At 32.8% G+C, this 144,179-nt stretch overlaps 6 protein-coding genes and 2 long non-coding RNA genes across 19 annotated transcripts in view; 3 read left to right on the top strand and 5 right to left on the bottom strand.

The window, feature by feature from the left end:
* The window catches only part of LOC121225145 (uncharacterized), a 1,021-nt gene extending 337 nt beyond the window's left edge, over nucleotides 1–684 (top strand). Inside the window, exons 1-2 of the long non-coding RNA XR_005923061.1 lie at nucleotides 1–71; nucleotides 361–684. The exon at nucleotides 1–71 is cut by the window's left edge and continues 337 nt beyond it. This is a non-coding gene — a long non-coding RNA (uncharacterized lncRNA). The remainder of the gene's footprint in view (nucleotides 72–360) is intronic.
* A 46,093-nt stretch (nucleotides 685–46,777) lies between these two features.
* LOC107940130 (F-box protein At5g07610) lies at nucleotides 46,778–48,656 on the top strand. Of its 2 annotated transcripts, XM_041109173.1 has the most exons (2): nucleotides 46,778–47,329; nucleotides 47,585–48,656. In XM_041109173.1, exons 1-2 carry the CDS (start codon nucleotides 46,816–46,818, stop codon nucleotides 48,073–48,075), a joined length of 1,005 nt encoding a protein of 334 aa, XP_040965107.1. In that variant the 5' UTR covers nucleotides 46,778–46,815; the 3' UTR covers nucleotides 48,076–48,656. The 2 variants fall into 2 exon arrangements, with proteins under 2 accessions (XP_040965107.1, XP_016729051.2); XM_016873562.2 differs by having other exon boundaries at nucleotides 46,781–48,652.
* Nucleotides 48,657–51,089: 2,433 nt separating this feature from the next.
* Nucleotides 51,090–56,194, bottom strand: LOC107937520 (uncharacterized). 3 transcript variants are annotated; one of them, XR_001694688.2, is made up of 5 exons: nucleotides 55,400–55,733; nucleotides 54,786–55,316; nucleotides 54,600–54,703; nucleotides 52,607–52,696; nucleotides 51,090–51,804 (listed from the first exon to the last, which is right to left on the bottom strand). It is a non-coding gene; the product is annotated as an uncharacterized lncRNA (long non-coding RNA). The 3 variants fall into 3 exon arrangements; XR_005923060.1 differs by having other exon boundaries at nucleotides 54,600–54,671; nucleotides 55,400–55,724; XR_001694690.2 differs by lacking the exon at nucleotides 54,786–55,316 and having other exon boundaries at nucleotides 54,600–54,671; nucleotides 55,400–56,194.
* An 11,194-nt stretch (nucleotides 56,195–67,388) lies between these two features.
* On the top strand, nucleotides 67,389–70,906 carry LOC107937535 (protein GrpE). The gene is made up of 3 exons (XM_016870436.2): nucleotides 67,389–67,928; nucleotides 69,582–70,100; nucleotides 70,442–70,906. Exons 1-3 carry the CDS (start codon nucleotides 67,671–67,673, stop codon nucleotides 70,691–70,693), a joined length of 1,029 nt encoding a protein of 342 aa, XP_016725925.2. The 5' UTR covers nucleotides 67,389–67,670; the 3' UTR covers nucleotides 70,694–70,906.
* Nucleotides 70,907–78,721: 7,815 nt separating this feature from the next.
* Nucleotides 78,722–83,145, bottom strand: LOC107937551 (ELMO domain-containing protein C). Of its 2 annotated transcripts, none has more exons than XM_016870456.2 (10): nucleotides 82,915–83,145; nucleotides 82,336–82,559; nucleotides 82,140–82,242; nucleotides 81,232–81,344; nucleotides 80,619–80,687; nucleotides 80,368–80,483; nucleotides 80,221–80,275; nucleotides 79,951–80,071; nucleotides 79,276–79,418; nucleotides 78,722–79,130 (listed from the first exon to the last, which is right to left on the bottom strand). In XM_016870456.2, exons 2-10 carry the CDS (start codon nucleotides 82,486–82,488, stop codon nucleotides 79,029–79,031), a joined length of 975 nt encoding a protein of 324 aa, XP_016725945.1. In that variant the 5' UTR covers nucleotides 82,489–82,559; nucleotides 82,915–83,145; the 3' UTR covers nucleotides 78,722–79,028. The 2 variants fall into 2 exon arrangements, with proteins under 2 accessions (XP_016725945.1, XP_016725938.1); XM_016870449.2 differs by having other exon boundaries at nucleotides 82,336–82,528; nucleotides 82,915–83,144.
* Nucleotides 83,146–85,605: 2,460 nt separating this feature from the next.
* On the bottom strand, nucleotides 85,606–86,639 carry LOC107940138 (uncharacterized). The gene is made up of 3 exons (XM_016873569.2): nucleotides 86,134–86,639; nucleotides 85,940–85,998; nucleotides 85,606–85,804 (listed from the first exon to the last, which is right to left on the bottom strand). Exons 1-3 carry the CDS (start codon nucleotides 86,531–86,533, stop codon nucleotides 85,796–85,798), a joined length of 468 nt encoding a protein of 155 aa, XP_016729058.1. The 5' UTR covers nucleotides 86,534–86,639; the 3' UTR covers nucleotides 85,606–85,795.
* Nucleotides 86,640–92,680: 6,041 nt separating this feature from the next.
* LOC107937563 (microtubule-associated protein futsch) lies at nucleotides 92,681–99,901 on the bottom strand. The gene is made up of 5 exons (XM_041109172.1): nucleotides 99,739–99,901; nucleotides 99,560–99,595; nucleotides 99,367–99,452; nucleotides 96,171–99,280; nucleotides 92,681–95,525 (listed from the first exon to the last, which is right to left on the bottom strand). Exons 4-5 carry the CDS (start codon nucleotides 99,237–99,239, stop codon nucleotides 93,015–93,017), a joined length of 5,580 nt encoding a protein of 1,859 aa, XP_040965106.1. The 5' UTR covers nucleotides 99,240–99,280; nucleotides 99,367–99,452; nucleotides 99,560–99,595; nucleotides 99,739–99,901; the 3' UTR covers nucleotides 92,681–93,014.
* A 23,504-nt stretch (nucleotides 99,902–123,405) lies between these two features.
* LOC107937577 (phosphatidylinositol transfer protein 3) lies at nucleotides 123,406–131,187 on the bottom strand. 8 transcript variants are annotated; one of them, XM_041109168.1, is made up of 8 exons: nucleotides 131,122–131,168; nucleotides 130,815–130,884; nucleotides 129,407–129,488; nucleotides 127,878–128,000; nucleotides 126,249–126,425; nucleotides 125,530–125,628; nucleotides 125,196–125,438; nucleotides 123,406–124,204 (listed from the first exon to the last, which is right to left on the bottom strand). In XM_041109168.1, exons 4-8 carry the CDS (start codon nucleotides 127,944–127,946, stop codon nucleotides 123,884–123,886), a joined length of 909 nt encoding a protein of 302 aa, XP_040965102.1. In that variant the 5' UTR covers nucleotides 127,947–128,000; nucleotides 129,407–129,488; nucleotides 130,815–130,884; nucleotides 131,122–131,168; the 3' UTR covers nucleotides 123,406–123,883. The 8 variants fall into 8 exon arrangements, with proteins under 8 accessions (XP_040965102.1, XP_040965101.1, XP_016725971.1 ...); XM_041109167.1 differs by lacking the exon at nucleotides 131,122–131,168 and adding an exon at nucleotides 130,996–131,105; XM_016870482.2 differs by lacking the exon at nucleotides 129,407–129,488 and having other exon boundaries at nucleotides 131,122–131,187.
* Between the last annotated feature and the right edge of the window lie 12,992 nt (nucleotides 131,188–144,179).

Raw genomic sequence — 144,179 nt, 5'->3', positions numbered from 1 at the left:
CCCCCTTTTGCGCTGCCGTTCAAGTGATTCAATCGGTCCGAAATCCGGCGCCGATCCCGATCCCGACTCGGGTAAGTTTTCTTTTCCTTCTCCTTTTTATTTTAAATGGAAAAATAAAAAAAGAACAGAAAAACTAAAAGCGATTCACCTTCGAAAAAACTTTTTCAGTATATTTTCTCTCTATATCTTCTTCACACTAACTTCCCCCTATTTTCGTATGCCTTTTCCACTAAAAATCCCCCCATTTACATGATTTAAATCGGCCTTTAAATAGCCGAAATGGAAAAGATAAATCAACAAAATCAAAAAAAAGATCTATTCTGTTTTGTTGGCATGATTTTTGCTATCTTGTTGCTGCAGGTACTGTTGGAGGAGACTACGCGCGACGTGGAGGCGCAACTCTCGCGGAGGAGGCCTCTAGCTCCGAGTTGTGCGCCGATTGGGACTGCTGGAGGCGGGGGCTGCTGCTAGGGTTTCTCAACCCTTCCCTTTTCCATTAGTTTCGGGCTTGGCTTAGGAATTGGCTATTGGGCTCGTTTATTGGGCTTGTATTTTTTTGTTTGGGTTTATTCGTTAATAGGCCAGGCCAGGTATTACATATATTATTCAAATACATATGCCAAAAGCATATACTTATTCTTATCAACCACATGTGTCGAATGCACATATATATTTTTACTATAATCCACATATGTCGAGTGCATACACATATATATATCCAACAATTTCATGATAACCAACATATATATATATACTCACTAAACACAAAGATTTGAACGTTTATATGCTCATCAAATACTTAGAAACAAATGTTCATATATTTATCCATTACATATAACCAAAATCATATATATACCCAATGCAAATAATCACTTAATATAAACAGATTCGCTGGCACTTAGCTTGTTAGGCTTAAAGCCTGATTCAGATCACCAGCACTTAGCCTGCTAGGCTTATAGCCTAATCCAGTTCACCGGCACTTAGCCTGCTAGGTTTATAGCCTGATTCAGATCACCGGCACTTAACCTGCTAGGCTTATAGCCTGATTCAGTTCACCGGCACTTAGCCTGCTAGGCTTATAACCTGATTTAGATCACCGGCACTTAGCCTGCTAGGTTTTAAAACTTGAAAATCTCAATTTCTCATATACAGAATAATTCCTCAAATATTTATTAACAGCAAACACATATTCACCGTAGTCCATGCTCAAACATAAATGAGTTTGCAAATCATATTTTCAATCCAAATCAAGTACTAATAACTTATAATCATATAAATATATATTCGAACCTCATTTATAAAAACATAAACTTTTATGTCTTTAATTCAATCTAAAAACTTGTACACAAATGTACATATAGATATATATTCAAACTCTCGTATACATATTTAACATTTATACCTTTTAAATAAAAATTAAAAGCCCATACAAGTATGTTTATTTATATTCGAACCTATATGAATTTATATATATACACATTTTTGCCTTTACCTAAGTTCACAACTTATTCATGTATATATAAATATACTTAACTAAATTTAATACAAATAATTTACATGTACTTATGTATACACACCTATTCGAGCATAATATATATATTTGTATCTAAGCTCAATATGAAAACATATTTACGTACAACCATACATATTCAAAACTATATATACATGCTTAACATTCATATCTTATAATATAATCAATACTTAATTATATATATAAATGTTCCATCTCACATATAATCACCTTATTTAAAAAATTACCTATACAATTACAATATACATATCACTAATCAAACCCAAAGTTTTTTTACATATATATATGTATATTCGAAAATCCATGTATACATGAGTATAATACGTACCTTTTATCAAAGCAAGAATTTATACATGTGTTTATTTTCTCATATTCGAATCTTATGTGTATATATATATAACCTTCAAACAATCAATTAAATTCAGAACATATTCATATAGATACATATATAAATATTAATACATTATATATTTATATATATTTATGCTTTTATAGCATTCCTACTTTAACTTAATTCAAAAATTTATATAAGCATATATATATATTCGAACACTTTATACACATATATATACCATTTATAATTCTAATTTATTCAATAAAATTACTTCAAATTAAAGCTCAACAACAACTACAATCGATATAAATAAATATATACTAATTTAATATCATTAAATAGCTAATAGACTTACCTCGGATATAGACGGAGACGTTCAACTATTCAACTACTTTTGTTTTTCCTCGATCCAAATTCGACTTTTTTAATTCTTGATCTAAATAAATTCAAATTAAACTTATTTAAACATTATTCCATCAAATTTAGCCTAAATTCACATAAATGGGAAAATTAAAATTTTGCCCCTAACATTTTACATTTTTCACAATTTAGTCCTTTTTTACACAAAACACAAAATATTCCAAATTAATTTTACTATAGTGTGGCCGAATACTCCTAATCTCATATAGGTCCTTGCATGACATTTATTTCACATTCTAGTCCCTCAATTTAATATTTTCTTAATTTACTCCTTCATACACGTTTTTATCAAAAATTACTAATTATAACATGAAAATCTAACAACATATATTTATTTTCCACCTATTAATATCATAAAACTCAAGCATTCATCAATGGAACATTTCAAAATTATCCACAATTCACAAAATTAAGACATGTGTTTTAAAGTATACTAAGCAACGATCTCAGAAACGTAAAAATTATCAAAAGCCAAGCAAAATACGTACCAAATTTTAGCTTCCTAACTGCCGAATGTTTAAAACACCAAAGGTGTTCTTTGTTCTTCAATTTTCGGCAAAACAAAGCCAAATGCATGGCCACTTTCATGTTTTATTTTATTTAATACATATAAATACCAAATTTACTATTTTAACCTTTATTTATTCATTTAAAATCCACTAACATTTGTCTATAATAGTCCACTCATAATTTATTTGGTATAATATCAACATAAGGACCCCACATTAGAAAAAAACCATAGCAATATAGTACTTTAACAATTAACTAGCCACTTTTGCATTTTACGCAATTAAGTCCTTTTATCAAATTAAACACACAAATAGTCAAATTAATTTACGAAAATTTCACACAATCAAATTCAAATATCACAGACACAAAAAATAATACTAAAATATTTTTTTAGACTCGAATTTGTGGTCCCGAAACCACTGTTCTGATTAGGGTCAAAAATCAGGCTGTTACACGTTATATAGGACCAAATCCAGTAGCTTATCATTTTGCGAAGAATTGGCAAGAGGAAAATGACTTAGCTAGAGCTTGTCTACACAAGGAAAGTAAGCACAACAAGAAGTGGGCTGATCAAGATCGTAGGGATATGGAATTTCAGGTTGGTGGTTCAGTCCTTGCAAAGTTATGTTTGATTTTACGCTACAATTGCTTGCATAAAGGGATTATGCGATAGTATAAGGTTCCATTCCGAGTTGTGAAGAGAGTAGGCAATGTGGCCTAAAAACTTGAGTTTCCACCAAAACTCAAGGTTCATTTGGTATTCTATGTCTGTATGCTTAAATCATTTCATGAGGATCCAAATCGAGGCAAGTCCGAAAGAGCACAAATGGGGATGAAGGTCTCCTACGATTGTGAAGTTGGAAGCATCGAGGCATACCGTGTGATTAGACGAAAGTACTATAGGCTGCGGCATGAATACTTAGTTCAGTGAAAAAGACTTCCCAATAATGAAGCAAGTTGGGAACCTGCTAAGGCCTTATGGTAGTTCCAAGATAGGATAGACTTGTTCAATGCGGAGGATGTGACGAGGGCATCGTTAGAATAGGTGGGGGGAAATTCCATGGGTTGCGCATGGGAGCCTGCAACCAAGGCACAAATGTGCGATCCATCATGTTTAAGGGAGGTCATTTGGCTCAACCAGACTAGCCCATTGCTTGGAGAGACTGAAGACCCATCGACAAAGCATGACAAATATGGAACGTAATATTAAAAGATATGATTCTGTAATATTAGAGATTTGATTTGTAGATAACTTTTAATCCTAGCCATTGATTTACTTCAATCTGTACCGTTGATTTTAGGGAGACTCAACTATAAATAGAGGCCTCTCTCCCTTATTGTAATTCATTCATTGAGTAATAGAGTTCTTGAAAGCATTCACTTGAACATTCTCTCTTGTGTTCTTACCTTTCTGTAGCTTTGTTCATCTTTTGAGTTCTTTCAACTTTTGTGTTGCTTCCACTTTGCTTTTCGTTGGTGCCTTGGAGGAATTCCGTTTGAATCATCAATTATTGGGAGTTAGATTGACTTAGGCATTTTTGTAGTGAAGAAATTGCCTAAGCCCGCACAAATTGCGAGACTAAAGTCCTAGCCTCGTGACACTTGTAGTTTGCTTGATCTTCATGAAACATAATAATAGAAAAGGTACACTACAAATTAGTCATTTATGTATGGTTTAAATTATATTTTGGTCATCAAATTTTGGAAGTTACGATATGGTCACTAACATTATTGATTTGTTACATTTTTTGTCACTAGATAGAGAGCCATCAACTATCGTTAACAATGACAAGCAGATGTGGCAAGTTATATTATCATTTTAGATAAAAAGTTTTAGGTCAAATTACACAACTAATCCTTATACCATTTTTTTATTTTTAAGTAATTTAATTCTTTTTATTTTATTTCTTTACCCTCTCTTCTTTTTCTCTCTTTTCCCTTTCTTCCATGGCTGTCATTTTTTAAAACAAATGAAACTTTAAGAAAAACAAATAAAAGAACAAAAAGAATTTTTTATTAGCAAAAAAATAGAATTTATAAGTGAAGTAATTATTTAATAGTATTTTTTAACCTTTGATAAATTTAAACGTAACATGTAAAAAAAAACTCAAGATAACATAAAAATACAAATTTATCAAATTTCTAATTGTATTACAAATAACCATATCTTCTGCTTTCTTATGAAGATCGTATGAAACTGCGGAAGCCCCAAAAGTGTTTTCCTCCTTGTCTCAAAGAATATTTTGTTGGCTTTATCGTTGTAAATGAATTGCCAAGCAAAACCTCACAGGAGCTAAGCAACATTTGCTGATATGATAGAGGTGAGGGACTATGGAAATGAGAGAGAGAAATTCATGTTTGATTCGTCATACATTTTGTTTTTTTGTACAAGTAAATTAGGAAAGGGTTTACAAACACAGGATCAAATTAAAACCCACACGTACCAATCAATTTAAAACTCACACAAGTTTACGACTGAATCAATGGTGAGATTGGTACAAACAACTAAATTTATAATCTATTCTAACAAAAAACACAATAATATATTTATACTAATTTCCTTACTCGTACAATGCATGGGTTGATTATTGAATGTATTAAAAAATATATTGTAATTTTTTTTTAAAATTTACCACTAAATTTTAAAAGTATATTTTTGAGTAAAATAATCACTATATTTTAGGTGAAATTAAAAATTGTCACTATATTCATTTTAATTGGTTTTTATCATTATGTTAAAGGTAGATTTACCACTATGCTTTAACTCTATATTAAAGTTTGCCACTTTACATTTGATTGAATTTTGTCTCTAAACTTTGATTTTTAATTGAAAGTTTCTACTCAATTTTAATTTAAAATAATTTGAGAATAATTTAATAAAATTCTTTTTATTTATTTATTTTAATATTTAACATCAATAAGTAAAATAATATAATGTCAAAATTAATAAAAAAACGGTCATTTTATAAAAAATTACCTTTTTATTTTTATATATATTTTTTATTTTTCAATTATTTATTTCATTAATTTTAAAATTCTATGCTAATTTAATAATTTTTTATATTTATAAAGCAACTTATTATTAACTATTGAAATAAAATATTTAAAAAAGTTTTATTATTAATTTTTGTTTACAAAATCATTAAAATTAATATTGAGTGATACAATTTAATTAAAAAAATTAAAATTGGTGGCAAAATTTAATAAAATTTAAAGTTTAGTGGTAAAATTTAATAATAATAATAATTGAGTGTCGAATTTACTCCTATTTTAGAAAAAAATGGAAAATTAATATACGTTAATTTTTATAACAAATCTCAACATTTAATCATAAATAGAAAAACTTCCCTCTAAACCACTAAGTTATTCATTTTTATATACGTTTTTTTCAATTATAAGCATGATTAATTAAATATTGATTCTTTTTCAAAAGAAGCCATTACATTTAATTGTAATCAATAGAAAAAAATGAAAAAACAACTGTAATAGGCTAATTTTGGCCCGGGCCCAAAACCAAATAAATAAAACCAAAACAAATAAAAGAGTTCAAGTCCAAAATATTTAAAAACCAAATAATAAGCCCAAACTTACACTACCCAATTACAGCCCAAATGCAATAAAAACCCTAATGGCCCAACAGCCCAAAAACTAAACATTTTCAGTAGCAAAAAAGGAGGGAAAACCCTAGCTCCACCGCCTTAACTGTCGCTGCCTCCTCCACACGCGTCGCTCTGTACGCCATCTGGCTAACGACCTTGTACCTGCAAAACGAACAAGCTAGAAGAATCTAATAACAATGTAAAAAATAAAAGAAAAATAGAAAAATAAGTAGAATTTTCGGGCTATAAAAGGGCCTCGATTTTATATTTTTTTACTTACAAATGAATCAAAGAAAAACAGAGAAAAATCAATTCAAATACAGACCATTTTAAGGTAGTTCATTTTTTTTTGTTACTATTTTTTTCCCTCTCTTCATTTTCATTCGTTTTTTTTAAAAAGAAAAAGAAACCGAAAATAATAAAAAGAAGACCGAAACTTACCTTTATTCGCGTTTTTGCTCCGCCGTGGAAGAAGGTTTGCCGGTTCCGATGAAAATTGGAATCTTTTTTGAGTCGGGGAATCGAAAAGCTAATAAAATGGGCTTCTATCAATTTTTCGGCCACCGCGGACGGTCTAAGCTCGCCGTGTTTTGGAAACTTGAAGAGAAAAGGGGGAGAGAATTTTTAATTTTTTTAAACTGAGAATGAAATGAATTTTTTTTAAAAAAAATTGGTTTTATAGGCCCCATAATACGGCGCCGTTTAGGGCTGATTGTAATAGCCCTAAAATGGCACCGTTTTGGCCTTTGTCTCCCCTCAACCCGCATGTTGACCCGACCCAAGGGGAGGATCCACGTGTTTTCTATTAAAGGGTTATTTGTGTTTCAGGCCCTTCCGCATTTTCGGTCTGTTTCAATTTAGTCCTTTTGCGTTTTTTCTTTATTTTTTAAATTGGCGCAGATTTGTCAAGGTTTTCAATTTGGTCCTCGATTTATTGGACCCCTAGAAAGGGACGCGTAGCCTGGAAATTGGGTTTATTGCCAGTTTAGCCCTCCTTTCTTCGCGTGCATTTCAATTAGGTCCTAATCTTTCTTTTTTGTTATCTTTTTATTTTTTCCTCTAATTTTAGTTTGATTTCAGTTTAGTCCCTAGTCCATTTAATTTAATTTATTTTTTTAAAAAAAGGAAAGGGCATATTGTTATTCATTTTATATTATTTATTTTAAACCGCATTATTATTTATTTAAGTTACATATATTATTTGTTTTAAACCATTTTAATATTATTTATTTTAAATTTCCCCAATACACATATGTTATTTATTTGAGATTTTTTATTTATTTTATTTTATTTTTATTCATGTTAAATTGTTCCATTTTATTATTTGTTTTAAATTATTATTTAATTTAAATTATTGTATAAACTCTTTCGTTTCGTTTTCTTTGATTGTTAATTTTCGCATTAAAAAGGGTGTGATGTTTGATTGTTGCCATGTTGTGTATATTTTTGCTTTGAGTATTTATGGGCTAGTTATTTTTCCTAAAGTGCTGGGGCATATTGACGAGGCAGTTTCAGATTTGTTCGATCGACTTGATAGGAGGGTTATGTCTATCCCAACAATTTTGGCTGAAACATTCAGATCTTTGAATGCATGTCGGATAACGGGTGAAGGAAGATTCATTGGATGTGCACAGCTCTTGTTAGCTTGGTTCCACAATCATTTCGGGAAAGTAGATAAAGTTTCTTATCGAGTATTCTCGTAGAATTGTTCTCCATTGAAGGAATTAGTAGGTTCACCGAGGCGCGATGACATTACAGAGGAAAGATGTATAGTGATCCTTCAAAATCTCTAAGATGAAGATGTCGAATGGAGAGCCTATTGGATGGTCCTCAATGAGAATCTGTACCGATGCGGAAACTTCAATTGGGTCCCTTTGCTTGAAACTTGGGGAGCTATCGGATATGCTCATTTGCTCGTATTAAGACAATATAGATCAAAACAATTCATACCGGCAACACAAGGGCTGGCTCTGTAACACCCATTACCCGTATCCAACACCGGAATATGGTTCGAGGCATTACCAAAACACATACACTTATAAATGTATTAAACCGAGTTATAAAATTTTCATCTAAATTAGAACTTTCAAAATAATTAACATGCTTCTAAAACTTTTCACAATATATCCTCAAAATATTATAATCACAATAATTAGGGCCTATGAGACCCGATACATACTCATGCAATTCAATGCTTCATTTCCATTTCATTCAATTCGCAATTTCTCATGCTCACAATTTAAATCATATCACTAGCAATTTCCATTTAATTCACGTACAATTCAATGACATTAAGTTCAACACTAATACGTATTTACATTTATCTCAATGTTTATCAATTATACCATTCAATAACACATTTATGAAATTCTCAATTTTGCAATGAAAATATCACTTTAGCTTAAATAACAACATCATCCTGTTATAAATACACAACCACTTATCCATTTGCTTTAATTCTTTTGGGCCCATTTGTCACTTACCATCCTTAATCAAACTAGGGAATGATTACGGAAAATTGAGTACTTCACTTCCTCTTGGCCATAGTATAACTATGGTCTTACGTATGATCACTTATCACTTGTCCCTGATCAGATAAGTGTAGCTAGGCTACCACTTATCACTTTGTCACTTGATCAGATAAGTGTAGCTAAAGCTACCACTTATCACTTTGTCACTTAATCAGATAAGTGTAGCTAGGCTACCACTTATCACTTTGTCACTTGATCAGATAAGTGTAGCTAAGCTACCACTTATCACTTTGTCACTTGATCAGATAAGTGTAGCCTTAGCTACCACTTATCACTTTGTCACTTGATCAGAAATACTCAAATCCGGCGTTCCGCTCAATTTGATCATTTATTCAGTTTTCGCATTTTTATTTTATTCTCATTTCAACAATAAATATATATTTCATCATACATTATGTAATTCATGAAATTAACATTTAATCATTAAATTTCAGCCATATGAACTTACTATTTCATTATCTTTCCACACTTGTTCCTATGCACATCACACAAGATATAAACATATCATTCAACCATAGTTGCAAGCTAGTGTATTTAAACATAAATCTTTATGGAACTAACCACATGATAAACCATTCATGACATTATTTCATGCCCAATCATATACCGAATATACCATACACACAAACTATGAAACTTTATTTTCACACATGAGCTTAAACCATGACCAATAATACACAAATATAAGCATCATTCATATTTCATCGTTTATCAGTTATAATCAAACATATGACCAATTATACACAAATCATTTATATATTTCCCAATTTTCCTCCACCTCCTCTCCATTCCTCATCCTTAATGTGTATAACACATTTAAACAACATTATTCGTACTTTCACTATTTTTTTGTATGTAAAATTCAAGCTGTCTGTCTAAGTTAGAGTCACTAAATTATTTTTACCTCGAGCTACAGAACTCCAAATTAAGATCCGTAAAATTTACCCAAAACTAGATTCACATATATTCTTACCATAAAAATTTTAGAATTTTTGGTTTAACCCAATAGTACAGTTTATTCTTTAAAGTTTCCCCCGTTTCGCTGTCTGACAGTTCTGACCTCTCTTCCCTAAAAATTAATTCTCTCATTGTACAGAATTCAGATGATGTTTCCATTTATTTATTTTTAATATATACTCATTAAGGATTCTAAGCATATAAAATATAACTCATAATTATTTTTGTACAATTTTTAACAATTTTCCAAAGTCAGAACAGGGGATTCCGAACTCATTCTAACTCGGTCTAACTAAACTTCAAATATCTCAAATTTTACAATTCCATTACTTACACCGTTTCTTCTATGAGAAACTAGACTCAACAATATTTAATTCCATAATTTATTCATCCTCTAATTCAATTTCCACAATTTTTGGTGATTTTTCAAATTTAGCCTACTCCTGCTGTCCAAATCTGCTTTAGTGCAAAATGTTGATTTCCATTTTGCCCCAAATTTCACAGTTTATAAAATTCCGTCCTTTCTCAATTAACCCCTCAGTTAATCTAATTTTCTCAATTAATAATTTACCTAGACATTATAAGTTGTTACACAACTATTGAAATTCAGAATTTCCACATATAACTCTATCTTCAAACTCTTTTACTATTAGGTCCCAAACATTCACTTTCTATTCAATTCTTTCAATAAAATCAGCATATGAACAATTTAAAGCTCTAATTCCATGCTAAATCATCATATACTTCCAGCACATATTCATAGCAACTTTCAACTTCTTTCATAGAATCAAAAACTAATGAATTCAACAAGTGGGCCTAGTTGTAAAAGTCACAAAAACATAAAATTTTCAAGAAATAATCAAGAATTGAACTTACCTGCAGTAAAAATAGGAAGAACCAGCTTAAGGAAACCCTTATATGGTGTTTTTGCTGATGAGAATGCAGAAAAATAAAGAGAAATCTAGATAATTCCACATTGGTCCTAACTTTATTAAGTAAATTTTGCAATATTCCAATTTTGCCCTTAATTCTCCTTACTTTGTTGCTGATTTCATGCCTTTTCCGTCCAGCCCAAATAGACCTTGGGTCTATTTGCCTTTTAAGCCCTCTTCCTTTTATCATTTAAGCTATTTAATCATTTCCCATAATTTTGCATTTGTTACAATTTAGTCCTTTTTGTTCAATTAATTATCGGAACTTTAAAATTTCTTAACGAAACTTTAATACTAACTTTCTAACACTACATAAATATTTATAAAAATGTTTATGGCTCGGTTTAAAATCCTCAAGGTCTCGATACCTCATTTTCAATTCTAATTATTTTAATATTTATTTCTAGTGTACTATTCACTATTTCAAAAATTTTTCTAACTTCACATTTAACTTATACTTACTAAATTAATAATATTTTCTACCCATTTGTCGAATTTAGTGATCTCGAATCACCGTTCTGACACCTCTGAAAATTCAGGCCATTACATTTTTCCTCGTCGGATTTGTGGTCCCAAAACCACTGTTCCGACTAGACCCAAAATCGGGCTGTTACAGGCTCAGTGTGATTTTTCTTATAAGGGTGATAACTACAGGAAAAATATTCGAGAAATGTCTAACGCTTGGAATCAAACTCGCCAGATGAAAAGATTTACTGTAAAACCGATGATGACCCCCGAATATTATGGGTGGTGGAGTAAGAGGTTCAATGACAACATCCCCAGGCCGAGTCAAAAAGGCGTTTAATCAATGGAGGAATATCTACAAGTGGTACCATCTGAGATAGAAATCATAAAACAAGATTTTGAAAAGAGAAATTCAGAGCTAGGAAAGAAGATTTTTAAGTTGGAGGAGGAAAAATGCACTTGAGATTAGATGTTGATGTTCAGAAACTAGAGACTGAGAAATTGAGAAAAGGCAAAAATAAGGCTGAAGATGATTTGGACAGCTTGAAAACAGATTATAAGAACTTGCGTTTATCAATGAGAACCGCTGGGTTGGGGAAAACTTTAAAACAGTGGCATCAAGAAATTCGAGAGGAAAATATCAAGGCCAATAGGTGGGAAAGGAAATTCCAAGAGGCTCAAATGCGAAACGAGGCCTTAGAGAAGAGTTTGTCAGAAAGCCGAAATGAAAAGGGTGAACTAAAAGCTAGAGTGGCTGAACTTGAAAAATCTCTTCATCATTATCGAAATCGTAATTCTGATATAGAGCTAAGAGCGAGCTTAAGCAAGATCGAGGAAATGAAAAGAAGAGTAGAAGAATTAGAGGCGGCATTACAAAACTGTGAAATCCAGATTGAACTCCTTGAAACAAGTGGAGAACGTCAGAAAGAACAACTTTATCTTTTTTAGAACCAAGTTAGAAACAGTGATCACATTATGGGAGAAGCCGTGGCTTAGATTCGGGAGGTAGCCGATCACTTACAGACTTTGGCGGTGCAGGCCGACATATTAAGTGTAAAGTACGAACTTGAATCAGACCGGAGGCAGGAGCTAGCTTCACTACTTAAGAAAATTAAAGTTTTGAGTATTAGGGCAATGCTATATCTGTAATCTGTTTTATGTAAAGAATTTTGTTTTCTAGTACAGTTTTCTAAATGGAATTGAATCAGAATCGACATCTTTTTGCATTCATTTCATGCACTTTCATTACATTACATCATATGCATTAAAGTCCACCAAAAGATCCTAATTGGTTAAAATCATTTCAGTTAATCCAAATTGGTTAAAAAAGTCCACCAAATATCGTTACGGTACCCGAGCCAAGACAAAAGACATAGACCAAACATTAGAAAAACTTGAACAACTTCAAAGGGAGATGCAATACCAGCTACAAACGCAAATGCAAGAGCAGCTAGCTAATATCTAACAAGACATGATGGACAAAAAGCTAGAACCTCAAAGAAACATGATGACACAGTTGACCCAATTATTGGCTGGGGGAATAGATAAGAGAAAATGCCCCATGGCCAATCTTGGGGAGGATAATGAAGAACCGCTCTATCCTCCAGCTTTTACTCCACCAAATACACAGACTCAAGCTGAGATGTACCCGCGGAGACCATTCGTTGTCAACAATCTCAGGTCGGTGCTTCGATGCCAATAAACTTTCAAGCTGGATTAGGTTCAAACCCAGGAGATAACCCAACTAATCCCGTTATCCCCAATTTTGATGAAGTGGAAGAAAAGGAAAAAGTAAAGGCGGAATTGCCAAAACAGCTAGAGGACAGGTGTAAATGGATGGAAAAATTTTTTAAAGTAATGGAAAACGCTGATAGTCATCATGGAATTGACGTTAAAGATTTGAGCTTGGTTCCAGACTTAGTACTTCCTTACAAGTTCAAAATTCCAGAATTTGAAAAGTACAATAGGACCAGTTGCCCCAAAGCTCACATCACCATGTTTTACAGACGGATGACTGGATACGTTAACAATGACCAGCTGCTAATACACTACTTCCAGGACAGCCTGATGGGGGCAGCATCCAAATGATACAACCAATTGAGCTGTACCAAGATAGGTTCATGGAGGGACCTAGCACAAGCATTCATGAAACAATATAGTCATGTAACGGATATGACTCCTGATAGAATTACTTTACAGAACATGGAGAAGAAACCTAGTGAGAGTTTTAGGCAATATGCACAAAGATGGAGGGAGGTTGCCATCTAAGTTCAGCCGCCACTCCTAGAGAAAGAAACTACTATACTCTTTATCAACACTTTAAAAGCATCGTTCATCACACACATGCTAGGAAGTGCCACAAAATTTTTTTCAAATATAGTCATGAATGGCAAAATGATCGAGAATGCCATAAGAATTAAAAAGATATGCAGGAGAGAGTAACAAAAGGTCAGCATTAAGGAAAAAGAAAAACAAGTTGAACAACACAAGTACGTATAATAAGGGTTACTCAAAATCAATTACTGTAAATCAGCCAAGGAAGGTGGTTGCTGGTCAACAAAGTTCATCAAGACAAGAATCTAGTACAAGGCAAAACACTGAAAAGCCCCAATTTACGCCAATCCTGATGACATATAGGGAGTTGTATCAGAGTTTATTCGATGCACATGTCGTTTCTCTTTTTTTCTTAAAGCCAATACCACCCTCGTACCCCAAATGGTATGACGCAAATGCCCAATGCGAATACCATACAGAAATCACGGGACACTCGATAGAAAACTATACTACTTTCAAAAGGCTAGTCGAAAGGTTCATCAATATGGGTATTGTCAAATTCGATGACTCATCTAATGCAGAAAATCCGTTACCCAATCATATCGATAATGGGGTAGACGCGATGAGTGAAGATATGGGGAGAAGAGTTAAGACAGACATTGCAGAAATAAAAACTCCTTTAAGATGGGTCTGGAAGGAGATGGTTAAAAGGGGGTCAATCACTTTGAATTCAGAAGGAAGTTACGAAAAGATGATGAACTACTGTGAGTTCTATGACGAAGTGGGGTACGAGATCCAAGAGTACAGAGAATTCAGAGCCTTGGTTCAAGGCATGATAGATAATAAAGAGACGGAGTTCTGTGAAAAAGTTAAAAAAGAGGGAAATATATGCACATCAGAGTCAACGATGGAGGTTCCAAAAGTCAATTATCCTGTGGTCATCATTACGTGACCTAAAAATAATGAAGCTGGAGTACAGGTGACACCAAATATCATAATTCAGAAACTTGCAGTTTTTGCTTATAAGGATAGCTAGAGGGTCTCCTGGAATTATGATTGTAATGTGACAATCCCGGGAAAGGAAGATTTAACCAGTACTTCAAAAGAGGATCAAGATGCAGGTTCTTATACGCGTAGTGGGAGACGTTACGATCCGATATATGCTTGAACAGAACCTGTAAAAAGAAAAGCCCTGACGGTAGAGCAAAAGAAGGGAAAAACAGCCGAACCTGGGCTGCCAATTAATGAGCCTGTGAAATAAGAAAAAGCCAATGAATTTTTGAATTTTTTGAAACACAGTGAGTATCGTGTTGTGGAACAGTTGCATAAACAACCAGCCCGCATATCTGTATTAGCTTTACTCTTGAGTTCGGAAGTACACCGAAGTGCATTGATAAAAGTGCTAAATGAGAGATACGTGGCCAATGATATTTCGGTCAATAAACTGGATTGGCTGGTTAATAACATAAACGCTGATAACTTCATTTTCTTCAACGATGACAAAATACCACAGGGGGTATAGGATCTCCTAAAGCTCTGCACATTACTACCAAATGCAAAAGGTACACATTACCAGGGGTTTTGATCGACAATGGATCGGCATTGAATGTATTGCCCCTATCCATACTTAATAGGTTACCTGTGGATATCTCACACATGAAGATATGCCATAATATAGTAAAGGCATTTGATGGCACAGAAAGGAGAGTCATTGGAAGAATTGAAATACCTCTGTTGATTGGCTCAACTACCTATGAGGTGGACTTCCTAGTAATGGATATCAAGCTTTCCTACAATTTTTTGTTAGGGTGACCTTGGATACATTTGGCAGGGGCTGTACCTTCATCACTACATCAAAAGTTGAAGCTAGTGTCAGAAGGTCGGCTAGTGACAATAAATGCTGAAGAGGATATTATTGCGGCCGTAACTAGTGATGCACAGCACTTAGAGACAAATAATGAGGCAGTTGAATATTTTTTCTGGTCTTTGGAGTTTGTGAATGTAACATTTATTACCGAGGGAAATAGAATTTCGGTACCAAAAATATCCAAGACTACAAAGATCGGTCTACAGTTGATGGTAGGAAGAGGAGCCTTACTGGGAAAATGACTAGGGAGACATCTTCAGGGAAGAGTTAAGGCTCCAATGCTAAAGGACAAGCATGATCGTTTTGGCTTAGGGTACAAGCTAAATAATAGACAAAGAATGAAGGAGTTAGAGAAGAAACAGGAAAGAAAGAGAGCACGTTTGAGCGGGGATGAGATCAAATGGGAGCCTATGACCTTCCCCCACATATCAAAAACTTTTGTATTGGGGGAAGGACGCTAAGGAAAGAAAGTATTGAAGAAATGTTGGGAAATGTTCACATCAATGCCATATACGAAGAAGCAACTGAAGGAGGGACCTTGTTAGATATCCACCTATATGAACCAAGGAGTGTGCTAAACAATTGGGCTGCTGAAGAAATTCCTATAGTTTTTAGAGCTTCTTCGGAGTAATGTTCAGAAAACACCTGTTGCTTTTGGCCTAGAAGCGATAGGAACCCTTCTGTGACATAGGCTCATGTCTACACATCATTATTTTAATGAAGTACATCTTTGCGTTCATTTTGATCAAATATTCTTTCATTCTTTCCATACGAGTAATTATTTTAGATTATTTCATTCTTTTGAGATTTTCTTCCAAATAATTTTTTTATTACATTCATAATCATACTGTACAAATAATTATTCTTAAATTCATACATTCTTTGTATATTCTTTTGTATCTACAACAGGTGCCTGGATATCAACAACATGAGCGATACTGCTACAGACTCAGAATCCCCTTTTGAACATGACATGTGTTTAGAACAATCCCATGACTCTGAAAATGACGTAGACTGTGGCTTATCTCCAGACTTGTTGAGGATGGTAGAACAAGAAGAGAAACAAATCTTACCTCACAAGGAATCAATGGAAATTATGAGCTTAGAAGAGGGAAAAGAGGTGAAGATTGGAGTTAAAATTACCACCATGACGAAGCGAGACCTCGTTGAGTTACTCCAAGAATTCAAAGACATCTTCGCATGGTTATACAAGGATATGCCCGGGTTAAGCATTGACATTATAGTACGCCGCCTTCCAATAAAAGAGGATTACAAGCCAGTTCAGCAGAAACTCCGGAGGATGAGGCCTAACATTTTGCTAAAAATAAAAGAAGAAGTCAAAAAGCAATTCGATGCTGGGATCTTACAAGCGGTCAAATATTCAGAATGGGTAGCCAACATCATCCCAGTCCCTAAAAAATATGGAAAAGTACAAATATGTGTGGATTATAAGGAACTTGAACAAGGCCAGGCCAAAAGATAATTTCCCATTACCTCACATTGACACTTTAGTGGATAATACGGCAGGCTACTCACTGTTTTTCTTCATGGATGGCTTCTCTGGATACAATCAGATAAAGATGCATCCCGAAGATATGGGAAAGACCACATTTGTAACCCTGTAGGGAACATTTTACTATAAAGTGATGCCATTCGGATTAAAGAATGTGGGAGCAACGTATCAAAGAGCCATGGTAACCTTATTCCATGACATGATGTACAAGGAAATCAAGGTTTACGTCAACAATATGATTGCAAAATCCAGAACAGAAAATGAACATGTGCAAGTCTTGAGAAATTGTTCTTAAGATTGAGGAAGTTCTAGCTCAAGCTCAATCCAACAAAATGCACTTTTAGAGCTAGGTCAGGAAAGCTATTAGGCTTCATAGTCAGTGAAAAAGGAATCGACATCGACCTAGATAAAGTGAAGATGATACGAGAATTACCTCCACTACGCACTTAGAATAAAGTTCGAGGTTTCCTAAGAAGACTAAATTAATTGTTCGGTTCATTTCACAACTAATCGAGAAATGTGACCCCATATTCCGCCTTTTGAAGAAACATAATCAAGGTGTATGGTACGAAGAATGTCAGGAAGCTTTTAACAAGGTAAAACAGTACTTGTCCAATACCCCAGTACTATTACCACCTAGATCGGATAGGCCACTGATATCATATTTAATAGTGTTTGATAATTCCATAGGGTGTGCGCTAGGCAAACATGATGAGACAGGAAGGAAAGAAAGGGCGATATACTATCTCAATAAGAAAGGGTGAAATGAGATACTCGTCTATTGAGAAATTATGTTGCGCCTTGATCTGAACAACTCGGAGACTGAGGCAGTACATGTTGTACCATATGACTTGGCTAATTTCAAAATTAGATATTTTCAAGTATATGATAGAGTCGACTGCTTTGAATGGGAGGATGGCTAGATGGCAGATTTTTCTTTCTGAATTTGACATAGTTTATGTGAGCCAGAAGGCCGCGAAAGGGAGTGCAATAGCAGACTTTCTAACTAGTAGAGCATTGGAGGATTACGAGCCTTTGAATTTTAATTTCCCGAACGAGGACTTGATGTATATGGCAACCACTAAAGAAAATTCCCAAGTGGGTCACATTTGGAAGCTAAACTTGGAGCCTCAAACGCTGTGGGCAATGGAATTGGGGCAGTCTTAGTATCCACAAGCGGAGATCATTATCCTTTTGCTAGAAAATTGGATTTTGATTGCATAAACAACATGGTATAATATGAAGCATGCATTATGGGCATCCGTGCAGCCATAGAACGTAAAATCAAAGTACTAGAGGTATATGCAGATTCCGCATTGGTGATATACCAACTCAAAGGAGAATGGGAGACAAGAGATCCCAAATTAATTAGTTACCGAAAGCTAGTTCTCGAATTGATTGATGATTTTGATGACATTACTTTCTGTTATCTCCCACGAGACGAAAACTAGATGGCTAATGCGTTGGCTACCCTAGCATCCCTGATCAAAGTAAACAAACAAGACGATATTAAGCCTATCCAGATGAGCATTTATGAGACCCCGGCTTATTGTTACAGCATCGAAGAAGAGGAAAAGGATGATCATCTTTGGTACCAAGATATACCACGATATGTAAAGAATTGCGAGTACCCTGACCAAGCAACTGAGAATGATAAGAGGGCATTGAGAAGACTAGCCATTGACTATGTCTTAAATGGGGAAGTCTTATACAAAAGGGGAAAGTATCAGGTACTATTAAGATGCGTGGACGCTGAGGAGGCTAAGAAAATCTTGGAGGAAGTCCATGAGGGTATCTGCAGAACGCATGCAAATGGTTTCACAATGGCTAGATAGATTACGAGATTCGGGTACTACTGGTCTACCATTGAAGGATATTACATCAATTATGCCAAGAAGTGTCATAAATGTCAAATTTATGGAGACAAAATACATGGACCTCATTCACCTCTTCACGTTATGACTTCTCCATGGTATTTCTCCATGTAGGGCATGGATGTCATCGGGCCAATATCGCCGAAGGCTTCTAATGGGCATCGTTTCATCTTTCTGGTCATTGATTACTTCACTAAGTGGGTGGAAGCTGCTTCATACGCTAACATCACAGAGTCAGCAGTCAACAAATTCTTGAAAAACGAGATCATATATTGATAAGGAATGCCTGAAAGAATCATATTTGACAATGCGTTGAATTTGAACAACAGCATAATAGTAAAGGTTTGCAGTCAATTCAAGATTAGACACCATAACTAGTCACCGTATCGCCCAAAAATGAATGGTGCGGTGAAGGTAAGTAATAAAAATGTTAAGAAGATCGTGGGGGGAAATGACTGAGACTTACAAAGATTGGCAAGAGAAATTACCATTTGCCATCTTTGCTTATCGAACATCTATCAGGACCTCCACCGGGGTAACGCCTTTCTTTCTGGTTTACGGGATGGAGGTAGTTTTACCCATTAAAGTCGAAATTCCTTCTCTCCTGGTATTTGCTGACCTAAAGTTGGATGAAGCAGAATGGATCCAATCTCGATATGATCAATTGAACCTAATTGAAGAAAAAAGGCTAAAAGCTATTTACCACGGTTATATGTACCAAAAACGAATGATGGGAGCTTACAACAAAAATGTTCGTCCCAGAGAATTCCATGAGAGGGACCTGGTATTAAAAAAGATCCTTTTTCTACAAAAAGATTTTAGAGGGAAGTGGATGTCAAATTAAGAAGAACTTTATGTGGTAAAAAAGGTCTTTTCTGAAGGAGCATTGATTTTGACCGAGATGGATAGTAAAAACTTGCCTAATCCTATAAATTTAGATTTAGTGAATGAGTACTTCGCCTAAAGAAAGATAAGGGACCAAGGCAAAAACCCGCAAAAGGCGCTTTAAATCTTAAAAAAAAGGGAGAGGCCAATGTGAAAACCTGCAAAGGGTGCCTTGAGACCAAAGTTGAAAACCCAAGAAGGGCGGTTCAAATTTTGATCAAAATAGAGTATGCGGTGATCTTGCTATACCTAAATCAACAGGAAAGGGAATACGACATCTGGGGCATCGGCAAAGTACTCTAGATCTCCTAAACACATGTAAAGCTCAAAACAATTTTTAGAAAGTTTGTACAAAGAAGTTTAAGCTACGATATCTGGGGCACCTAGTCTTCATATTACTTATATTGAATTTGCTATTCTTGGAATATTTTATTCTTTTCAAGCTACATGTTCCCAATCAATTCCTTTTTTTTACCATCCTTGATAATTTATTCATTTCGAGCTATGTCTCAAATCAATTCTATTCTTATCCAGTGTTATGATCTTTTGCAAGCATGTTGCATTGGAATAATGATTAATGAATTAACAATACTTTCACAAAGAAAGTTCTGCTTATTATTCAGAAGTTTTTAAATGATACAAGAACTTGAAACATGACTATTGTTTAGAACACACCAAGTTAAAAAAACTCTAAATTAAGACTATCCCTTCGAATTTTGTTGTCAAAATATTGATTGAACAAAATGACAAAATATTGTGTCGGTGATAAAGTTTCAATGGGCAAACAAACAATGATCACTAAGTAATAAGGGTAGGTTATTCTTGGAGAAGAAAATTCTACATTTGTGCATAAACATTCGGTCACAACACCCTGGGAATGGTGTAAAAAACTAAAGAGATTCACATCCTCTACCCTTGAATTGCAGTAGAAGAGGATTGAGAAAAAGCCAGATCTTATACCCCGGGGTTACAGTGGGAGAAAGATGGTACAAATCTTATGTCTCAGAAGTACAGTGGAATAAACCTTGAAGTTACAATGGGGGCAATCTGATTAAGTAAAATGTGAGTGTTTCTTTGAAAATACTAGCCAGACAAGATGGCGTTATAACATGTCAGTGATAAAGCCTTAATGAATAATGAGCAATGACAACTCAAATATTAAGGGATCATTCTCATGACATTCTGCATTCATTCATACACATCTAGTTAGGAGTTTTTGATTCATTTCGATTATAACATCCTAATCACTAGGCATAAATAGGCCCATGAAAGAGATTCTACAGGTCATGTTCCCTATAGAACAGATCAGTGGAGTTATAGATCCTATATCTCTGAAGTTGCAATGGGATGGATTGAAGTCATTATCGCGGATCTTATCTTTCTGAAGTTACAGTGGAGCAGATTGAAGCCACCAACCTTATCTACCTGAAGTTACAGCGGAGCAGACTGAAGACAGTGAATCTTGTTTCCCCGAAGATTGCAGTGGAACAAATTAAAGCTACAAATTATGGTGGACCTTATCTTCCTGAAGTTGCAGTGGTGCAGATTGAAGCCACCAGCCTTATCTTCCTGAAGTTGCAGCGGAGCAGACTGAAGATAGCGAATCTTGTCTCACTGAAGATTGCAGTGGAATAGATTAAATCTACAAATTATGGCAGATCTTATCTTTCTGAAGTTGCAGTGGAGCAGATTGAAGCCAACAGCCTTATCTCCCTGAAGTTGCAGTGGAGCAGGTTGAAGATACAAATCTTATCCCCCTGAAGTTGCAGTGGGGCAGATTGAAGCCACAAGTCTTATATCCCTGAAGTTGCAGTGGAGTAGACTGAAGGTAGCAAATTTCATTTCCATGAAATTGTAGTGGAACAAATTGAAGCAATAAATCACAAATCTTATCTCTATGGAGTTGCAGTTGAGTAGATCATATCAAATATTATCTCCCTGAAGTTGCAGTGGAGCAGATTGAAGTCACTTCCTGTACCCTTGAAGATGCGGTGAAAGGGAATGAGGCTACTTGAAAGAAAGAAGCACCATAAAGTCAATATTCGACAAGATTAGGCAAAATTGACCTCTTTAAAGTCTTTGCTCCATTCTCGTTACACGACAATGAGCAAAGAAGGGCAGCTATAATAGGTCAATTTTGGCCGGGCCTAAAACCAAATAAATAAAACCAAAACAAATAAATGAGATCAAGTCCAAAATATTTACAAACCAAATAATAAGCCCAAACTTATACTACCCAATTACAGCCCAAATGCAACAAAAACCATAGTGGCCCAACAGCCCAAAAACTAAACATTTTCAGCAACAAAAAAGGAGGGAAAACCTTAGCAGTCGCCGCCGCCCTAACTGCCGCCACCTCCCCAGCACGCAACACTCCATACGCCAATTGGCTAACGGCTTTGTACCTACAAAACGAACAAGCTTGAAGAATCTAATAACAATGTAAAAAATAAGAGAAAAAATAGAAAAATAAGTGGTATTTTCAGGCTATAAAAAGGGCCCCGATTTTATGTTTCTTTACTTACGAATGAATCAAAGAAGAACAAAGAAAAATCAATTCAAATACAGACCATTTTTAAGGTAGTTCATTTTTTTTCTATTACTATTTTTTCCCTCTCTTCATTTTCGTTCGTTTTTTTTTAAGAAAAAGAAATCGAAAATAATAAAAAGAAGACCGAAACTTACCTTTATTCACTTTTTTACTCCGCATTGGAAGGAGGTCCGCCGATTTCGATAAAAATCAATGTCTTTTTTGAGTCGGGAAATCGAAAAGCCAAAAAATAGGCTTCTCTCAATTTTTCGGCCACCGCGGACGGCGACGCCGTCACCGACGGCCGTCGCGGTGGTTCGGCGACCTAAACTGGCCGGGTTTTGAAAAGTTGGAGAGAAAATGGGGAGAGAATTTTTAGTTTTTTTTTTAAAAAACTGAGAATGAAATCAATTTTTTTTAAAAAAAATTGGTTTTATAGGCCCCACAATACGGCGCCGTTTAGGGCTGATTGCAATTGCCCTAAAACGGCACCGTTTTGGCCTTAGTTTTCACTCAACCCACGTGTTGACCTGACCCAAGGGGAGGATCCGCGTGTTTTCTATTAAAGGGTTATTTGCGTTTCATGCCCTTACGTATTTTCGGTCTGTTTTAATTTAGTCCTTTTGCGTTTTCTCTTTATTTTTTAAATTTGACCGCAGATTTGTCCAGGTTTTCAATTTGGTCCTCGATTCGTTAGACCCCTAGGGAAGGGACGTGTAACCTAGAAATTGGGTTTATTGCCAGTTTACCCTTCCTTTCTTCGTGTGCGTTTCAATTAGGTCCTAATCTTTCTTTTTGTTATCTTTTTTTCCCTCTAATTTTAGTTTGATTTCAGTTCAGCCCCTAGCCCATTTAATTTATTTTCTTTTTTAAAAAAGGAAGGCGCCTATTGTTATTCATTTTATATTATTTATTTTAAACCGCATTATTATTTATTTAAGTTACATATATTATTTGTTTTAAACCATTTTAATATTATTTATTTTAAATTTGTCCAATGTACATAGGTTGTTTGTTTGATATTTTTTATTTTATTTTATTTTTATTCATTTTAAATTTTTCCATTTTATTATTTGTTTTAAATTATTATTTAATTTAAATTACTGTATAAATTTTTTCGTTTCATTTTCTTTGATTGTTAATTTCCGTATTAAAAAGGGTGTGTTGTTTGATTGTTGCCATGTTGTGTATTATTTTAAACTTCTTTTTCTATTTATTTATTTTGAACTTTTTATCTATTATTTTAAATAATCTTAGGTGTTATTTATTTTAAATTGCTTCGTATATCATTCATTTTAATTTGTTTTACAAATCATTTATCTTAAGTTGTTTTATGCTATTTACTTCAAAATTGTTCTTTATATTATCTAGTTTCATTTTCTTTGATTGATGATATTAATATTAAGATGACATATGCCATTATGTGTATGAATTGTTTATCGTATTTTATATTGTTGTCATTCCTCAATGTAGCCATAGATTTATGTATTGTTTTCTATATCACCTTAATTTTTACCCGAATTCGTAAAATTTTCTTTTAAAAATTTAATAAATACAATATGACGTATTCGGAACTTTAAGAAATCATACCCTAACTTACGGGGTTTCGATTTTCTCATTGAACATAAAACGGCCAAATATTCCTTTAGATTTCAAAATACACGAAATTTCAATAAAGTTTAAGGCAAAATTATTCTCAAGGACTTAAAATATCGCGTCCTAACTTACGGGATGTGATATTTTATTATCCCGAGAAGAGAGTGTCTTTAATGTTCATCTCAAGCGGAATTTTTTTTAGTAAAATAGATAAATACAAAGAAGGGTCGTATTTTTAAAATCCTTTTCGAATTTTCAATTTTCGACATTAAGACATTATTCAATCAATTAGGTACCAATTTTGGGCGTTACGAGGGTGTTAATCCTTCCTCGTGCGTAACCGACTCCCGAACCCGTTTTTCTGAATTTCATAGACCAAAATTGTTATTTTAATAAATTAAATCATCACGAGGTGACTCGATCACACCTAAAAAAATGAACGGTGGCGACTCCATTTTCGTTTTAAATAAAAGTCGACCCCCTTTTGTTTCAAAAACAAAGGTTTCGACAGCAGCCATTAAAATGGAAGGAATATATGATCGCAAAAGTAGAAGAAACCCAGAGAAGCTTTGTGTTCATCTAACACCCTAATGGGAAATTAAAGAAGCTAGCAAAGACCCAAGAATTGTTGAACCCTATGTATTTAACATCTGGCAGCAAGGGATAATAATTTAATGATATTATGTGCAATTTAAATTTAGCAAATTAAATATACATACCTCTTAGAAATTGTAAATTTGATGGTAAAGTTGATTCTAGCAATTAGTGTTGTGGTCAGCAAAGCATGCCCAAAACTTTTAAGATGCTACAAGAAGAATAAAACAAAACTCCATAATAGTGAAAAATACTAAAATAAATGAAAAATAAAAGAGTATAAATTACAAAATTACGAGTGAATTAACTTATATGATGAGTGAGAATGGTGCGAACAAAGCGAACTGCAGCAACTACTAAGTATTTTTCCCTTCTCCAAGTCAATAACAAAACTTTTTCTATAACATTGTTAAGGATAAAATTACACCTGTAAACAATGAAGATAAGGTCATATACGAATAGCAGGAAGATTTAAAATATATACGAATAGTAGGAAGATTTAAAATATATTTTAATAAAAAAATGTTTATTAAAATATATGAAGACATAATTTAATATAAAAATTCAAGTACAACAAAACGAGGTTGCTGCCCAATATCGAATTGGGGACTTTCAGCATGTAAAGACTGTCGCCATAACCACAACAACGAAGCAATTGACGATTTTTCATTCCAAATACACAAAAATCAACACTAATAATAACAAGGCAAAATCAAATGTAAAGAGATTTTGGTAAAAGTATGTTTTCACCCTTTCACTATCTTAATGCGGTGTAATTTGATAAACGGAAGAACAAGATCATTCAGCAAAGAATGAACACGTATGACAAGCAAATGTCAAACAACCTCATGTCTCAGAAATGACAATGTCATATTTGTATTCAACTCCCTATTTTGCCATTTAAATTCTCTCATTTTTATTGATTTGATAAAAATGTAGATTAGTAGGCAATGCTGTTATCTTGTTGTAGATGCATGTTTATTGTGAATTAATCCGTTTATTAGTTCTCATTTATGTAAAATTGTTCATTTTATATATCAAATGCTTACAAACTATTTATAGACTATAGTCTGGCCTTTAAAACAAAAACTGAAAATATTAAAATCTAATAATAACCATAAACTAATGACTCTTGACCTTTCATTCCCCTAAAAAAACTGCTAATTTAAACCTATTAAAAAATAAAACTCTTGACCTTTCATTTAACGTTTATTCAACAAAACTCCCCTGTAAACTTAAATGCTTCTGCCATCCTTCATGCCAATTATTTTCTTGTAGTTGTCGAAAAGTACCATCGGTAGTGGTTTCGTGAAGATATCCGCGACTTGGTCCCGACTTGCCACGTGCACTAATTTCACACTTCCTTCTTTTACATGATCTCAGATGAAATGAAAGTGAATGTCAATGTGTTTGCTTCTCTCATGATTCACTGGGTTCTTTGCCAACTCAATCGCTAATTTATTGCCAACTCGTATCTCAGTTACACCGAGTTGTTGTTGCTCCAACTCGCCCAACAAATTTCTGAGTCATATAGCATGACACAAACACCAAGATACTGCCACATATTCAGCTTCACATGTCGAGAGTGTCACGATTGGTTGCTTCTTTAAAAGCCAAGTAAACGTCTTGTTACCCATAAAAAACACATATCCTGATATACTTTTCCGATCATTTAAGTTTCTGCACCAATCACTGTCGGAGTACCCAATAACTTGTAATCTTTCATATTTGAATAGAATAACCTGAGTGACACTGTTCCAAGAATGTCGACTTGACATCCATTTGAAATATCAGCCATTTAAATTGAGCTGCTTGTGCAAAGAGCAATCAGATTGTCTCCGTTCTTGCAACTGAAGCAAATACCTCATCATAATCGATTCTCTCATTTTGCTTGTATCCCTTTGCAACAAGTTGCTCCTTGTACCGTTCTAACTCGCCTTGAGCATTCATCTTTCTTTTGAACACCCACTTCACACCAATGGGCTGACTTCCTTTCGGCAATTCCATTAACTCCCCTGTGTTGTTGCAGTCAATTGTTTTAATCTCCTCGTTTATGGCAGTTTACCACTTCTTGTCTCGCACCGCTTCTTCAAAACTTATATTCTCAGAATCTGCCAAAAGACATACAATATGCACCTCATTTGTTGAATCATACAAATTTTGCAAACTTCGCATTTTGGGTTATTGTGTTTCATCTTCATCATCGGTAGTTTCAGGATTTGTCGGTATGATTGTTAGTGTAGCGGTTGATGAACCTCCATTTTTAATGATAACCTCTGTTGAGTTATTTCAATCCCACTCGCTTGCTTCATTGAATCGTACATCACGACTTACCATAACCTTCTTGCTTATTGGGTCGAGTAACTTATATCCTTTTGTTTTCTCATCATACCCAATAAAAATAAACCTTTTGCTATTGTCTTCGAGCTTCATTCTTCGTTGATCCGGCACGTGTGCATAGGCCTCACTACCGAACACTTTGAAATGAGAAACTGTTGGTTTTTGTCCGCTCCATGCCTCTTATGGTGTTTGATCATCCAACTTCGCATGTAGACATCGATTTCACATATAGATGGCACATTGCACGGCTTCCGCCCAAAATTCCTTCGGCATCTTCTTGCTCTTGAGCATTAACTGAACCATGTCGAGAACAGTCCGGTTCTTCCTCTCGACCACACTGTTTTGTTGGGGAGAGTACGGTGCAGTTAGGAATTGTCTTATGCCTTTCTCCTCACAATACTCCATGAAAGCCGTCGAAGTATACTCGCCACCTTTATCGGATCGTACAGATTTGATATGTCTACCAATTGCTTTTTCCACCATCACTTTAAACTTTTTGAACACCTCGAACGCCTCAGATTTTTCTTTCAGAAAATAAACCCAAGTTTTTCATGAGAAATCATCGATAAAGGAAATGAAGTACCTTTTACCACTAAAAGATTCGGGTGTGATTGGTCCACATATGTCAATATGAATCAATTCGAGAAGTTGATTAGCCTGATATTTTTCCTTTTTTTAAAGCGAATTTCTCGCATGCTTGTCTAGCACACATTCTTCATAAAATTTTCCCTTGTAGTCCATGTCTGTAGCCAGTGCACCATGTTCTTCTTCGCCAACTCGTTTAGACCACCATAATGAAGGTGGCTAAAACGGAGATGCCACAGCGACGCCTTGTTTTCAACGTCGACTCGTAAACATTTTTCTTGAACGCTTCTCAAATTTAACTTGTACATGCAATTTCTCCCTATTTCAACTCGAGCGACCAAACGCTCTTGCTTATCTTTCAAGTGTAACACCCGGTCTTTCATAAGTAATGAATAACCTTTTTTTATGAGTTGCCCCATACTCAAAATGTTGCTCTTGAGGTTTGGTACGTAATACACATATTGGATTGACCTAACTAACCCATGCTTTTGTAAATAACAAACGGTACCTTGGCCTTTTACCTCAACCTTCGATGCATCTCCAAACAACACATGTCCCGTTTTAATCTTTCGCATCTCTTTGAATAGGTGCTTGTGCCCACACATATGGTTGCTTGCACCCGTGTCAAGATACCACACCATGTTGTTGGTGTTGACTTCATTGTATGTCATCAAGAGAAAACCTTCTTTCGCCTCCTCATTTTCCGTGGTTAGGTTGGTTATCTCTTCCACCTTTTTCAAGACACGATATTCTTTCGCGAAATGCCCTGCCTTACTACAATTGTAACACTTATCAGAGTTACAATGCTTCACATAGTGACCATATTTTTCATACTTGTAGCACTCGATGTTGAAAAAATTTGACCATCCGCCTCTTCCGCGACCACATCTTCTTCCACGCCAATTTTGTTAGTTTGATTGCTCATTCTCCTCATAATGCCCTTCTTAACCGCGGCCTTTTCCACCACAACCATTTCTTCAATCTCTACGACCACGGTCTCTACCTCGAAAGCTTTGAGAATAAAGAACCTTTTCGTCTTTGATTGATGCCTTGGTTTGAAGTGCTTGCTCGAATGTCTCCTCTTTCTTCTTCTGCTTACGTTGTTCATGTGCCTCAAGAGAACCGGTGAGTTCATTGACTATGAGCATTTCTAGATCCTTTGAATCTTCTATGGCACATACGACATTCTTAAAACTGTCAGTTAACGACCTCAAAATCTTCTCCACAACTCGTGCATCAATTAATGCTTCTCTGTTTCGGTTGAGTTGGTTCACCACGGTTTGAACACGCGTGATGTAGTCAGAGAAACCTTCTGATTCCTTCATCTTCATGCCTTTCAACTCGCTGTGAAGAGTTTGAAGGCAGACTTGTTTAACTCGGTTGGCTCCTTTGTACACCTTCACTAAAATGTCCTACGTTTCTTTTGAAGTTGTCGCACTTACAATCTTCTCAAATCGGAATAACATGTACAATGTTGCCTTATCTTTCGATCGCATTTCTTTTAATACCTTTTTTTGACCGTCGTATATCCCGTAGTAGTTGTGGGTTCTACATAACCTTCTTGGACCACCTCCCAACCATCTTGAGACCCAATAAGAGCTTTCATTTGGATGTTCCAATTCTCGTAGTTCACCTTTGTTAGTCAAGGCAGCGGCATATTACTGGTCACACTCTCTATAGCTCGGATACCAAATTGTAAAATTTTTCATTTTATATATCAAATGCTTACAAACTATTTATAAACTATAGTCTGCCCATTAAAACAAAAACTGAAAATATTAAAATCTAATAATAGCCATAAACCAATGACTCTTGACCTTTCATTCTCCTAAAAAAACTATTAATTTAAACCCATTAAAAAACATAACTCTTGACCTTTCATTTAACGTTTATTCAACAATTTATATTGCGACTTTTGGGATTATCTCTGACGCATCAAGCTATACCTACAGGAGCTATTACAAATGCACGTGTGCTGGATGCAATGTTAGGAAGCATCTGGAAAGAGCATCAACTGACCCAAAAGCAGTCATAACAACATACGAGGGAAAGCATAACCACGACGTTCCAATAGCTAGAAACAACAGCCACAACATGGTGAACAACAGTTTGTCATAGACAAAACTGCACAAGGTTGTGGCTGAGAACCAGAACCATTCTTTACTTAAAGCAATGGATTTTGGAAGCAATGGTCAGGGACTAGCAGTTTTAAGGCTAAAGAAGGAGCAGATAAGAGTGTAATCCCCCACCTCTTAAAGCAGCCAGGGTCTAGCCATTCATTGTTATGAAAATGCACAAGGGTGGAATAAATAACGCAGGTGAAATTGAAGGATAAATTCTGGTGAAGCATAATATAATTACCCAGTTTTGAACGTTGGAATTTATAAGTATGTATAAAAAACGCCACTATTGCTTACCTTTTGCGACGTTGTTCTCATAAACGTCGCTAATGCTTAACTTTTTTACAATTTTTATATTAAATTATTATATCATTCATATCAATTTTAAATGAATAATTTTTGAAAATTTAAGTAATATTTAAAAGAATTAGATAAAATTTACAATTTTTATATAATTTTTTATGTAAGAAAATAAAAACAAAAACAAAAAATTTCAAAATATGAAAAAAAGAACTTTAAAATTTTTTCTCTTTTTTAATTATATATTTTTTCAATATTTTAAGAGATTTAAATAACTTTTTCAATTTACTAATTAATTTTGTTTCTCTAGAGATGCATGGGTTAGCAATTTTTTTAATTTTAATATATAAAGTTTATCTACTATCTCTTAAATAATTTAAAATATAATGATAATTTTAATATATTAAAATTAATATTATCTCTTTTATAATTATATAAGAAATTATTTAATATATAAATTAAAAAACAATAAGTCATATACCCAAAAAACTTTAAAATTATTTTAAATAATAGTATTTTATTTTTTTCATTTTTAACATATTTTTTCTATGTTTTTACTTTCAAATTTTTTTTCTACGTGTCATTAATTTTTTCTAAAGATTTTAAATATTAAATTAAAAATAAATTGTGTAAGACCCAATTTCTACCCGGGGCCCAAACCAAAATATCTCACCAGCCCAAAACTGACTTCAGCCTAAATATAAACTAAAACCCAACAAATTACAACCCAAAAATGAAGGCCCAAGTGGCCCAAAATGTTTAAAAATTTTCAGAAAAATTTGAAAGCACCTAGGGTCTTCTGCCACTGACCGCACGCTTCTGCCACCACGTCTCACAGCCTCTGCCACGCCTCTGCTACCTGCAAGAAACTAACAAAGTAGAAAACAACAGATAGGGACAGACTAAATCACAAAAAAAAACAAAAACGAATCTTGTATTTCGACTATAAAGGCCTTAATCGGATGCTTGTAAGGGGTTCCCCTTTTTTGGAAAAAAATGAAATAAAAAGGAAAATAGAGCAGATTTGAGAGGTGGTTTTTTTACTTTCTTATTCGATTTATTTATTTATTTATTTATTTATATTTTTTATAATAAATAACAAAATAAAAAAGAGAGAGCTTACTGGAGCCGCCCCGTGACCGCATCGCCGGAGGGCGGTCCTCCATAGGTGGTGACGGAAACCGAAAAGTCCTTCTCTTTTCTCGTCGTTTTATCGAACTTAGAGGGTCTTTTGGGTAATTTTAACCCCAAATCTGGGCTACACCTGAAAAGAGGAGCAAAAAGGGGCATTTTGGTTTTTTCGGCCACTGCGGACGGCGGCGCCGTCGATGGCGGCCGACGGCCGGTGCAGTGGCCGATGACCGGACCCCTGCCGGATTCTGGGGAGAGTATGGGGCTTGAGAGTTTTTTTATTTAAAAAAGAAGGAAGAAATAAAATTTTTAAAGAAATTTTGGGATTTTATAGCAGGCATAAAACGGCGCCGTTTTGGAGTTTGGGTTCAGTGACCAAAACGACGTCGTTTGGTCTCTGACCTGTGACCCGACCCGAATGCGGCCAGGATCCGCGTGTTTTGACTTGGAGGGGCTATTTGCAGTTTCAACCCCTCCACTTTTGCAACATGGTGCAATCTGACTTTTTCTTGTTTTTTTTAGGCCGCGAATTTTGTTTCTGCTGTAATCAGGTCCTTTGACCATGTGCGGTCCTTCGCGCTGAAACGCTGCGCTCTAGGATTGGGGCATATTGCCCGATCAGTCCTTCATTCTTTTCGGTGCGCTTTATTTTGGTCCCTAGCAACCATTATTTCATTTGCAATTTTGACCCGAGTTTTTAACCCGAATTTGATTGCGTCCTAGGCCATTTTATTTATTTATTTATTTTTAAAAAATCCCTTTCATCATCATTAATTTTAAGTTTTGTGTGTTATTTATTTTTTAAAATTGTTTTACGTATTCCTTATTTCAAAATTTTCTTTTATATTTCGTTATTTGTAAACTATTATATATATGAATATGTCTTTCGAATTTTCATATATATATTCTTTAAAATGTTTCATATCCTATTATTATTATTATTATTATTATTATTATTATTATTATTATTATTAGACTATTTTATTATCATTTATTTTAAGTTTTCCTATATATTGTTTATTTGAAACTTTTATTATTTATTGTTCTTATAAATCATTTATGTTAAATTATAATTTATTTTCGATTGCTATATGTATTATCTTGTTTTATTTTCCTTTGGTTATTAATGTTGATATTAAAATGATGTATGTTGTGTACTTATTGCCATTATGTGTACTATGAATTGTTATTCGTATTTTAATATTATTGTCATTCATCAACGTAACCATTTATTCATACATCAAATTTAACATTACATCAATTTTTACCCAAATTCGTAAAAAAAGAAAATTTTGGAAATAAAGACAATACTCGATACTTGGGATCTTCGAGAGGATTGAGCTCTAACGTGTTGGGTTCCAATTTTCTTCGTTGAATCTAAATAATCGAGAATGCTCTTTAATAAAAAAAACATAAATAAAAATATCATTATCGAGAATTCAATACGTTGTGTCCTAACGCATTGGATATGACACGTTGTTTTCTCGAGATGAGGATTTTTCAAAAAAAATAAAGGCAATATTCCGTATTTAGAAATTCGAGAAGTAGTGCCCTAACTTACTGGGTTTAAAATTTTTTTTCTCGCGTTAAACCTAAATAACCGAATATCCTTTTTAAAATTAAAATAAAAGAGGTTTAAATAAAAAATAAAAGGCAAGCTTACTCTTAAAAATACGAGGTGTCATGTCCTAACTTACTGGATGTGACATCTTGTTACTTCGAGATAAGGAGGCATTTTCCATTTTGATTTATTCGGGTAATTTTAAAAATAACACAATATAAAAAGGGATCGTATTTTTAAATTCTTTTCGAGTTTTTAATTTTCGATACCAAGACATTAATTAATCAACTAGGTACCAAATTTTGGGCGTTACGAGGGTGTTAACCCTTCCTCGTACGTAATCGACTCCTGAACCTGTTTTTTTGAATTTCGCAGATCAAAAGCGTTGTTTTAATAAATCTAAACCTTTTATTAAAAATAACCGTTTTTCGAGGTGACTCGATCACACCTCATCAAAAAAAGATTGGTGGCGACTCCCGTGTTCGTTTTTGTTTTCAAAATCCTAGTCGACCCCGTTTTCACAAAAAATGGTGTCAACAAATTGTATTTTAATTAATATAAAGAAACTAGTTAAATAATAAATAGAAGAGGATGAAAGAGTGCATGAGCTGTCGAAAAGAATACATGATTGCCACTTGGATGATGGGTGAGAATATAGGAAGCATAGTGGCGCCATTTTGTATAAAATAAAATGATTTTTTGAGTAAAAACGCCGTTAATGCTTGACTTTTCGCGGTGTTTTTTTGCATAAACGCCGCTACTACTAGACTTTTTGTGGCATTTTTCTCATAAACGCCTCTATAGCTCTAACATTTTGCAGAGTTTTCCGATAAACGCCACTAATGTATAATTTTTGCGACGTTTGCTAAAAGCTTAATTTCCTGTAGTGATTGTTATAAAATAAGTAGACAAAAAAGTAAATAACAAAGAGAATGGAAGAGTAAAGAGAGATCGTATTTTATTGATCAATTAGAATATTTACAAAGTTTCTCTAAAGTCTCTATTTATAGGCATAAGAAGTATAAATGAAGTAGAGATGTACTCCTAATGACTATTAAAATTTAAAGTACATCGAAACTTATCTTGATATTAATAGACATCCATTTAATAAAATAGTCATAATAAAAATGTCAATAAAAATAAAGAATAGTAGAGAATTCAATATTTATTTGCAATATGATGGTGAATTTGCATTTTAACTCTCTCTTTTTTTCTAAAAAAAATAAGAATATTTGAAATTTTAAAAACTAGTATGGTAAAAGAATTGTAAAAAAAAATTAATAGTATTTTAAAACATAATTACTATCTTAAAAATACTATTTTTTTTCAAATATAAGGTAACAATTAGTGTTAAAAACCAGTTGTTTTAAAATTTTTACCAAACATAATAATTAATATTTTTTAGATAATTTGGTAAAAGATTAACTGCATTTTAATCATTAAATAGTATGGTAACTTAAAATGGCTTTAATAAAAAATCATAAATATATATTTAATACAATTACTCATCATTAATTTGCATTTATTTGAAATAAGTAAAGGAAATTAATAATTATTTATTAAATAAAATAATAATTAATAATTATTTAAGACAAACCTATAAATAAAAATTACACTCACCTAATATTATATATGTAATTTAATTCTAAATTTTTTTAAAAATGTTGATGACAATTCCATACCATGAAATTGATAATAAAAAATTCAATATTCCGCCAAAATATAAATAATATTAGAAAAAAATCAAGAAAATACATAAAAAAATTAAAATTTTAAATATTATATAAAATATTCCTATTTTGGAAAAAATAGAAGTCAAAGTATTTTTTAACCATATATATTAGCTTGAAAAAATATTTAGCAAATTAGTCAATTATTTATTGAAATAGTCAACCGATTTTAAAATGGGCATCCCCAGAATTGGACTTCAAGAGTTGCAACGAGGATGGAAGATGACACCTCGACATGCCCACTTCCCCTTTCATGCATGTTTCATCTTATAAAAAGATGGCATATTATCATAAATAATCCTTGAAAGCTCATTGAAATTTCGATATAGTCCATCCATTTTGTAGGTTTAAAAGTAAATCGTAGCATTCATTTAAAGATTGTACTTTAATTTAAATTTTAAACTCTAATAATACTTTTTAATTTAAATAAAAATACGGTTAATATTTTTAATTCAAAAATAAAAGTTTTAAATATAATTTTAAATTGAAGGGAACATAAAAAAAGTTGATAAATTTTAAGGACTATATTGAAAATTTTTAGATGAAACTAATAAATTTTTAAATATGATTTTGAAGTGGATGGACTAAATTGAATGATATTATTCAACTTTTTAGACTATGGAGTGGAAGTCAGGTCATCCAAGCTCCAAATTCCAATTTTATTCCAATTAAAAAAGGGAATAATATCATACACGATCCCTGAAAATTCATTAACTTTTCAATTTAGTTCATCCACTTCAAAATTATATTTAAAAACTGTTAAAATTTAATTATTATTAAATAAAGTATTGAAATACAATTCTTTATAAAAAATGAAAATGTAAGATTTAGTTGTTAAAGGCGTAAAGTTATAATTTACAAAATGGATAGATTATATTGAAATTTTGATGAGCTTTCAAGAATTATTTATGATAATATGCCTGCTTTTTATAAGATGAAGCAGGCATGAAAACTGAAACAAAAAAATTATCACGGGCATGCACTCTTGAAGTAGAGATGATAAATATATTAAATCAAATTTATTATTGTAAAATAGATTTTTTTTGTTTCATAAAATATTTTATCGAAAAGTTTTAAATATTTTCTAAAATTGTTTAAAAATTATGTTTATTTTCAGATGAGATGAAGTATATTTAAATATTTTAATGATGTATATTTAGTACAGTACTGTAGTTCTAAACGTTTAATATGTGAAATTTGAGAATGAAAGCTTGGAACCATTTCCTATGCCAATATCCACAATGGAAGCACCTCAAGATCAGTGTATTTATTTCGGAGAGTGTCGAGGTGTTTTATATATTTCAATCACCTAATTTGCTCTCATGTCTTCAGAATTTGATGTATTTGAGATGGCAAGTGATTATTCTCACTGGACTCTAAAGCATAGACTTTATATTGGGGATATTGGAAAGGATTTCCCTGATATAATCTGGGTTATTCATCCAAATCCTCCAGCCTATCATTGGCATGCTCCCATATTTTCTGATGTGTGTATTACTCAATTTGAGAAAGATGAAGAACCAAAGGTTGTGATATGGATAGAGAATAAAGTCATTTGCTATGATTTTAATGATAGGGCATGGAAACCACTTTATGATCTAGGACCCGGAGTCACCGATGGCTCGTGGGATGGCTATTATAGGGGTTTTATTTTTCCTTATCAAAGTCTTCATGCCTTTCAGTACTTTGAGAACCTGTCTTCTGTTTGAGGTTGTATCTCCATTTTGGTCCTGTTTTGGTAAGTAACTGAGAAACTATCTCATTTATTAGTGTACCCTTGAGTCACTTGATTACATTTGGCAGTTTATCTTATATATGTTATATGTATCTATGTATTTATGTGTATGTGTGTATAAGCCAATTTAATAGCTGACACGTAAGCCTACACGTATTTGTGAATGTCCATTAAGTAGGTATGTTGCCCACCAATTATATTTGTTTGGCAGGATCCCACAACATGCTCCTCTTATTTTTTATCATTGATGCATTCAGGGTTGATGTTTCGTATTTTTGTTTTTTGAGTTGTAATCAGAATCTGGAATCTGTTGATTGATGTTTGTAAGCACGTATTTCTTAGTTGGAGTCATTGCTGTTAATTTCTTATTTCATTTTTTATAGTAGCTTTCTTTCTTTGCATGTGGTTAGAGACCGCAAATATTTGTTTGGCAAAAAAAAGAAAAGAAAAAGTGCTGCGAAGTATTATGACTTTGCATGTTTCTTGATGTACTTGTGTCAAACACTTGCACCCCACACATTTTCGGGCATAGGTACGGAGATATGACCTCCAACTAAAGCGGAAAAACTTTGAAAAGTTGAACATACCCATTGGTTCCATGTTTTGTCAAGTTAATGTTTGTAGTGTTAAAAGAGCAGCAAATGTTATGTTACTACTGCATCTTATAGTATCGTTTGGTTTTTGTTGTAGTAAAATTATGCTTTCAATTCAACAGATGGAGCGGAGGTTCGGATTTTGTACTTTTACATGGAATACCCAGGTAGAGAGAAGATTTACTTGAATCTCAGGGAGGATCCGATATCATTTTGTTGGTCGAGATTCATGCATAATCTTATAGTATGGTACACGGTTGGTTGCTTTTTCTTTCGAGACCTCAATCTGGCGTTTCTGTTGAACTTTAGTTTTGGGGTAGTTTTCTTTCCATGATACAGTTGTTGAATATATTTTTGATTATGGGAAACGTAGCAATCAAGAAATATAGTATCATCATCATGGAGTATTACTATCAAAACTGAAATAATTCGATTCTTTTTTAGTTTTGATGGTTTGAAAATGGCACTTGCTATGGAAGTTCAATCTCCACGGACAACTACGAAATTGTTGTTCAAAGATTTGGGGTTCCTAGTTTCAACCTAATTTAAACTTTAAACCCTAAATTGATGAAAATAAACAAGGTTGTTAGGATCGGATTGGACCAGCTGGTTGGATCAAGATTCGGTTGGTATGTCAACATGAAGAATTGGCATGATTAAACTCAATTTTTTTATATTAAGATCAACAACAATCAAGATCCTCATCTAATTAAATTTAAACACGCTTGCCATCATCATTAAGATGATGATTGAGCAAGGGGAATGATAAGGTTTTGAATTTGTCTCATCTAAATATATTTTTCTGGTAAAGGTCTCATCTAAGTATATTTTTCTCAGAGCAAACGAAATGGTAAGAGTTTAAATTCATCTCATCTAAATATGAAATTGATTACATCTTTGTAAGTTAAAAAAAAAGTTTAATAGTATAAAAGAACTCCAAAATATCTAAAATATCAATTAGGCTCCACCCAACTTAATTATGTAAAATATTTTTAGTGGTAACGAGTGAAAATGCCTATTGATACAGAGGGTTGATTCAGACAACCGACATTTCTCAAGGGTGATTGAGGATGAAGTGGTGGTGTTTCCAAAAGGTGTGCTTCACTTTGGGATGAATGTTGGTGAGAAGCATGCTGCAAATTTGCATGTCATAATACCCAAAACCTCTTTGATTTTACCTTTTTATGATATTTTTTTTATATTTTTACAATTTTTTATAATTTTAAAATAAATTTAAACAAATAAATATCCAGATTCAAATGAATCAGGACAACCATTTGAAGAATATGTTCTCTAAATTCAAAGACTTCTTGCAAAAAATCTTTACCATTCATCTTTTTCTTTTGAAGACTTTGATGCATTTTGCAGTCTTATTTTTTCTTTTGAAGACTTTAAACTCTTTAAACTTTCTAGTCGTGTGTTGGAAAGATGGATGAGACAACCAGCCTAAAAAAAACCCGAAATATTCTCCTAGCCACAAGTCCACCCATTAGACTTGATGAGCAACGATGTATGATCCGATTTGTCGTTTTTGGTAGAAAAAGAACGATGAATGGTCAATTACAAGACTATTACGAGAAAATTGGCCATCTAACCGGAATTGGTCAGCAACCGTTGCAGGGATATCTTGGAAAGCTTGGGGACCGAAAAGGAGTCCCTTCATCAGCCCAGCCAATGTGTGGGCAGCCATATTTGCCTTCCTTGAGACCTGCTATATATTCACCTGTCATTCTCATCTACAAAGTTCTAGAATTCTTTAAGACCGAATACTTTTATCTATATCAACTTGTCTTATGTTTTATACAAAATTTTCAACTTATTTCTAAATTTACTATCTAATTAAATATTAACCTTTTTTATACAATAAACCTATTTCTATCTCTATAACCCTATATTCACTTCTAAATTTATTTAGATTACCCATGACCTTTTTTATCCCTTAAATTAGAATAAAATACATATTTAAATGTATTTGAATCTACATTTTACTGATTGTTGCAATAACAACACCACCAATTAAATTAAGGCTCCATCTATTTAAAACATTCACTTAATAATTATTTAATGTAATTAAAATTATTTTAATCCCTTTAAATAAAAAAAACTAATAACAAAACAGAATAAGATTGAAAATCAAAATATATTTATTCTAAATGAGAATAAATTTCAACAAATCCACAAATTTAAAGAAAATTTACATAATTTTAACCTAAAATCTTAAAGTTTGTTCGGCTTTTAGATAGAAAAATGATAAACTCCTTTATTCCAAAATTTAAAATTTAATATTTATCAAATTAAAGTGTTAGATAATTAAATTATAATGTTTCAAGTATTAAATGATATTTTGTATATAAATATTATATTAAAACAAACAATTTAGAAGATACTTTCACTTTATCTTAATTAAAATATAAATTATTATCTAACCTATTAATTTAATTTATTAATTATTTTAAATAAATTAAAACTCTAGTTATCCTAATTTAATTTAAACTCTTAATTATCTAAATTAGAATTCTAATTATCTTAATTTGATTTAAATTATTAATTATCTTAACTAAAATTTGAATTATTATCTAACCTATGAGTTTAAATTGTTAATTATCTTAAATAAATTAGAACTCTAATTATCTTAACTAAAATCTAAATTATTATCTAACCTATTAATTAAATTCCTAATTATGTTATCTAATCTTTTAACCCAAATCCTCATCAGTTTACCCACTAAAGACGCTTCTCAGATTCAAGTTTGTTTCCAAACAATGCCTTGCTCTCATTTTTGCACCTCTCACACTCGCAACCACCAAGCCAATGGCTTCCTCAGCCCCACCGCTCTTTTTCTTACACTTTACCCGCTGAGTTTTGTTGAAATTATCAAGAAATTATACATCTTATTCAAATACTGATAGTGCATTCTACATTTATAGACTTGGTTAACTAACAAACTAACTTTCATATAACTAATTCTAACTACCCTGCTAACTGCTTTACTTCTCAACACTCCCCCTCAAGTTGAGGGCTGATATATATCTTTAACCCCAAACTTGGATACTAAATATTCATGTTGTTTGACGCCTAAGGCTTTTGTCATTAAATCAGCAAGTTGTTCAGTCGTTCCAACATGCTGCATTTGAATCAATCCATCTTTGATTTTGTCTCATACAAAGTGACAATCAATTTCTATATGCATGGTTCGTTCATGAAAGACAGGGTTGGTTGCAATTTGCAAAGCTGCCTTACTATCTGAAAAAATCATAGATTTATCAGGTTTACTAAGACTGATTTCTTTTAACAAACCATTCAACCAAATAACCTCTGCTACCACTGTTGTTATACTTCTATATTCAGCTTCTGCTGATGATCAAGAAATCGTGGTTTGTTTTTTTTTATTTCCATGAAACCAGAGACTCTCCACTTTTAACACAAAAACCAGTCATTGACCGCCTAGACATAGGACATGAAGCCCAATTGGAATCACAAAAGGCAATCAACTGCGGTTTGCTAGCTGCAGACAATAAAATGCCTTGGCCAGGATTTTTCCTTATGTACCGTACCACCCGAAAAGTAGCCTCCAAATGTTATTTTTTTGGTTTGTGCATGAACTGACTCAAGTGTTGAACTACAAACATTATGTCTGGTCACGTATTGGTTAGGTATAACAACCTTCCCAAAAGTCGTTGATATACTGTAACATCCGTAATTAAATCATCTCCATCAACCTTTGTTTGTACAGACTCATCATATTCAACCGAGGTAATTTTTTGATTCTGCTCAAGCGGTGTACACACTGATTTCACTTCTCCTAATCCCAGATCAGCTAACAACTCCAAAGCATATTTTTGTTGGTTCAATACAATTCCTTTGCTTGATCTCATCACCTCTATTCCAAGAAAATACTTCAACACACCTAAATCATTTATCTTAAAATTTTGGTGCAGAACCTGTTTTCGTTCATTTATCATACTAGTGCTACTTCCTGTAATTAACAGATCGTCAACATAAATTAGCAAAATGACTATGTTACCTTCGTTCCTTTTTGTGAATAAGGAATAATCATACTTGCTTTGTACATAACCTCTCTACGTTAAGGTTTCAGTGAGTTTTAAATTCCACTGCCGAGAGGCTTGCTTCAGACCATACAGTGACTTACGCAGACGACATACTTGAGACTCCCCCTGGCTGCGAAAACCATCCGGAAGTTCCATATAAACTTCTTCACACAAGTCCCCTTGTAAAAACGCATTGTAAACATCCATCTAAAAAAGATGCCATTCATAAATTGTTGCCATACTGACCACAATCCGAATAGTGACATGTTTAACCACAGGGGAAAAAGTCTCCTAAAAATCAATACCAGCCTGCTGATTATAACCTTTCCCAACTAGTCGGGCTTTAAAATGTTCCACCGAACCATCAGAATTATACTTGATTTTATAAACCACCTAAAAACCAATGGGAACAGCACCAGTAGGTAAAGGAACAACCTCCTACGTACCATTGACCTCCAAAGCTCGAATCTCCTGCTGCATAGCATCGACCCATCTTGGATCTGAAATGGCCTCAGCATAGGTTTGGGGTTCAATCAAAGAATAAATATGGGCTGCAAATAACTAAGTATGAACAGGAAAATGTGATGATGAATAAACATGAGAAATAGGAAACAAACCTGTGTCACAAGAAGTGAAAGACTGGTTAGAACAGACGTAATCTTTCATCCAAGTAGGTGGCTTGACAGACCGTGTAGTACGACAGAAAGAAGGAACAGTAGGTACTAAGGGTATTTGGGGAGGAGAAGGAGATACTGGCCTACTAGAAGAAGGAATAGAAATAGAAGGGGAAGGTTCAAGTTGAAGGAAAACAAAATTATCAATGTTAGGAAAAGGCAAAAAATGTTGGGTAGGAAAAAAAAAGGAAACACTGTCTCATGAAAAACAATATCACGATTAACAAAAAAAGTTTTGGTTTCAAGACTGAACAATAAGTACCCTTTCTGCACAAGAGAATAACCCATAAAAACAGACGGAACAGCCTTAGGAGAAAAATGATCACGATAGTTAGGGGAGGTAGCATAGGCAAGACAACTAAAAACTTTCAAATGAGAAAAATCTGGAGCTATATTATACAATAGTTCAAAAGGACATTTCCAATTTAAGATAGGAGTAGGAAGACGATTAATCAAAAAACAAGCAGTTAGAATGCACTCTTCCCAAAATTTACTAAGCACATGAGACTGAAATTTTAATGACCGGGCTACTTTAAGCAAATGTCTATGTTTTCGTTCCGCAACTCCATTTTGCTGAGGAGTGTAAACACAGGAACTTTGATGGAGAATGCCAAACACATTAAAAAACTCATTGCATTCATTCTTGAAAAATTCAAACCCATTATCACTGCGAACAGTTTTAATCATAGTGGAGAATTGATTTTTAACCAAGACAAAAAACTGTTTGAGACAGATAAGCACATCACTTTTATTTCGTAACAAATAAACCCATATCATCCTTGTGTAATCATCAACAATTGTTAAAAAAAATCTATGACCACTATGAGTAGACACTCGATAGGGTCCCCACAAATCTATGTGAACAAGAGAAAAAGCCACATCAACACGAGACGAACGAACAGAAAATGGGAGCCTAGTTTGTTTAGCAAGTGGACAAACAGAACATTTATGTATACTATCAACATATGAGACTTTACAAGAAAGATTAAAGACCTTATTGAGTCTTGAAACCGAAGCGTGACCAAGTCTAGTATGCCAAAGATATGACGAGTCAACAAAAGCAGTAGCTGCAATAGAAGTAGGTGAAGCCACACTGGTCTGTTGAGACGGGTCTAGGATGTAAAGACCACCTCGTGCCTTACCAATCCCCCTCATTTTTCCACTTAAGAGATCCTATATGAGACAAAAAATGAGGGTAAAAAGAAACCACGCAATTGAGATCATTAGTAAGTTTCGAAACGAAAAGAAGATTATAATGAAAATTTGGAACATAAAGAACTCTGGTTAAGTGTAGGTTAGGTAAAATAGTACAAGTGCCAACATGGGTAACTGAAACAGAAGAACCATTTGGAAGTTGAACACAAGGTGAACCCAATGCACATTCAATAGGAGATTCTAAAAATTGAAGATCAGACAATATATGGTCAGTAGCTCCAGTATCTATAATACATTTGTGACCAACATCAATCATATCTGCTAAACTGGAAGCAGCTTCAACCGCAAGTTCCTTGTTCAACAAATTCAAGATTTGATGATACTATTCTTGTGTAAACACTGGCATCTGTGGACGAGAACCAATAGAATCCACCACTTCACTACCATGTGCAAGAGTAGTAGTAGAAGCATTATTTACTGCAGAATACGAACTGTTGTTTACCTTCTTTTTTGTAAATTTAAAATCTGCAGGATAACCAACTAATCTATAGCAATTCTCCCTTTTATGTCCCTTAATCTTGCAATGATCGCAAGTGCCAGAAAACCGTTTCTTCTGTACCATTTGAATGAAAGAAAAAGGAATCGGATCAACCCCAATATTGCTAGAATTATGTTTTCTCTGCTATTCCTCTTGCATAAGCATCGAATATGCATGATTGACAGAGGGTAATGGAGTCATTAACAAAATTTAACTACGCATTGCATTATACGTTTAGTTCAACTCCATGAGAAATTGAAACAAATGCTATTGTGAAACAAGCGCAACATTTTGTCTGGATTGGATACACCCGCAAGAAGACAAAGGAACAAGTGCATCGTATTCATCCCAAAGTAATCGCAATTTGGTAAAATATACAGAGATAGAGGCAGTACCTTAAATATGAAAAGTGGTCTCACGATGCAAGAAATAAATTCTTGAACCATCAATTTTGTGGAACTGCTCAGTAAAGTCACTCCATATTGGTACTGCACTAGATGCGAAAACAATTCCAGCTAAGAGTTCTTTACTGTCAGTATTTAAAATCCAAGACAGTACGATCGCATTACACCGCTCCCATTGATAACCCATTTCTTCTGGCAATGAATCTTTAGAACAAGTGTCGTCCACAAACTCTAACTTGTTTTTTGCTAACAATGCGATTCTCATCGCCCGACTCCAAACATTGTAGTTTTCAATTCCAAGCAACTGGTGAGACACCAACAAAGTGCTTGGGGTATCAGAAGGATGCAAGTAACGTGGATGATTGAAATTGATAGTTGATTCAGAGAGATTCACCATGATTCACCACCTCTGTTGTTGAGAAAACAGAAAACCAGGCAACAACGAATAAGACTTTCACAGAAATTGAAATTAAAAAAATACCCTAGATTACCAACCCAATTGTGCCTGACGACCAGATTTGGGCTTCCAACAAAAAGCCCACTTATCAATTCATAAAGCCCAAAGATTATTAAGCAAAGAAAAACAACAACATCTGACCATATCAACAACACGAAGAAAAAACAACTAGAATAACCATAATCATTGGCTAGTAGAGATCATCAAAAATATAATCGAAAATACAACAATCACCGGAGCTCTGATACCATGTTGAAATGATCAAGAAATCATACATCTTATTCAAATACTGATAGTGCATTCTACATTTATAGACTTGGTTAACTAACAAACTAACTTTCATATAACTAATTCTAACTACCCTGCTAACTGTTTTACTTCTCAACAAGTTTGATGTGGTTCCTCTGAAGCATAACGGCAGAGTCAGAGTCCCTTTCTTTGATTACTTGAATTCCACCCCTAGCATTGATTTTCTTCAGTCTTGTTATGGGTTGTTTCTTTGTAAGTCTAAGATTGGAAACCTTAAAAACGTCATCTCTAGGTATTTTATTTGCAACCCTAGTACTAAGAAATTCAAGGAGTTATCTTCACCTGAAAACCCTTTTAAGGACTATATAAAATTTTATGTCAATATGGTTTTTGATCCACTGAAATCGCCTTATTACAAGGTTATTTGTGTTCGTAAAGCACCTGATCAACCTTCCAACTATAAACCAGATGTATATTCATCTGAGACTGATTCTTGGACTCTCTAGAATCAGTTTCTGTGTGAAAAACAATATATAATTTCTGGATGTTGTTTTCCGTAATGGAAAGATTCATTGGAATTGTTATTGGAAGGATTCATTTTATTTTGATGCAGAGAATGAACCATTGACGATGCCAATATCGACTACGGAAGCACCTCAAATGTGCAGTTATATGGGAAAGTGTCGAGGTGTTTTATATGTTTCAGTGACCTATTTTGTCCTTATGTGTTGAGAATTTGATGTATTTGAGTTGGCAAGTGATTATTCCCATTGGACCCTAAAGCACCGACTGTTTATTGGGGAAATTGAGAGGGATTTCCCTGATATAACATGGCCTATGATGCTCCTGCATTCTCTGATGTGTGCATTACCAAAGGTTGTGGTGTGGATAGTGTAATCTTGTTTGACTTCATGATGTAAGGCCGGTGGGATGATACTTCACTTTATCAAACTCTGCATGCCTATCAGGACTTTGAGAACCTGACTTGTGTTTGAGGTTGTATCCCCAGTATCCAAGAAACTATTTCATATATTATAGTGTAGTGAATAACTAGAACTCAATAACTATTTATGTAATCCTACATATATGCATGTCCATCGTAAGTTTGTGTTCCTTTTAATCATTGATGGATTCAGGGTTGATGTTTTTTATTTTGGCTTTTTCAAGTTTTCATCCATTGATTGATGTTTGCAAGCAAGTATTTCTTAGTTTTAGTTGTTGCACTTAATTTCTTATTTCATATCTTATGTTACCGGCTTTCTTCACAAATATTTGTTTGGCAAGTGTTGAAGTTTTATGAATTTGTTCTTTTTTTTTTGTTTTTTTACATAAATATACTTATGGGATACCCATGTCAAACATACTTTCTGTTCCACTTAATAAGCATGTATGAAAGCTTATCTTTTGATGTTTAATTCCTCTTTCTGTGTGCAATGTTGCATGTCATGACATTGAAGTCAATGTTTGGAGTGTTCAAGAGTAGCAAGTTATGTTACTACATCTTATAGAATTGTTTGTTTGTTTGTTTTTCTCTTTTGAAATTAGAGTTTCTGCAGTAATTTATTCTTTTATAATAAATATTTTCTAAAAAGGTAAATGGATAGTCATAAAAACTGTTTTATTCTTATTAGCAAGAAGTGAACTCCCGACCTAGTGATTAAGATATTGTTTGGTTTTTTATCATAAAAATTTTGCTCTCAATTCAATAGATGGAATACATGTGGACATTGGACGGTTTGGATTATGTTGCTTCAATTTTTTTGTATTATTTTAAATATATTAAGTGAGTTATATTTAAGTATTTTAATACTTGATTTGGGAAATCATGAATACGATTGAGCTACTTTTTGTTTATATTTATAATTTTATTATTTAAAAAAATTTAATTTAAATTTAAATTAAAATTAAAAAATCGAATTTGAGATTGGGAATTGAACTTCAGATAAATACAATTTGCTATGAGTTTAATGAAGTAAACTTGAAAAATTTTAACTTTTATTTTGATTTAAAATTAGAATTTAAAAATAAAATTCAAAATTACAATTTTGCATTGAGCTTGAGTCATGTAATGTCAGCCTTTCATTTTCAAAATTCAAAGTTACGACCCAGCAACAAAGTTTTTTTTTAGAAAATAAGGCAATGTTTTGATAAATTGGAAAAATAAATTTTGAAAAATTAAATATTGAAAATTTAAATAATAAAATTGTTTGATATATTACATAAAATTATTTACGGAATATAATTAGATTGTTTAATAAGTATAGATTTTAAATTATATTTTATATTTTAACATTTCATCTTATTCTAAATAAAAATTAATTTTAACCAATTTTTATAAAAATTATAATATAATATAAATTAAAAATATTCTCCACATGAGTAAAAATTCTACTACTGGGTTTTAAACAAGTCCTAAGGCATTCCATTCCCGCCATGACTTAATAATTGGCAAATTTGTATTTCTTTTTTAAAAAGAACACACAAATCAAAAAGCGACTTTTACTTTCCACCAACGAGAGGAAAGAGAAACAAATAGTTACAAAGATCAACTCACCTTTATTTTTAGGAACAATGAAAATATTCTCGCATAAGTAAAAAAATATAATATGAATTCAATTAAATTAATTAAAATTTTTGTAAAAATTCTACTACAGGGTTTAAAACAAGTCCTAAACAAGAAGGCAGGGGCCTTAATGCATTCCATTCCCGCCATGACTTCCCGCCTAATTTCATGTAAAAGACGATAAAGCAATATTTTTATTGACTGAAAGTGAAACTTGCCATGGAAGTTCCATATATAGCCAACTACAAACTTGTTGTTCAAATAATTGGGGTACTTTCAACAATGAACCCTAAATTGATGATCAGTTCTGCGGAAAAGATTGGCAACAACCAAGATTTGTTAGCCCAAATTCTTCTTAGATTACCCGCTAAATCACTGATCAAATTCAAGTGTGTCTCAAAACAATGGCTTTCTCTCATTTCAAATCCTCACTTTTGTCTCTCCCACACTCGCCATCAAGGTCATGAAGGGTTTCTCCACCCTACTGCTCTTCTCCTCAAAGTTCAGTACGTATTATCACCCGAATTCCATGTGGTTCCTTTAAAACATTTCAGTCAAGTCCCCTTCTTTCATTACATTTCTACTCCATATCTCAACATACTTCAATCTTGTAATGGATTGTTTGTTTGTGAGACAGACGATGACGATAATAATGTGTCTGAGTATTTCATCTGCAATCCAACTACTAAGCAATTCAAGAAGCTATCTTTTCTTCAAAACCCCATTAAAGATGGTGAGTTTTATGTTAGTTTGGCTTTTGATCCTCTTCAATCTCCTCATTACAAGATTATTGTTGTTCGAGAAGTGTTGAAAAACTCTTTGATCTTTGAGCTGGATATATATGCGTCCGAATCTGATGGTTGGAAAGTAGCCACAACTATTTTCGAAACCAAAGAAGGAGATTGCATTGAGTTTGAGGACTCTGTTTTCTGTAATGGGAAACTTCATTGGAACAGTTATGGAAACCAATCATTGTATTTGGATGTAGAGAAGGAATGTTTGCAGATGATGCCAATGCCAACGCCATTAAGAGGGAACCGTCTTGAGATTTATAGGTATTTTGGTGAGAGCGGTGGGCGTTTATATCTTGCTGCGACATGCCATGCTTACATTGATTTGGACTTATATGTTCATCAAATGGCAAGCGACTATTCACATTGGTTCTTGAAGCATCGTCTGAATATGGGCGACGCCATGGAAGTTTTCCCGGAGCTGAACTTGGGGTGTCATCCATTTTCGTCTGGGTTCTCTGGTGTGAGTTTTGTTGGATCCGAGAGGAAAGAGGAGGTTAAAGTTGTGATATGGGCAGATGGTAAGATAATATGCTACGATTTCAATGATGGGGCATGGAAAATGATACATGATCCAGGACTTGGTCTCAAAATTGGCACTCCAATTGAGTATTTCAATCATTTACATGAACAAAGGTTTATTCCTTACAAATACTTTGAGTCCGTGTATGTATTTGAGGATATGTAACTTCTACCACCAGTCCAACACCAGTAGTCGAGGGTGATATATATATATATGGAGATGATGACGCATCATTCATGTTTTGATGTATATGTATGTATGTAGGTATGGATCTGATGAGGCTTGTTTGATTGATTTGGATATTATGCAAAGATATAGGAAAGTGATTTTGCTAGAAACAATATACAGTAAGACATGTTATTTCGTCATAAATATATTGTAAAAATGAGATGAAGTTTATATTTGAGAGGTAGAGAGTGATTGTTTTACGACCACAGATCTCATTATGGGCAACAACAACAGTCTTAAAGCTCGACGCACTTTGAATGAAGTTAGGAGGTTGTGCCATCAAAATTGGCAAGTCACATTAAGAACAAAATATGTTGATAGTATTCCCCTTTAAAACTAAAATCTAACCCAGAAGTCGGCCAACTTCGGTGTCGGGTCGCTGCACTTGCCGTCACCGTCGGTGTCCAATGGGGCCCAAACTTCACCTCCAAAATGAAAACAGTGTCTCTCCCTTTGTTTCCTCCGCTCCCTTTACGTTTTTAAATTAAACCAGATGCTGCTTTATCCATAAATTAAAAAAAAAAACCATCTGTCTGCAAAAATCAATGGTGTAAGAAAGAGCATTTTCAGTCACTAGAATGCAAAATAACCGAATAGAGGAGATTCACAGGGCCAATACTTTGATATTTTCTTGTAAAGTAAGCTTAGCACATTGATAAATGGATGTTTAAGGTACATCATTATCGTTAACAGCGGAGATTCACAGGGGAAAAAAGAGGGAAATAATTCCCCAAATGTCCCTTTTTCCTTTTTCATCTATTTTTGGAAGGTGATGCCATCCCAATAAAAAATGGCCCATGTTTGGTATTGCTATCAAAAAATATTTTTCAAAAATAAAATGGTCATTTTAGAAATGATATTACAAAATAATAAATATGTATTTAAATAATATTCAAATTAGTTAATATTATGATCTTTTACCAAAAATATAAAAAATAATTTATTATAACTTATTGTTAATATTTTAATATATAATATTAATTTTAAATATTTCTAAGTAATTCATATTAATTATTTATTAAATTTAATTAGAATATATAAACTATATTTAAATATTTAAATATAATAATTAAATATTTGTAATTAGATATTGACACAATTGTATTATTATAAAAATTATTTTTTATTTTTAATTAATGCTTTTAACACATTTGAATTGTTTTATTTTAAAATGTATTTGAATATATAAGTCATATTAGATATTAACATAACATAGAAAACATAAACCTAACAAATTAAAATATTACATATATTTGGATTAAAGTTTTAAAAAGGGATAATATTTATAAACCAAATATAAGTACTAAAAATTTTACAATAGCATTTACAATTTAAAGTGAATTAATTAAACTAGAAGCTATAGCATCTCTTGTTAATTCCATTTCGAAACCACTTGAATTGTTTGATTCACCGTCATCATCACCATCATCGTAGTCGTTGTCACTTTCTCGACCATGCGCATTTTCTGAATCAATAATATTCCCATATGCCCAGTTAATATCTTCGTATTCCATAAAATTTGCATCATTTCGACCGACATGTTTTCGGATAAAATTGTGTATCGTCATTGTAGCAACAACGATCATCGTTTGCTTTTCAAAACTATAACTTGGCACATCCCTTAAAATGGCCCATTTTTTCAAAACACTAAAAGTTCGTTCAATCACACTACGTAATGATGAATGTGAATGATTGAATATCTCTTCTTTACCAAATACTGGTCTACCTCTACGAAAGTCAGGTAAATGATATCGCTGACCTCTATATTGTCTAAGATAACCTTTCATTTGAGGATATCCAGAATCAATAAGATAATATTTTCCTACAAGTCATAATATAACAAACAATTAATTCAAGAATTTTTTTTATAACAATTATCAATTAAAGAACTTATATTTTATTATTTAAAAAATCACATATAAATAAAATATCTAACCATTTGGTGGGTGCGAAAATTTGTATTTCGGATCTCGAATTGCATCAAGAAATATTCTAGTGTCATGTGCCGATCCTTCCCATCCAGCCATGACAAAGGTGAAACACATATTAAAATCACATACTGCCATAACATTCTGAGTCGGGATACCTTTTCTTCCAATATAGGGAATTTGTTCATTTGGTGGAAGAATAGCGGCAATGTGAGTACCATCAATTGCACCTATGCAATTCTGAACAAATAATCATATTACTCTCGTGCATATTTTTAGTCGACCAAATATATTAAAATACAATAGATAAAATTAAATTTTAACCTTAAAATACAACATATATCTAGAATCATTACGTATTTGTTCGGGTATTGAGCTAAAAAAAGGATCTTTGGGTGCAATTAGATCAGTGGCCATCCTTGAAACTTTCTTAAGCACAATTGCAAAGTGTCGACTTATTGTTGATCCAGACCTTTGAAATCTTTCTCGACATTGGGAAACTTTTGCGCCGATGCCCAAGATGTATAAAAAAATTCCCAACATTTCACTAGAAGATATGTTTCTTGAAGTTTGCAAGCTGTATCTTGTCTCTAAAACTCTCAACAAACTTATGAATACCATTTTAAACATCCTAAAATTAATCATACAACGTGATTCGTGACCGTCAAGGATCTCTCGGATCCATGTCTCACCTGATTGTTTTGAATTCATGCATGGTTGCCTCAATATATACTTCTCGTAATATAATTGTACAGAAGAAGATGCAACAACAAATAATCAGTTAAAACATTCCATGCGTTGTAAAATCTCTTTCTTTTCCCTTTCATCATCACTTTCATCACCGATGTAATTCTCAATTATACTCATCATCTGTAAATAAATTTTATATTCAAATTCATATATAAACAAATATTGATAAAACTAATTTAGTATAAATAAGTAGAATATAAATTCAATATCCAAAGACCAAACATAAACAACTATTAATAAAACTAGATTACACATAAATAAGTAGAACATAAATTCAATATCCAAAAACCAAACATAAATAACTATTGATAAAACTAGTTTAGCATTGTTGTTTAGTCACATAATAGATATCTCTGAACCCTAGAAGATTAGAAAATTTTCAACTATCCTCCATTTCCGACTTTAGCCACAAAGCTCTAATATTGAGATTAATTGATAAAAACATAATTCGCTTGTCCTTATTGAGTAATAATTTAAGTGCGAAAAAGTATAGCGGACTAGCTTCTGGAACTTCTTTCGACATGTTGTCAAGTACTTTGACTACTTGTGAAATACCAAATGGATCCATAAGAAGAGTCAAAATAGATGTGGCTTAACTCATATTGTCAGGTGCATTGCATAATTTTTCTATTTGACTGGACAATCTTGCAGCCCTTCCAATTTGCTTTGAGGATTTCTTTCTTCCAGTTTTAAAATGTGAACTTGATATCTCAGGTTTTTTTCTTTTTTGACCGTTTCCATCAATTTGAACATCATTTGAAATGTGAACATCATTTAAAATGTGAACATCATTTCTCATATTTTCTTCTTCATTCTCTTCAGTTATTTCGTTGTTAACATCCTCAAAAAAATCACTACAGAGTGTATCAGAAGAAGGTGCCCATGCTTTATCACCAGTTGCAACTATCCCCATGAACATTTGGTCCAACTTCCCTTCGAATTCGGGATCAATGCCCGATGTTCTAAATTTTTTAGCTTCAGGCATAACCTACATATAAAATGATAGTTTAATAACATTAATTATCAATAACCTCATAAATAAGAAAAAAAAAACAAATATATTCAGAATTATTAATGTACGTGTAGCCTACTCTCCCACCAATCATCTAATGCATCAATGGTTCTTTTTATAGGACTCCACCTTAGACCAGTATCTTCGCCTTTAAGTTTCTTTTAAGTTTCTTACAAGCTTTCCATTCTTTTTTTAGGGCATTCCACTTATTTTTAAGTTGTCTTTGTGAAAAACCCTTGCCCGTTTCTTTCTCAAAGTTGGTCATTATTTTCAACCATCCATCTTTTGTGAAATGAGTACCAGGCCTATTGCCTTTCAATATCTCTTTAATACAAATATCACAAAATATTTCTGTCAATCTCTTATCCCACATTGCTTTCACTTTTTCACCACTAACTTCAACCGCCGAAGTACTCATCTATTGTGTATACGAACAGATTCGTTTCAGCCAGTAAAGCAATCAAGAAAATCAAATGTCGCATAAGTATATTAGTTTAATGTGTATCAAAATATTTTCCTCTAATAATAATTTTACCAAAAAATGGACCAAACAGTAAATGTTATATGTCTTTATTATATTCCCACTGTCCAATGAAACTTCAAAAATTAGCCTAACAGCAATAACATGGCTAGCTCCCATTATCTATAGAGGTAAAGTTCATTTCTTTAGGAAAAAAGATAAATAGAATTTTGCAAATTGAAACATCAATGTTAACTGCATCCAACTATTCATAATCCAAGGCAAAAGCAATGAAAGAAACGTAATAAGCTCACAAACCTGTGATTTACTTTGTCAAGTCCAAGAACCAAGGGTAGGTAAAGATTGTGCACTTTTGAAGTCAAGTAATTTATTATAAGTGAAAAGAACCTGCAGCAGAACACAAAAAAGTCAAGGGGAAATAAATTAAACCAAATCAATCATTTACAAAAGATATTGTACAAGTGTTTTTATGAAGCTGGTAAAGCTTTCAGTTGGGAGTCTTTCCAAGTTGTCCTGATATATATATATATAGCTGTTCAAGTGTATGTATATAACTTTGGGGGTCTTAACCTTATCTAATAGCCTTTCTTGCATGTAAAAGATATGCAGTTTGAAGTAATATGAACTTATTGCTAAGTTAGATCTCTTATCAGCTAGTGGCTCTACTAGTATCTCTGTATGGCTTCAAATGGTTGAGGCCTGTAAAACTTGTTGTTTTAGTCCCCAACAATTCAGTTAAATTTGAGATTCAAGACATGAAATGGACAGGGTTTGAGACTGCCTCTTAGATGGAGAGGTAAGGAGCTCAGTGATCCTAAGCAAGGTTCGGATTTGGAGTCTAAGAGAAAATAGACACCAAGAGAGCTTTCACCTGTTTGAGGTCCGACCTGAGGCCAATTTGGCTACCAGATACTAGGGTCAAGAAAAAATAAACGCATATACCTACCTATACATACAGTAACTTTGTTACCAGAAATCACTATCTCCCTAGCGATTTTCAAATTGGTATGCTTGTTCCTTCCAAATCAGGGAACACTAGCAATCCGATTCAGTAAAACTAATGTTCCTATAAGCCTATAGTTTATTATAAAATTATTGAGTAAAACATACAATTCATCAACGTCCAAATTTATTTATTTCAATTATATATTTATATAAACACAAAAAAATTATATACACACATATATATAGGAGTTCTAAAAATTATTTGCCAACAAATCGTTCCTACTTAATTTTATAATAAACTTGTCTTCCACATAATTTTAATTAGCACCCAAACTTATGTATAGATATATTAATCTTTGCTTTCAAATATGAATATATATATTAATCTTCATTAATCAGTGTTTTCCTCATTACACAGTAGTTTATGTATGTGTTTTAGTACCAGTCATCTAACTACAGAATTCCAATGACTGCAAGCAATAAAATAGATAATAGAACATGAAAGTAGACAAAAACCGATGATGATTTTCCATACGAAACAACTTGTCAATGTATTGCTGGTAACAAAAAAAAAAGAAAGAAAAAAAAGAAGCTTTAATCAAATAAGGAACACAACTTGTAACACCAAACTACTGTTTTAAGCTTTCACCATTAATGTCATTATTCAAAGCTTAAAATTGTTTCTGTTGAGAGCCAACAACAGTTCACTTTCAACAAGGAAATACAGTTACACGTTCCAATATAATTCTCAGACAAAATGAGGTTGTTGGTTGAATTTTTCATGGATTTAAGTCATCCATATGTAATCCATACTAACCAGTTCTTTTATAGAAAAAAAACTATATGAAGTATGAAATTGAGAAAAAACATATGCAAGAAAAACATTTCCTTGACCCCAGCAAACCGCCCAAAATTTTTAAATATAGCTATTGAATATCGATGTATGCAGTCCTTTGTCGGCTTGACCTTTCTATTATTTTCACCCCAACAAACACCAGATGGAGATGAAAAACCCCATAAAGTGAAAAACTCGAGGACGACAATGAAAAAACCTAGGAGCCGTTTACCAAATGGGAAGCATCGGGTTTAGACAACTTGTGGATGCGGCAAGCCTTGATCCTTTGGGTTTTGGACCAATCCCAGTGTTTTTCATAAAAATCGAAAGAGGAAGAGAGGTTTTGGGTGGCATTAAAACTTAGATGGTGCAAGGGCATTCTCGTTGTAGCTTAGGGTTAGACAATGTCAAAAGACCAATCTTCTAATGTGACAGAAATTTCAACTTGGATAAAACTTTCAACCATCAAGCAATATAATAAGCAAACAAAACAGAGAACAGAATATTTACCTCTATCAAAGATCTTTCATAAGAACCAAATGATAATATAGCTTTTTGACCCTTTTCAGTTGACAATATTCCCTATAGAAGAATGTAAAATTTCTGTAAAATTTCTGTAAAAATCAAGCAATCAGAAAACAACTAAAAACAAAATATAATGAATAATTAAAGAGAAGAAAAAGAAAAGAAATTCACCGGCGGAAGAGGAACAAAGAACCAGAGAAAAAAAAACAAAGGCAAAGAACTTGATATCTCAAGCAAAGAACCAGAGGAAAGAACGTTTTTTGGGGAGAAGACAGGTTAAAAATGGAAATTATCAGTCAAAAGCACTTTTGGCTGAAGAAAAGTTAAATTTTTTAATTTCTCCATCTGCCAAAAAGGACTTTTTAGATAGTAAAAATTATTCTAGAATGGATGCCGTTCTTCGTTACTTTTAAGAGAAAAGGACTTTTTTTGACAAAAGTCCATCTAAAAAGCAAAGGAGAACGGGGGCCTTAATTTATCACAATCTTCAATATAATTGCTATTACAACAATGACAAAGAAGCAATTGCTTTTTCAATTTTCTGTCGCAGAGACGAAGGAAATAAGCAGATAAAGAAAAAAGTTTTGGTTCATTTGAAATGGTTAATCTTATTATCGTTAAGATGATGTTTTGGTCCTTGGGGATAAACAAGTGACTAGAGCAGGAAATCTCTTGGCAAAGCTCTTTGAAGGCTTTGCATGCCTGCAGTTTTATGTTCCAACAAGAAAATAAGTCATCAGTCAAAGATTTTCTCAGAAACCAAACAACAATAACAAGTGACTAACCGTTCATAAATCTCAGTTTCAAGGCCATCCACATCTGCAGCAGAAGCTACCAGGAATTCAACTTGGCACCGTCGCCTCATGTTTTGATTCCAACCGGTAAATGTCCACGGCTTGGCTGACAACATTCCCATAGGTACCCAAGCTTCCTTTTTGTCCCCTAAAGATGAAATCGTCAGACACGAGGGTCTCGAAGAACACTGATTCTCCAACAAATGTCAACCAGGCAGAAAAAACCTTTATTTGTCTAATATTATATTATTGTTTATTTTGTTATTATTTTAAAAGTATTTGCTTATTAAATTATATTTATTTTAGTATTATTTAAATATAAATATTAAATATTTTTAATTTATTAAAAAATATTTATTTTAATATTTTTAGTGATTTTAATTTATTTTTTAAATTTTATTTTTATATAAAAATAATAATATAAAAAATTTTAATACGAAAAAATTAAATATAGATAAAATTTTAGATATTTTTTTAGGTCGAACCTAAAATTATATTGGAATCCGACCCTGATGACCTCTAATCCAAGGGTATCGAAAGAGGGTGTTATTATTGTAGTACAAACAGGGACAAAGAATTTTGGATGTTGAAAACAAGATCAAAAACGTAAAGGGAGCGGAAGAAACAAAGGGAGAGACACTATTTTCATTTTGGAGGCTCCATAGGCCACCGGCGGTGACAGCAGGTGCAGCGACTTGGCACCGGAGTTGACCGACTTCTGCGTTTGGTTTTAGTTTTAAAGGGAAGCATTTGAGTTGACAGAAAATAGAGAAGAAATGAAAATGTAGAAAAAGAAAACAACAAACAGGAGAAAGAAAAAGAAAAAAGGTCTGATGTGTATATGTTACAGACGTGACATCCATTTAATCAATACGTGTGATTTTGGTTCCACATATAGTCAAACTGTTATACTTGAAATATGGGTGACTTCAACAAATATTTTTATAGTTTACCTTTTGTAATTTGCAAATTCAGAACTTGGGGGCCAAAGAGGATGTAAAATGCTACCCATCTATGGTTATTCTTCAAATTCCTTTGAATATTTTGATATGCTTCATAATCACTTCAGCAGAAAGGAACAAATAAGTTCTGAAAAGCACAGGAAATAACTCTTTTCAACATCAACCTAAACTATTTTGGGATTTAATTATAATTTTTATTTTATAATTAATTCTAATAAACATTTTTATTTTTTAATATTATATGTGTTTAGTCTCTTTTTTTTCATTTTAAAAAATAGTAAATTACATCTACAATCATTGACTAGTAACATTTTTATTACTTTTAACTAAAACTATAACCTCTCTAATTCAGATTTTTTTTTTTACAACATAAAAATTTACTTTTTCTTTTCTTTTCCTCTCCGTTTTACTATTTTCTTTTCTACCTACCATCACCATACAACATCTTCATGCCTCCCATCACTTATCCTCGCCACGTCAGAGTCAAAGCCACCCAAACTCCCCCACCGTACCCTTCTCCACTGCAATTTTACTGCCCAGAACCTCCACCATCTCATCACTACCGAGGCTCCCCAACCGCCCACCATCAAGATCACTCTCTGCCCTCTCTAAACCATAGCCACCACCTTCACCAACACTACTTACTCTATCACCATTTCACCACCATCACAGCATAAAAGAGAATCAGCAAAAAAATTTCTTCTGTGGGTTTGTTGTTGATGGTCGTCGGTTGGCTACCAGTTTTTGCTCTTGTGTCTTTCGCCATGTTTGTGGTGGAGTAAATCAGTGGGCTCACATTCTCTCAAAACAGGAATCTCAGCTATTGAAAATCTTGGTTGGATCGAGGAGATTCCGGTGTGCATTGCTGGCCATGTTCATCCAGATGGGATGGGTGTTGTGACTTTCTAAGGATCATCGTCTTTGTCCTTGAGCTTTGTCCGCGTTGGTGGCTCTTGGTGGATCGAGCTTTGAAGGTTAAGGGTCTTGATATTTGCTTTTGTCTACAGGTTCTCATCTGTGGAGCTCTATGTACAGTTGATTTCATTGATTGCCACATTTGTGTACAGTTGATTTCATTTGCAACTCTTCAAGCGTATTAGGATTTTAGGGTGAGATGTAAGGAGTGTATCTATTGATTTGGTTTAGTCTAACCTAATATTTCTTTTATTACTGTTAAATGATAAAATCTTTATTTTAAGAAAAGAAATAGAAACCGTGTAGAATTTAGCAAACCCAATCATTTTCAAAGCAATCAAATAAAATCTACTCAAGCCTATGTGTAGGAGTATTTTTATTTAAATGTCCTTAATCTAACATATTCAAATAATGATTTTTATCTTTAATTAAAGAAAACCATTCGTCTTACATTTTGGAATAGATGCCAAATCATGTAATCCCGTCCTTCTTGCCATTTTAGAAGCTTGGCAATAATTTTTTTCTTGTCCCATATTGATGTCAGTATCTAGGTATTTATATATGTTGTTATTGGTACTATTACGGCTCATGATGAGGCTCCATTATTTTGTCTTGATGTGCTGCCTTCAGTATTGATATTCTCTATCCCTCATACCGACATTCTCTACAAACTCTAGATTTACTAAACACATGTCTACGAAGCTCACGGTCCTTTCTACTCTTGGGATTGGCGTTCTAGGCGAGCTCCATACCTACTGGACACGTGTCTGAGTGGCCTGTGGAGCATGTGGCACCTCTTGCGAGTTCATTGGGTACATGCGAAGTGAGACTGCAACCTTCCCTAAGTCCCCGTGAACTGGTTCTATAATATTATCTTGCAAGCTGGTTCTACGAGTTGTACCTGCGATCCTGCCCTATGAGCTTGTGCAAGGTTCCTACGAGCTGGGTCTATAGTCTTGCCTTCCGATCTGGTTCGCTTTGTTGTCCTCTCGTAGTGGGGTCATGGGTCGAAGGCTCGAATCTTTTCTCAGATTCGGGTCTCGGGTTATTGACGTATAACAAATCCAATGCCATTTCATTGGGTTAGTGAGTGAATCAAAATTGGGTTTTCTTTCGGCTTTTAAGTTTGAACTTAATTTCAACCATGAACAACAATCTTGCAGAAAAGATTGGCAACAATCAAGATTTGTTAACCCAAATCCTCTTGAGGTTACCCACTAAATTACTGATCAAATTCAAGTGTGTCTCAAAATAGTGGCTTTCTCTCTAGTTTCAAACCCTCAATTATGCCTCTGCCACACTCGCCACCAATGCCATCAGTTTCTGGAACCTACTAGTCTTGTGCTCAAGGTTCAATTCATTATATCACATGATGATGAGGGAGGGGTGCAAGAGCATTGTATTTAAATGGTTCAACTCAATAAAGAAAGATTTAGACATAACTTGAAAAGAAGAAATAAACACATTTAGAAATAAGAAAACGAAAACACTAACACCACGTTTGGTTCACTATAATGGAATAAAGCTGTAATCAGCAATTCAATTGTTTAGTTGAATGGAATGAAATAAAACTGTAATAATATTCTTATGTTTGGTTGTATGGAATAGAGTTGTAATAGCATAAGAAAAAAATTGAAATGACTAGAGTACCTTTAACAAATTTTTTTTAGATAGATGGTTATTTGTTATTAAATTTTAATAGGATTATTATTAAATATTTTATATTATTTTAATTTAATATTTTATACTAAATTATATTAAAGTATTTTATTTTATATTTTTTAAAATTTGGAAATAATATTTTAAATTGAATTATATTAAAATATTTTTAATTTTTATATTAAATTATATTAAAATATTTAACATATTTGATATTAAAGTGGTTCCATCCTAATATAGAAATCTTTAACCCGTTTTCCTTCATGGCTAGAAAAAGGACTTTCCACTGAAAATAAGCTTTCATAAAATAACTAGATCAGCATAAGTAAGAAAAATATGCTATCGCGGCTTCAATTTTATTTTCAAATTGCCTTTCTTCTACTATAACAGAAATCACAGGCAACTAAGAAATCATAAACAAAAAGACAAGGTTATATTTATGAGTAGAACTGGTAGGCTTTCTTGACAACCTTGTATATATTCGAAAAGGTGAGTTGCAAAATAACCTACATCTCAAATTGTTTTTCAAAGAAAAGAAAAGAATTTAACAACATAAAAATAAGAAATAGCTGTCAAAACATTTGAAGCTAAGAGGAAGATTTTTGGTGATTGCTCCAACCTCTAAAGCTTTATCTATCCCTATGTTAGCACGTGAATTTCCTTCCAAGACATCAAGATCAACATCTTTGGCATCATAAACAATAGACTAAGTAGGTACCACTGGGATGTACCAGATTTTACTGCTGCCTTGAGAAGGAGATTTCCTGTGGGATAAATCTAGTCTCAAGCTTGAAAGTGATGCTAAAATAGTAGCCTTAGTAACAGCTGACGAATCTCCTAACCTCTCTAGTTGCAGAAACTTTCCTATGGAATTCTAGACCTTTGAGCCTTTAACTACAACCTCAGTCATGAGCTGCTAAAATATCTAAATCAAGTGAAATTAAATTAAGGAGATAACAAAACAAGCATAGACGCGAGTAATTGAGTAAATTAAAGCACCATAGTAGCACTCAAACCCAAGAAAAAGATACATAAGCATGATTCCCCAATAAACCAAAAACCACCTCATCACCTGAGTTCACCTCATCACCAAAAACAACCTGTCATGATTATCGAATGAAAGTGGGAGCATGTCACGATAGATTTTGTATCTGGTTTACTTGTAACTCCGAGAAAGAAAAATTCGATCAGGATCATTGTTGACAAATTAACTAAGTCGGCACATTTTATTCTAGTTAGAACAGACTCTTCGCTTGAGAAATTAGCAGAATTATATATATATGAAATTGTGAGGTTACACGGGGTTCCAACAACTATTATTTCAGATCGAGATCCGAGATTTACATTGAGATTTTAGAGTAAACTGTAAAAGGCTCTTGGTACGAAGCTAAAATTTAGTACAACATTTCATCCTCAAACTGATAGGCAGTCAAAACGAGTGATTCAGATTTTGGAAGATATGTTGAAATGTTGTATACTCAAATTTGGAGGTAGCTGGGAAAAGTATTTATCACTAGCTGAATTTGCATATAATAATATCTATCAATCTAGTATAAAAGTGGCACTGTTTGAAGCTCTTTATGGGAGGAAATGTAAAACACCATTGTATTGGTCTGAACTGAGTGAATCTAAACTAGTAGGAGTTGACTTGATTCGAGAAACTGAGGATAAAGTTTGGATTATTTGGGATAGTTTGAAAGCTGCTTCTGATCGTTAGAAATCGTATGCAGATTTGATAGGAAAGGGAAGTTGAGTCCAAGATTATTGGACCGTATGAAATTATTGAAAGAATCAACCCTGTAGCTTATAGATTAGCTTTGCCTCTTGAACTTAAGAAAATTTATAATGTGTTTCACGTATCGATCTTGAGAAGATAGAGATCTGATCCTTCATACGTGATTCCTCATAGTGAAATTGAACTACAACCAAATATGACGTATTCGGAAAAACTAGTGAAAATTTTAACTCGATAAGTTAAAAGAGTTACGGAATAAACGAGTACCATTGGTAAAAGTTTTATGGAATCGACATGGTTCACAGGAAGCTACTTGGGAAACTGAAGAAGCAATGAAATCACAATATCAGAATCTATTCTCAGGTAACAAATTTTGAGGACAAAATTTTCTAAAAAGGGAGAGAGTTGTAATAGCATGATTTTAGTAGTATCAGAAACAGTGGTTCGAGACCACCAAATCCGACAAGTATGCACATAAATTTTATTATTTAGTATTTATGAGTTAAATGTGATTTTAGAAAGATTTTTTTAATTAGTAATTTGTGTTTTATAATGATTTATTAGGTCAAATGGTTTAGAAAATAAGGTATCGAGACCTCAATTTTATAAACTGAACCGTAAATATTTTTATAAATATTTATGGATTGTCAATAAGGTATTGTTAAAGTTTCGTTAGAAAATTTTAATGTTTTGATAGTTAATTAATTAAGAAGGACTAAATTGAAAAAGGTGTAAAACTTGCTAATTAAAAAATCGTTATTAAATGGCTTAAATGGTAAATAGGGAGGACTTAAAGAGTAAATTAGCCTAAAGGAAATGGCTAAGGTGGCATAAGCATAAAAAAAATTAATAAAATGATGTGATTCAAGGGCAAAATTGGAAATAAATGAAATTAAAATATCAAATAGAAAATCTAAAACTTTCTAGACCATTTCTTCTCCAATTTTCTGTCCAAAAACACCATTGAAGAGCTCTTAAGGCTGGTTTTCATATTTTAGCTTCATGTAATTTTAATTCTTGCCCTTTTCTTGAAATTGTTGTATTTTTTAGACTTTTACAATTAGGTCTAACTAGCTATTTCATTAGTTTTTTTATTTTATTGGAAATTTTGGAAGTTACCGTTGATGAATATTGGATTTTTTAGATGAAATAACATGGATTTAAAGTTTTAATTTTGTTGTATGATGATTTTACATAGTAATTTTGTTAGATATTAATTTTAGGACCAAACTGTGAAAAGGTTAAATATTAGGGTTTGGTATTAAATTTATATTATCAAGGGCTGTATGATAGCCTAGAATATTTAGATAAATTATCAATTAAGAAAATTTAGTTCATTTGATAGACTAACTAGTGAATGGACTAAATTGTAAAAATTATAACTATTGGGGTAATTGTGTGAGTTTGAAAATTTTAGGGGTATTAATGGTGAAGTGAATTTGGACTAAAATATATGCTAATGAATGAGTAATTTTATATTTTAAATCAAGAGCCCGTAGATACTCGTGAAAAAGAAAAATTAATAAAATAGTCCTTGAAATTCTAGAAATATTACAATTCAATCCAAGTAAGTTCATACGGTTAAAATTTAATATTTACACTGATTTGATGATTAGTATTTTGTATTTATTTTATTGCTATAAATGAATATTGTTGGAGCTGTGTTTTTGAATTGAATATCTAGATTAAATGGAACGTTGGGTTTGAGTATAATCGTTGTGTGACACAAGACAGTAAAGGAGGAATTGACGAAAAATTACCCAAGTAAATCGAGGTTGAGCATTTGTTGCGAACTTTCGTGTTTAGTTTTTGTTTAGCTCTTATGAGCTTCTGTTCAACTTATATGAGTTTTTGATTAGCTCTTTCGAGCTTCTGTTTAACCCTTCTGGGTTTTTATTCAGCTCTTATGAGCTTCTGTTCAACCCTTATGGGTTTCTGTTTAGCACTTATGTGCTTTTGTTCAGCCTTCGAGCTTCTAAAAATGATGTACTCTTATTTGTAAGCCGTTCTCTAATTTGGTAAGATTTGGTAAGTGATTTATGTAATTGAAAATTGAAAGACTTTTTGTTATCATTGAAATTGATTCAGAAAAAAAAATGTGTACATTGATTAAGGTTGTGATTGACAGGGAGATTGTATGAATAATTGGTTTAATTGATTTGGTCATAGTAGGTTCGGTAAGATTTATGTTTAACCCATCGAACTTACTAAGCTTCATTAAGCTTACTTCTGTTGCTTAATGTTCTTGTAGATTAACGTGAGGTCGGGAGATCAGATCAACACAATCAAGTCACACCATCCAGCTTATTACGGTAGTTTTTGAACGTTTAATCAAGACACAAGCGTGTCTCTTGGCCGTGTGATCCACACGGCCTGGACACACGAGCATGTGTCCCCTGCACCAAAGGTAAAGTTCGAAATTTTGAGAAAAATTCTCTGAGTTTTCGGTTTATTCCTGATTCATTTCTAATGTGTATTTCGGGCTCCGAGGGTTCATCTAGGGGACAATATGAGCTATTATAATTAGTTTCTAATATGTATGTTAAATTATATGAAATGTTCGTATTTAATCTGAATAGTCTGATAATGCTCTATAACCCTGTTCCAGTAACAGATTAGGGTTAGAAGTGTTACAATAAAGGTGACAGAGCTTCGCCATGGCCACTGGTTATCGGCGATAGTGACCGCCGCCTCTAGTGGCCGGAGTTTGCCTAAAATTTCCCCTTTTCAAGCCCCGCACCCCTAGAACATAGACCTGAAGTTAGATCTAAAAAAAGAAATGCCAAAAACTTAAAAAAAACTAAAAAAAACCTTTCGGTTTCTTCCTCTTCGATGAAGCTTCAAGTGAATCCGAAGGGATTCGGAGACCTTTAGCGACGGAGAGAGCAGCCTTTCCTCGGGCATGGAGTCCTCCTTCACCTGCGGGGAAGCATTGCAGGTAAAAGCTTAACCCTTTTATTTATTATTATTTAAAAAAAACTATAAACTAAAAAAAACCTTTATTGATTTATGTTATATTTCAATTTTTTGTTAATTTTTTTTGTATTCTCTTTTCTTGTATTTGATTTCTCCTTCTCTGTCGTGGCCGTCGACAAACCCTAATGAGTTCAGAGACTCTTCGAATCGGTAGAAAGTAGCTGCTAACGAAGGTGGGAGTAGAAACGACGCGATAAGTTTTCCTTTTTTAGACCTTGTTTTTTTTTTGTTTTTTTACAAAAAAGAAAATAAAAAGAAATAAAAAAATAGCAGATTGAAAATAAAAGAAACCTTTTTAACTTGACTTTTGGATTCGGTTGAATTTCTTCGTATAAGTAAAAAAAATTACAAGTGGTTCTTTGGCTTTTTATAGTCGAAAATACAACATATTCTTTTTTGCCTTTTTCCTTTTTTTCTGCTTTTATTCTTCCTTTTCTCTATCTTTTGTAGGTGGTGGCGGCAAGGATGAGGCGGCAGTGTCAGGCCTTAGATGGCACGCCTGCCGACATAGCATTAAGGGGCTAGGGTTTCTGAAATTTTTTTAATGATTTGGGTTTGGAGGCTTAGGTAATTTAAGATTTAGGGTTTTGTTATTTGGACTTGTATTTAGACTGGACTCTTTAATTAATGGATTTATTTGTGTCTATCTATTTTTTTATTTTTTTTTGGGTTATTTTTGGGTCGGATAAAAATGGACCTCTATAGTAAAAGAAAAAAAATTGAGAAAAATAAATAAATAAATAAACAAAGTGAAGATAGAACGAGTAAACCGATGGATATGATGGATAGATAGATAAATAAGTATCTCATTAAACCCTTTGTGATATAAACCTCAATAAACTCAATTAATCAATTAATGATTCTAATCAACCTTTCAATAAATCTAATAATTTTAAACTAAATTTTATTGTTGACTATAAAAAAAAATAAAAGCCCCAAATAATTTTAAATACTTAAAATATATCCAAAAAATTGAAATAAATAAATAATAAAGTAATAAAACCTAATAAATAGAATGTTGGGCTTATATATAATAAAAATTAAGCCTAAAAGTCGAACTCAATATGTTTTAAACTCGAATTAAAAGTTTAAAACTCATAATTTCTGTAATAATCTTATCTAGAAATTCAAATTAAGCTCCAAAACTCAAAATTAAGTTATTCAAAATGTGTTTCGAAATTAAGAGATTGATTTTCAAACATTACAAAAACATCAACTCAAAAATTTCTGAATCGCATCCAAAAAACTGTTGAAAGTTAACTAATTTTACAAACTTGAAAATTTACACTTAAGTGAATATTTATTTAGTGGTTCCTTTGAAACATTACACTCATCAACTCCCTTTATTTGATTTTGTTAGCTGTAAGGTCAACATGCTTCAATCTTGTAATGGGTTGTTTCTTTGCGAACCATTCGATTATTATAATGATAGGGACTTATTCTACACTACATATACTAAGAAACATATTGTCTGCACCTACTTCATTTGCAATCCAACTTCTAAGAAATTCAAAAGGCTTTCTTTTCCTACAAACCCCATCATAGGTTTTGAGTCTTATGTTAGTTTAGCTTTTGATCCTAGGAACTCTACTCATTACAAAAGCATTGTTGTCCGTCAAGCATCGGAAAACTCTTGCACGTTCGAGATGGATATATATGCATCTGAAACTGATCGTTGGAAAGTATCCCCAATTGTTTTTCAAGTCCAACCTGCGGATCGCATAGCGTTTGAGGACGTTGTTTTCTGCAACGGTAAAATTCATTGGAATAGTTATGGAAATGAGTCATTGAATTTCAATGTAGAGGAAGAGTGTGTGGCAAAAATGCCAATGCCGACAAGACATGTTCTGCCTAAGACTTACAGGCATGGGTTCATGCTTTTGAGTTAGATGTTCATGAGATGGCTAGCGACTACCCGCATTGGTTCTTGAAGCATCGCCTGTTTGTTGGGGACAGCATGGAAGTTTACCCGGAGCTGGAGTTGTGTCCATTTTCACCTGGATTCTCTGGTGTGAGTTTTGTTGGATCCGATGAGGCCAAGGTTGTGATGTGGGCGGATGGTAAAATTTCAATTGCGGGGCGTGGAAAATTGTATATGAAGATTTTGATCATTTACAGGAACGAAGGTTTGTTGCATGCAAATGCTTTGAGAATCTGTCTTGTATTTGAGTATGTAATTAACTTGTAGGAACACCAACCAATGTTGCTCATTATTCTTATTTGAGCTGAAGCCTGAAGGTGATATGTTTAGTGCAAAACATATTATTTTCAGACCCTCTCTAGTGTTTCAGGAAGTCTGTCTGTTACATTGTGATTGATTGTGTAATTGAAATTAGCAATCTAAATTTTCATTTTTTAATTATTTTTATTTTTATGAAATTTTAAAAATTTAATTAATTAATTCAAGTTATAGAATTGTGAAAATGGTGGCGGTAGTATATACCTTTTATTTCATTTTAGACAAACCAAAAATAGTTAAAATATACTTTTTAAGAAAAAACAGATTTTGTGGCAAAACTATGTTTTTAATAATTTATATAAATCCTTATGATATTATCTTTAGAAAAACATTATAACAAAATATATGCATAGCAATCTGTTATCTATTTATATACTGTGTCATATTATGATAATATTTAAAAATAATACTTCCAAAATGGAAAATCTTATTGAGAATTTTAAGTCCCCAAATATAGTCACATGTTTTTTTTTTATTTCTTAATTTCTTAACTTTTTTCATTATACCTTAAATAGAATATGCATAACCTATGATAGTATATTAAATAATTTTTTTATATTTTTATTTATTTAACTTTTAACCTATGTTTCTTAATTTGTTGGGTTTTTTCTTCATAAATAATATAAAATAAATAAATAAATACTAGAATAGGATGAGATCAATATTTACGGGAATAGGTAGATGCAATATTGATATACCGGTGCCGCCTGACCAATCAATGGTACCACTTTAATTTTTTAATTATTTTTTTCGAGTGTAGCCTAACCAATCTACGACACCCATATTTAACACCAAAAATACGAGTTTTTTAAACAGTATACGAAAAATAAAAATAATTTTTTTATTGGTGTTGCCGATGTGTTAGGCGGCAGCCAAATATTTTAATTTTTTTAAGTTGAAACATTAAAAAAACTGATATAATAAATTTTTTTGAGATATTAGAACCCGAGCCTGTGATCAATGGGTTTGACGGGCAATTGTTTGTGACCAACGATTTTTCAATTTTGTGATGTACACCTCGAGGTTTATGGGTGATGACACTATAGTTTCGAGTGAGACAAACATTAACCATCGAAAGCACCCGCAAAATGAAAGAAGGCCACTGCAGTGATACACCCTACGGACAACCCTGTCAAACTATAGATTTTGATTGTATTAATTCAAAAATTCGGTCACGGGCTCGAGTTTCAATACCCGAAAAAAATTATTACACTAGTTTTTTTTACCGTTTTAGCTTAAAAAATTTTAAAATATTTGGGTGCGGCCTGACACATTGGCGGCACCAATAAATTTTTTTTTGTATACTATTTAAAAAAATTAGTATTTTTTGTGTTAAGTACGTGTGTCGGCGATTGGTCAAGCTACACTTGAAAAAATATTTTTTTTTAAATTAAAGTGGTGTCGCTGATTGATTAGGCATCATTGGTATCACTGTTTCATCTGCCTATTAGCATAAATATTAATTCTATTATCGGTATTTATTTTATATTATTTATGATAAAAAACCCTAATTTGTTGTTAAAATATAACCTTTTTATATCCGATATTATGATGTCTAAAATAACATCATTATATATAGATTAGGCCAGAAGTTTCTTCTTATTTCCTCCATAGATCATTCATCAACCCTCCGATTTGCTTACTTAAAAAGAATCTAACGCTCCAGATCAATTCCCAACCATCTTCTTTATCTTCGCTCACCCTTCCTTCCTCACTTCCTCCACTTCTCTCTAATTCATTATCTTCCATCTCGAAAGACCCTTCCATTTGCCTGCCATGGCCGTTCTCCTCAAAACGCTGCCGTTTAAATACACTCCTCTTCCTCCTCTATCTCCATCCCTAAGACCCATTTCCTTGAACTCTCCAAGGCCCTTTTATGTCTGCTTCAAACTAAGACTTCCTCGTACACCCGGTGCCCTCCGGTTCAGCTCCTCTCCTTCTCTTCGGTTCGTAAAGTTGGTTCCTTTTGCTTCTAATGGTGGTGAAACTGAAACCGCTGAGACCCAAGAAGAAGTTGAAGAACCTCAAATTGAGGTAACTTTTAACTTTCTCTCAACAAGGTTTCACTTCTTTTATGGATTTAAGTTTCTGGGTTTGATTTTTTTTTTAATGTTTAACTTAGGTTTTTCCTGTAAATTTGACAAAATTATTTCTGGGTTTTGGAATTTAATGTTTGAAATGTCTGAAATGAGCTAAAAGAGTGTAACTTGATAGTGTATAGAATTTAGCTCTATCAAGGAATTTACTTACAGCAAATCTTCTCTCTTTCTTTTACCAATTACAACCTTTTTTTTGCTACATTGACTGCTTGTTAATTTCTAATTTATTGTCGGACACCATGTTCAAGTAGACATAATGAGATAGCTTGTGAATAAAACAAATTTTGGGGAAATAATTTTTATGTCTAGCTAATACAGTATTGGCTAATACATGTTGCTCACTTTAGCATTTTCCATTGTCTTGGCTGTCTTAGCTTTCTATGATTATCTGTAGATTACCAGTGTCAAACATTGATTGGTTTAGAATTTGGAATGGATAGATGTGTACTGATTTTGAATAGGATCCAATCAAATTATTTGATAATTCTCATGAAGGAGCAGTTTTTTATGTTGAGTGGAAGGGAAAAATGGATGGAACCTAGCAATAAACTAGGAGATTTTTATTTGTTAGGTCTTGAAGATGAGATGAAGCCAAAATTGATGAGAACTTTGTCGAAGATGGGAACCGGGACTTGAGTTTCATGTGCATCCATCTGCCCTATAACTATGGTGAAGGTTATGACCTTGCTGTAAACCTGAGTTGACGGCTTCAAATTTTATACTCAGTTCAATGCTATTCGTCTCAAAATTGAAACATGGTTTTAGATTGAAATTTAGAGTCAAATTTTGTGGTTGGCTCTTTCCTGCAGATGAATGTAGCATGGCTTTAGTGATTTGTGCCACAATGTTTCAACGATAGTTGTCTATTTCAAAGCTACCTTTTTATATTTATAAAAAAGACATATTTGGTTTTGACTTCTGAATATTTTGATAACAAGACGTTTCTTCTGTCCCCCATTTATGAGTATCACTATGCTGCGATATCTCCTTATTTCTGAAAACTTTAGGTTGCTATGTTACAAATAATTTATCTCAAGCCCTTTGGTTTCCATTCCCTTTCTGGATTCGGTATTTACTTACTTTTGTGCTGTAAGAAGTCTATGAGAGCCAACACTGTCCTTATAAACTTACTGTTGTTGGAGGTGATCTGTAGCGAGGTAGGAAAAAAGTGGGTTTTAATCAGATGGACTCAACGATTAATATCTAATTCCCGGATCCAAAAAGTGGGGTGCTTAAACTCTTTTGTTGTTTCTTTTCTTTTTTGCTGAAAAGTTGGTATTCCGATGTTTTCACAAGTGCATATCGTTTCTGACAAAGTATTGATAACATATTGACTATTTTCAACCCTAAAAGTCCCCAACTATTATCGCATGATATGATACTTTAGAGTTGATTTACTGGTTCCTTAACCTGATTTTGACTGTTTGTGTCAAGGATCACCTGGCCTAAGGTTAAGACTACAGTGGTCGAGAGATTTCCGTATCATTCAATTTTATCTCAATATTTTTCTTTACTTGAATTTTCTTTTATTGCCTTGTCAGAGACATATTTGTGGCCGCATTTTTCATCCTGATGGATATATGTACAGGACTCTTCAGATGGTGCTGTCAGTGTTGAAGAGGACACCACTGGAGATGAGAGTAATGATTTTGAGGATGCACCGTCTTCAACTATCGTGTCATTGCTCCAAACATACAAAGAAGCTTTGGCCAGTAATGACGAGTCAAAAGTTGCCGACATAGAAGCGTTTTTAAATTCCATTGAAGATGAGAAAGTTGATCTTGAAAAGAAAATGGCTTCTTTGTCAGAAGAATTGTCAATTGAGAAGGATCGGGTTCTTAGGATTAGTGCAGACTTTGACAACTTTCGTAAGAGAACAGAGAGAGAACGCCTTTCATTGGTAAGTAACACCCAGGGAGAAGTGTTGGAAAATTTATTGCCTGTTTTGGATAATTTCGAGCGAGCGAAAGCACAAATTAAGATCGAGACAGAAGGAGAAGAGAAGATCAATAACAGCTACCAGAGCATTTACAAGCAGCTTATGGAGATTTTGGGCTCGCTTGGTGTAGAACCTGTCGAAACAGTGGGAAATCTCTTTGATCCAATGGTGAGTTAATCACTCTTTGCTCTCCCAACCTTTCATAGACTTGATATATTTTACTAGAAATTTCTTTTTTACTTAATGTTTTGCATCATGCACTTCCATGCTATGTTATTCCGACTGTTCATCTTTCTTGAAATATCCTTTCAAGTAGGTTTGGTATTTCATGTGTTCATGCTGCGTCTGTATATATTCACATGTCAAAATCGTATTTAGGGATTATATATATTAATCTTGAAATATTAATAATTCATGTTCTTAAAATGAAGAGAGAGTTCATGGGAGCTTCTTATATACATATATATATAACTTTCTTACGAATTGCTTTGTGTGGCCTCTGGTAAAAGCTGCATGAAGCGATTATGCGTGAGGATTCAACAGAGTTTGAAGAAGGGATCATTCTTCAGGAATTTCGGAAAGGGTTCAAGCTCAGAGAAAGGTTGTTACGGCCATCAATGGTTAAAGTATCAGCTGGTCCAGGGCCTGCAAAGCCTGAACAAGGAGAGTCGTCGGAAAGTACAGAGAAGGGGGAGAGCAATGAAGGTGGTGAAAGCAGTGGAAGTAGTGAAACCGACCCGGGAACTGCAGAGACATCTTGAAGACAAAATAAAGAAAATGGATTCAGTTTTGTTTGGTGGTGGTAATAGTGTTAATGTTATCTCAATTTTGGTTGGTGGTGGTAATTTTTGTTTCTTTACAATGAGATGAGGAAATGGCATTGCATTGGGAACAAATGTCTGTATAAACTGTTTCAATCTCTGCTTCCAAACTTCTTTCTCTCGGAAATCTTAACAACTTCAGATTTTATTGAATTCCATTATTCTTAATCGATTATGAAATTTTGATTTATTTTCTAAACCAAATTCAATGAAACCGTTCTAATAAAAAATATATAGAAATAATATTTTTTACAAAAAAAAATTCATAGATTTGACATTGCCAAATGGTCCACCTTTTCTTGTTAGCATCAAGGTTAAAATCATGATACCCTCACCTCCTTTCCCATCTTTTAATTGTACACACACACAAAAAAAAACATTTAAAGAGAAACAGAACTTAAACATCCGAGTTCTGGTTTAACTGTCTTTATTAATGTATTATTATTTTGGTGAGTATTGAGACACAATCTAGTTAGTCATGGGTTAGGCGTGTCGAGGACGAAGTATTCTTGTAGGCAATTATAGTAATTCAAAAATTCTGATAGTAGAACCCCCTTGTAGGAAATAAGAAAACAAATAATGTTTCATTCCTTAGAAGAACCAATTATTCTACAAGCTTTGTTTTCAATCAATCTCAAGAGTCCGACAAAACCTCAAACAACACCGTTAATGAACAAGAACATTACAAAAATATTCCCCAAAGATTTGACAATTGAACTCTTCCAAGAGTTCCAACAAATTAAGTTTACAAGAAAACAACTCTTGAAAATTTAAATTTTTTTGCAGTTACGCTATATAAACAAAAGAAAGGAGTTTACCTATTCAAAAAGAATATGAAACAATCCAATTATTAGATAAATTCGTCATTAATAAACTTAAAGAACAAAAATACAAATATGTTCATTTTGGATTAGTCCAAGTTGGTGTCAAACCTCTTAATGCTGAAGCCACTAAAAATACCTCAATTTTAATTGTCTTAAGAGACCAAAGACACGTCATGTTTAATGACTCATTATTAGGATAGAAACAAGCTTATGTATTGACCCAATACATTTTAATTGTTATCCAAATCTTATAGTTTCTTTAACTGACAAAAATATTTTACAATCTTTGACCCTCCAAATTCATACCCATAACTACAAAATGCTTCCTGGTTTGGATGTACTAACTTTAGTCTATAGACTTCACTTCAAAGCTATGTATTCTATTATTAATATCAAGGCTTTACTTCAAAACCCAAAAGGAGAAACCCTCTTAATAGAAACAGATACCTCGAGATCTCATACCACAATCCCAAGAACAATACAATGGCATGAAATCAACCTTCTTGATAGGGAGAAACTTTAGGGTGCTATAGACCTTGTGACACCAACTTCAATAAGAAACACTTCACCAAGTGAAATTTCCCAACACCAAGATGGCATAGTTGAATTAATATTCAACAGGCCAGGAAGAATGCCTCCAAGACATTCTTTTGAAATAGGAAATACCGACACAACTTTTAGAAGATTAAATTTAAAAGAAGAATCAAATCCAAAAACACAAACGCAGATTTTAGGACAGCTAGAGCCTCTGTCTTTTTTATCCCAACGATATTAAGAACCAATTTACAAGGACCAGATAATTCCTCAAATATAGCTCAACCTATCTTTGCCATACAGGAAGAGAGTCCCCAAAATTCACCTAATATGTCACCAACATATTCATCAATGACTAATAATGCAAGACAATGAGAAAATTCAGAAATATTTGTTCTAGAAAAATATTTTGAGATAAATAAGGAATGGTGTAGAAAACACTTCTATTCCAACAAAAATAAGCAAAAAAGAAGAAGATTATTTTAAAAATTATAATGATAAAAAAGAAAGCATTCTTCAAGAATATTATGAATTCATGAATAATTATAAAATTCATATAAAATTCTTTGAATTGTTTGAAGAATATTATTCAGAGTTCGTTAATACAATAAAACATAATACTAGATGGTAGACTAATAAAGGAGAAGTTGAATCTCAACATCCCCCTTTAATGGAGGTTCAATATCTTCACAAAAATACTGGAATAAAAGCAAATCCTTTCAGAATGAGAGCTCCTGATGCAAGAGAACAAATCTCATCAAAAGATATTAAAATGATAGTAGAGCAAAACAACTATACAAATATCAGTCTTCATACAATAGGAAAACAATTAGATTGTATTGAGAATTTGGTAGAAAACCAACCGATTAAGAAAGAACCAGTAAAAGAAGTAACAGAAAAAAATCCTAAAGAACCAATATTTACACCTTATGAAATTCCAAAACTTTTCGAAAAATCCCAAAATGATTTCTTAACAGAAATCCAAAATAGACTTGATGCTTTAGAAAGTTACAAGTCTGAATTAATTGCACCTGATACCCCAATGCAAGCCCAACATTCAGTAAATACATTACACCAATCTTCCCAATCTGACTCTGACCAATCAGATGAACAACAAATTAACAAAATGGTTAGAAAGAACAAAAAAGATTATATTATACAAAAATCACTTCATCTGATCTTAATATAGAAGAAAAACTCAATTTCTGAATAAATACAATGCTAATACAATTTATAAATGGAATATAGACGGAATGTTTGAATATAATATTCTCAGTTTATTACAACAAATAACAATGGTTTTAAATGTTTATAAAACCCAAAACCAAAATGGATTAATCAGTAATCATGCTATAGTCAATCTTTTAGTTGCTTAATTTATTGGTCAATTAAAAGTATGGTGGGATCATGCACTCACTGAGACCCAACAAGAAGAAATCTTGAAAGTAATAAAAAAGATGATCAAGGAAGAATTATTTTGAATAAACAAGGAAGAGAAACCGAAGATGCAGTAGCAACTTTAATTTTCTCAATCTCAAAACACCTTATAAGAGATCGTTCTCATCTTAAAGATAGAAATTTAGAATTATTATCAAATTTAAAATGCAAAAAATTAACTGATTTTAAATGGTATAAAGATGTCTTTATGACTAGAGTTATGCAAAGATCTGATAACCAACAACCATTTTGGAAATAAAAGTTTCTAGCAGGACTTCCTACTTTACCAGGAGAAAAAGTTAGAAATCAAATAAGAGAAAATTATAGAGGTATTATTTCGTATGAAAAACGTACATATGATAAACTAATTAGTTTCACCTAAAAAGAATGATTAAAAATTTGTCAAGATTTAAAACTATAAAAACAACTTAAGAAAGAAAGATATCAATGTAGAAAGGGATTAGGATAATTCTGCCACCAATTTGACACTAGAAATGAATCTTCTTCTTCAAGAACATGTAGCCCTGTAAAACCAAAAAATAGGAGAAAAAATATTTCAGAATATTATAAAAAAACTCAAATATAAAAAATACAGAAAAGAAAAGAAACAACAAAAAATAGAAAATAAAATAGATAAAACAATAAAATGTTATAGATGTGGAAAATTAGGACACATCTCAAAATATTGCAAGATTAAAAGAAAAATTAATAATTTAAATTTAGATGAAGAAATAGAAAAATAAAATAAAATGAGATTATCTTAAAAACAACTTCTTCTGAAAATGATACATCTACCGAAACAAATGAATTACAAATATACGAATTACATACAACATCTCAATCTTTTGATGATGAAAATGAACCTTCAATTAATATGTTAACCAAAGATCAAGAATTTATAATTGAAGTTATTGATAAAATTGAAGGCCCAGAACTTAAAAGAGAATATCTTTTTAAATTAAAATCCCCATTAAAAGATAAACCAAAAAAAGAAAAAGAAATTATTTCTAGTCAATCACAAATGTACCATATACAATATATAATATTTAATAAATATGAAAAAATAAAACTCAGACAAATTAGAAATTCTGAATTACAATTAGAAAGAAAATAATTTAAATTAGAACTTTCTCAGCTTAAAATGGAACAACAAGAAATGTAAAAATATGCAAACCTTAAAACATGAAATCCCAGAAAATAGTTCGTTTGAAATTGAACCTGATGGTAAAATATGCAACAAACTGAATCTCTTAAAGCTACAAATAATAAAAAACTAAAAATTACTTACAAAATTCTCAATGCAAAAATATGCAACAAAGGTATAAAATATCAAACATGTTTTTTAATGGTAAAAGATATTACCCATGATGTCATATTAGGAACCCCATTCATATCCTTACTCAAATCATATAAAGTAATCAATAATTTTATCTCTACCAAAGTTTTAAACACTAAAGTGAAATTTCCTTTTGTAGAAAAATCAAAAATAAGAAATCACAACTTATTAAAATTTTATCCATCCATAATGGGCAAATCAATAATTTAATTAATGATAAACAGAAACAAATATCTTTTTTGAAAGAAGAAATATGTTTTAAAAAATTGACTGAACAATTAGAAAAAAGAGAAGTCCAAAAAAGGAGAAATCAAATCAAAGAAGAAATAGAATTAACAATTTGTTTTGACATTTCTAATGCTTTTAGGAATAGGAAAAAAACACGAAGTAACATTATCATATGAAAATAATTTTGATGAAAGACAAATACCTACAAAAGCAAGGCCAATACAAATGAACAAAGAAATGGAAAAATTTTGTAAAAAAGAAATACAAGATCTTCTTAATAAAAAACTAATTAGGAAAAGTAATTCTCATTGGAGTTGTTCAGTATTTTATGTAATAAAAAATGTAGAACTCGAAAGAGGAATGCCAAGATTAGTAATTAATTACAAACCTCTCAATCAAGCCTTAAAATGAGTTAGGTACTCAATATCAAATAAAAAAGATTTGTTATAAAAACTCTGCAATGTAAATATTTTCTCAAAATTTGACATGAAATTAGGATTTTGGCAAATCCAAATAAAAGAAGAAGAAAGATACAAAACGGCATTTACTATATTATTTGCACAATATGAATGGAATGTCAGGCCTTTAGATTAAAAATACTCCATCCAAATTTTAAATAATAATGAATGATATTTTTTTATCAATATTCTCAATTCACAATAGTATACATCGATGATGTATTAGTGTTTTCAAAATATTTAGAAGAACACTACAAACATTTATCCATCTTTATAAAATTCATAAAAAATGATGGTTTAGTAGTTTCTAAATCCAAGTTAAGTTTGTTCCAAACCAAAGTAAGGTTTTTAGGTCATAACATTACCCAATGAACCATTATCCCAATAGAAAGGTCCATAGAATTTGCTAGCAAATTCCGAGACCAAATCATTGATAAAGTCCAATTACAAAGATTCTTAGGAAGCCTCAATTATGTCATAGACTTTTATTCAAATCTCAGTAAATTATGTAAATCATTATATGATAGGCTCAAAAAGAATACACAACCTTGGACAAATGACCACACCAATATTATCACCCAAATTAAAAAACAAATTACTAAGCTTCCTTGTTTATATTTAGCTGATCCGAATGCCCCAAAGATAGTGGAAACAGATGCTTCTGAGATAGGGTACGGTGGGATCCTAAAACAAGTTAAAGGGAGAAAAGAGCAAATAGTCCAGTTTACTTCCGGACACTGGAATCCAACTCAACAAAATTATAGTACTATTAAAAAAGAAATTTTATCAATTGTCCGAGACAAAGGAAAAGGAAATGAGAGAGATCATCATCCTCATCAAAATCCTCCAAAAATACATTCGTTTAAGATGCACAAGATCCAAATGAAATTGGTTCTCAAATCAAAAAATGGATTGAGTCCCTTTCTCAATCTCCAGAAGTGGCATTGACATTTTCTCAAATGAAAAAGGAAACTCCTCTCAAGTAAATTGCTGGTGAAGTAGCAAAGATTTCCAAAAATAAAGAGATTGTTTTACAGAAACCAAAATCTCTCAAAAATATTTTAAAAGAGACATTGCTGCAAGATGTTTTTCTAAAAGAAATAGCAGTATCTTTACAAACTGCTACACAAAAATCCTCACAATATTTTTTAAACAAATGTTTTGAAAAAGTCCATGTTATGGAGGAAGAATTTTTAGAAAAACCTCCACATATACTTGCAAAAGAACTTTTCAATGAATGGCATTTCAAGTCATTGGATTCTCAAAAACCCCAGCAGTATTATGAAAACATACTGGTTCAAACTGGATCAGTACTATTCAAACACTACACAGACCCAAAATATTTAAAATTTTATTACTCATTCAACAGACCAAATCTTAAAAATTCTTCGACCAAGGAATTGGGACAAAAACTCAAATTCTCCAAAGAAATTTCCAGCCAAATTGACCACCACCTATATTTCACATATTGGGATTACCAAATGGCATGGTACAACGCCTTCTTAATGAACAACCAACATATGAGACATTCTTGGCTCATATTTTTCAATTACGGTACCAAATTCAAATTCTTAAACTGGTTCCAAGAATGGTGAAATTGGTATGTACCATCATCTTTCGAGATCCTACTAGTAAAAAATTCAAAACTTATGGCCCAAATTCTTTGACAAATTTTAACATGAACCAGACCAAAAACACATTTACAGAACAATCCATTTTTTCTCAAAACTGTGCATTTCTTGGATTATTTCTTGGAATTACTCCTATGAACAAGATCCATATACTAGAATTCCATTATTAGTTCAAAACTTCAGAACTAAATGGTGAGACAAATTTAATGATAAGAAATATGATTCAAAATATTTGGACAATTTTTTCAACAAGAATCCAAGATTATGTAAATCCGCAACCCTAGATCGAACCACAGCAAAATTCCTTCAAGCAAAATCAACAACTAGTGCGATATTAGCTCAAGCCAAGACCAAGAAGGAATACAAAAAACTCATGGCTGAAATGTTCAGCTCAATGGATTTTGAATCCGAAGACGAGAAATCTTCAATGTCTTAAATCAAAACGGTGGATCTTGCAGACGATACCACCTCAGTAACCATTACCAGGATCAAGAAAAAAATGATGTAAAAGAAAAAAATGAATGAAGATGAACAGGAAATATTCTCTGGAGTGAACAGTAAATATTCCCTGTAAGAAAAAACGAGTGAACAGGAAATATTCTCTAGCATGAACAGTAGAAATCTCTGGCATGAACAGTAAATATTTTCTTGCATGAATAGTGAATATTCTCTGTAGTTTGTATTTTTGTAATCAGAGAATATATTCTCTGAAAAGTTTCAATTATGTAATGATATAAGGGATTGAATTTTTCGTTTCAAATGATGTAAAAAGACAATAGCCCTCTATAAAAGGCTATCAGATTTAGAATGAAAAGCACAACCAGAAATACTCAATTCAAAGATCAAAACTCGTTTCTCCAAATTTTAAGTTTTAAAATTTTAAAATTTTAAATTATTTTCCTTTTCAAAATTTTAACAAATTTTTATCTCAAATTTTAATTTCAAATATCAAATTACGACTATCAAATTACAAATTCCATCCTATATCCTCCGAGATGTTTTTGGGTTTAGGATTTTCTGAAAAGAAACGATAATTTTTTATATTTAGTCTCTTACGAGAAACATCATTTGTAGATAAAATTTAAATGTGATCGAGACACATTATTGTATATTAATAAAATTTTAATATTAAAATATTGATAAACATATTATGCTTTTTAAATATTATATTAATATTTAATAGTATATAATACATTATTAATATAATTAATTGTTTTAGTAAATTTATTTAATATTATAATTTTATTTTAACAATAACTATATAGATTATAATTTAGCAATAAATATTTAATAATACAAAATATAAATATTTTAATAGTATAAATATGAGTAGTGTTCAAATTCTCATTCAAATAGAAAGTTATTATTAAATATATATATGAGGGGATACATCCACACTTACGCAATGTAAAAATTAAAATAGATATCTATTTATATGATAATATTTTTAAAATAAAAATAACCATTTAAAACCAATGTATCAAAAAAGAAAATGATTAAGAGCTAGAAAATCCATATCATGAAGAAATTAGACTAAATAAACAGAAAATCAACATTTTTAGGGTTGGGGTGACGCAGGTAATGGCCATAAGTATTTTGGTTGAAGCTTGAAGCTTGAAGCTTGATTTCTGATATACAAATCTCCCTTCCTAAGTCAACATTATGTATATCTAAAAGCAGAATTCTCACACTTTCCATGAACTATATTCCATTTCTACAATGAATGTATAATTTTCTTCGCTTTATTACTCATCTACCAAGCAATTATGTATGACAAATATTGTTTGAATGATGAAACACATCCATTTTTCGAAGGCAAGACTGTGGTCACCTTCTCAGGAGATTGTAGGCCGGTAAATCTTTCACACTGGAGACATCTTCCAGTGAGAGCTCTCGTTCTAATTGTGTTCTTGTAGATTTCAGAACATCCTGCAAAAGCCAAAAAAAGAGATCGAATGAACTTCCTATGATGTCTAGGAAAATAATTAAAATCTGTTATTCGAATTTAGGTGTGAGTGTCATCAATCCGACACAGATATGAACTTTGTAGGAATCAATTGTTAGAATAGTTTACGTTGAATTCCATGTACGAAGCCCGTTTCACAAGCCATTGTGCATCCATCATCTGAAAGGCTACACAATAAAGATCATCGAATGCCATTTCGTCTTCCCCCAGTAGTTTTAAGAATCGAATTCCAGCCAGGGAAGATGGTTTTCCTGCAGGTAAAATTTATTTACAGTAATGAAATTAGACACCATGTCAAACAGGCAGCAGATAATGAACGTACTGTACTTTGTTCCACACAATATGAGATTCCAATATTTTTTGCACAAACGATGCCAGTAACAAATTGCAACCTATTCAAGGGACATTGCAAAAAACCCGGCATGCAACACTCAAGATGGCTAACACATTGAAAAATCTCACTTTTTGTAAATAAGCCCCTATACTTTTATTGAACCCAAATAAACCTGTATCTTTTGATTTGTACCTAATTAAGCCCTTATTGAGTTATTTCATACGAGCTGTTGATTTATGCTAAGGGTTTATTTAGTATAAGCTATTCAGATGAGCTTATTTGGTTACAGATTAAAAAGGTCGAGGGCTTGTTTGGGCATAACAAGAAGTATAGGTGCATATCCTTCCAAAATCAATGTATAGGCGCATATCTGCAAAAAGTGGCAAAGTCTAGAACTTTTTTTATTATTTCAACCACACAGTATCTAACTAGTTCTGAATTTAGATTACCTGATTGCAGATCCAACATCTGTGTTAACATAAATGAAATGTTGATACCAGCTACAGCAAATGGATATTCCCAATCAGCTCGGTTTCCATCTTGTTTGTGCAACAACCTTTGAAAAGATTCCTGTGCAAATAAAGATCAGATCAGCATTTGATCAACCACGGTTATATTTCATGCTGGTGAATAAAATAATTGTTTGGTTACACATTATTATCATATGGTAAATCATAACAAACAAATGTAATCAAGGTAATTAGGGAAAGGAAACAAACCGGATATTTCTTAGCAAAAAATATGAGACTCTCCAATGATATGAACCCCCCACCCCTTCAAATAGCATGAAACAACAAGAAGAAGCATATATATCAGAAAGAGAAAAAGGTCCAAGAAAGCCAGTTAAAGCCAAATCCTTAGCATACCGAAAATCTGTGGAAGGATCTGGCCCTTGCCAACCCATGTCCTTCCAAAGCTCTGATTTAAGAGGTGGAAGCTCCCTGTTAGGATAAGCCAATCTCCATAACAGCTTAAGAGCATCCTGCAAGTCAAAAATAAAACTATATCAGCTGTAGTATGATAAAGAAATTCTTAATTGGTGCATATAATTGGTATTGGGGTAGGTGACGAGGGATGATGGCTGACTTCCATTCCAAAGGAAAATTAGTAAACATACTTGATGATCCACCCGAGATCCATCAAACGGGACTCCCAGTCTTTGCTGTAGATTTCTCAACCTTTCTTCCTGCAAGAAGACAGTATATGGAAACAACAATACACCACAAATTAGCAATATAATAAATTGAACACAATGGCCAGTGACAACAAGGACTTTTGCTCTTTTAAAAGATGAACAACTGAATGCGCATAAAGAGTTGTGATATTTTCTGACTCAACTCTTATACAAGAAAGGATTTTTTGCCATGAGTTCCAATTTTGCCAAGCTGATTCGTGGAATCAACTTCAAAACTCCAACTAATTTTTCTTTCTGCCCCAATGACGGTTAACAGTTTTTCCACATGAGAGGTAATATTAGTCGAATTTGGGCATATAAATAGATAGCAAGAACTTTGCATTTTCGGTAAGAGATGCTTCAAGATCATCATATACCAAGAAAAGGAGGAAAGGTCCTTGCCCCCTCTCCACTACGGGAAAAGTACACAAAAAAAACCATATTTTATTATCAGAGCAGTGCCTCTCTCCCCCCCCCCCAAAAAAAAAAAAGGCGCATGCACACAAAAAAGGGAGTTAACTCAAATACAGAAAAAGAAGTGCAATGATGATAATACCTGTAAAGGGCTAAGAGTAGGCACGATAAATTTCGGGTTTGATCTATTTTTGGTGTTAGAAAGTAGAGGTAAATGTCGTACAATAAATGATCCAGATCCAAAGACAAGGTTTGCTGGAAAAGCCAAAGATTAAAATATCAGTAATCCAAACCGCTATAAAAGTCTCACCATTTACAAAAGAAGCCAAAGAAAGCAAAGAATTTAATAAGGTAATGGATCATACAACATTACATTTGCAGCAGAAAGTCAAGTAAAAAAGGCACTTAAATGTATATCAAATTGCTTATTTGAAACTTAGAATTTAAATATAATCAAAGAAAATATAAATTTTTATTTATACAAATGGATGCGAAGTTATAAAATGATATGATGAGAAGTCATCACCAATAACAAAAACTGATAGCAATTGGGCATGTGTTTCCATAAACTAAATTGATGGAGAGATCCCCAGCAGCATAAGCACATTTAAATCAATCATACCTAGACTCTAGCAAAACTAAATAATATGAATAGTGATCTAGAAAACCAATATACTCATAAGTAAGGATAACAATGGAGCAAGAAGGGGACAGAGATAGCTTTATCCACCTCCACCCAACTCTTGCATGTATGTTGAAAACATTTGTCTCCACTCCACACTGCTCCACCCCTCTTTTTTACTAATGATTTTAATTTAATATTGTAAAATAAATATTTAATAATTTATTATATATATAAAATTTGAAGCTAGGGTGAAATCCGTGGGTGAATAACGAGCAACCAAAGTAGTAACTGGCTAGCTTAATGGTTTAACATTCTTAGTTAGAAACCAACAACCAAAAAAGAATAATAAAACTACAATCATATGAATTATAAACCACAAATTCACATATCTATAACTAAGAAACCACACTGATAATACCACAGACCTATCCATTGCGCCCATTGCGCGATCAAGTTTGAGAACAAAAGCGTCCAATGTAACTGTTCCTTCTTTCTCTCATCATCCCAAATTTCCTCCATCACCTTCCCCTATAACATATAAAACAAATTAAACTAGACATTCACAATACTCCATCCACTTTCTAGCAAACAGGTATAATTAGCAAAAAATAACGACATAACCTCAGAATGTTTGTCATCATAATCACGTTTCCCTAACAAAGGTTCATCTAAACCATCCAATCCGGACGTCTCATAATTTTCGTTCCTTATACCGCCAACATCGCTGTGATGAAGCCGCCTTCTCACAGTACCAATGCCGGTGCCAGACCTCATTAATTACAGGTTAAATCTTGCACCAAATTCTTCCCAAACCCTGAAAACACTTTTTGAAGATCAACAGAATGCTACAACGGAACAAAACAAGATAGTAATAAAAAAATCCAATTAGAAGTACAGAAATTTGGTCGGCAAGAAATTTCTCTTCAAAATTTCAAATTAGCTACAAATCAGTGTCTTAAAACTGCTGTAGAGCAAATAATAATATTAATAATATTCGAATTCTGAAGAAACATCCAATTTTGCGAGAAAGTTCTACTACAGAGGTTAAATTTTAGTTTAAAATCTGTATCCCAAACTATTGAAATTAAATGAAAACAGAAAAAAAAATATCCGATTTCATTATTTCTCCAGAGTAACAAAATTATCAGTAATGCACCAAAAAAAAACGAAAATCAAAGGGGAAAAAGAAAGAAAACTAACCCGAATATTGAAGAGAGATACTGAAACCGAATATGGAGAAAGCCTTAAAATATAGTAAGAGGAAACCCTAGACGCTAAGCAAAGCACGAAAACCCCAATAATTAAACTAAAAAATAATAGAAACTGATTTGAGTTGAGTTGAATTGAATCGACTGTTTTGCTTAATAGTGAAGAAATTATGAAGAAACCGAAAATTAAGGTTTTTCAGATCTAGTGTCCGATATTTTCTCCTCTCTGTATTTATAGTTTTATCTAATAATTGTTGTCGCTGGGAGAAAAGAATAATGATAATAAAATTTACTTAACGAATATTAAACTTCACTTAATTTTAGTTGAAATCTAATTATGTAATATATTTTTGTTATTGATTTATAAAAATTTTAAAAATTTATAATAATATAATCTATTTTTTTTAGAAAGAATGAATTAGAAAATTATGTTTGATCTACAGCTCCAATTTAATCAAAGTTTTATTACAATAGAAATACAATTTTAATTAGGATTATTAATAAACACCGACTTTTTTTTATAAAAATTAGATAGTTAAGTGTTACTAGTTTTGTTTTTAAGTCTCGGATTCGAATTCTCTTTTAATCACATTTGTATTTTTTATTTCATGTTATTTTAATTTTTTTAATTAATAAATATATTATTTTTAATTTTTTTTAATTCATCTTTTTAATTAATAACTCTTTTATTTATATAACTAAAATAATTATTATATAATTATGTAATAAAAATATTTTTAGCCTCCGAGGATAGTTAAATCAAAAACTATAAAACTAAATTTGATAATTAAATTTGAAAGAAGTTTAATTTTAAAACTGAATTTGATAATTGAAATTGGAAAATTTTTAGAGAAACTTTGAAGTCAGTGTATTGAGGCGTGTCTTTCATTACAAATGAGAGTTTTTTTATAGAGGGCTAGTATCTATTTATAATGAAATTATTATAACTATTCGTTTTTCAAACTATCATTTTTATAGATAATGTATTCTCTGATTATAATCTTTTTTCTTTTTACGGAGAATCTTCATTGTTTATTGCAGCGAATCTTTACCGATCATTGTAGAGAATCTCCACTGTTCTTGCAAAAAATCTTCATTGTTCATTGCAGAGAATATTCATTGTTCGTCTTTGTTTTCTCTTGAAGGGAATCGTTACTATTTTACCCTGTTCACTTTTTATTTTTTCTACTTTTGGTGATTGTTATTGTTGTGGTGTCATCCGCAAGATCCACTGTTTTGATCGAAGATGTTGAGGATTTCTCATCCTCCAAGTCAAAACCCATGGAGTTGAGCATCTCATCCATAAGTTGTTTGTATTCCTTTTTTGTTTTAGCGTGAGTTAACATCGTAATTGTAGTTGATTTGACTTGGAGGAATTTTGCTATAGTTTGATCTAGGGTAGCGGACTTGCATAATATTGAGTTTTTATTGAAAAATTCATACAAATACTTGGAATTATATTTTTCATCGTTAAATTTGTCCCACTATTTTGTCCTAAAATTTCAGACTAATAATGGGATTCCCATGTAAGAATCTTGTTCATATGAATAACTCCAAGAAACAGTCCAAGAGATGCATAATTTTGAGAAGAAATGAATGCTTTTATAAATATGTTTTTTATCAAGTTCTGGTTGGAATTTGTCAAAAAAGTAGGGCCATAAATTTTAAATTTTGCTAGTAGAATCTCAAAAGAGGATGGTCCATACTAGTTCCACCATTCTTGAAACCAATTGGGAAATTTAAATTGGATACCATATTTGAAATATATGAGTAATGAATGTCGCATATGTTGATTATTGACAAGAAAAGCATTGTACCAGGCTATTTGATAATGTGAGCTCTGGAGTGATCCGACTGATATGTTTCGCAAAAATGCCAACTACAAACACAGAAAATGAAATAAAGTAAACATTACAAATGTTTAGTAAGTTCATTGGAATTAAAACAATAAACTCAACTCAATTACTATTAATTTAACAAATTAGTTACTATACTATTTTCTTGTATACACATTTAACAACAGTAAGGTGAGATCATCAGTTGCAAGTCTCAAAGCATTTTAATTTGTACAAAACTATTTAACTCAATTAAATATCATTTAAACAGTATCATCAAATATTTATATATTTCAGTTACATCATTCAATCATCATATAACTTATAAATTTCTGAACACATATCATCAATTCAGTGATATAATATTTCTAATTTATGCAATTCAATCCAAATCAATTCCATTCCATTGAAACCTTTGAACAAAATCAACATATACTTCATTTCAATTTCAAATAATCAATTCCAAACATAAATTACAATATCAAACAATCGGTTCCTTTTAATTTTAACCAATTAGCCCGCTGAACTATAGCAAAAGTAACTCAGATACTTGGATACCTACACCACACCAAAAAGCACTATAGTGCAAACAGGGACACCAAAGTGTAAATGGGGCACCGAAGTGCAAACAGGGGCACCAAAGTACAATCCAGTACAAGCGCACATTCTAACCATATTAGCATGCCAATCGTATCCTAATCGCTTACTACATTCGAACGGACATTTATACATTATTCATGATGTAATCACTGAATTTTGTCCGGGAATAATTTTGTGTTTAAAAAAATTTACATTTTTACCCCTAAACTTTTCTAAAATTACATTTTGACCTCTAAAATTTTTCAAAATTACATTTCAACCCCTAAACATTCTGTAATTACATTTTAACCCCTAAACTTTCTCGAAATTGCATTTTGACCCTAAACTTTCTCAAAATTACATTTTGGCCCCAAAACTTTTGCTGTGTTTACATTTTGGTCCTTCTGGCAGCAACCAGGGCAAGTTGCACCTGCAATGGCGGCGGCCGGCCTGCCCTCCCTAGCCCACCTGCAACATGCAAAAAAGAAGAGAAAACATCAAAATAAAATGGGTTTTAAAACCCCAAAGCCAAGGGAGAAAGGGAAAAAAAAAGAAAAAAAACAAAAACTTTGAGCAAAAAAAATCAAAAAAACAGCAGCCCACCGCCGGCCGTCGCACCAGCACCTCCGTACCAACCGCCGTAGCACTCCCATCGCCGACACCTAGCAAGACAAACAAGAGCCAAAGCAAAAAAAGAAAAAGTAAGCAAAGGAAAATTTTCAAAGAAAAAAAGAGAAAAAAAATGTCGAAAAAGAAAAAGAAAAAGAAAAGAAGAGAGGGGAGGAAGAGAGGCCGACCATTGGCGAGCCACCGGAGGAGGTGACGGCAGCAGCACGAGCAGCGGCATCGACGGCGACGAAGGAGGCCGAACGGAGAAGAAGAAGAAAAAAGAGAAGAAAAGAAGGAAGAAGAAGAACAAGAACAAGAAGAAAGAAAAATAAAAAGAAAAAAAATAAAACAATAAAAAGATATTTTTTTTGAATAGTCGGGTCGACCCGACTCGACCCGGGTCTGACCCGACCCGATCCGGTGACCCAACCCGACCCAGCAGCAGCCCAGCTTAGCAGCCCAAAAAGCAGCCCCCAAAAAAAAAGAAAGCAGAAAAAAGTAGCAGGCCTGCAGCAGGCCCACTTTGCGCAGCCCAGTAGCGCAGGCCCAACGCAGGCAGCCCAGCACTAGCAGCAGGCCCACCTGCATCAGCAGGCCAGCAGCAGGCCCAGGCCCAAAAGAAGCAGGACAGAAAGAAGAGAGAAGAAAAAAAAGAAAAAAAGAGAAAAAAGAAAAAAAGAGAAAAAAAAAGAGAAAAAGAAAAAAAAAGTTAAATTTGTGTAACCTGTTCGACGAAGCTCGTGTTTCGGGATCTTTTCGGTAATTTCGTTTATTTCACTTTTAATTTAATGTTCGTATTTTTATGTCATTTCGTTTTAATATTATTAATATTTTATGCATTTTTATATTTTTATATTTTTGTATTTATATTTTTAATTTAATTTAATTTTAATTTTATTTTATTTTAAATAATTTTAATAAATAAGGCAACAAATCAGTTTAACATTAAATCGTGGATTTCATTGCTATGTTGGGTGAATATCACCGGTTTGCGTTAAAATCGATACGTCCTTTTAAGAATAAAAATATTCAAAAAAATTTCTTTTTTTCAAAAAAAAATTTGTTTCGAAATTTTCGTGCCTTCAAAAATTTTTCTCGTGTTTCAAAAAATATAGTCGTGTTTTCAAAAATAAGGCAACGAATCGATTTGACACTAATTCGTTGATTTCATTGCTATGTTGAGTGAATATCACCGATTCGTGTTAAATACGATACGTGCTTAATAAAAAATTGAAAAGTTTGTGCAAAAAAACAATATTTCCGTGGTTTCAAAAATATTCGTGTTTTAGTAAAATAGAAATAAAAAAATTCCATTTTTTTTAATTCTCATGTTTTCAAAAAATTCTATTTTTCAAAATTTTTTGTGTTTTCAAAAAATTCCCGTGTTTCAAAAAATCTTCGCGTTTTCAAAATTTTCACGTTTTAAAAAAAAATTTCCGATGTTTCAAAAATTCTTGTGTTTTAAAAATTTCTCTGTTTTTAAAAATTTTCGTATTTTCAAAAAAATTCGTATTTTGAAAATCCTCGTGCTTTCAGAAATTTCCGTGTTTTCACAAATTTTCGTGTTTTCAACGACTCTAGTGTTTCACAAATTTTCGTGTTTTAAAAATTTCTATGTTTTAAAATTCTCGTGTTTCAAAAAATATTGTGTTTTAAAGATTTTCATGTTTTCAAAAATTCTTGTGTTTCAAAAACTTTCGTCTTTTTTAAAAAAATTCGTGTTTCAAAATTCTCATGTTAAAAAAAAAATTCTTGTGTTTTGATCAGATCGCGATTAACTATTAAATTGAATTTGTATTTTTGAAAATTAAGACAACACGCGTTTAATGAGATACCAAATTTGGGCGTCGCGAGGGTGTTAATACCTTCCTCGCGCGTAACCGACTCCCGAACCCTAATTTTCTCTAGATTTTCATATAGACCTAAAATTACCTCTTTTTAGAAAAGTTTAAAAATAAAGTTTTCTAAAAAAGAGAATTTACTAGGTGTCCGATCACACCTAGAAAAAAAAAGATCGGTGGCGACTCCTTTTCAAATAAAATCGAGATTCAATTTTCAAGTTTTCAATAATTACCTCGACTAGCGCCCGTGCCCAAATTTTTAGGTCGCTACACATGACATTTATATTACAGGGCACTTCCATGTTTTCACTACACATGTCATAATCAAGTTGCATTCATTCAACATTTCACACAAATCATATTCATCATGTATGCTTAGCTTTACGATTAGATCATTAATTCGATTTATGAAAATGAGATATTGTAATTGCCTAAATTTAAGGTTATCGGAACAGTGGTTTCGTAGCCACAAATTCGATTTAAAGATAAATTTATTTTAATATTTTTGCATGAATATTGATATGATAGCAAAATCGTATGAAAATATAGATAGAAGAATTTTACCGATTTAGTGGTTAGTTAGAAAAAGAAATTATTGAAGAAATTGGATAAAAACAAGCTATCGAGACCTCAATCTCGTAAAAATGAATCATAAATATTTTTATAAATATTTATGAAGTGTTAGTAATATGGTATTAAAATTTTGTTAGAAAATTTTAATGTTTGGGTAGTCAATTAAGTGAAAAGGACTAAATTGAAAAAGGTGTAAAAGTTACTAGAACGATTAAATAGCTCAATTGTTAAATGAGGAGGGACATAAATTACAAATAAGCCCAAAAGGAGATATTTTGGGCGGCATATGTTGAGAAAAATCAGGAGAATTGATGAAATAAGGGTAAAATGGAAAAATAACAAATTTTACTAACATAAAAATGAGACCAAATTGGAATATCTAGAATTCTCTTTATTTTTATGCATTCTCATCAGCCAAAAACGTCCTAAGGGTTTATTCAAACTGGTTTTTCATAATCTTTGCACCAAGTGAGTTAATCCTTGCCTTTTTCTTGTAATTTTTGTGTTTCTAAGACTTTTACAACTAGGTCCTATTACTAAATTCATTAGTTTTTTTTATTTTATGAATGAAATTGAAAGTTTCTATGAATATGTGCTGGAATTTTATGATGAAATAGCATGAAATTGAAGCTTTAATTTGTTTATGAGATGATTTTATTAGGTAATTTCAATAAAAATTGATTTGTATGACCTAATTGTGAAAAGGTTTGGAATTAAAGTCTAGTGCTAAAATTATGATTTCCAAAGGTTATAAAGTAGTTTAAAGTGATGGGATAAAGTGTTAATTGAGAAAAATCAGCTCAATTGGGAGGTTAATTGAGCAGGGATGAAATTATCATTTATTGAAAGCTCAGGGAAAAATGGTAATTAACATCATGCACTAAAACAGTTTTGGACAGTAGCAGTATTCTAACTTTGAAAAATAACCAAAAATTGTAGAGATCGAATTAGAGGATGAATAAAATATGAAATTAAAGCTTATTGAGTATAGTTTCTTATAAAAGAAACAATGTAAGCAATGGAATTGTAAATCGTGAGATATAATAGATTTTGTGAGACAAGATCAGAATGAATTCAGGTTCCCCTGTTCTGACTTTGGAAAATCATTAAAAATTGGATAAAAATAATTAGGGGCTTAAACTTGTATTTTTAAAATCCTTAATGAGTCTATTTTCAAAAGAAACAAGCAAGAACATCATCAGAATTCTGTACAATAAGCTAATTAATTTTTAGTGAAGAGGGGTCGGAACTGTCGAACAGTGGAATAGGGGAAACTTTAAAGAATAAACTGTACTTATTGGCTAAACCAAAAATTCTGAAAATTTTATGGTAAGAAGATATGTGAGTCTAGTTTCGGGGAAAATTAGAGGATATTAATTTGAAGCTCTGTAGCTCAAAATATAAATAATTTAGTGACTATGACTTAATGAGACAGCTTTGAATGCACTATAAATAATAATGGAATTATAGAGAATGTTACATATGAACATGAAATGTATTAGATTAATGATTAAATTTATTTGTTTAGATCCATAAAATTCAAATACGAAGCTAGATCGAGGAAAAGAAAAAGTTCGGGATTAGTAGATTTTTGTTTACGAACAAGTATCGAGGTAAGTTCGTGTAACTTGAATTATATTCTTAAATGTCTGAAATGTTTGTTATTGATGTGAATATGATTTGAATGTTCATTGTATGAAAATTGATGAAACATTGATATATTTGATAAAAAGGGTAAGAAATCCCGGTTGAATAGAAGGAAAATTCGATGGATCTCTGAAAAGGAATTGACGGTAAAAAGGATCTAGCCCGGACGGGTGATCCTATCCTGATATAGCCCTCCCGAAGAATATGTGGAAAATGGATTTAGCCCGGACGGGTAATCCGAATTAGGGTCTGAATTTAGTCTGGACTGGTAATTTAGATCCAAGCTCATTAGAGTAATTGTCATTGCAGAGGATTTAGCCTGGACTGGTAATCCCGCTGTAATGATGAGGTTCACGGGAGTGTGCTCTCTGAAATGGAAATGTGCGCACATGAATATGAATTGACGGACCCAGATTTGTACACTTAGGTATACCCCTGAAAATCCATCGAAATTCTAAGTAGTTCAATGGGATAAATATGAAAAAATAACAAGGGAATGGAAATCATGGAATTGATGAGCTCATCAATCATGGTATATATATTATTGATACATGAAAATTATTGAACTAACTTGAATGTTGAGTTTGTGCATGTTAAGGGAATAATGCATGGAATGGATGTATGAATGTTTATTGCATTGTATTGAAAATATTAGGTAAGTATAATTCTTGTTACATGAGCTTACTAGGCACAAAGTGCTTACCCTGTTTCATTTCCCCTGTTTTGTAGTGTTAAGAGCTCGGAGATCAGATTTGGTTGGAGACGCATCACACTATCAACCTCAAGATCTCGGTATATAAAGAAACTTTATTTTGAAAATCAATGGCATGTATAAGCTAGTAAAGTAAATGTTAATGTGAAATGAATGTATTGTTAGCCATTGGTATGGCTAACAAATTTTGGTTTTGGTATGTGATGAGGTTATCTTATGATTACGTTTAATCTATCTTGAAAATATGTTGAAATAGATTGGTTGTGTTGGATTGGTCTCGGTTTAAAATTGCAGGGAAGATTAGATACTTATAAAAGGGGTTATATCTGGTAATGCCTCATACCTCATTTCGGCGACGAATACGGGTAGAGGATATTTCAGATCTCGATACCTCAATTTCTAAAACCACTTAATTTAGGGTCAAACCACTTGTACTTTAGTGAACTGTCCAATTAACAAATTTATCAAATCAAAATACAATATAACACTATAAAAAACTAGTAAATATTATTAAATAATATTTATTAACCCGATCATTGGAATATGGGGTTCCAAAACCGCCGTTTTTAGTATCACTGAAAACAGGCTGTTACAATTTTAGTCACTTTACTTCAAAAGTTGCAAAATGGTTATTGAACTATTTGAATTTTTTATTTAAGTCATTGTGTTGTTAAGCGTTTTTTTAAAAGTCGATAAGCAATCTCCAAGCATGATTCAATGATAGGTACGATAGATTAGTACCCATCAATGAGTAACAGAACATACATTAGATCCAAGTCGATTTGACAGTTAGTGTAGGAGATGAAAAATGTTTAGATTTTCGTTTGCAAAATCATGACGTTTAAAGTTGATTAAAAAAAATTGAATTGTAGGAGAGAGAGAGAGCAATTTCAATTGGTTCAAATAGTGTAAACAGATAATGTCGATTTTAATAGCCCGATAACTTAAATAGAAACTTCCGAATAGTTGAGTGACTAAAACATAAGTTTATTAATAATTTAGTGACATTGGATGTAATTTATCATTTATCTTTTTATATCTTTTATATAAAAAATGGATGAATAAATTTTAACATAAAATATTATACTTTTTTTAATATTTTTATTTTACCACTTAAACTAAAATAACTAAAATAACTGATTTATCAAACAAACTCACTTATTTCAATTAAATCGATTCATATTATAAACTAATACAAGCTATACCACCTCATATAGGGGACAAAAGAGAGGAAAACACTTTTAGAGGGACTTTTTTATTGTGTGTCTTCAATTATATTGAATTATGATTAATTTATTAAATGCATATTTTCTCACAATTTTTATAGCAAATGAAATAAGAATTCACATCTTCAAATTTATATTCTCAAATATAGTATTATATGTTTTATTTATTTGGTGGGTCAGATTTCATACTCATATATCGAAACAATTATCCACATGTAGCTAGGCTTAGTAATTCATGTCATACTTTTTTTTTAGTCCCTTTAACTACAAAAAATTTTAATTTTGTCATACTTTTTTTTTGTTAATTGTCATCATAATAAATTTAATCATCAATGTTTCTACATTTTGTCAGTTTGATCCCAATTCTAAAAATTTCAACTCTTTTAACATTTACACCTTTTTTATCAATATTCTCCTTATTCTAAAAAATCAATTAAATATAAAAATAATAAAAATACATAAATATTCAAAATTTCAACAAAAAGTTGCATGACATATTTATTGATAAAGCTATCCCTTTATTTTTGTCAAATAAAAATATGAATCTCACACTATCTATCTTTTAAAGTGATAAAAGTTGGTCCTGTATTTTATTGAAACAGTTATAACATGGCACAACATACAAAGACGAGAGAGACAGTGAAAAGGAGATTCAGGATGGAGTGATAAGTTATAGATGCAACTTTTATATAATTTGATCTATTTTTTAAAAATCATAAATCACAAAATGTACATATATGACAAATCCATTGCACAACTGTATATATATTAGAATTCAACGATTCCTCACTTTTACAAACAAAATACAATAATTTATACAAATCTTTCAAGTATCAAAATCAATTCTACACCTCAAATTGCCTTGACTTAACCAAAAAAAAAAAAACAAATCAAACCATAACTCATTCTTTAATAACTCAATCAATCAATCAACCAATCAACAAAACATGATGATGACCAAACTAGGAAACCTAAAAATTCGTTTCTTGTAAAGGAAAGGGGAAAAAGAACCATTTTTAGAATAAAACTGGAAATGCCAAACTATATTTTTCTTTCTTTTTGATTTTTTTTCATTCAGAATCACTGGAACTCGAGCTGGAGCTGGAACTGGAACTTGAGTCATGGGATTTTGTCTTTTTACCTTTAAGTTTCCGGTTTGGCTTTTCAGATGACTCCTCATGATGTTTCTGTTCTGGCTCACCAGCAGCATTCTCAGCTTGTTCTTGAAAACCAGAGACTACATCACTAGCTTCGATCTCTTTTGTTGAAATCTCATCATGCCTTTCTATTTTTGATGATCCAATCCTTAAGTCCGAAGAATGTGGCTGCTCGCCTGGATTAGATTTAGGGCCTTGTTGGAAAGCATTATGTATATCCTCCAGAGATCTTGCCTCGACAACAGGTAATGTTGAACTGATGTCTGCATGAACCTGTTGGTTCACAATCATACTTGGAATAATTATTTCCTCCACATTTACCCCTTCATGAAGTTGCTTAAACGCCACATCGATGTCTTCCACTGATTTTGCTTCAAGTACAGGTAGCACCACCTCAGTCTCCATCTCTTTTTCTACCATTTCTTTGTTTTCATTTTTTGGTCCACTGGCAACATTCTCACTCATTGCTTGAATACCAGAGACGGGACTACTACCATCAATCTCTTCAGTAGAAACCACATCAGGATGCTCTACTCCTGAGGAATGTGGCACCTCAGCTAGATTAGATTCGGGGCCTTGTTGAAAAGCACTCTGTATATCCTCCAGAGATCTCGCCTCAACAACTGGTAAATCCGAATTGGTATCTGCATCACCCTGCTGATTCTCAATCATGCTTGGAAGAATTATTTCCTCAACATCAACTCCTTCATGAAATTGCTTAAAAGCCAAATCAATGTCTTCCAATGATCTTGCTTCAAGAACAGGCAGCTCTGCATTGGTCTCCATCTTCATTTCCTCTGTTTCTTCATGGTCATTTTTTGGTTCACCGGCAGAATTCTGACTATTTTCTTGAATGCCAGAGACGGCACGGCCAACTTCAATCTCTTTATTAGAAACCACATCATGCTGCTCCATTTCTGATGATCCATTTCTCAAGTCTGTGGAAAGTGGCAGCTCGGCCAGATTAGGTTCTGGACCTTTTTGGAAAGCATTATGTATATCCTCCAGAGATCTTGCCTCGACAACAGGTAACTTTGAAGTGAAATCTTCATGATCCAGCTGATCCTCAATCATGCTTGCAAGAACTACTTCCTCAACATCTACACCTTCATGAAGTTGCTTAAAAGCCAAATCAATATCTTCAACCGATCTTGCATTCAGAACAGGCAGCTCCGCATTGGTCTCCATCTTCAATTCTTCTATTTCTTCATATTCTTTTTTCGGTTCACCAGCAGCAACATTCTCAAGATGTTCTTCAAAGCCAGAGACTGCTTGCCCAACTTCAACCTCATTAGAAGAAACCACATCATGCAGCTCTACTTCTGATGATCCATGCCTCAAGTCTGCTGAATGCGGCAGCTCAGCTGGATTAGGTTCCGGTCCTTTTATGAAAGCATTATGTATATCATCCAGAGATCTTGCCTCGACAACAGGAAATTCTGAAGTGGTATCTGTATGATCTGGCAGATTCTCAATCATACTTGGAAGAATTACTTCCTCAACATCCACTCCTTCATGAAGTTGCTTAAAAGCCAAATCAATATCTTCAACCGATCTTGCTTCAAGAACAGGTAGCTCCACATTGGTTTCTGTCTTTAGTTCTTCTATTTCTTCTTCATTTTTGGGTTCACCAGCAGCATTATCACAACCTTCTTCAATACCAGAGACAGCATTACTAACTTCGATCTCTTCAGAAGAAACAACAACATGCTGCTCTACTTCTGATGATCCAATCCTCAAGTCTGTGGAATGTGGCAGCTGAGCTAGATTAGGTTCTGGGTCTTGTTGCAAAGCATTATGTATATCCTCCAGAGATCTCGCCTCAACAACAGGTAAATCCGAGTTGGTATCTGCATGATCCGGCTGATTCTTAATCATACTTGGAAGAATTACTTCCTCAAAATCCACTCCTTCATGAAGTTGCTTAAATGCCAAATCAATATCTTCTACTGATCTTGTTTCAAGAACAGGCAGTCCCACACTGGTCTCGGTCTCCATATCATCTGCTAACATTGCAGATTCAGTATAGGCAACATGAGATCTCTCCGGTAAACCAATTTCCCCAACATTAAAGTCCCCAACGGTGTCCAGTTCAGAGAGTATTCTTACATCGATTTCTTTAATCTCATCAACTTCTTCATTATTATTTTCCTCATCAACACGAGGGGCATATACATCGGCATAACTAAAGTGTTCATCAGGGCCCTCATTTTCAATTTCTTCTAGGACCTTCTCTTTCAAATCTTCTTGATCCATTGGCAAAGTATGTACGACAATCTCAGAAGGTAAGGAAGAAGATCCTGAAGTCATCGAAGAGAAATTTGCTGAAAGTTTGTCCTCAGAATCATCAACTTCATGCACATTAGTGTCAGTGTTGACAATGTCTGCTACCCTTGTAGACTCGGTTGCAATTATAGATGGTTCCTGAATCACAGTGGCACAAGTTAGTTTAGGCATCACCATTTTCATGTAATTAGGATATGAGAAAACATGAAATGAAAAGGAACACGAGTGAAAGCAACAGAAGCAAACAATTCAACTCCTGAGAAAATTCATATATGTAAGGAAATTCACATATATAATGCAGTAAATTGTTTAAACACACAGTATTTAAGCATACATGCAGTGATAACATTTTTGACGAGGTAAATCACACATAGCAGTGAAACCTTAATTGTCCTTGATATGAGTATCACATCTACTTCAACATCATTATTCGACGCAAAAGCAAATTATTGCTTTCAACTAGACTCGTTTTCTTGTGCTGGTACATATAGTAGTAAAGCTTATTTTTATACAGACATCAACTCCCTAGTAGATGAAAAAGAAAAAAAAAAGAAAGAGACAGGCATCATTTTACTCCTACCGGAGTCTGAGCTCGCAAAAAATTTCATAACAGGAGGACCTTGATCTAAGGAGACCAACATAAACACCGGTTTTGAATAAATTAAAAAAATTATTGAAGACAAAATATGCAAAATAATTGATAATATTATTCTTCAAAGAAGTATGGCAATTCATCAAGGGAAGGAAATTTAAACAAACAGAAGAAGAGATTGAATAATTTACCTCGAGTTTATCATGTTCATCAACAGGCAGTTCATCTTTACCAAACAACAGTTGTTTCTCTGATTCTGATGAAGGACTTTCTCTAGAAGACATATCTTGATGGCTAGAGTTTGAAGGAACTCCCTCATCACAACCTGTATTGGTCTTTGAATCAGAAAATGGCGCTTGGGTTTGATCCATTTCAGATTCCTTTTTATGCTCCTCCCAGATGTTAGCCTCTGAAGATTCATTGGGGTGCCTTTGATGCTGTTGTTCCTCAGGTGAAGAATCCACCACCTCACCCATTCCTTCATCAATGGCAAGAGTTGTCTCTGCACCAAGGCTCAATAAGTCCACGTGGTTCTGGATAGAGCTTTCTTCCTTATTTGGCACATCCTCCTCTAATCCCTCATCCAAAGATGACCCTGCCTCTCTTGAAACATATTCAACCACATATTCAGGCACCATTGATGCATTATAATCGGCAGAAGTGGAAGAAACCATTGTCAAGCCAGCAAAAGTAACTTCATGCTTACTAATCTCTGGCAGATCCCTTTCCCTCAGTTCATTTCCATTAAGTAAATCTGAGGAGCCTCCATGCATCACTTGAAAAGTAGAAGTACCCTGCTCAGCCATTTCACCATGTGCTTCATGTTTCTCATCAATAGATTCAACCAACATTGAGGGTGAACCCATTTCAGATATCTCAGCCTGTTTGTCAGAAGAGACAGTTGAAAATGAGAGGAAAGTCTCAACTGATGGAGGGTGAAAACTAGAATAAAAAATGGACTCCGTATGTTGATTATCATCCACCACCCCACTTGTAAAATGAAACTCTGATTCCTCAAATGATGGTTGTTTAGAAATGTCAGATTCTTTAAGCTCATTATCTCTGGGTTCACAACCTGCAGATCCAACTCCTTTGACATCTGATATCTTTTCATCAATTTCTGATAATGATGACAAACTTGATCTACTGCTATAATCCTCCTCAGCTGGCTCAGTTCTGGGATGAACTTCAGTTGCATTGAGTTCCACATAAGTAGTTGCTCGAGCTACATCTCCCAATGTTATCACAACCGTATCATGATGAACATCTCTGTTCTCGGCTTCACTAGCTGTGTGTTCTGAATGATTTGTAGCACCAGCTTCAGACACTGGTTCAATTTCCAGGTGACTTTCTCCGTCTCCCAATGTGATCTCAACCACATCATGATGAACATCTCTATTCTCGACTTGGTCAACATCCACGGACTCAACATCGTCAGAATCAGATGAATGGCTCTCTTGTTCAGCGACAGAAACATGATCTTCATTCAAGATCAGTTCAGTTTCTCGAGAAACATCTTGCTTATTTGGCTTGTTGTCCTCCTCATCCACAACTGAACTCACTGATTCCGAATCAGGAATGGAACTCATCTTCGACTCGCTAACTTCACTTGACTGCCTCTGGAATAAGGAAGGGCTAGCTCCTTCTGTTACTAATTGCTCCGGAACAAAGTAAGGTTTCCACTTAAGCTCTTGCCGAGGAACACCTAAAGAAGATGATCCGACATTAAAGCTTTCGTGTCTGCTAAAGAAGGCCTCTCTTTGGGAATTAGTTCCCCTTTGATTAAAACCTGAAAACTCTTCTTGGAAACTGTCTCCTTTAAGATCAGGTTTTTCCTCACTCGAGTCATAAGGAAGATCAAAAGGGTTTCTTCGGGGCTGCAAATTGGATGGAGCTGACCCAGGAATGGGAGGTAATCCAAGGTCATCATGGGAATATGGAAGGTCAAAAGGGTTACCTCTTGAGGTTGAAATTGGTGCTAAGTTTAAGGGAATATCAGCAAAATCCAAGTCTATTAGATTCTTCTCTGCCATCAATCTCATACTTTTACGAGCTCTTCTCCTTGCAATAAGTTTATCCAATCGTAGGTTTCTTTCAACCTCTAAACTCCCTAAATCCATGAGATTTTTCTGATCATCCTCTGTCCATTTAATGGCAGATTTACTTTCATCCTCGTTATCTCCCTTTGCTCCACCTTCTTCCTCATTATTTTCTCCCTCTCCCTTATTTTCTGACTCATCACTTTCATCATCACTACTACCATGAGAACTCTCAGACACCGAATCCAAACCATGACGAGACAACTGAGCAGCCTGTATAGCTTCCGAGCCCAAAAGCGGATGCAACTCATCAAGCATCAGACTTATATCTGCCAGTGAAGCATCGGGAGAGGAACTCTCAGCACCATCAGATCCAGAATCGGAAGATTCATCATCGTCGTCATTGTCGTCGTCATCCTTATCACCATCACCAGCATCCTCGTCACCCGTAACGCATTTCCAAGATGACACCAGAGAAGAATCCAATTCATTACCCCTCGGAACATCATCGATATTGGATGTGAGTTTTCCATCACCCAATTCAACATTTCTATCTCCTACTTCATCTGCCAAAAGATGTTGACTCTCCTCAGCCCTCCTCATACTCGACAACCGTTCACTCTCTAGCATCTCCCCCCGAATTCCCGTCATCTTCTCCAACAAAGAATGATTCAACAGTCCCTCCACCTCATCAATCATCCCATTCTCACAATGAACATTCCTAGAATCCAAATCATCATTGATTAACGGCTTATAAAGAACCGAACAGTCACCTTCCTCCACTTCATTGACCTCATTATCAACTAAACTGACTTTCTCGTCGGCATTCTCTACAATATCCCACATCTTCCCTACATGTCTTTCTACAACAAAATCATCATCAGTGAAATCTCTTTTGACAACAGTATCATCCTCACTGACCCCAGTTTTCAATGGAGAAACTTCATGACTAACATTCTCTTCTTCATGTTCGTCGATTTCGGGTATGTTTGGTGACCCGAAACTCAAAAGGGTACCAAGCAATACAGCAGTGCAAACCAAAACAGGAGATGCAGTAACCAAAAAGGAAAACAACAAAGGAAATGATCTATACAAAAATATTAAAAAGCAAGCCAAACCAACCAAAAATGGATGATTACAAACAAAACTACAACATGTTCTAACTGATATCACTATAAATTTCCTAACTTTAACTCCAACGTCCATTCTTTCAAGCCCCATCTCTCTCTATATAAAAGAATTATTTCTTCTCAGTTCCCAATCTGTAAAAAGAGAACCAATTACAAACAAAACAAAATATTGGATCCAGAAACAAATTCATCACAAAAGTTGTTAAGTGTGAACTCACCTTAGAGCTAAAATTAAAAGCAAACAAATGAAGATCAGCCCAACAGCAGAAAAGCAACAATTAAGAGCTTTTGAGTGGTGAAATTGCTACAAAAAAAAAAGGGGAGGAAATTTAAAGCAAAGCTGAAAACTACTCAATGGCAAACAAAAAAAATTCAAAAGTTCCAAGCAAGATATTAAAGACCCAACAATACCTGGAAAAAACCAAGAAAACCCCAAGGTCCTTGAAGCTAAAGAAATTGAAACTAAAAGGATTTTCAAAGTGGGTTAAAGACAAAGCGATCGGTAACTAAAAACAAAGAAAAAAAAAAGGAATCCTCTGTTTTTTTTTTCTTCTTTATGTGCTGTGTTTTTTCACTTTCTTTTTGCTTACTTTTGATTACTTAGCAGAACAGCTATGAAGTTGTTGGCAATTGTTTTGTGCTCTTTTGTGAAATTCAATTGTTTTTTTGCTTTGAGAAAAGATAAAAGAAGAAATGGGAATGGGGTGGCACGAAAAGAAGAGAAAGATTGAAAAAGAAAGTCTCTATTATATTCTCCTTTTGTTTTTCTTACGGTTTTCTATTTAGTACTAGTTTTCTTTTTATTTTATTTTAATAATTACGAAAAGATATTTAAAAATTAACTGTAAAAAATGTCATTTCTTAAGGCGGTAAATTTTTGTATAAACAAATATATTTTTATAAAAATATATAACTATTTTTATTTAATATTCTTTAAAATAATTAATGCATTAAAACATAACAATTTTTTAATATTATTATTTGATACTAATATCACATTTATTTATTTTTTCATGTACTTCTATTTTTACAAATAAGTTTTTTCTTTAAAAAAAGATAGTTATTGTTTAAGTGAAAAATAAAAAAAAACAATTTTATAGTGGTAATATAAATTATAATTAAAAATTTTATTTATGTTTTGAGAGGAAAAAAAGAAGAAATAAATTGATGTTATACCTCAATTTAAGTTATCAATAAATCTTTTCCTAAAATATGTGTTGTGAATCATTCTTTACTTAACCTATGTGTTATGAATAATTCTTTTCTTAAGAATATGTGTTTATTCAATTTTTACTAATTTCTCTTTTTTTCTTAACTTTTTCAACAAAGCTTCAATCATTTAGATATAAACCTTTTAAAGTTATAAAAATTCAACTCAACTAACAAAATGATTTTCGGTGTCACATCAACAAAAATTAATGGTGTTAGTGTAAATATATTAACTTAATTAACGGAATACAAGTTCAATTACTAACTAAATACACACATACCAACTAAATACTTTTAGACAAATATAAGGAACAATAATCCTAATTATTTTTTTATCTAAACTAGTTTGTAATCCAAATAAGATTTTATCATAAACCAATATTTCATTTAAAATAAAAAAATATTGAAATACAAATTAAAGAATAAAAATTTATATTAATACAATAAAATATATTTTATTATTTTAAGAAAAGAAAATCAATTCCACGAATAATTTTAGTTTCCAGTTATTATTCTCTCTATATATCAAAATTATAATAAAAAAAGAAGGAGGAGGTATAACACAAAGGCTAAATATAAGATAAGATTAAGCCTTTTAAATATTTTGCCAATATTTTTATTTAAATCTTAATTTAATTTATTAAAATGATAACATTAACATTTAAATAGTTATTTAATATAAAATAAGAAAACTGAATGATGAAAAATAAGAAAACATATATATATATGTTTTTTTATTTACACTTGGTTTTGATATGGCTAAGAATGAAAGAATTAGTAAATATTTTACCAAAAAAATATTACCAATAGAAACGGGCCATTTACCAATAAAAGCTTAATTTTTTTATAAATTTATCGAAATGGGCCTGGTATTTTATTATTTACCGGAATGGACTATTTTCCGGCAAATCGCGGCCATGTCAGAGCGCTTTGCTGACGTGGCCGCGATTTCTTGACTTGTAGGTTTTTGGATTTTAGGGTTTAGGGTTTAGGATTTTTAGAATTTTTAGGGTTTTGGAGAAAAAAGTAAACATATAAGTCGCTCCCACGTGTACACGCTTCTTTATGGAAACATCTGCCCTTGAAGCTACAAATGTTGAGCATGCATTCACTGAAATACTAACTCAAATACATCATGTGATCAGTCGAAAAGCACTCGAAGGAGGGAATGATCAAACAACATTGCCCAAGGGACAAACCATCAATGTCGGCTCTCGGGATGATGTTTCAGCTGTGAAGAAAGACGGCTGCTGTTCTGCATAATTGTTAGATGATTCCGAGTGTCCAAATTTGCTTCCTCATTAAGCACAAGCTTTCCTCACCGTGATCTTTCTCGAGATTTTTCGTTGAAGACGAAGAAATCATAGCATTCTAAGGATTTTCTTATAGTTTGTTCAGACAGATCTAGTTTTAGCATTTTAAATGATTTTTATTAGTTGTGGAGAATAAGTTTTAAATTAGCTATCATAATGTTTTGTATTTTCAAAAGAGTATTTTATGTAATATAACAAATAAATAGGGATAATTTAGGTATTATAAATAATTTAAATAATTTAGTGCAACTATATACATGAAATTTCATTAGATGGGCAAGTTGCGACCACGTCAGCGCACTTTACTGACGTGGCAACAAATCGCCTTCTCGATGACGCAATTTGTTGCCACGTCAGCAAAGCGCGCTGACGTGGCCGCGATTTCCTGGCACGTCCCTGACATCGCGCTGACATGGACGCGATTTGCCGAAAATGACCCATTTCAGTAATTAAAAAAATAGGCTTTTTTGGTAAATTACTCAATAAAAACACTTCATTTTTTTCAAAATAAAAAATAATCCGATTTTATAGTAATTAAATTGATCCAGCCTTATTAAAGGATAAAGCCCTCAATAAAGCAGCATTAAAAAAGGATTAAACAATGTACCAAAAACAAGTGTTTGTAAAATAAAGCCACTTGCATAATTTATCCTTTTTAGAAACAACACATCTGTGCATGCCAACATTGATTTCAATTTAAAATATTTTTTACCCCACACCCAGGAGACTTGACTGCCACAGCTTCTCAAAAATTCGTGCAATGCACATCCATTGTCTATTTTATAAAAGGATCTGTGACAACATTTAATATTTTATTAATAAAAGTAAGAACATTCCGCCGACCATTGCTATTTAGTTATTTTCCGCCACCACATCTTCTTTTAGTTTTCAGATTGAAAATATAAAAACGTTGAAGCCGCTTTTGTAATCTACAGAAGAGGGATTTGCAACATTTTGACTGAAAATTTGTATATACCTCAACACTACAATTAAATCATTTATGCAAGTGGCCTTCAAACTCATTCAATGTTTTAGGATTGGACCTTAAACTCTTTTTTGGATCATCTTAGCCCTTAAACTTAACAACTGGTGCATAGCTCAGCTCCTACAACTAGTGTAATTAACTTTTTCCTATTTGTGGCAAAACCAATATATTAAACACCCATCACTCATCTAGAAGCCTAAAATCAATTTCCCTCTAACCAACTACTCACTCATATTTTCACCAAATAGAGGTCAGTTTTGAGCCCAAGGTTTCAAACACTTACCAACATCAATTTCATCTCCATTTGTTTGTAAATCAACATTCAAAATTTTTTTTATCTAAAAATATGTGAAGACCCCTAAAATAAAAAGGTATCATCGTAAATACCTAATAAAAAACCTAAAAATATACATTGACAAAAGACTCAAAAAATCACCTTGTATATATTAAACAGAAACCTAGAAATTAATATATAGTTTTCTTTTTTCTAGGTTTTCATTTTCTTTATACAAAGCTTGATTTCCATGAGATTTTCTTTCATTATTTTCCCTCAATTTAGCTTTTCTTTCTATTTTTTATTCAAAGACTTACCTCTTTTCCATCCCCATTCCATGGCTTCAATTCAAGCTATTTCTTATTTTGCTTTTTTCCAATCACAAAAGGCTTCGAGTAATAAAGAAACTAAATCAATATCAATTAGTGCAGAGACAAATTTTTAGGGCAAACTTGAAGAAAAAACTAATTTAAAAAAAATTTAGGAAATGGCTATTTTATTCGAAATTTAGAAAAATAGATCGATTTTGGAGAGAAGGTAAAAGCGCGTCTTATAAGACGTGCTTTCATTGCCACATCAGATGAAAACACATCTAAAAAGGCACACTTTCTGACTTTTTTAACACTTTAGCTTCTTCAGTCATATGGTTAAATATTAGTAGTTCTGTCTTTAAGTTTAGGGTTTGATTCCTCTCCTACTAACTTTTGTGTTTTTTATTTCATGTTGTTTCAAGCTTTTTTGTTATTTTTAATTAATGTTTTTATCACATTAGCTCCTTTGGTTAAATAATAGTGATTTCATCATTTAATCATAGGTTTGATTCCGCTTTTCAGCATATTTGAATTTTTTATTTCATGTTGCTTCAAGTTCTTTTTTATACTTTAATTAATTTTTTAACTATTGAACTTGTATTTTTTGTCAAATCACCCAACAATGGATGAAAAAGTTCACTTTTTTCAACTTTATTGACATGGATACATGTGGATTGCCATGTGGATAGCATGCCAACATTTAATTATTTTTTTAATTTTAAAAATATTTAAAAATATATATTTTTAATTTTTAAAAATAATTTTTAGATTTTTTTTATTTTTAAAATTTTAAATATGAATTAAAAGCTTATATGTTATTTAATGTATATGTCACTTCAGCAAAGTAAAAAAAAAGTTAACTTTTGCATCCACTTTGGGTTGATTTGACAAAAAAAAAGTTTAAAGGTTAAAAAAAGACAAAAAAAATTAAATAGAAGGCTAAAATGATTTTTTTATAAAATTAAAAACCAAATAAATTATTATACATTAGGAAAGTGAGGAAGAATAGTTGCAATAACTTTGCAAAACAAATGCATCCACCAAGTGTATTTCTTTAGGGTAAACTACATAGATAGTAACTTAATTATGAAAAAATTCATTTTAAGCATTCAAAATAAAAAGGTTTATAATTTAAACACCCACATAGATAGTTCAATCATTTTGACCACTTCTGTCAAAATCATAAACGGCGTGCTGACATGGTAGTTAAAGAATTGATATAATAAAAAATTTAACCATCAACTTTTCCATCTATTTTGTTAACTGCTAGGTCAGCTTGCCATTTGTAATTTTAACGGGAGTGAACAAAATATAAAATGAGTGCTTGAATTATAATTTTTTTTTGAGTGTCTAGAATATATATATATTTATAATTAGGTAATTATTTATGTAGTTTATTTATTTTTAATGTTGAGAAGAAAATGGGGCATGATATTATTGTTAATGTGAGTTGGTTAAGAATGAATTAGTTAATGGTGGGTTAGGTAGGGATGACGGCAAGGTGGAAAGGGAACATGATTATGGCGGAATTAAATTATTTAAATACAAATTTTAATATTAGAATTCCACATCAATTTTCAAAGTCTTTTTTTCTTTGTTTATTTATTTTTATTAATTCAATTCAATACATTTAAGGCCAATTGCATTCCTCTTTCTATTGTTTCATAATTATATTTATTAAACAGTCAGATTATTAGTTTAATTATAAAACTCTAATTTCATCTTAACAATACTTTCTTTCCACAAGCTTAACAATACATTTTTTTTTCTTTTATATAGGAAAAGTTTCTTCGGAGTTGTTTGTAATTATACATTTACGAAGGTTTGCATTTACACTCTATAATTCTAACAAAATGGTGAGAATTTAGATAATTATACAGGTAATTACAATAACTGTATAATAAATTAATTTTCATAATAATAGTATTTTAATTTTAAAATTTATTTTTAAAAAATATTTATATGTTATTTTATTAATCTCGTTTAAATAATTTGAAATTTTTATTAATAAGAGATTTTTTGCCATATATTTTGAACTGCAGAATATTTTTACTAAATTACATAGTATTTATTATAAATTATTTAGCATAATGATAAATTTAACTCCTAGAGTTTACCTATTTTATCACTTTGGCTCTTAACCTTTAAAGTTTAGTCAAATTATTTTCTTTTGGATAAAAAAAACCTAACGTAATTGCCAAAATTTTAATGGTATTGATATGGCACTGTGTGGCAATCGACACATAATTCATAAAAAAATAAAAATTCAGAAATTTTTTAAATAGTTCATAAAATGTTTTAAAAAATTATCTATGTTAACAATGAAGTGTGTCTAGGCTACCACGCGAGTTGCCATGTTAATGCTATCAAATTTTTAATAGTTCAATAGTTTTTTTTGTCCAAAAAAAGAGAGTAATTTGATTAAAATTTAAAGGTTAAGGGCTAAAGTGATCCAAAAAAAAAAAAAAGAATAAGAGCCAACATGACAAAAAAAAGTAAACATTAGGAGCTAAATTTATCATTATGCCTATTGTTTAATAAATTTTAAATAAATTACATAATATTTATTATTAAGTATATCTATACTTGGATGATGAGCAAAGATAATGAAAATGAGTGCAATAATGCCATAGTAATTAAATAAGATTGCGATGTTTATTTTTTCTGTTAAAATTATTAGTAATTATATTGCCAAATGTTTTTTTTACTAACATATTACATATGATAATTTAATTTAAGTTTTGTTTAGTTAGTAAATTTTTTAGAATTTAAAATTATGTATACAATTATAATTTATACTACAAAATATAATATAGAAAATTACGATCTAATTACAACCAAACATATCTAAAGAATTAGAATCGAGGATGTAATTACTACCATCATAATTACACTTTAAAGCAATTTGCACTAATATCCAAGCACACCCTTATTTATTTAATTTTTAAATGCAAGACTTCATTAAAAAAAAATAGAACAGAAAGACCACCAAAAGAACCAACAAGATCGAGGGAGAACTAAACTCGAAGCCGACAGGCTTACCCTATACCCCGTTCCTGAGTGCCTCGAAGTCTTCGGACAACATTTGTAGCATGAATATCTAAAATAGGAGAGAGGATATCCCAAGTGAAATGATTTGCATATAATAGGGCAGCCTAAGCTAGAGCATAAATCGCATGTCGGGGTTTCCAAAGGAAGGAAGGACAATTTCTCGAATTAGGACTTCGGCATTAAACAATTGTGTACCAGCACAGCAAAATCCGAGCGATCAACATTTGAAGAGGTTAAAGCATGAGCTGCTTCCTTGTAATCGAACTCAACAAGTATACTGTCAAAATTCATAGATTTCAGCGAAGAAAGAACTTCTCTTATGGCCAAAAGCTCAGCCATTCGAGGCTAAAAAACAACAAGAAAAGAACTCGGTTATCCCTTAAAAACAGTCCTTTTGGATCCTGGACCATTGCGGCAAAATTAGATGTGCTGGCTTTGCTTCAACACTGCTGCATCAGTGTTGCATTTAATCCGTTAACCGTTCGGTGGCACCCAATGACTAGTAGGAACATTATTGTGGAGAGGGGGATTTGCAAGTGTTGGCACGGATTGGTTGGATTAATCGAATCAAGATCCGATTATCTAACCTACTTACTATGTTTGTTGCACCGAGATGTAAAAAGTTGAGATATTTTTAAAATAAATTCTCCAATCCAAAATCCTTTACTTATCTATTTTAATTTTAAATTTAATTGAAACTCAATAAAATTACTAGAGATTAAAACTCTCAAACTAAAAATTTAGATAGATTAATTTAAATTTTCTTTTTGGGTGAAAAAAATTGATTTTTTTAGAATCATAATTCGATTCAACTCAATTTAATTTTTTTACATAAATAATATAAAAACAAAAAATTACGAAAATGGGACAAGTAAAAGTTTATTGACAAAAATAGGCAAACTCAACGGTTCCCGCTGATGCCGCCTGATACATTGGCTGCACCACCTCACTTTCCCCCTAATCATGTGGCCATCATTAGTTTAAATAAAAAAAAAAAAGAATTTTTTGTTGTCACCATTGTGTCAGGCAACACCGGTATTTATTTTTGAAAAAATATCCAAAGAAAGGATTAGAAAAAAATATTTTTTAATGGTGTCGCCAGTGTGTTAGGTGGCACCAGCAAGATTTTTAAACATTTTATTTTACTTGGTAAAAGAATTGAAAAATCAAAAGAAAAAATCTGTAAAGCAAAAAAAGTAAGGGACATATGATTGTCTGATCACTTTCGCGACAAGTCGTCAGACCGATATAACCATAATTCTTCATAATTTTTTTTCCATTAAAAATAATTTCATAATTAAAAGAAAATATTACGAAATACATAGTCGACTTATACTCTTCCATGCAAAGTGTTTAATCTTGAGTGGCAGTTAATTTGGAATTCCAAATTTGTTGCCAAGGCCCATATACCACAACATAATGCATCATTGGCGTTTTCGTTTGTATGGCAAAAGCGTATCCGGACTTAACGTTGTAGATGCCGTTCCTAGTATGGTGCCAAATTAGTTGGTTGCATGGTTTAGACGTTGCAATAGGCAGGTTCAAAACTCTACTAGCATCATGAGGAACCCGATTAATCCCTTCAACTAGCTGCTCATTCCATTGCATCCCCTTTTCGTGCAAAAACTCGCTAACTTTCTTCAGTTCTACGCTATCCAAGGGATCCGAAACAACATAGAAATTCTCATCATCAGGTAGGTATGGATCATTAAAAACTTGAATATCATTCCCATTACCAAACCTCCATTGGGCCCCTTTAATAATAATTGATTTGCCACATGTATGCTCTACTAGACGAACAAAGGGCTGCTGCCCTTGGTTGAATCATTGAACCCACCTCTGGAAAAATATTTAGCCTTCAAAATTTTACCACAAACAGAGTTGGGGTTCATTGTAAACCTTCAGCATTGCTTGCAAAGCATGTCATTGAAACAATTCAAGTTTTAAAAACTCATTCTCCCGATTTTTTTTTTTTGCACATCAAGTCTATCTCAAAACATCTAAGGAATCCCTTTATTCTCATAGGATTCCAAACCCTACCAAAAAGAATTCATCATACGTTGCAAAGCTTCACACGTACCCAGCGAAAGGAGAAAAAGGCTCATGCAATACACCAGTAAAACTTGCGCAACAGTACATCTTCAAAATCGCTTCCTTCCCTAGTCTAAAAAGAAGTTTACTATCCCAACTAAAAATTCTTTTACTTACCCTCTCTTAGATGAAAGAAAAAAATGCTTTTTGTTGCGTCCGAAAAGAGAGGGCAACCCCTAGTAGTTACTGTAATCGAAAGAGGAGAGCACCCCCAAAATCAAGTGAACCTCTTCATGTTCAAGCTAGACATAATCCTCGATTTGTTGAAATTTATTGCTTGCCCGATGCCAAGATATTTTTAATAGTCTTGGTGTTCAAATTCTCTCGCTTAACAAAAAAGAAAAGAAAGCTATCGTCCCAAAAAAATAGGTGATGACATGCACGAGTATTTAAGATGATTATGAAAGAAAATTATATTATAAATCTTAAAAAATATATATTATAAAAAAAATTATACATATTAAACAGAAAATTATATTATTTAATTTACATGTTATAAAATTGTTGTAATATATTTATTTATAAAAAAATTATAATCAAGTATGGATATAACTTATTTATGTGTCTATGCTATATATTATAAAAATAATATAATTAATTCATAATAAAATGTTATAATTTTTTTATCATAATTTATTTGTAAAAAATAGTTTTTTTAAAATTATAAAAAAATCATATTATTTATAAGAATTATTATGAAAGTTTTTGACAATTTATAATAAAGATTACATATTATGAACTTAATATTATTTTTTACTTAATTTACATATTATAAAAAAGATTTAAGCTAGCATAAGTCTTAGTTTATATAAGATTTTATAATTAGAGTATTTAGATTGTAACTCAAATATTATAAGGTTGATGTTAATTATGCAAATAAAAAAGATCTTCTTGCATCATATCGTAGGGTATAATATCATTTAAGAGAATGGTGCCAGACATAAGTACAATAGATAGCTCACAAACTCTTTAATTTGAGACATTTGAAGCTTCAAAATGTGGTTGAGAAGACATTTGATGTTCTAAAAAAATATTTCTCATATCAATATCACCTTAGCATAGCATAAAAGTCAAAGTTAATCGTACTAGTATATTGCATATTTCATACCTTGGATTATAAGGGAAATTGAGATAATCCATACTTTGTAGAGTACATGAAAGGAGATCTTCATAATTATAATTATGCGAGTTCAAATTCAAATGATGATGAACTCAATCAAGTATCAACATATGATAATAAGTGTTGACACCATTTTTTTGATAAAACGGGGTCGACTTGGATTTTGAAAATAAAACGAAAATGGGAGTCGCCACCAATCTTTTTTACTTAGGTCTGATCGGATCACATTATAATTAAATTATTTTAATAAAAATTTAAATTTATTAAAATGATAATTTTTGGTCTTATAAAATCCAAAAGACGGGTTCGGGAGTCGGTTACGCACGAGGAAGGGTTAGCACCCTCGACACGCCCAAAATTGGTACCTTGTTGATTAATTAGTGTCTTAATATAAAAAATGTGTAAAGATTTTAAAATACGATCATTGTATTAAAAAAACTTGTATAAATCGAATTAGCTGTTAAGACCCTCTCATTTCGGAGATAGAAAATATCATACCCAATGAGTTAGGGCATGATATTTCACCTCATCAAAAAATGAGCTTGTCCAAAAACTTGTGCAATAAAATTTAAATGGATATTCAATTGTTTAAGTCAGATGAAAAAATCACAGCCCAATACGTTAGAGCACAACTTCTCAAAATTCTAAACATTGAATATTGCCTTTATTAATTTTAGAAAAATCCCCATCTCGAGAAAACAACATGTCATATCCAATGCGTTAGGACACAATGTATTGAATTCCCGATAATGAGATTTTTATGTTTTTTTGATTAAAGAGCATTCTCGATTATTTAGATTCAACGAAGAAAATTGGAACTCAATACGTTAGGGTTCAATCCTCTCGAAGATCCCAAATACCGAGTATTGCCTTTATTTTCAAAATTTTCTCTTTTTTACAAATTTGGGTAAAAATTATATATGACGGAATAACAATTATGATAATGTAAGTAAAAATAATACGAGCAATAACAAAAATAAACAAATAAAAAGGTCAAATTAATAACATGCAAAATAACAAGTGTAAGCAAATAAAATTAAAACATTCTTTTAAAATAATAAAACATAAATAAATAAATAAAAGAGATGAACAAAATTATAAAAATATAAAGTATGTATATATATATGGTTAAATCTAAAATTAAATGGTATAAATGAGTAAATAATAGTAATAATAAAACAAGGTTAAAAGATATTTAAACTTAGATAAATAAATAGAATAGAAATATAATAATAATAATAATATAAAAATAACAGCATCATATAGTAATATAGTGAGGAATAAATAAATAAACTGAATTAATTAATAAAATAAAAAAAACACAAGAGGACTAATTTGAATTTTAAGACAAAGATTCAGGGTAAAATCAAAATAAAATGCAAGGGAGGGACCAATCTGAACGCGCGCATAACATGGGGGGACTGAAAAGGCAATTTCACCTTTCCCCCAAAACGCCATTGTTTCAGCAAGGACCATACTGAATTCATAGAAAAATCACGGGGTAAGATTTAAAAAATAAAAATCTTTGATTGGAAAACATTAAAAAAGCGGAAGGGTTAAAAGTGCAATTAGCCATTCATTGAAAACACGCGGATCCCCCTGGAGCGGGTCGGGTCGCACGCGGGTCACGCAAAACGGCGTCATTTTAGCGTTAAAAAACCCTGAACGAAATGGTGTCGTTTCGAAGCAATATAAAAACTAAAATTTTCAAAAAAAAATACTCATTTCCTCTTATTTTCCAGGAAAAACGCCCTCATTCTCTCTCGGCCCCTCTCTCTAGTCTGGCCTAGGTCCGACTGAAGGCTCCGGTGCACCTTCGCCGTAGCTCCACCGTAAGCGGCGGTCGGAGGTGTAAAAATCGGCCTTTCTTATCCCTGTTTAGAGCTCGTCTCTCCTAGAACCCGAATTCGAAGCTAAATCCTTTGAAAGGTGAGTATTTCCTCCATTCTTTTCCTTTTTTATTTCCGTATGCAAAATGAAAAAATAAAAAATGAAATAGAAAGATAAAAAAAAAAGCGAATCACCTTGAAATTACCTCTATGTTTTTTTATTTGTTTTTTATCTTTGTAAAAAAAAGTCCTTTTTACAATCTATTCTAGTGGCTTTTATAGCCACTGATACATCCTTTTATCACGTTTTTCTGCTACTATTTTTACTTTGCTTGCAGGTATCCTTTTGGTTCTTCTTTTGCAGGCGTTGGGGGGTCAACGGAGCAGGGTTTTGCTGTTTTGGTGCAACCATACCTCGAATGGTGTGCACGCTGACACCGTACATAGAAGTAGTAGCGCAAAGGAAAGGAGGGAACCCTAGGGTTTCTTGATGCTGTTTAGTCTTTTGGGCCTCATTGGGCCGTTTAGGGTTTTAAAATTTGGGCTGTGTATCTGGATTGGATTTGTCTGGGGTCTCTTATTTTTGGTTTAATTGGGCCCCAAGCGAAATATGGGCTTTACAACTACCCCTCTTTGCTCATTCTCGTGTAACAAGAACAGAACAAAGACTAAGAAAGATCAATTGTGCCCGATCTCGTCGATTCTTGACTTATTCTGGTGCTTCTCTTCTTCAAGTAGCTTTGTTCCAGTCCACTGTGTCTTGTTGCTTCAATCCACTCTGCTGCAACTTTAGGGGGACAAGATTTGTGGTTTTAGTCTGCTCCACTGCAATGTTAGGGAGATAAGACTTATTGCTTCAACCTACTCCACTGCGACCTCAAGGAGATAATGTTTGATATGATAAGATTTAATCTGACCCTCTACAACTTTAAAGGTATAGGATTCATCGTTTTAATCTGCCCCACTGCAACTTCAAGGAGATAGGATTAGTAGCTTCAGTCTGCTCCACTGCAACTTCAGGGAGATAAGACTTGTATCTTCAATCTGCTCCACTGCAACTTCAAGGAAATGTGATTTGTTTTCGATCTGTTTCACTGCCAGTACAGGAAGACAAGATCTACGATCTTCAACCTACTCCACTGCTGCTCATGGAGATAGGACTAGTGGCTTAAATCTACTTCCCTATTGCCTTAGAAAGATAAGATTCGCCATCTTCGATCTGCTCCACTTCTGCTCAGGGAGACAGGATCTGCAATCTTCAACCTACTCCACTACTGCTCAGGGAGATAGGACCAGTTTTCGATCTGCTTCACTGCCAGTACAGGAAGGCAAGATCTACAATCTTCAACCTACTCCGCTGTTGCTCAAGGAGATAGGACTAGTGGCTTAAATCTGTTTCCCTACTACCTTGAGAAGATAAGATTCGCCATCTTCGATTTGCTCCATTACTGCTTAGGGAGACAGGATCTGCAATTTTCAACCTACTCCATTGCCGCTCAGGGAGATAGGACCAGTAGCTTAAATCTACTTCCATACTGCCTTGGGAAGATAAGATTCGCCATCTTCGGTATGTTCCACTACTGCTTAGGGAGATAGGATCTGCAATCTTCAACCTACTCCACTGCTGCTTAGGGAGATAGGACCAGTTTTTGATCTGCTTCATTACCAGTACAAAAAGACAAGATCTACAATCTTCAACCTACTCAGGGAGATGGGACTTGATATGATGACTTCAATCCATCCCACTACAACTTTAGGGGTATGGGTAACTTCATTAATTTGTTCTCTGGGGAACATGACCTGCAAAATCCATTTCATGGACCTATTTATGCCTAGTGTTTAGGATGTCATGATTAGAATTAATCAAATGCTCCTAACTAGATATGTATGATATTTGTAAATTGTCATGAGAATGATCCCTTTTTAATACTTAGGTTGTCATTACTCACTGTTCATCAAGGTTCTATCACTGATGCCTTCTTGTTCAGCCAGTATCTTCAACAGAAAAACCAAAGAAATGGTCGCAACTTATACTATTCTTTCTCAGATGCTTCCTACCCTTAAGTTGGTTAGTTCTAAACAATAGCCCTGTTTCAGGTCATCGTACTTATTTAGAAACCTTTTAGAGTAATATACAGAACTCTTTCTGTTTGAATATTATCAGTCCATTAATCATCATTTCAATAAAAATGCTTGAAAAAGATTATCACAATGGACAAGATGAAATTTTGTTAGGAGCAAAGCTCGAAATGAATAGATTAATCAAGATAACAAATTTTGCTAGAATACGAAATGAGAATATATTAATCAAGATGGCATATTTTGCCAAAAAAACGAATAAAATAAAAATAGGTGTCCCAAATATCGTAGCATGAGCTTCTCTGCCCCAAACTTTTTGAGGACCCTTTTGAACTTGATATGTATTTAGAAGTCCTAGAAGACTTTGATGATGCCCCAAGAGGTAGCATCTCTCATTCTTGCTAATTTAGAGAGGACAAGGCTACCGCATGCCCCACCTTCGATCAAAACTTGAATTGCCCATTCCTGGGTTTTTAATTCAAAACCCCTTTGGTCTCAAGATGCCCTTTGCGGGTTTTCACCTTAGCCTCTCCTTTTTTTCCTTCCTTTTCTTTTTCTTTTTTTTTTCTTTTTTATGAAACATTCCTTGATTGAATCTGAACTCGTAGGATTAGGCAAGTCCTTGTTATCTCTTCTGGCCAAAATCAACGCTTCTCCAGATAAGGCCTTCCATATAAGGTCATTTCCAGTTGATATCCACTTTCTTCTGAAATCCTTTTATATGAGGAGGATCTTCTTCGATGCTAGGTCCCCCTCATGGAATTCTCTAGGGCGAACCTTCTTTGGTGAGCTCGCATAATTTTCTTTTGGTATATTTGACCATGACGGATAACTTTGAACATTTCTCTTCAATCGGGATCGGATCCAAAAAAACTCGAAGAGAAAGAATCTCGACTTTAATTAGCAAAACCGCAATAAGCCAAAGTAAAAGGCGTTTCCCTGGTAAGGTTTTTTTTACGCCGTTCATCTTGGGGCGATATGATGTTAATCTTGAACAGACTGCAAACTTCTGATGTTGTGCGGTTGTTCAAATTCAATGTATTGTCTGATATGATCCTTTTGGCATTCCAAACCAACATATGATTTCTTTTTCAAGAATTAGATAATCGTCAACTTTTTGACATCGACATATGAAGCAACTTCTACCCACTTAGTGAGGTAATCAACGACCATAAAGATGAATTGATAATCGCCAAAAACCTTAGGCGAGATCGACCCAATGACATCTGTGCCCTACATAGAGAAAAGCCATGGCTTCCATTGATTCTTTGTAAGGTAGGATCTTGTTCTTCCATCTTTAACAGATCAGGAGATAAGCTACAGTTTCAATTATCTTCAAAGTCCTGAGGTACATCTGGACACATATCCTGCTCAAAAGGAGATTCTGAGTCAACAGCAGTGTCGTTCATATCATTGATATCTAGAGACCTGTTATAGGGACGAAAGTAGATCCAAAGAATAAAAGAATCTAAGAATATTTATCTGTATAATATGATTATGAATGAAATGGAAATAATAAAAGAATATTTGCTCGAAGTGAGAAACAAAGATGCATTTTATTGAAATAAAGATATTGAACATAAGACAATCTCACAAAAGGATTCTTATTGCTCTTAGGCTTAAATCAATAAGTGTGTTTTGGACATTACTCCAAATTAGCTCTAAAAGGTACAGGGATCTCTTCCACAGTCCCATTGTTCAAAACACTCCCAAGTGTGTAAGGGCAAGTGCTTGATAAATTCTTTTCCTCGGCCTCCTCTTCAGATACGGCATTAGCATTCAAAATCCCCAACATTCCTTTCAGGCCTTTGACTTCTTTAAAGAATTCCAACTCTTTATTATCCATTAGGCTTTGTACTAGAGCTTTGAATTCAGCGCACTCCTAGATTTCATGGCCTTCTTTAGCTTGGAACTCACAGTAGCTCATCATCCCTTTTGGTCTCTTCTCTGAATTCTAAATAATTAACTCCATGTCTATCATTTGTTTCAAAACCCATTTCAGTGGGGTTTTTACTTTTGCAACATTAGTTTTGGTTTTCTTCCCTCCATTCTTAATTATCGCGTCATTCTCAATTATCGCGTTTACCCCTAGGTCTAGATGACTAAGCAGCGGATTTCCTGCCACATTAGGTCCTGATGGATCGTCAAACTTCATGATGTCCATCTTGATGAACCTTGCAACTAACTTTTTAAATGTAGTGTAGTTTCAATTGAGTACCCTGTTATTCTCGCGTGGTATTCACATTGGGCATTCGCATCATACCATTTTGAGAACGGAGGTTGCATGGGTTCTGAGTAGAACGGAGCTACTATATGTGCATCAAACAGTTTCTGATACAACTCTTTATACATCATTAGGATGGGTGTGAATTGGAGTCTTTCTATGTTTAGCCTCGAGTTTGATTCTTGCCTTGAGGGGCCTTGATAGCTAGCAGCTACCGTCCTTGGCTGGCCTACAGTGAATGATTTGGAATACCCTTTATTATACAAGCTCAAATTGCTCACTTCATTTTTTTTATTATTTGGGTTGATCTTTTGACGCTTTCCCTTGTATCTATCTTTCCACTTCTTATGGAGTTTTCAATCATCTCGCCAAACATTACCATATCTGAGAAGCTCATGGTAGCGCTTCCTAACATGTGGCCATACCGTAGTTTCTTTCTCCAGAAGAGGTGGCTGAACTTGTGTCGCTACCTCTCTCCATCTTTAGGCATATTCCTGAAGCTATCACTTTGCTTCTTTTTCATGTTCTGCAGTGTAATTCTATTAGGTGCCAAGTCTGTCACATGGCCATATTGCTTCATGAAAGCCTGTGCCAAGTCCTTCTATGAGTGGATATTGGCAAGGGTCAATTGGTTGTACCATTTGACAGCCGACCCGATCAGACTATCTTGGAAGTAATAAATTAACAGTTGATCGTTATCAACATATCCTGTCATTCTTCGACAGAACATCGTGATGTGAGCTTCAGGACAACTAGTCCCATTATATTTTTCGAATTCTGGAGCCTTGAATTTCGGCAGGAGTACTAGATCCGGGACCAAAATTAGATCCTTGGCGTCAACCCTACAATGGTAATCATCATTCTCTATTGCTTTGAGTTTTTCTTCCAACCACATGTACTGATCTTCGAGTTGCTTTTGCAGTTCTACCTTTACTTTTTCTATTTTTGCTATTTCGTCTAAATCATGGAACTACATGATTGGTTGGATCGTTCCTCGAATTGGAACCTGAGCTTGTAGTGTAGTTCATTGGTGCCGAGGTACCAGCTTGATATCGTTGGGGTCTATTAGTAGCGGGAGCCCCTTGTAGATGCGCGTCGGGTTGGGCCTGGACGCTTATTGGGGTAAAACCTAGAGGATAAGTAGGGTCTTCATTATCATCCCCAGAATTGACTACAGGGCTCTTCCATTTATCATTCCCTCCAGCCAATAGCTGCGCTAACTGGCTCATCAAACTCCTTTGGGATTCTTACATGTCTTGTTGAATTTTAGCTAGTTGTTCTTGTATCTAATCTTGCATCTCTTTTTGTAATTGTTCTAATCTTTCTACTCTTTAATCTATTTATTTAGTCTTGAGATGGGTACCGTAGCGATATTCGGTTGGTTGACTCTTGCTGGTTTCTAGATTAACTGAAATAACCTCATTTAATTAGGGTATTTTTGTAGAGTTTAATGCATATGATGCAATGAAATGTAATGCAGATGAATGGAATGAATGCAAAAAGAGGCGTTGATTTTGATTCAATTCTATTAGAACAGCTTTACTAGAAAACAAATCTCTTTACATAAAACGGATGGTTACATATACGGCCTTGCCCTAATACTCAAAGTGGAGACATCAATCCTTTTCCTCATATCTGAATGTTAAGATCGAATCTCATGAACTTTCTAAATGGGTGCCTCTTCTATCTCCCTGTTTGATCCGAGTCGTGCCCCACTGGTCATTCGTCCTCATGATGCTCGTTGGTTCCTTTAAGAAAGTTGGAACGTTGGTAGCTATCGAATAATCTTCGTCAATTTGAATCCTCTAGCAATGAAGCACGGTCGTATACTCATTCTTCCATCGTTTCGCTTTCTCAGACCATATTAGGACGACTGTATTATTTTCCATTTTACCAAGAAATCTATTTTCTATGACAAGCTCTCTATTTAGTAACTGAACGTGAATCAACACCTTTTTTCTATGCTGAAAAAGTAATGCAATCATAACCAAAACAAAACGAATCAGGTTAGTACAAAACAAAAGCAAGCAAGAAAGAAACAAATTGAGCGCCTACTCGGGAGATCACATGGGTTTTGGTGTAATTATTCCTAAGGTGGGCAATTAGGGCTTACTATATGCAATTTGGCTCTAAAGTAAGGGTACCTGAACCGGTAGATTCCTCGATCTTCACCCATTATAGGCTCATACGGACTGGGTTTAGTTCAGGGGAATACATTTCCCTATGGCTACACGGAGATGAAAATCTCACGAAGGCATAGGTACGGATGTATCCCGAAAGCGATCCGTTATCCTGCACAGAGGTGAAGACCTCATGAAGGAAATAGCTTCTCACTCCCACTTAAAAGGGCAAGACTGAGCGATTATGTAAATGCAATATGCAAAAACTATATCGAGACTTAAACAAATAAATCAGACATACAAAACGATGCAGACTACGGAAATGAAGTGCAACGAAAGGATCGTAAATTTAAATCAAATTATCGACTTTCGACAAAAAGACAAGAAATAATCAACTCGTGGCTTGACTCTCTTATTGTCCCCAGTGGAGTCGCCAAGCTGTTGACACCATTTTTTGATAAAACGGGGTGGACTTGGATTTTGAAAATAAAATGAAAATGGGAGTCGCCACCAATCTCTTTTACTTAGGTGTGATCAGATCACCTTATAATTAAATCATTTTAATAAAAATTTAAATTTATTAAAATGATAATTTTTGGTCTTATAAAATCCAGAAGACGGGTTCGAGAGTCGGTTACGCACGAGGAAGGGTTAGCACCCTTGACACGCCCAAAATTGGTACCTTGTTGATTAATTAGTGTCTTAATATAAAAAATGTGTAAAGATTTTAAAATACGATCCTTGTATTAAAAAAACTTGTATAAATTGAATTAGTCGTTAAGACCCTCTCATTTCGGAGACAGAAAATATCATACCTAATGAGTTAGGGCATAATATTTCACCTCCTAAAAAAATGAGCTTGTCCAAAAACTCGTGCAATAAAATTTAAAAGTGTTGACACCATTTTTTGACAAAACGGGGTCGACTTGGGTTTTGAAAAATGAAACGGGAGTCGCCACCAATCCTTTTTAATGAGGTGTGATTGGATCACCTCGAAAAGTGGTTGTTTTTAATAAACGGTTTGATTTTATTAAAACAACGATTTTGGTCCACGAAATTCAGAAAAACAGGTTCGGGAGTCGGTTATATACAAGGAAGGATTAGCACCCTCGTAATGCCCAAAATTGGTACCTAGTTGATTAGTTAATGTCTTAATGTTAAAAATTGAAACATTGAAGAATTTTAAAAATACGATCCTTATATTATAATGTTAAAAATTTTCGGGAAAATGAGGCATATTTCACGTTAATCGAGGAAGAGAATCATATCCAGTAAGTTAGGACACAATGTCTCGAATTCTCGATGCGCGAATGAATGCCAGAAATTTAAAAGGTATTTAGCTATCTCGGATTTAAAAAAAGGGATCACGACCAGTAAGTTAGGACACGATCTTTTTTATTCCCTAGATCATTTAAAACTTGAGTTTGAAAAGATTCACGTATTTAGATTTATTGTGAAAATCGAAACCCAGTAAGTTAGGGTACGACTTTTTCAAATCTAAACACGAAATTTTGTTTAGTCAAAAATCATAATTTATGCGTTGAATAAAAATAATCTAACACTAAATAGTAGAAATAAAACACGATGTTAATGCTCGCAACAAAACAATATTGAATACGATGATGTAAAAATAACACGAGTAATAGCAACGAAAATAAGATAAACAAAAATTACAAATCAATAACATATGAAATAGCAATGTAAACAAGCAAATAAAATTAAAGCATTCCTTCAAATCAAAAATGAAATAAATAAATAAATAAAATTATAAAAGTAAAGATACATATGTGTGTGCATAAAATTATGAAAATATGAAAAAATCTATGTGCGTAAAAATATATGTAAGTATGTATGTATATATATATTATATGAAAATATAAATACAAATATATAAATGAGCATATAAATTATAAAATATAAAAGTATGTATATGAATATATATAAAAATGGTAAAAATAAAAATAAAAATACATACAAGTATACATGCATATTCGTGGAAGTAAAAATATGTATAGATCTATATAGATACTTGTGTAAATCATAGAAATATATATAAAATATACATATGTTAATGTATAAATCAAAGATATGCACATATATATATAACAAAAACTAAAACTAAAAAGTATAAATGAGTAAATAATAATAAGGGACAATAGTAACAAATTTATTAATTAAAAAAATGGAAATAACCGAAATGTCAACAAAAAAAGGCAAATTGAATTTTAAAACAAACTTCAGGGTTTAAATCTGTAAATAAACCAAAGGAATGGTGCATGACTGAAAAGAGGCGCGCTTAAAGAATGAGGACCGATCGCACAATATCCCTATTCCTTACACGCATCATTTTGCGCAGGACTAGATTGGAATAGATGCGAAAAAATGGGGTTAAATTGAAAATACTAAAAAAGGACAGAATGACCGGATTGAAGCCGAGCATAAAAGCGGAGGAATCCGCAACGCAAATAACCCATTCGGTCTTGAAACGCGCGGATCCTCTGCTAAACGGGTTGGGTCACGGGTCGGCCTCCCCAAAACGACGTCGTTTTGCGTCTGGGGAAGCCACCCAAAACGCTGCCGTTTCAGCTCTTCATTTAAGTCCCCTTTTTATTTTTTTGTTCATTTATTCCCCCCATTAAAAAAATCTGCAGCACCCTCTCAAATGCCCTCCAACGATCGGCCTCCCACCGCCGTTCGCTCATCTGCCACACCGCCACCAAATCGACGGCCGACGAAGCGCGATAACGGGCTTTTAAAGCCCTCTTTCTGGTAAGTTTCTCCTTTTCTCACCCTTTTTATATTTTCGCTAAATAAAAATAAAAATAAAAACAGTGATGAAAATAAAAAAAGGAAAGATTGAAATAAAAAAAAACTTGGAAACACCTTGAATCTCTTTTTTTTTTTTATTTTTTTCCGTTTAATATCTATTTTTTGTTACAAAAATCCCCCATTACAGTGATGAAGCCCCCCCTTTTCAGATCTGTGCTTGGCTTTTATATAGCCAAAGAGAAAAAAATAAAGAAAAATCAAAAGACCTATTGTCTATATTGCTTTTTCTATTTTCTGTCTCTGTTTCTTTTCGTGTTTGCAGGTATTGATGGAGACGTGCGGCGCGGGTCAAAGGCAGGTGGGGGTGGCCGATGGGACGTGCGGCAGAAGAGACCTGAAGGCCCTAGGTACGGCGCCTAGGGTTTTTCTTTCTTTTCTTTACTGAAAATAGTTTAGGTTTGGGCCATTTGGGGTTGTTAGGGTTTTTTTATTATTGGGCCATTTTGGGTCTGTTGTTTTTGGGTTTAATTTTAGCTTGTTAGGCTGGGGTATTTTGGGTTAATGGGCCTCGGGCAAATTTGGGCTTGTACAAAAAGGATATTCAATTGTTTAAGTCAGATGAAAAAATCGCAGCTCAATACGTTAGGGCACAACTTCTCAAAATTCTAAACATTGAATATTGCCTTTATTATTTTTAGAAAAATCCTCATCTCGAGAAAACAACGTGTCATATCCAATGCGTTAGGACGCAACGTATTGAATTCCCGATAATGAGCTTTTTATGTTTTTTTGATTAAAGAGCATTCTCGATTATTTAAATTCAACGAAGAAAATTGGAACCCAATACGTTAGGGCTCAATCCTCTCAAAGATCCCAAATATCGAGTATTGCCTTTATTTTCAAAATTTTCTCTTTTTTACGAATTTGGGTAAAAATTATATATGACGGAATAACAATTATGATAATGTAAGTAAAAATAATACGAGCAATAACAAAAATGAACAAATAAAAAGGTCAAATTAATAACATGCAAAATAACAAGTGTAAGCAAATAAAATTAAAACATTCTTTTAAAATAATAATAAAACATAAAAAAATAAATAAATAAAAGAGATGATCAAAATTATAAAAATATAAAGTATGTATATATATATGGTTAAATCTAAAATTAAAAGGTATAAATGAGTAAATAATAGTAATAATAATAATAAAACAAGGTTAAAAGATATTTAAACTTAGATAAATAAATAGAATAAAAATATAATAATAATAATAATAATATAAAAATAACAGCATCATATAATAATATAGTGAGGAATAAATAAATAAACCGAATTAATTAATAAAATAACAAAATAACATAAGAGGACTAATTTGAATTTTAAGACAAAGATTCGGGGTAAAATCAAAATAAAACGCAAGGGAGGGACCAATCTGAACGCGCGCATAACGTGGGGGGACTGAAAAGGCAATTTCACCTTTCCCTCAAAATGACATCGTTTCAGCAAGGACCAAACTGAATTCATAGAAAAATCACAGGGTAAGATTTAAAAAATAAAAAACTTTGATTGGAAAACATTAAAAAAGCGGAAGGGCTAAAAGTGCAATTAGCCATTCATTGAAAACACATGAATCCCCCTGGAGCCGGTCGGGTCGCACGCGGGTCGCGCAAAACGGCGCCATTTTAATGTTAAAAAACCCTAAACGAAAGGGTGTCGTTTCGCCGTAGTATAAAAACTAAAATTTTCAGAAAAAATGCTCATTTCCTCTTTTTTTTCTAGGAAAAACGCCCTCATTCTCTCTCGACCCCTCTCTCTAGTCTGGCCTAGGTCCGAGTAAAGGCTCCGGCGCACCTCCGCCGTAGCTCCGCCGCAAGCGGCGGCCGAAGGTGCAAAAATCGGCCTTTCTTATCCCCGTTTGGAGCTCGTCTCTCCTAGAACCCGGATTTGAGGCTAAATCCTTTGAAAGGTGAGTATTTCCTTCCTTCTTTTCCTTTTTTTATTTCCATATGCAAAATGAAAAAATAAAAAAATGAAATAGAAAGATTAAAAAAAAAAGCGAATCACATTGAAATTACCTTTGTGTTTTTTTATTTATTTTTTATCTTTGTAAAAAAAAGGTCCTTTTTACAATCTGTTCTAGTGGCTTTTATAGCCACTGATACATCCTTTTATCACGTTTTTCTGCTACTGTTTTTGCTTTGCTTGTAGGTATCCTTTTGGTTCTTCTTTTGCAGGCGTTGGGGGGTCAACAGAGCAGGGTTTTGCTGTTTTGGTGCAACCGGGGGCTACCTCGAGTGGTGTGCACGCTGACACCACACATGGAGGCAGTGACGCAAAGGAAAGGAGGGAACCCTAGGGTTCCCTCATGCTGTTTAGTCTTTTGGGCTCCATTGAGCCGTTTAGGGTTTTAAAATTTGGGATGTGTATCTGGATTGGATTTGTCTGGGGTCTCTTATTTTTTGTCTAATTGGGCCCCGGGCGAAATATGGACTTTACAATAAGAAATATATGTTAAATATTAAAGAGGGAATAACTCAACAAATATGAACTAGAACAATTAGATAAAATTGCAAATGATATTTATTTTTCTTGCTATTTTTTTAGACTAACATAATGATATGATTTTATTGTGTTAGTTGTTGAAAAATTATTTTTATCATCCTAATAATATTTTATAGCGATTAATATTTTTAAAAATATAAATTATGTAAATATCTAATTTAAGGAATTGCAATTCTATGTAATTGCAATAAACTTTCATTCAATTCCTCTTTAAAGGATATCTATGTCCAATAGATATTAGAATACAAGTACAAGTATAATCCTCAGGATATATTTTTAAAAAAATTAAACATACCCATATTATACACACTGAGATAACATAAAGTTTGGCTTGTCATAATGCTGTTGAATAAGGTATAGTCACAACAAAATAAAATAATCTGTACATCGGGAAAAAAACATTTAATATTGGTATGAAGAAGTTTATTGTTCTTCACAGTTGATTTGTGTATAAATAACTGTGAAAGTTCATGTCAAAGTTCAAGCTGAAAGCTCAAGCTAATCTAATGCGGTTAATCAGATGGTTGCATTGAAAGACTGAATCCAGGTCAATATCTAAATATGAAGTTTGATTGCTCAAAATGTTAGAGAATAATGAAATTTAACTTGAAGCCAGATTTAAATGTACCGGAAAAAAACTTGAAACCGGATCGAGTCTTTCTGTCAACTTGCTTATTGTACTTCTTTTTCAACTGCTGCTTCACCTACCTGAATATCTTTGCAGTTGGGTGACACCCCTTGTGTCGTGTTCTCATCAATGCATTTCGGATTTGGGAGCTGTTGGTTCCTCAACAGATTATAATCTGCCTTCATCCGAAGCATTGGAATCGCGGTCTAAATCCGTTGACTCGTGTTGTTGTGATTCAGACAAACTTGATGATTGATAAAATGGTGATGAACAACCAGAGCCATGGAAATTCGTCCTTTTGCTGTCGTCGTCCTTCATCTGTCGTGCATACACTTCTAAATTGAATCCAGCTGGGTTTCTCCCACCAAATGCAACATCCAGCTTATCCAAATCAAAAATTTCTTCAATTACTTTCAGGCTCTTTGGATCATCAGAATAGACAAATTTCATTTTCTTGTATGTCTTAGTCTCAAGGAATGGCTTCACTATCTGCCAGGGTTTCAATCCATTAAATCCATAAGAATATCACGTAAAACCAATGAACATGTCAAAACCATCAAAACCAGGGACAAAAATGTATGACAAACAAACAGAATATAGGTTTCTTTTATGTTACTTGGACTTGGGTGTAAATAATGGATACGAGTATTTGTCTAATTCGGATATGATCAAAATTTTCTAAATTTTTCCAATGAATTTGGATGGTTCTTGCAAGCAATATCCCCGTACCCATGAGTTGGACACAAGTTTCAGACACAATTACTTTAAGAAAAATGAACTCAAAGTAACATAGCATCTAATTACTTTCTCCAAATTTAACGAACTTAATGCGTTATGTAAACACACAACATAGAGCGTACTAAGTATCTCCTCTATGCTAGCACTCTGCCATTTCTCATGTATGGTGGGGTAAAATCGAACCAAGCTGATTTCATGCTGTAAGAAACTCCAGCTTGACTAGAATTTGAAGATCAAAACTTGGTTTGAGCTCAATCGAGTTTCAATTTTAAGGCTTGAGCTCAATTTCAGATAATCAAACTGCTCGAGCTCACTTGACTAGTCTCATTTCAATTCAAGCATAATTGAGCTTGAATTCAAGTTCAAATTGAAAATTTCAAAACTAATTAAAAAGAAAATGCTTGATTAGGTTCATGAACTACTTGAGTCAAGCAGTAGAATACCCATTCAGCTTGCTTGATAGCTCGAGCTTGATTGGACAATGACCTAGTCGACTTTTAAATTTTTCTTCAAGCTAAACCCAAAGAGCTTGTGAGCACCAGTGTCTCACTTACAACTTTAATCTAGCTAATCTTCGTCAAACAAATGTATATGTCATGGCTGTGTCCATATCATTTACAAGATAATTATAGAATTATATAAGATATACATATCATATCACCTATTTGATTAAAATGATAGTTCATCATAATATTTTAACTTGAAATGAAAATATGAAATGAGGATAAGAAAGACAACATACCGTCCAAAAAGATTCAAATATTTTTGGGGGATTATAGAGAATTCCTATGCCCAGTCTCTCTGGATAGTGGTCTTGCAAGATACGAGCAGTTTCCCGAGTCACCTTAACAGATATACTTGTCATTGCCCACCCTTGGAAATCAACAAGCCAAACCATCTGCTCTTGATCTTGGACCAGATTCATTATAGCATTTTCTATGCAATAAACCAAGTATTTGATCTGCCCCACTGGTGAGTTTGTATTCTGAAAACAGAGAACTTGTCCAAATTCATTGATATAAAGAAAAACTAGAATAGTAATATATGAGAAGCCGGATAATTCATTGAACAAATACCTGGAGACCAGGTCTCATGACAAGAACAGGCCTCCCAAGTTTGTCACAGTAATTAGCTCTGTAAACTTTTCCCGTCTCAGCTTCTTGAGCAATATCTTCCTACAAGCATAACAAAACGTTGTCTCAGCAAGATACTGATCTAAGCCAAAATTCACTACTAAGAGGGAACATGTACAGCCAAAAATATTTCAATCTCACAGCTACCCATTAATTATAGTTACAAAGATATCCATTTGTAAAACAATTCTAATTTCAACCCTCACCACCCAAGGGTATGGCATGGAAAGGCTGTAAAATATCCATATCATAAGAAGTAGAGAGGAACAGTAGTAGAACTAAAAGCCATCTATGTTAGTCAGCCTTGGGTGTAAGTGTTGAACAAGTATGCATCCGACACAAGTATGTTCAAGTTTTTGAACAAGTATGCATCCGACACAAGTATGTTCAAGTTTTTCTATATTTTCCTTGTATTTGGAAGAACCTCGGAAGGTCATATCCTCATAGCCAAGACTGTATATGCATTAGATATGGGCAATTGAAGAGTTGGGGCAATATAGCCATCCATGCATCCCTTATATAGTGTGACAATTGAACAGCTCAATCAAGCAACACACAATCTTTAAATAACTTAGTTAGCAGAGGTAGTGTGTGACTTTGTGATGCTTAAGAAATCCAAATTTCATTAAAAAATGTTCAGTTGGAAATAATAGAATGCAAACCCATCGGATTGCCTCTGGCTTGTATTGAAGTCTCCACTTCAATGTTTCTTTTAACATTTTGCTCGCCTTCTTTGTATTCCAGTTCCTTGCTCTCAGGAATCTTAAAATAGATGCATCTGAACAAAGGACTGGTAGTTTGTCAACTACTGGGCCAATTAGTTTCCTAACATCATCAATCTGAAGTGAAAGGAGTCAATTAGTTGGAGATCATTCAGCTCAATTAAAATTTTGCAGTCAACCATTTCGTTGTAAACAAAGTTTAAGATAATACAAAGTACATTATTGGAAAACGAATAGAATAAAAAAAATGATCATAGCTTATGAAACATCCCAGTGCACCGTCTTGGTTTACAGCATCATGAAAAAGTTGATGGGAATATTTAAACACTTATCTCTATAGCTTACATGCAATTCCAACTTAAATCTGACATGTACTAGCCTCATTGATGTTCACATAATTATCTAGTGGGAAAAGACCTAATATGTTGTTATATAATTATAGGTTTAGTTGTCACTGTTGTTCGTTTTTCTTTCTTCACTATCATATTATAATTCTGTACCCCATAAGGAAACATAAAGAATGCATTAAAACTACTACTAGCACAACAAGTCATGAGTTGAGCGATTTAAGCTTTCCGTCCTTCTGGCTTTCCATATGATAAGAATGTGTTGTGACATCTAACTTTGTGTTGGAAGCAAGAGATGATATTGTGATTCAATCAAAAATGTCATTCTCCATATTCCTGCCAAAAATTGTATGTAACCTAGGTTTACATTCTTTAAATATAACTTGTCATCATTGAAGATTAATATATGGAGATTCTAAAGGCTCAAAGATTCTTACATGTAGACCTTTTGAGGCTCTATCACCTCAACAAAGTGATGTGTATTTTTATTTCAGAGTCGATTGCTTTTGACTACTAAGGCACTGACCTAGCATACTCAAAACCCCCCATAAAATTTATATGGCTTCGACTCTTCTTTTTTCTTAAAGCAACCGTGTCCAACACTTGTATCCAACACATATCTGAACAAGGATATAGGGATATAATCCTCTGAAGACTCACCAAATAAATCGAATCTTGGAATAATATTGAAATACCTGTGCCTTATGCATTACTCATGTCCAATACAAAACTGAGTCCAAGTAACATAGCATAGAAGTACTACTGTATGTTAAATTGAAATCATTTGAAAAATATGCATATTAAAAAGGCATGCTATGTTGATTTCATAGTTTTTTCACCTCTTTCTTTGGAATAATAACTTGATATACCCTATTTTTGTTTTTGTTGCTATTGAACCTTTGAAGGCACAAGGATACTAGACAGCTACATGGATGGTTTCACTAGTATGCTTAAAGCTTCTACATGACAAGTGATTATTAGTTCATGAAATAAAACAAGTAAGAATTTCTTATTGCTTTCCATTTTGAACCCTCCAACTTGAGATAATAGCAGAAGACAAGTCCATCCATATCACTAGAAGAACATGGAAGCCTTCATTTTCTTATCAATAGTAGCTAAATGATAAAGCAAAAGTCTTAATATGGTTACTCATCCAGTGACTCTTTTAATCAATCCACGATATAGTCAATTTTGTTTCAAGACTCCGGCTAGTAAAATGTACCTTTGCTTGTTGGTCTACAGGGGACAAAGACTTATCGCTGGCACCTCGTTTCAATTGTATAGATGACATTTTCAGAAGTTTACAAAGCTCAGCTGGTCAAAATGGCAGAATAGAACCTATAACCTGAAGTATGTAGTGGTAGAATATATGGCCTTCAGAAAGAGTTCAAATCCCAAAACATAAAAATTCATTTAGACCTCAAAGCTGAATAAGGACCAACCAATGTCATAATCAAACAATTGTAACCATTTTATTACTCAGAAAACTCTAATAGCAGATATCAAAAACTAATTATTAGAAAAAGAAAACCATCGATACTGTGTCCTAATATCTGATAAATGATTGAGAAAGACCATCAGGTTGAGGGTTCTACATGGTCTAGACATCTGAAACTGCATATTACTTCAAATTTACATATAAAGTTATTATACTTATTCATCCTTCTATTTCATGTGTTTTTCAATTTAATTCCACATAACAGACTATAATCTCACATAATCACCAATAGAAAATATCCATGTGGAGTTTGGAGTTTGAACAGTGTAATCCCTTTTCAATTAGTCAAAATATAAACTGTAATGTTGCACAATCAGAATTCTAAATTTATTAATTCCATTCCTCCCAACTATAGCATGTCAAAAAAGTCCATGTTTAACAGAAAAATACATAACAAAGAACAGGGGATAGGGAAGGACCAACAAATATAACATAATTAAGAGAAACAAATATAATCATTCTATCTGTGGGAAAAGAGAAACAAATATAACATAATTAAGACTTCAACTTAGCCAATATAAGGAAGTTCTAAATCTATAAAGATCTAATAAAATTAGGAACAGTTGATTCAGGTGGAAAAACACTATCTACCATCAAATGTTGTAAAATGTCTCATCTCATTAGCTTCAAGCTGATGTGAACTTCTCTGTATTAATCATGGCGATCACAGCCAATTTAAGGATTACAATAACCAGCTTTTGATACCCAAAAATGAAAAACAAAAAATTGAGTTAAATTTGGAAAGGAAGTTCTGTATACTTCCAAAGCTCATTGTGAAGTGAATTACCCAAGTTTGCTCTAGTTTCTTTTAAAAGGGGACAGAAGTCTCAGCAAAGGGAGCAAGAATCAGTTGGAAGGCCATTTTTGCCTGCCAAAATCAGAGGGAGGCCCAGGACTGAAAGACTTACTATAACGGAGTCAGGCCTCAAATCATTAGAAAGCTTTGGACAATTCTAATAAATGCTGGATCATTGAGGGTAGCCTGGATAAGCAACTAGATACTGTAGAGCAAAGATAACTGGCAGATCACTGCACGGGGTCATAATAGCTGGAATCAGAAGAACTACTCCAACTCAGTCAGTTGAGGCTCACCATGGGTTCAGACAGGAAAATGGGAACACTAAGTGGCCTTTCCTAGGAGACACATATTCAACTGCAACAGTCTGGAATGAGATCTGACCAAGGAGTGGGAAGGTGGCATGGCACAGGCTACTATGGTTCAAATTTCATGGCCCTAGACACTCGCCACTTACCTGGATGACATTGAAGAATACACTCCCAACACAAGACATGATAGCTTCATGGGGGAATGCCAGTGAATGAGACGTGTCTTCTCTGCAAACAGGAAAATGAATTCAGAGATCACCTATTTTTTTGGTCTATGAGTGCTGGGCCAACGCAAATTCAGAAAAGAGTAGCAGGTTGAGAAGAAGAGTTAAGGCGATCTATGAGTAAGCCAAAGGGCAAGTTGTTGATCTCCGCTATCCTTCAAATTGCCTGGTATGCTTTGGTATACATGGTGTGGCAAGAAAGGAAAAAAAGAACAGACTACAAGCATATTGAAAAGACGGGCAAGCTTATTAGAACTAATCAGGAAAATTACATCCATGCAGTTGTAGGAGAATAGCCAAAGACCCTGTTAATTAAGACCTCCTTAAAGCTTGGGGTCTAAATTCTACCATTCTGTAAAGCTCATGTACACTTTTTGCAGCTTCTCTGCGTCTTGGATGATTAGAATTCATCTACTTATTCAAAAGAAAAAAAAAAGGACACTCTAAAAGAAACATATAAATCTGTTATCCTTCTTTTGTGTTTTAGAAAATAAAAGAAAAATCCATATGGTATTATACATAAAACCAAAAACAAGTTTCTTTTTCCCTGAACCACAGCTGTTAAAATTAAGCATTTGAATGACAATAATCTTCTACCAATTTACCCTTAAAAGGACTTTTAGCCAAAGATAGGTTTTGCCACCTGGCTCCAATAAACCTAACAATCAAACTTTCGTTTAATAGTTTAGCCCTCACATATGAAAAACTTGCACCAAAACTTGGGATTCAAAGTATTGCCATCAAAAAACAATGAAAACCTCTGGTTTCTAATGTGCTTTATAATTTATCCCTCAAAAATAATCTTCATACCTTCCATTTGAGTGTTCCTTTAGATTCACCGGAATTCCTTTTATAGCCTCCTTAAAGTGAAGCTTATTAATACCCAACAATGCCTTAACAATCCTCTATCATTATCAATCTCCATTATTTCCAGCTTTAAAGTTCCTCAATTCTGAATTTTCATGAAAAATCACCTACAATTTATATCTCTTCAATACTTCCTCACTCAAACCCACAAAACCAATTATGGCAAAGTTTGGGAACAATGTGCTTATTCTTTTCTTCAGATTATAAAATAAAAACAAAAAAGGCCAAAATTCTTTCCTTCAAGAATTGTCAAAGTAGAAAGATCTCAACCTTTTCAATTATTTAATTCCCATATGAAAATTTTATTTTATTTTCCTTAAAATGTTGCAACTTTAGGATATGATTACGATCTTCCAATGAAAAAAGATAAGATTTAAAAGAATCCCACGAAAATTATATCGAATTACGATCTGGTAATAAATAAATCATAAAAAACTAAAAGCTTTTGAAACCAGAAATTCACCTCCGGAAGCTTGTTCCTTAGCAAGCCTGGCTTATTTGATCAATGAATTTGGCATCACAAATAATCATTCCTGTACCAAAGAGGAAAAAAAACACATAAAAAACAAAACATTCAAATAATAAAAGAAGAAAGAAGAAAGAAAACCCCAGAAATAATATCCAATGAAACAGAATAATCTTACACAAACCAGAGAAAAAAATGGATGAAGCAGGTGTAACTCATTTGAGACAAGAACAATAAGAAACAGTAAAGAAGATCAAAACCAGAAATAAAAAACAAAACAAAAAAGACAAGACAAGAAGCTTACCTGCATGGAAACAAACGAAACGTTTGTAGGAGAAAAAAAGTGAAAAAGAAATAAGAATAAATAATAATAATAAAAGGGGGGAGAAATAGGTATGGAATTTTTTACCAGAGGGTGAGGAGGTTCGGTTGGGTGAAAGTGATACGTGGCGCACTGGACCTTGGCTTACGCCCGAGATTCGAGAGGACCAAGACGTTGAACCATAGGGCGCCGTTGTTTTCCTACGAGTACTGCACGTGTTTGAGCCGTTCTTCAAGCCATGCATGCAATGAAATGCAAAATATCAATTGCTATAAACATCCCATCCTATTTGGTTATTTTCAGTATAAAATAATTCTTTTTAAAAAAGTTAAATTAATAGAGTTCGATTTTTTTTAAAATTTAGATTATTTTGAGTAACAATAAAATAGCTTCTTCTTTTTTAAGTTTTGGAACCAACTCAAAGATTAATTTAATAGGGTTTTCAATAATTTAATAGGTTTTTCAATTTATCAGTAATTTTTTTTAAAAAGTCTGTTTTTTAAGGCTTTTAAACCAAATCAATGGTTAAATTAATAGCTCATTTAAGTGTTTTATTATAATTTTTTATGAGGTTTTATTATAATTTTTATTTTTATGTATTGATTTTACTAAATTAAAAACATAATTAAGTTCTAAACCTTAACAATTAGATATGCTACGACGGGATGAGACATCAACTTAACTCAGAGGCGAATCCGGGAGCTGGCAGTGGCCCGGCCCCTAAAATGGAAAATTTTTGTTATGCTTTTTTAGAAATTTTTAAAATTTAAAATTAGTAAAAGTAAAATTACGCTTTAACCCCCTAAAATTATAGAAATTTAATTTAATCTTTTAAAATTATAAGATATAGAATATTAAAATTATTTAGTGGAATAAGTTGATTTTGTTGAGGTGATGTACGTAGGACAAAAACGTTTCATGTAAGAAGCATTTTTCATTGACGTGGTACGTTTATAGGACAAAAGCGCGTCTTGTAGGATACGAATAGATTTACCATGTCTTTTTGTTTTTTTTGTTTTTAAATCTTAACCTTTTATTTTTAAATGATTTTAAATTTGGGTTCTTGAATTGAGGCATGAAAAAAATATGAGATGAATATGATGATTTCACATTTTTCAATAAAATGCTATATTTTTCAATTTCCTCGAAAATCTCGAGTGTAACTTTTCAGTAAAATACTTTTTGTTAGAAGTGTTTTTTTTTTAAATTCGTATAGTTATGTCCAATCTTTGTCAACATTTTCAAATATGTTTCATATTTTGTTGTAGAAGTTTATTATAAAATGAAGATGATAAGGAGAGATTTTTCAAAGTTCAGATAGTCTTTATGGAGAAAATGCGTATGTCGAGGAGAAGAGTATTGTGTTGAATCGCCGATATGCCCCGTGGCGCAGTGAAAAAATTATTCTGGCGATCGTCTACCAAGGATCCATGTATGAGGAAAGAATTTGGTTGAAACAAAGGTCGAAAACTATACATTTCGAAACTGAAAAACGATGAATGGCGTTGTTGATAGGATCCTTTTTGGAGATGTCGATTCCAAGCTGCAACAATAACATCTTGGCTTCTACGTAATCCACCCAGTCAAATAACAAACAACAAAATTCTCTTGAATTTTTTCAGAGTGAATTTTCAAGAACGGCTACTAGACCTTTTATTTTGTTTTCTTGGTAACGTTAACACACTAAGGATTCATTTACTTTTATTTAATCTGATATCATATATTAGAAAATAAAAACGGGACTATTCCCTTATTATTAGAGAAACAAATGGAAAGTCAAGAAAAAGATTATATTCTTTCTAAAAGAATATCACTTTCCATGTCCTTTTATATTTTGACCAAAATTATTATAACTGTTTATATTAATAATTTCGGTAAAATATATAATTAATATTTTGTATGAATCAAATTCATATATTTATTGTATTTATGTTCTCTATTTGTGTACAACAAGTTTGTACATATAATGTGTTTAATATTTAACTATCAAATTAAAATAATTTAACAATTAATTTAATTCGTGTGACAACTAAATATAATATCAAATGTATTTAGATCTTGTTCGTTTCAACTATAAGGTGTGACCCTGTAAGCTATTGTAATGTTGGTAGTAATATTATAACGTTTCTAATATTATAAGCAATGAGTGGCATCTAACAATGCATCATTGCTACCCAAGTTATAAGAAGTCGTGATTCAACATAACCTTTCTATGATGATATTTTCATGTATTATATCCTTTTATCATTAATATATAGATTGGACACAAGTCATCGAATAGTCAAACTTGTATAGTCCAATATAATATTTCTTAATTTTTCTGAGTAGACTACAATAAACAAATAAGTGTGATATCTCATATAAACTTATTCGAGCATGGCTATGCGTTTCTAGTCTCACTCCATCAAAAGGCCTAAGATATTGCTCTCATTATGTAGGAGGGATACATCCTATCTTGATCAACCATATCTCACTACATGGATTGTGGTATATCTAACATCAATATTTATAGTACAACCTGTTACGGTATACGTTTGACTGTATCAAAATATACGACTCATGATTTTGAGACAATGATGATCTTAAGTCTGAGGATCATATACATAGTTATCACTATGAGTAATATTTGTGACTATTACGTAATAATCCAAGAAACATACTCATGGCAGGTCAGTCCAGTATGTTGTTCTCCAACACATACTCATGTATTGATTTTGACATCCCTATATCAATGACAACAATTTATCATCAATTAACTACATATTAGTCTCAATGTATTATCATTATCCAAGCCCACAATAATACTTGACTAAAGATGTTTTTAAGAATAATCATATTATTCTTAGGACTTTATTATTAACAAGTTTATTTATACACACAGAAAAGACACTGAAATAACAGTGGCGATGCCTTATATTAATAAAAAGGTAAAATGAGTATGTGATTATAATCATCTCATGATTGGTCTTTGGACATACTCTAACATGTTGATGCTAAGAATATAAAAAAATTTTAATTTATTTCCTCTAACAAAGTTTGTCAACATAACTTAGATACTCAATTCAGTAGACTAATTTGTTTCAAGTAAGTAAATAATTATTTTTTGTTGTTTCCCTATTTATAATATTTTGCACAAAAATTCAATATGCATATTTACGTGTTACTAATTTTATGTTGAAGAATTTACTAGAATAAAAAATTAATAAATATTTATTTTTAGTTTTAATTTGATATTTAATTTTTATGGTGTATATTATTAAACATGTTTTATCATAAAAGATGAGTAAAAAATTTAGAGCCATTATTTATTATGATTGTCAGATTCATGACACTGAATTTATGGTCATATTTGTATCCACTCAATCTATATATAGATTTGGCTTTTAATAGGAGCGTCAAACTGAATTGACCTCTCTCAAGAATTAGTGGAAAAGTCACAGGTGCAAGTTGGAGGAGAATACCAAGCTTGAAATATAAATATTTATCCTCAATAGTGTTGGATAATATGAAGGTTGCATATATATACACAGTAAGAATAATTACATGTTATTATTTTCTATCATAAAAGCTTAGCTCAAATTAAAAATAATATAATTTGATTAAGGCTTATTTGATTTCAATTATTAAATAAAGTATGAGTCAAATATGTCACTACAAAACAATACCATTTATTAATAGCCAAAAAATCCGTTGGTAAATACAAAGAAATTTGTCAATATAACACCTTTGACCTTATACTGACGGAAAAAGTGCTATCTTGACAAAAATGTGATTGCCATTAAAAGTCTCATCAGTATAGGCTATACTGAGGGGGAATTATCAGTTAATATATCCCTTTAATCATATACCTACGAAAATATCCGTTATTAAAAACTCATCCCTTTATACAGAGGCTTTTGATCTATACTAACGGTTTTTCTATCAATAAAAGATTTTTTAATGAGTTATTCCACCAGTTTTCTATTTAATTGTTCACATTTCTAGTTCAAACAATTATATTTTAAAAAATAAAATATTATTTTCTTCTTTTTTATTTTTTATGTATTATTCTAGACAAACTTCTATTCAATTTTTTTTTCCAAATTTTCTTTTTAACAATTATATTTTTAAATAATAGAATAATCTAAAAATAATAAAATATAAAAACAAACAAACAAAGCAAATATTTTATGTTAATAATGTATGAGTTAACATGAACATTAAAACATGAAAAAAGTTTTCAAACCATAAAATTAATAATTCTTCTAGTTAGAAACATCAAAAAAAAAAAATTCTTAAAACTATAACGATCGATTACATGAAAGAGGAGATTTAACCAATAACTAAACAAATTGAAGACATACTGTACCAGTAGCTACCAAAATAGTTGGTGTTTTATCCTTCTCTTGATTATTCGTAGTAGTTTGTAGCACACGGCCATGTCACAGCTCATATCCCACAGCCGTGTGGGGTGACCATGTGTGGCACACGGCCACGTGACAGCCCGTGTCCCAGGCTGTGTACGCCATAAGTTGCCTCTAAACAAGCCAAATCAAGCACCAATTCTTGCACACTAAGACAAACCATTCTCACATGCATTTATATGACCAAAACACATGCAAAAACACTCCAAAACATACCAAATCAACTATCCTATAAACCTAACCAATATGCCATCAAAAGACACCACAATTCATACATCAAATTCAATACAACCAATATCTCAAGTTCATCCATTAAGCAAAAATCAAACATACCAAAACGATTTCAAACATACATATCATTCAACCATGATTTACCTATCATCACATTGGCATGCATAAGTGTTTAACAACACACTTATTTGCACCATTATTTACAAACCATCAAAAACATTAAAGCATACTTAAGCTTGGCATAACTCAAAACATACCAAATTGCCACATTAACATCAAGCCTTGTTACATGCCATTTATAACCTTATACTAAAAGAACCAAAATCTACCAAAATGATGATTGGAAAGTGTGACCGTACTCCGATGCGACTCCAACCAATCGAGCTTCCGATAATCTACAAAACAAGAAAAAAACAGTTATATATAAGCAACTGGTGCTTAGTAAGCTCATATAAAGTAAACTTATACTTACCGAACATAAAATGATTAAATCATTCAAACATTATTCATTAGATCACAAGGGTACTTTCCTTTCCTATCCACAACATTGTAGATAGTTAGTAGATATATTTAAAAACATATCAACCTATGAAATATGGAACATATCATAAAATGAATTTCAATATACAAACAATCCATCACATTTTCAATTAGTTCCCCTTTCAATCCAAATTACATATATCCTATTTCCATTTCATATGCTCATTAATATAGCTCATTTCATATACATACCTTTTCGTTTTAAACTTTAATTTCCCGTTGAACCACATAGAATAACATCAGATACTCGAGAAATGCTCACACAAAGTGTGACTTTACATGTAATTTTAACCGTCTCTATAATGCTCACATGAGCTGTGAAATGGGCCCGCTCACACGTGATGTGGGTCGGGATGTTAGCTACACGATGTTGCTCACATGAGATGTGGAGAATCCGCAACAAATGCAAGACCTCAGCCATCGATAGGACATCCAAAACTAGCACACAAAACCATATAATCCCTAATGACATTTCATTTTTATCCTAAGTATTCACAAGCTTCAAACGAAACATTTTCCATATCTAACCTTTAACTTCTTTCCATTATATCGTTTCTAATACATATATCCATAAATTTCCACATTTTTCATAAATATGCATCAATTGAATAAACATTACGATTTACTCCAAATTACTAGTTAACTAATTATATTCAATAAAAGTTAAACAAAGCATAACCTTAATTAATCATTCATTCAAAATAGATATTAATCAGTTTACCATTATGCAAACTTACCTCGACAAAAACATTTGTAAAAACAAAGCTAACGACTAATCTGACACTTTAGCTTTTCCTTAGTTTAGACCCGTTTGGCTCATTTCTTGATCTAAATGACAATTTCCATTCAAATAACTTAATATAATTAATACAACTTAGAACCATTATCAATAGGAAAGTTACAAAACTATCCCCAGTGCTTTACTTTTTATGCAATTTAATCCGTAAACCTGAAACTTACAATTTAAACACTTTTAATTAAAATTCATGCTAGTCGATTTTCCCTTAGTCTTATAAAAGCCCATATTTTTCCTCATTTCACACAATTTACATTAAATTTTACTATTTCAACAATTTAATCCCTAAACATTAAAAACATAAAAAATCACTTAACAAATACTTATATTTAACTACTAACGTTAATAATATATTAATTAAAATAAAAAACACCTGAAACTCACTCATGGCAAGTCCCTAGACTTTTAATATTTTTACTAACTAATCCATGGGCTAGCTAGATTAAGTTAATACAAGCTCAAAAATACAAAAATCATTAAAAACGGGCATCAAATACATACCATGCACAAGAACTAAGCTTTGGCCGAAAGCTTCCTTCACCTACCAATGGTGTTTCGGCTGCCAATGTCACCAAATGAAAAAGATGACACTTTAGTTTTACTTAATTTTAAGTTTAATTAACCATTTACCAATATTTTAAATTAAATTTCACTTCCAAACATACTTAAATCGTCCACTTAAAATATACATGATATATTTGTCATTTAGTACCTTTAACTAATAGAAATCAACTTTTACAGCTTTTACGATTTAATCTTTTTTAATTAATTAACTATCTAAACATTAAAATTCGGACCAAAATTTCAATATAACTATATAATCATTCCTTAAATATTTAATAAAAATATTTTTGGGCTCCATTTATAGAAACGAGATCTCGGTACATCATTTTTCAAAACCACATAACTTAAGGGATTAACCATTTGAACTTGACTGTACGACCAATTAACGAAATTTATTAAATCAAAAATTCAATAATATTATACTTGACTCATAAATATTAATTAATAATATTTATGAACTCTCGTGTCAGATTTGTGGTCCCAAAACTACTATTTTTGACACCACTGAAAACAGACTGTTACAATATAGGTATCGAGGAGAATGTATCTGTCATTCTCCAAAAGAAATTACCTCCTAAATGTGAATTCTTAAGTATGTTCACTATCCCTTGCACAATAGAGAAGGTAAAAACTAATAATGCCATGTGTGATTTAGGAGTTTCAATAAATACCATGCCTTCATCTATTTGTTCATCTTTGAATGTTGGACCGTTAAAAGGAATTGGTGTGATACTTAAGTTAGCTGACAGATCTGTGGTTTATCCTAAGATGATCTTAGAGAATGTTTTGGTACAAGTCAATTGGTTGGTCTTTTGACTGCGCCCTAATATGCGTGCACCGAGACTATGAATCAACACTATTATACTTAAATATCTAGCGTGCACATTGGAATATTGTTAAGTGCTATACTGGAATGCTCAAGTATTTCAAGGATCGAAACCAAGAGAGTTTGGGGACTAAGTGATCAAAGTGTTACAAGCGTGAAAATAACAAGTCTAGCTAGCTACTTGCTAAATACCATATTACAGTAAATCATAATCAAAATATAATTACACTAATCAAATATCGAACATGAATAATAACTAAATTGTAAAACAATAGGAATTACTTGATTAACAATTTAATGCACACAAATGTCAGTTTACTTTCGTGTTGTCTTTTATTGACCTTAGGGGCCGAATGAGGCCTAAGGGTGAGCTAACGCACTTTGTGAGTGTGCAAGAGACCTTTAGAAGACATACTAAACTGATACTAGTCGCTACGTCACAACACGGGATGTTCGATGTCGCAACATAGGAAGAAGAATGGAGAAATCTTAAAACTGCCTTCAATGTCGCGACACAGTCTGAGGGTGTCACGACATACCCCTGAAGATATCCCAAGAGGAGTACACTGATTGCTATATCGCAACACAGGTCCTGATGTGTCGCGACATCGACTCTAGAACGTAAATTAAATACAAAACAGTGGCATTTTGGTCTGTCCAATCAAACTTAAAGCTCGAGAATGTCAGCTAACCTAGGGTTAAGAACGACGACCACTTAGAATGTATAAATAGGCTCCTTTTTCACATGTAAAAGGGTGCCCATTCACTTAAACTAGAATTCTCCTTTTAAATTCATTATTAGTTTTCTCTTTTTTTAGGTTTTAGTTTTATTTTGTTCTCTATTTTTTTCAAGATATCTAAATTGTGAAGACGACCAACTTTTGTGGATTCGTGTTTAATCTTAATACAATTAGGCCCTTTCGTAAACTCCATATTTTTAATTTATTTGATATACTTTCTCTTTACATCGATTTTATATTGTCTATGGAAGCCATGAGGAACTAATTCTTCTGTGAGGGATTAGTGAGTGGAGGTATGATCTATTAACTGTTTTGTAGGGTTACTCAACAGATTAACTATTTTGTAGGGTTACTCAACAGATTAACTATTTGGGAAAGTAAAAACGTGGAACAAACCCTAGGCCTGACAACCTAGGAAGTCATCAAGGTGGGAATGAACCCAAAATTGGCATGGCCCATCCGTAAACACATTTACCCCAAACTAGTCTGGACTGTGAGGTCGAAAGATAAGTAGTCCTTGCTGACTCGTTATGTTAGTGGAAGATCGGAAGATCCTGCTAGGCTAGCGACTAGTTGATTGACAAAGAACCTAAAATAAAAGTTGATGGGGATTACCGAAGCGAGCTAATCACCCATAATAAGATTTGATTTATTCTACTTTTATATCTCTTAAACTTTTACCTTTTTATGTTATTTTATTTTTATTACTATAAAACCCTAAAAATAATTTATTTTATGTTTTCATAGTATAACTAATTTTAAATACTAATTAGATCTTTTAGTATTTAAGTTGAAATTGATTTAGCACTTGCCTCCATTGGGTACGATCCTTGGAGTACTCACCTACTCTGTTGCAAAATTATATTACATCTCGTCCCATATACTTACGGATACCGCCTTATATTTCTATATCTCATTGCAATATTCACACTCTAGACGTTAGTACGTCTGGAGACGGTCAATACACATACCCATATCTAGAATAATCATCAATAAAATTTACATAATACTTGTAACCACCTTTTAAATTGACACACATTGGGCCAAATACGTCAATTTGCACAAGTTCTAAGGGTTTCATGGTCCTCGTTCCTTTTGCATTAAAAGATCGCTTAGTCATCTTCATTACAAGAAAGATTCACATTATGAAAGACTGATCTGTCGTAATTTGATATGTCAAATTAGGTTCTCCATTACATTAAAGGAGTTTATTTTCAAGCAATTTAGGTGTCTTCTCTTTACTTTTTAGTTATTTTCAGATTTCGTATTAATAAATCTTTTTGGTGTGTTTTATGATATTTTTGAGACATAAGATGGTCAAATGTGACATCGAGAACTTAACAATTGATTGAGTTTTGTAGGGAGCTATCAAAGGCTCGAATATGAGCAAAAATATTGTTTAGAAGAGGGGTAGCGCGATATCGAAGCATGGAAGTCACAACACCTCTGACAGACCCAAATTCAAAAAGAAAATGGACCATCTATAGTGATGTCACGATACCCAACCCTAGGTATCACGACATCCATTTGAAGCAACCCGTTTTAGAGACTATTAGCGATATTATGATATCTAACCTTGAGTATTGCGATATCACTGTCTGAGGGGACAAAAACTGACATCAGAGGCAGTTTTTGTCCATTTGAAGTACCAATCAAATAAAAGATAGAGAGGGGCATTTTAGGCATCATTTTGGGTTTAGAATAACTTCTTTTAAAAGCCAAAAGTTGTTTGAAGAGAGAGGCAGTATTTTAGGTTAGAAAGCTCCTTAGTTTTAGGGTTTTTTCATCTTTTAGCTTAAGAGTAAGGTAGCTTTCTTCTCTATAGTTTTAGGGTTTTAGTCTATGTTTCTTTCTAGTTTTACTTAGTTTTATAATTGTTAGTTAAGTTAGTTTTTACTGTAGCTTAGTTTTATTTACATGTTAATGTTGGGAAATGTGCCCATATTGTAGTAAGCATGTAACTATTTTCTATTTATTTGAACGATGAATAAATAAAGTTAATTTCACATTTCACTATTATATCTTTTGTATTTATGTTTTTTACATAGCAAAATTGTGGCAAGCAAATATTAGCTCATTAATTATCTAAGCTCAAACTGAAGATAAGTGGCATTGTAAGAATGTTTACATTACGAGAAAGTCAACTTACTCTAGTAGATAATCTAAATAAGCCCGTAATCTCGTAAAAAAATCGAAGTGAGCATTTGATTGAAATACTGAGAAGGATTATTATGTTGTCTCCAATTCCAATTGAGGAGATGACTAGTCTTAACTATCGAAGTAGTTGACTCTGCGAGTAGAGACATAAATGTATTCATTGGTGGAATGATACATTGAACTGGACCCAAGATGAATTAATTCTGAATCCGTTTGTGAATTAATTCACTTGTAATGTTCATGTTGTGATTTACCTAAATCTTGAGTTAGTCACTGACCATGCGTATGCAAATCATGTGCTTTGATATAAGTGGAGGCTTATGTTCTAAAGATGACTGAGTCCATAGCCAGTATGTTGGGTACATGACTTGTGTATGGTATGGCTTTACTAGCAATAGTAGAATTCAAAGCTCAATTAAAGAGTTAATGATATCCTCTCATTGACATTATGTGAATTGATAAATATGGAATGTAGCCACAGGTTGCTTGTTCTCGAATGAGAAATTTATTATAGTCATTTGTTGATAGTGGTCATATTAATCATTAAAAAGACACAATGCTGATAATGAGATAAAACAGGATTGTATTGAGTGAATGGATTTAACTCAAAGGAATCAAGGATATTATATGAGGGTAACACACATATGACGAGGTCATTGGACAAAGAGTTAGTTGAATTGTTTTTGTAAAAAGTATACTGTTGAAACCATTTTTTTAAAAAGGGGGTCGACTTTAATTTTGAAAACGAAAATGAACACAGGAGTTGCCAACAATCCTTTTTATTTAGGTGTGATCGGATCACCTCACAATTTGATCATTTTAATAAAAGTTTAAATTTACTAAAACGATAATTTTTGGTCTACAAAATCCAGAAAACAGGTTCTTGATTCGATTACGCACGAGGAAGGATTAGCACCCTCGATACGCCCAAAATTGGTACCTAGTTGATTACTTAATGTCTTAATGTCAAAAGGTAAAAATTTGACAAGAAATGTAAAATACGATCCCTTTTTTTATTAATGTTATTAAAACTTGAATAAATCGAAAAGAGAGTTAAAGACCCACTCGTCCTAAGGTAACGAAATACCACATCCCGTAAGTTAGGACACGATATTTAGGACCTTTGAGAATAAGCTCGCCTTTAATTTTTTATTAAAAATTTGTATTTTAAAATTTTAAAAGGATATTTTGCTATTTAGGTTTAACGAGAAAATCGAAACCCCGTAAGTTAGGGTATGATTTCTTGAATTCCCAAAAACGCGAAATATTGCCTTATATCGAGATTTCTTTCCTTTTTTACAAATTTGAATACGTGTTAAATTTATTATGTTTTTAAAGAAGTTGTTTAATACGTAAAAGGGAGCTATACATGGCTAATAACGATAGCACAACATGCATTAGAAATAACCGTGACATAATATGCAAACTAAAATATACATATAGCATTGATGCTAGCAAATCCCAATATTAACATGCATGAACGAGAATAATTATGCCAATGACAATATTACAATAACAATAATCATCATAATAAATCTAAAATTTGAAATTATTTAAAAAAAAGCAAATAATGAAATAATGAAATAAATAGCAATAACCATGGCCAAAATAAAATGAACAAGCTAATAAATAAATAAATACTAATGTAAGTTTGATTATTAATTGAAAATAAGTAAATAAATAAACAATTAGTGAAATATTAGACAAAACTGTTTTTTAAATAAAAAATAAAAATTAACAAGCTAAGGACTGAATTGAAAAATGAACCCCAAAATCTGGGGCTTAAATCGTAAATAAATAAAAAAGGGGTGGCTAGGGACTGAATTGGGACACGCTTAAGAAAATAGGGACTGACTGAGCAATATTTTTGGCCCTACAGTGTAGCGTTTCGGCGTGGACCAAAATGAAACAAATATAAAATTTATAGGGCCAAAATAAAAAAAGGGACCAGATTGCACCACAGTGCAAAAGCAGAGGGACCTATTGCGAAAATACCCCCCTAAGTGAAAACGTGCGGATCCTATTTGCTGGTCGGGTCAACACGCGGATCTAGGGGGTAAAAAGACGTCGTTCCGACGCCCATGTGCACAGGCGCAAAATGACGTCGTTTCATGCACTTATATAAGCTAAAAATTAAAAAAAAAACTCATTTCTCCTCTGTTTCTTTTAAAAAAAAAGCTAATGGCCCCATTTTTTTTGAAACACCCCCTTTCTCCGGCCTAGGTTTTCGGCCAATGGCCGCCGTAGGTGGTGGTTGGAGCCACAGAAAAATAGGGTTTTTAACCCCATTTCAAAATTCGATTGAAGGCTGAGCCTTCTCGGCCCAAAGGTCGGAGGAAAAGCCCCCAACGCCCTCTCCCAGTTCGATTTTGGCGACTAGAAAAAGGGTTTCGGCGACGGGGCTTGCAGGGCGATCCCAAGTATTTCCTTTTTTTCTTTTCTTTTTTATTCTATGTTATTTGTTAAAATAGATTTGTAAAAGAAATAAATAAAAAAATAAAAAAGGAAAAGGAAAAGGAAAAAAGAAAAACGAAAAGAAAACAATAAGATCTCAGTCAACCTTTTAAAACTTCTGTTCTATTTTTGATTTACTGATGCGCGTAAAAAATTTACAATGAGAATATCTCGACTTTTATAGCCACGTTACAACCTTTTAATTTCTATTTTTTGTCGTCTTGCTATTGGATTCTCACTATTGCGTGTGGTTCTTCATTTTGCAGGTGCCTGAGGTCGACGGTGATGGTAGAGGGAGTGTGAGGAGGCTGCAGCTAGGGAGAACCTAG

The sequence above is a fragment of the Gossypium hirsutum genome, chromosome D13 (assembly GCF_007990345.1).
Source record: "Gossypium hirsutum isolate 1008001.06 chromosome D13, Gossypium_hirsutum_v2.1, whole genome shotgun sequence".
NCBI lineage: Eukaryota > Viridiplantae > Streptophyta > Magnoliopsida > Malvales > Malvaceae > Gossypium > Gossypium hirsutum.
This window is presented reverse-complemented; position numbering and strand designations above follow the sequence as displayed.

What these genes read in the sequence shown, in the direction of transcription:
- LOC107940130 (XM_016873562.2), top strand. Translation starts at nt 46,816, where the DNA reads ATGGAAGTTCCATATATAGCCAACTACAAACTTGTTGTTCAAATAATT.
- LOC107937535 (XM_016870436.2), top strand. Translation starts at nt 67,671, where the DNA reads ATGGCCGTTCTCCTCAAAACGCTGCCGTTTAAATACACTCCTCTTCCT. An exon ending in TTGAAGAACCTCAAATTGAG is followed by an intron (nt 67,929 to 69,581) that starts GTAACTTTTAAC and finishes ATATATGTACAG; the next exon opens with GACTCTTCAGATGGTGCTGT. An exon ending in GAAATCTCTTTGATCCAATG is followed by an intron (nt 70,101 to 70,441) that starts GTGAGTTAATCA and finishes CTCTGGTAAAAG; the next exon opens with CTGCATGAAGCGATTATGCG.
- LOC107937551 (XM_016870456.2), bottom strand. Translation starts at nt 82,488, where the DNA reads ATGAGGTCTGGCACCGGCATTGGTACTGTGAGAAGGCGGCTTCATCAC. An exon ending in ATGATGACAAACATTCTGAG is followed by an intron (nt 82,243 to 82,335) that starts GTTATGTCGTTA and finishes TATATGTTATAG; the next exon opens with GGGAAGGTGATGGAGGAAAT. An exon ending in CTACTCTTAGCCCTTTACAG is followed by an intron (nt 80,688 to 81,231) that starts GTATTATCATCA and finishes GTCTTCTTGCAG; the next exon opens with GAAGAAAGGTTGAGAAATCT.
- LOC107940138 (XM_016873569.2), bottom strand. Translation starts at nt 86,533, where the DNA reads ATGCAGGTGGGCCTGCTGCTAGTGCTGGGCTGCCTGCGTTGGGCCTGC. An exon ending in CCTCCGGTGGCTCGCCAATG is followed by an intron (nt 85,999 to 86,133) that starts GTCGGCCTCTCT and finishes TTGTCTTGCTAG; the next exon opens with GTGTCGGCGATGGGAGTGCT.
- LOC107937563 (XM_041109172.1), bottom strand. Translation starts at nt 99,239, where the DNA reads ATGGGGCTTGAAAGAATGGACGTTGGAGTTAAAGTTAGGAAATTTATA. An exon ending in ATGAACATGATAAACTCGAG is followed by an intron (nt 95,526 to 96,170) that starts GTAAATTATTCA and finishes ACTGTGATTCAG; the next exon opens with GAACCATCTATAATTGCAAC.
- LOC107937577 (XM_016870482.2), bottom strand. Translation starts at nt 127,946, where the DNA reads ATGTCATCTATACAATTGAAACGAGGTGCCAGCGATAAGTCTTTGTCC. An exon ending in CTGTAGACCAACAAGCAAAG is followed by an intron (nt 126,426 to 127,877) that starts GTACATTTTACT and finishes CTTTCACTTCAG; the next exon opens with ATTGATGATGTTAGGAAACT. An exon ending in TCATGAGACCTGGTCTCCAG is followed by an intron (nt 125,439 to 125,529) that starts GTATTTGTTCAA and finishes CTCTGTTTTCAG; the next exon opens with AATACAAACTCACCAGTGGG.